This window comes from Amborella trichopoda, chromosome 10, assembly GCF_054954075.1.
Source record: "Amborella trichopoda isolate Santa Cruz 75 chromosome 10, AtrichopodaSantaCruz75HAP2 v2.0, whole genome shotgun sequence".
NCBI lineage: Eukaryota > Viridiplantae > Streptophyta > Magnoliopsida > Amborellales > Amborellaceae > Amborella > Amborella trichopoda.
The window spans coordinates 23820914-23965092 of NC_142345.1; the positions used below are offsets into that span (position 1 = coordinate 23820914).

At 37.3% G+C, this 144179-nt stretch overlaps 2 protein-coding genes and 2 non-coding genes across 7 annotated transcripts; all 4 read left to right on the top strand.

Annotated features, from left to right (window-relative positions):
- Nucleotides 1-3783: 3783 nt before the first annotated feature.
- LOC18423436 (Xanthine/uracil permease family protein) lies at nt 3784-44036 on the top strand. 2 transcript variants are annotated; one of them, XM_006828041.4, is made up of 14 exons: nt 3784-4071; nt 39412-39509; nt 39616-39792; nt 39965-40065; nt 40159-40234; nt 40328-40387; nt 40492-40679; nt 40964-41060; nt 41162-41248; nt 41772-41830; nt 41933-42024; nt 42141-42218; nt 42921-43081; nt 43493-44036. In XM_006828041.4, exons 1-14 carry the CDS (start codon nt 3990-3992, stop codon nt 43703-43705), a joined length of 1569 nt encoding a protein of 522 aa, XP_006828104.1. In that variant the 5' UTR covers nt 3784-3989; the 3' UTR covers nt 43706-44036. The 2 variants fall into 2 exon arrangements, with proteins under 2 accessions (XP_006828104.1, XP_011626932.1); XM_011628630.3 differs by having other exon boundaries at nt 43536-44036.
- Nucleotides 44037-52100: 8064 nt separating this feature from the next.
- On the top strand, nt 52101-52179 carry LOC148780082 (small nucleolar RNA Z112). Its single transcript, XR_016043492.1, has one exon. It is a non-coding gene; the product is annotated as a small nucleolar RNA Z112 (small nucleolar RNA).
- A 53-nt stretch (nt 52180-52232) lies between these two features.
- LOC148780083 (small nucleolar RNA snoR2/U65) lies at nt 52233-52395 on the top strand. Its single transcript, XR_016043500.1, has one exon. It is a non-coding gene; the product is annotated as a small nucleolar RNA snoR2/U65 (small nucleolar RNA).
- Nucleotides 52396-81726: 29331 nt separating this feature from the next.
- EMB1789 (CCCH-type zinc finger family protein) lies at nt 81727-119977 on the top strand. Of its 3 annotated transcripts, XM_020673549.2 has the most exons (7): nt 81727-81970; nt 82186-83058; nt 97927-97995; nt 101645-101773; nt 117111-117161; nt 118024-118164; nt 118327-119977. In XM_020673549.2, the coding sequence occupies exons 1-7, from the start codon at nt 81767-81769 to the stop codon at nt 118912-118914; spliced, it is 2055 nt and encodes a 684-aa protein (XP_020529208.2). In that variant the 5' UTR covers nt 81727-81766; the 3' UTR covers nt 118915-119977. The 3 variants fall into 3 exon arrangements, with proteins under 3 accessions (XP_020529208.2, XP_020529202.2, XP_088706311.1); XM_020673543.2 differs by having other exon boundaries at nt 81727-83058; XM_088850185.1 differs by lacking the exons at nt 97927-97995; nt 101645-101773; nt 117111-117161; nt 118024-118164; nt 118327-119977 and adding an exon at nt 94188-94555 and having other exon boundaries at nt 81727-83058.
- The last annotated feature ends 24202 nt before the right edge of the window (nt 119978-144179 follow it).

The following is a 144179-nucleotide window of genomic DNA, read 5'->3' on the forward strand; positions in this document are numbered from 1 at the left end:
TCCTTATAAAGTGAAATTAGTATCACATCAAACATTTGTTAATTCTCTCTACACATCCAAAATTATCACAACCTAACCAAATATAATACTATATACTAAAATTTGAATTATTACTTTATGTTTTATAATTATTTTACTATACAAATAATAATAAATTTAAACTTCCTCTTATCATGTTATCTAATTTTAAAAAAATCTTATGTACAACTATAACAAAAAGTAATACATTATGTAATTTAAATATAAATAAATTAATTAATAAAATATAATATTTGATTGTTAATATATAATTACTAATTATAATATTACATCAAACATGTCAAAAAAAATTAAAACACTTCCATATCATAAGATTAAAAATAAATATAAAACCCCTTATAACTTTGGATGTTATGACATTTAAAAAAATCTTAAAAAAACAAATTTTCACTAAAAATGAAAAATAATAACATAAAATTTGTGAAAATTTTAAAATAAAAAAAAAATTGAATCACACATGCATCAAAAGCCCCACATTTATTCAAAAAAGTATTAATCTTTAAAACATGGTTTCTCAAAATCCTCATAACCAGTTGCTTATGGTTTAAAATATGAATTTGTAATCATGTTTTAATAAAAATAAAAAGAAAATAAATAAATTTATACTTGCATGAGTTACTGTTATTTACCTCAAAACTTCTTTTTTTTTTTTTTTACAAACTTACTATATATTGTATTATTCTACGTACCCAATTTAATAACCCGTATATTTACGTCAAAATTTATTCTTTTACCAACCCTATTTAGTCACCCGTAGAAGTGGTAAAGACATATTGAATCACCTTAAGACGACCCATTTAGTTACCCCGTTTTAGTGGGAAGGAAGATTTGCCCCATATCAGAACTTTTGAGCATACAAACTCTTCATAAAAGGCCACACTCAATTTCCACATGCAACATTGAGCATGCGAGTAAAAAGGTGGGGGTAACGATGAGTTTCACGTAATGCATTTGTTCCTCTGAAAAACATAAAATGGGGCCACAAACCACATTGAAGTAACAACTTTTTGTGATTTAAGTATGGGTATTGAATTCATGGGTATTGAAGTAACAACTTTTTGAGATTTAAGTGGTATTGAATTCACTTATCAAGTTTCTTCAACTTTTTGATATTTAAGAATGGGTATTGAATTCACTTATCAAGTTTTTTCATTCAAACTCAGTTGGGACAAAGATTTAAGTATGGGTATTGAATTTACTTATCAAACCCAGTTGGGACCAAGATTTAAGTATGGGTATTGAGTTCACTTATCAAGTTTCTTCATTCAAACCAGTTTATAATAGAATCAGTCGGATGGGTGTTGAATTCACTTATCAAGTTTCTTCATTCAAACCAGTTTATAATATAATCAGTCAGATGAGTATTGAATTTACTTATCAAGTTTCTTCATTCAAACCAGTTTATAATAGAATATGTCGGATGGGTATTGAATTCATTTATCAAGTTTCTTCATTCAAACTAGTTTATAATAGAATAAGTCGAATTACTAGTTCAAAGGGGATTACTGGTTCAAAGGGAATCTTGGTTGGCTCTCGATATACAGTCGGAATTGGATCATCATCAACAATTCCCAAATCCAAATCGAGTGATTTGGATTCGCTGAATTTTCAAACCTTATTAAGAAATTGTCATTCAAAATTATTAAGAAGAAACTGTCATTCAAAACTCAAAACTAACTGCTATAATAAGTGAGCTATGATTCCAAAACATATACCCAAGAGAATAACTGCACGGCCCATAGAATTCATTATTAAAAATAAAATAAAAAATGTAAGAAATGGCTAATAAAGTGAGCTATGATTCCAAAACATATACCCAAGAGAATAACTGCATGACACATAGAATTCATTATTAAAAATTAGAAAAAAAAACGTAAGTAGAACTTAAAGATCTGAACACAAAGTTTAGAAAAACACTTACGTTTGGAATGTTGAGTTGAGAATATAATATTAAAATAAGCCAAAAGATTTTTATGCTCCTATGGGAACATTCGGTTCATTTCCTTCCTCATGTAAAACCCAATCTAGGACTAATTGTAGGATCCTACATTTTGGATGTAATCTTTTCAACCATAGATTAACCTCAAAATAAAAAAATTTCTAATAGCACTTTCTATGGGCTTGAAAAGAATAGTGTCTAAAGATTAAACAGAGACCATCCAACAGTGAGATCTATATGTTAGAAAACTGAGAATTCAAATGATCATCTAGTTTTTTAGGTGGATCCCAAATTTTCGGAGGGCAAAAATCCTTCGAAATACATCATCTGACTAAGGAAGTAGATATATCGTATTGCTCCCATGTGAGCATAGTACACATGCTCTTAAAATAAAAGATGTTCAAAACTTTTTCTAAAACAAATTTTTTTGCTAAATTTTAAGTTTAGAAGTCTAAGTTCCAAAAGTTAGAGTTTCGAACCAGCATCAAAGACATAATGCAAGCAAGTTGGTTCCGAAGTTGGAGTTCTGAACCAAGGACATATAGAATAAAAATAAAAAAGGGAAAAAAAGAGACGAATAAATTTCAATAAATTGAGGATTTTTTATAGGAAAAATATTTTACTGAAAAATAAAATTTTAATCTCTCATCTACTTTTTATATTGTAATGAAAATCTGATGGATTTCAATTAATTATGTTTTAATACAAAAGACTATTTATTTTTAGTACAAGGCGGTCACAATCACTCTTATCTGACAGATTTTAAATCAAGTGATTGTAAGTGTGTTATTGACTAGAAAAAGAACAAATTTTAAGCTTCATGATGCACTCAAAGCTATCCATTTGATACCTAATGGCTAGGACTAATTGTGGCCACTTTGTAATCGTGGTAAATAAGTTGATAATATCCCTTTTATTTTTTGTATTATAATAAAAAAATTGATTCTTTTTTGTCATCATCATCAAAGCTATTTTCAACTATTTAGGGTCACTACACGAATCTTGATTTGACAAGTTGCTTATAGAATGCCGACTACTAACTCCAGTTTAGTAAGAAAGGGAGGCAAAGCTTAGCGAGCTCTATAAGGCAGACCACTACATAAGCCACCGGCCGCAGCAATTGCTTGTAAAGCTTCGTGCTTCCCTTCATTCGTCTCACAGGAGCCGCACAACACATAGCTGGAAGTTAGAGGGCCCTTACTACCTGCCGAAGTCTTCACTCCAAGAAACCGTAGTACGAAAAGCGCCTTTTGAGTAATTCAGCAGAAGGGAAGGGGCCTATGTATTTGAATGACCCCTGCGGATTTGACCCTACACTCGGAACATCGGCCATTATGTTTTACTAAGAGCCATACCCTCAACCCACCTCCCTTAGTTAGACTTGGAATGGATTAAGTAAAAGAAAAATGTCTCATGCGGGTTGGACCACCTGACATATGCGGTCCAAAAAGTGTAAAGCAGTAGGTGTTCCATCTAAAAACAATAGAAACTAACGGTCTAATGTTTTCTTGTTAGAATTATTATTTCTTGTTTTTAAAATTTACTTATTTTTTTAATATTCATTGTCTCCATGCTAGAGGTTAGATGTCCTTAAAAATTAAATAAAAAAATCCATCTCAAAAATGGATATCTTAATAGGTCCGCATTTCTACATATGCGAGCTCGGCCGCATAAAAACCGTGCTCACCCTTCTTGCACCACCTGATTCCTTTCTGTCAATGTGGTTATTCTGCAGGGGTATTTTAAATATTTTGAAGACATTATGAGGGCATTTAAGTTGGAGCCTTCTCTTTTGAAAACAGGCGATTCTCTCCTTGCCATCCTGCGAAAAGGACACTCGCACATTTGCTTTGCTTGGCTGTTGGACTTGCCCTCTCTCTCTCTCTTCCGTTTAAAGCGATTTCGTATCGATGCTCTTCTTCCTTTTTGGGTTCTTCTTCTTCTCCTGTTTCTCTCTCTACCTCTGCGCTTCTCTCTCTCTTGCTCTGTTTACTTGGTGCCTGTAACTGCAATGGCGGTGGCGGACATCAGTCACCCTCCTATGGACCAGCTCCACGACCTCGATTACTGCATCGACTCTAACCCCCCATGGCGTATGCTCTCTCTCTCTCTCTTTTGTGGGTTCTCTTTATGTACATGCCTTGAGTGGTATCTCTCTCTCTGTGTGTCTCTGTGTGTGTGTTTGAGAGGTGGGATTTTGTGAAAACCACTTCAAATGAAGGGTAATTCTCTCTCCGTTATTCGCAATGGCTATTTGTGCTCTTTAAGCTATAGAAAAGATGGGTATTCAAGACCTTACTTTAAAGTACTGGAATGACCTGTACTTCTCCTGTTCTCATTTTATTTGTTGGGTTTGTTTTGCTTTCAACTTGTAATTTCTTGACATAGCTTGCTTGCAGTGGAGATGTTAGAGCTCTTGAAAACTTACATTTTTGTTGCCCCTTTTTCTTTCTTGCTACATTTTCTTCTTGCATGACTATGTTAGAATAAATGGGTAGTCTTTCAAAGAACAATGTGCTGTGACTGGAATAGTTTTAGCATGACTTATGACCTTATTCTTCAGTTATATCTTGGAAAAGAGTGAGCTTCTTTCTTTTTCTCTAGGAAGTGGGGATATTTACATAGACCCTTTCGACAATTTGAACACCATAGTGAGTTGGTAATGTGCAGTGAGTAGGGGGCTGAAATTGCTTTGAGAGCATTTCAATTGATTTTTATATATTGGATTGAGTTGAGAAAATCTCAATTGGTGTTAGGTCGACCCAAACAGCTATAGAGCAGTTCAATTTATTGTTCCATTTTTCAGTTAGAGTGACATTCTGGAGGATCTCCAATCCATCGTACATAATTTGCTCCTGCTGCCTTTAACTTTGGCTTCACAAGTTTCTAAGACTGCATTACAAGGAAGTCTGGCTAGCTTTTTTCTTTGCTTTCTGCAGATAAGTCTGAATGCTCACTTTTAATTTTGGGGTGTTCATACATTGCAAGTGAATGCCTTCTTTGAGTGCTCTGTTGTTGGCGTAAGTTTGGATGCTTATGGGTTTGCTGTTTTTGAACAATTCCTCAAATATGTGTACAAGCTGTTATGGAAGCACAATCACTGCCCACCTAATCACATTGTTTGAATCAACAATTAAAAAAAATATAAAAAAGAAAAAAATAAGGATCGCAGAGTTGGTATCATCTATCACCAATAATAGACCATGATTTCACGAGTAATAGAGAGACCCTCATGAAGGACCTTAGCTAAACATCAACATCAGCCATGGCTTGAGAGGCCTTTCTCAGAACAGGAAATCTTTAATGCAGTCAAAGAGTTAGGAAGTGACAAGGCCCCCGGGCCTGATGGCTTCCCGGTCGCCCCCTTTAAGGAGTTTTGGGATGCTGTTCATCTAGACTTTGTTAAGTTTTTTGGCGAATTCTATGATAGGGGTATCCTTAACAAAGCTATGAATGCTACTTTCCTTGCCCTCGTCCCAAAAAAAGGAGCTGAGGAAATTAAAGACTTCCGGCCTATTATCCTCCTCAAATCCTCCTATAAGATGCTGGCTAAAGTCCTGGCTTCCAGACTGCAACACGTCCTGCCTTCTATCGTGTTTCCTTCTCAATCTGCCTTCATCAAAGGCAGACAAATCTTAGACGGGGCTTTAGTGGTCCATGAATATGTCCACTCAAGACACCTATCCAAAAGACAAGGACCCATCTTCAAAATTGACTGGGAAAAGGCTTACGACCATGTCGACTGGTTAGTCCTGAATGAGTTTATGGCCAGGATGGGTTTTGGGGAGAGATGGAGGAAGTGGATGAGCGGTTGCTTTTCAAACCCTCATTTCTCCATCCTCATCAAGGAACCCCAGTTGGCTACTTTCCCTCTTCGAGGGGGCCAAGACAAGGAGATCCCCTCTCGTCCTTCCTTTTTGTTATTGCGGCAGAAGTATTCAGTCGATCCATCTCTCGGGTCTATCAAGCTGACCTCCTATTTGGTTTCAAAATTAGTAGGCACGGGCCCATAGTCTCTCACCTTCAATATGCAGATGACACCTTGGTATTCTTGGATGCCACCTGAAAGGAAGTCAAACTCTCAAAAGTTTCCTCCGTTGTTTCCAATCGGATAAATTTTGGATAAATCTAGTATGTTGGGGGTTGCCTTGTCAACTAAAGGTATTAGAACTCTCATCCCAGATTGGGAATGTTAAGTCCAGGACCTCGCTACCACTTATCTTGGGCTTCCCCTGGGAGTTGGCAAGCCTAGAAAGCAGCAATGGTCCCCGGTCCTTGATAAGGTTGACCGCCGCCTGGCAGGATGGAAGGGCAGATTCCTGTCGATGGCAGGCAGAAACACCTTGATTAAAGCAACCATTGCTAATTCCCCAGTCTACTTAATGTTGCTTTTCCATATGTTGGTGCAGGTGGCCAATCAACTAAACCAACTCATGAGGAATTTCCTTTGGTCTGGCCAGGAAGATAAGAAAAGTTTCATCTGGTAGCCTGGGGTAAGGTCTACCAACCTAAAGATAAGGGGGGATTGGGGATTAAGGTCATTCGCAAACACAACGCCGGCCTTCTAGGAAAAGGGTGGTGGCGTTTGGCGACTCATCCTAATGCTCTCTGGGCTTAGGTTGTAAAGCATAAGTACAATATCCCTATACATTCCTGGCTGCCAGGATCCCTGCAAAGGCATAATGGGTCAGGTGTCTGGAAGTCTCTTTTAACAGTGCTGGCCACTTTCAAGAGTTACTCTAGGTTCCATCCGAGAAGGCTCCAGGGAAGAATTTTGGCGGGACCTTTGGTTAGGTCCCTTCCCTCTTTACGACGTATTTCCATCCCTTTTCTCTCTTGCACGAGACCAGGAGCTCTGCTGCTTGGGAGGGCGTAGAGTTTGGAATCCCTCTTTTAGAAGGAACCTTACTGAACATGAAGCTTATGATTTCCAGCGGCTCTCGCATACCCTCCATTCGCTCTTTCTCCTCTCTCATGGAAGAGACGAACTTATTTGGACCTTGTCTCCCTCGAGTAAGTTCTCAGTTGCTTCTTTCTATAAAAGCCTCACTCTCTCACCTACCTCCCTAGAGCCCTTCTCTAAAAATTTGGTCCACTATTGCTCCTCCAAAAGTTCAGATCTTCCATTGGCTTGCTTTTTCACATAGAGTCCTCACAATGGATAATCTACAAAAAAGAGGGCTCCCCATCCCGAATAGATGTGCCTTGTGTGAATGTGAGGAGGAAAGTAACCTGCACCTGTTCCTTCTTTGTGGGTTCTCTTCTGACCTATGGGATAGGGTATTGCAACTTTTTGGTATCCATTGGGTTACACCCCCCTCAGTAAAAGCCCACCTAACCTGCAATTTTGATTCTTGCTGGCCTAAGGCAGGTCGTATCCTGTGGAAGGCTACTGTAGTGGCCACTATTTGGGTTCTGTGGCTGGAAAGAAATTCCAGAATATTCCGAGGCTCTAAACTGCGAACTTTGGCACTCTTGTCCAAGGTGACCACCCTGGTTACCTTCTGGGCTTCTAATCATAATTTCTTCGCTGGAATTCTGCGGACTTTCTTCCTCACCCATTGGGGAGACATCCTTCATCATCAACCACAAGGGGTTAGTAGGTCAAGCTTCTGGCTTCCTCCTACCCAAGGAAGCATCAAACTAAACTTTGATGGCTGCTCCTTGGAGAACCCAGGTCCAATAGGGGCAGACCATGAAGGCAATATACTCCTCTCTATCTCTCAATCCCTGGGCTTTAAGGACTTTCTCCATGCCGAAGCACCAGCCCTCCTCATAGCTTTGAAAAAATTCAACCCTTCCTGGGGTTCAACTCTGTTAGTGGAAGACGACTCCAAAAATGTTATCTCTTGGGCTAGCAGAATGTGTGATCCACCTTGGTTTTTGTCCTCAGTTTTTGATGAGATTCAACACATTTACAGGGCTATGGACGTCGCATGGCTGCATACTTGGAGGACGTCCAACGATATCGCGGATCGATTGGCGAAGGAGGCCGCTAGAAGTCGGGGTCAGGGCGCCCATACTGAGTCCACCTTTTTTGATTTGGACCAGTGGACCTTAGCCTAATTTTTGGGTTTCTCTTCTTCCTTTCTACTATGTATTTCTCGTTGTGGTTGGCCAAAAAGTGGATGGGCATGTTTATAAGCCCTTCCCTTGCCACCTTCTTTTTTGAACTTTTTGTAAGGGAGTAATCTTATAACCCATTTTTTGTAAGGAGTCTGCTGACCGGATGTCTTTCAAGAGTCCCTTTTAGAGGGCTCTCACGGAAGTTCTCACTACAGCAATTCAATTGTTAACATTTAAAAAAAAAAAAAAATCAGATATGGCATAAAGAAGAATCTAAACCCATTTGTCCTGGAAAGATGTTGTCCTATGTCACAAAGACATGGTTATGAGTGTTAGTTTCTGACATGGTTATGTACTTCAGAATTCCAACTTGAAAATTGGCTATATATACACAAAGTTAAGAAGAAGTTTGTGAATTTCTGAAGTGTCAGACACATGTATTGTGTCCCTAGTATGTTCACACATGCCAAAAACCATGATTCTTGTGTCCAAGTGACATAACCCTAGGATTGCTAAGGATTCTTCCATCAAAGTTGAGTCTGACGATGCCCAAGTAATGGGGTTATCATCTCAGAATTGGGCTCTGATTTGAAGTTGCGAACTGGGCAATTATCTTTCCTCAGCACCACACAAGCAATTATCCTTCCTCATCACTGCTGAAAATACGATGGTGTCTTTGATTTGCTTCTTTAGGAAGAACAAGCTGTTCAGGTCTTCTAAAATATCTCAAAGACCTTCCAGACAACAATCTTTTGAGGCAGGTTTCTGCTCGTGAGAATCAATGAGGAGCACGTCACCAGCTAGTGAGCTAATTATCCCCTGATTTACATGGAACCTAAATGAGTCTGAAATATTTGATATGAAGGACCGAATCTTTGTGGCAACACAGCAAAGGATGAGCAAGTGGCATGTCTATTCCATCTCCTCCCTACACACCACAAACATGTTAGGGATGTACAGTCCTCAGTGTTGTTAGTGGTCAACCTTCAGGATTTTATCTAGATAGGTAAGCTGTCCAGAGGTCAACACTCTATACAGAGCTGGAAAACTCAAGGGAATCTGAGCTTTAAATGGTTGCCCAGAAGTTCATATAATCATGCTCATGCAAATGCCTAGCAACAAAGATGCACAAGTAGGACATGTTTTGGCATGTGTGATATTGTGCTTGTTGAAACTCCAAAGTCTCATGCTAACACCTTTGGGTAGTATCACCAACCGTGTTGTGATCTTTTTTATGTTGGACCCGTGCGATGTGGCATTCTGGCCATCGTTACATGTCTAAAACTTGAACCTTAACATCAAAACTTCAAACATTCACTCTTGTCTAGACATTGGACATGTGTTTCCCAACTTTGGACTTGCTATCAAATTTTTTATTAATTTTTCGTAATGTATATTTTTATATCAAACTCTTTATTAAGTTTCCTTAATATATTTGTTTTGTATACAGATATTGAGGTATACTTTAGATACATCATGAACTCCATATAGGAGTGATGTTTCATGTCTAACATAGCATTTTTAGGCGAGGCTTTTCATACAAAGCATGTCTGTATCATTCAGTGGGCCACATGTTTGTGTCCTTGTCACATCAATGAAAAGATTTCTCTTGGAATTTCCATTTCAATAGTCGCTTCTCTTTTTTCTTTTTATCAGTACTTGCGTAGAGGTTTCTTCTAGGTTTTGGCTAAGTTCTAGTGTGACTTGTTCAACTATTACCAGTTGGCTGCTCATCTTTCAAATGTTGAGATCACCCCCATCTTTCCAGTTATCTCTCACCTTTAGTACAAGGAAAAGGCACATTTAATGATGTAATTGTTTTTCAAGCTCCCAAGTTGCAGTTTCTTGGGCTTTTTGTGGATGCCATGTCCGGTTCAAAATTAACTTGAAGACAACCTCTCAATGGAATCATTTTAGAGAATGGGGTTTGAATATCCCATGCTTGTTGCTTGATATGCAAGATCCACTTTCTTCCTGGCAAATAGCTCAGGCTCCTCCTCTAATTGTCAAGCCCAATAACGACATGTGGGATCTGGTTGTCAACTATTTTAGGAGATTGGCTTCTTGGTAAAGCCATTTTCTATCCCTTGAAGGTAGAACCACATTGATCAGTGACTTTAGGAAATATTTGCATCTGCTTTATGTCTTTATTTATGATTCTATATAGTGCAATTAATTGGAGGCCAATCTTTAGTCCTCTCTATAATGTAGTGTTGAGGATTGATATCTTGTATTCTGAAGAAATAAATCTTCCAAGGTGGAGTAAAAAAGATGACTCCGGAGGGTCGTTAAAAGCTCGAAGGGTATTTCGGTAATTTGTTTATATCCGGGTATATCCGTATATGGGATTCGATATATCTGAAACTTGATATATATCCGTACAAGGGTATTTCGGTAATTTGTACCATCTATCTAGGATTCGATATATATCGTTACGATTGAGGGGTTCATCCAAAGTTTAGGGTTAAGGGAAAAACGCAAATCTCTTTGTAATTAGATAAAAACAGAGAGGCATGAGGAAGAGAGAGTATTGTAACCCTATTCTCCATTGCCAGTAAAGAAGTTCTAATCTCTCGTGGACGTAGGCACGTTGCCGAACCGCGTATATCTTTGCGTTGTGGTATTTCTTTGCGTTGTGGTTGATTGTCTCTTTCTTTTGTGTTTGTATATTCTTTCTTGTTTTTCGTGGATTGCTTTTCGTTTCTACAAATTGGTATCAGAGTCTACAAGGTTATTCCGCGTTCTGGGGTTTGCTACCTTGATGACAGGAAATGGGTCAAGCGTCAAGTATGACATTGAGAGGTTCAATGGAAAGAACAATTTCACCCTTTGACGACGAAGGATGAAGGATCTTTTGATACAGTAAGGTCTGGCTAAGGCTTTGTTAGGGAAATTGAAGAAACTAGCAAAGATAGACGATGAAGAGTGGCAAGAGATGGAGGAAAAGGCGGTAAGTGCGATTCGTCTGAATCTCTCAGATGATGCCTTACATTATGGGGTGGATCTCGAAACTGCTCTGGAGGTTTGGGCAAAACTCGATAGTATCTACATGACGAAATCTCTGATGAACAAGTTATTCTTGAAGAAGCAGTTGTATTCTCTTCAGATGGAAGAAGGCACAGATCTGCTTAAACATCTCAGCAAGTTCAACCAGATCATAAGCCAGTTAGCAAGCTTTGAGGTCGAAATCGAGGATGAAGATAGGACCCTACTTCTGTTGGCTTCGCTTCCAAGAACATACGATCACCTGGTTATGACTGTACTGTATGGGAAGGAGACTCTTGAGACGGACAAAATCACTGCTACTCTTATGTCAAACGAGACAAGGAAGAAGACTAGCAGTATTAAATCTCAAGGAGAATGTTTCTTTGGAAAACACAAAGAGAGTCATGAAAGAGGCAGATTAAATCAAAAGAGATCTAGAAGCAGAAGTCGGTCAAAATCGAAGGGGAAGGGCAAATTTATTTGCTATTACTGCAAAAAAGAAGGTTATATAAAGAGAGACTGCCCAAAAAGGAGGATATAAAGAAGATAGAAATAAGAAAAACATCTGATAAAGCTAACGTGGCTGATAGCTCTGACGGAGATGATGGAGATCTTCTCTCTATGTCTTCTGGTGAGAATCAATTACTGATTCTTGGATTTTAGATTCTGGTTGTTTTTTTCATGTGTCCAAATAGAAACTGGTTCGAAACCTACAAATCATATAGTGGTGGGTTTATTTTAATGGGGAATGATGCGGTATGCAAGACTATTGGAATAAGAACTATCAAAATCAAGATGTTTGATGGGATAGTACAAACCTTATCAAATGTGAGGCATGTCCCACAATTAAAGAAAAACTTAATATCTCTGGGGGCTCTTGATTTGAATGGTTGTAAGTATACAGCAACAGGTGGAGTCCTCAAAGTTAGTAAGGGATCTATGGTTGTCATGAAAGGTCAGATGACTGGGAACTTATATAGGTTGATAGGGAATACAGTTACAGGTGGAGCTTCTATAACTATAGATGTTGAGTCCAACACAGATGACACAAATCTGTGGCATATGCGTTTAGGGCATATGAATGAACGAGATATGATGGAACTTCATAAAAGAAAATTGTTGAAGGGTGTCAGAGCCTGTAAACGAGATTTCTGTAAGTATTGTGTTTTCGGTAAACAGTGCAAGATTAGATTCAAAACTGCAATTCATACGAGCAAGGATATATTAGACTATGTACACATTGATGTATGGGTGCCTTCACCAATCAAATCCAAGGGTGGGGCAGAATACTTCATTACCTTCATTTACGATTACTCAAGAAAGGTTTGGGTCTACTTTATGAAACACAAAAGTGAAGCATTCACGAAGTTTAAACAATGAAAAACAGAGGTAGAAAGGAAGACAAGAAAGAAACTGAAATGCTTGAGATCAGTTAATGGAAAGGAGTACAAGTATAGAGAATTTCAAGAATTCTGTAAAGAAGAGGGGATTGTATGTCACTTTACCACACCAGAAACTCCTCAGCAAAATGGTGTGGCTGAGAGGATGAACAAGACTCTTTTGGAAAGAGCTCGTAGTATGAGATTGAATGCAGATTTGAAGAAAAGTTTCTGGGCAGAAGCAATTAACATGGCCTGTTTCATCGTTAATAGGTCACCATCTACAACGATGGATTGCAAAATTCCAGAGGAGATGTGGACAGGTAAGCCGGTAGATTACTCTATGCTGAGGATCTTCGGATGTCCAGCCTATGTCCATGTGCAAAGTGGGAAACGTTCCAAATTAGACTCTAAGTCTAAGCAATGCATCTTTCTCGGTAAAGGGATTCAACCTTTGGAATCCTACTTCACATAAGGTTGTGCTAAGCAGGGATGTTGTGTTTGATGAATCTCACATGGTGAAGTCAATCAACATGCAAGATGATAAAGTACAAGTAGATAAAAGTGATGAAGAAAGATACACAGTCCAGGTCGAGTTAGAAGAGTTTGAAACACTAAAAGAGGAAAAATCATCTAGCAGCATACCAGAACAGCAACAATCACTTGGTGACTACAGTTTGGCAAAAGGTAGAAAGAAGCGTATTCACAAAGCCCCTGTGAGATATGGCTTTGAGGACATGGTAGCCTTTGCTCTAACTGTTGGTACTGGGGAAATCGACTCCTTTGAAGATGCTCTAAGTGATGCACAGAGTGATAAATGGATGATAGCCATGATGGAGGAGATGGAGTCTTCGAAAAAGAACAAGACTTGGGAGCTTGTCAAGAGGCCCAAGGGAAGGAAAGTGATTGGGTACAAGTGGATTTTTCAAAAGAAAGAAGCAGCACTAGAAAAGGAATGTGAAAGATTCAAGGCTAGGCTCGTAGCAAAGGGCTACGCTCAGAAGGAGGGAGTGGACTACAATGAAATATTCTATCCGGTTGTCAAGCACACTTCAATAAGGCTATTACTTGCTTTAGTTGCCATGGTTGATTTGGAGCTAGAACAGTTCGACGTGAAGACAACGTTTCTTCATGGTGATTTGGAGGAACAAATCTTTATGGAGCAACCTGAAGGCTTTAAGGTGCATGGAAAGGAAGATCAAGTTTGCTTGCTCAAAAGATCTCGTTATGGTCTTAAGCAATCTCCCAGGTTGTGGTACAAGTGCTTCGACTCTTTCATGGTGCGGATTGGCTATCCAAGAAGTGAGTATGATTATTGTGTTTGTTTTAAAGTTCTTGATGATAATGCCCTTATTCTCTTGATGCTTTATGTTGACGACATGCTCATCGCTGCCAAGAATGCATGTGACATAACTTCTCTCAAGTCTATGTTAAGTTCTGAGTTTGATATGAAGGATTTAGAGGCTGCTAATAGGATCCTTGGTATGGAGATTCATAGAGATAGAAGTGCAGATAAACTTTGGGTAACTCAGAAAAGGTATGTTGAAAAGGTGCTGGAGCGTTTCAACATGAAAAAGGCCAAGTCAGTTAGCACTCCATTAGCAAGTCACTTCAAGTTATCTGAATGGCAGTGTCCCACTACGAATGAGGAGATAGAGCAAATGTCTCTGGTGCCCTATGCTAGCGCAGTCGGAACCCTCATGTATGCTATGGTTTGTAGTAGGCCTGATTTATCTCATGCTGTCAGTGTTGTCAGTCGATACATGAGTAATCCTGGATGGGAGCATTGGAATGCTATGAAGTGGATTTTCAGATATCTGAGCGGGATGTCAGATCTCAAAATTATGCTCAGCAGGAAGAGGAGCTTTACAGAACTGATGGGATATGTCGATTCCGTCTATGCTGGTGATTTAGACAAGCGAAAGTCTACTACAGGGTATGTCTTCACACTAGCAAGTGGACGTATTTCATGGAAGGCAATGCTTCAACCCACGATTGCCTTGTCTACGACAGAGGCAGAGTACATGGCAGCAGTTGAGGCAGAGTACATGGCAGCAGTTGAGGCTGCAATGGAGGCAATGTGGTCGACTGGTTTGGCTCGTGAGTTGGGGGTGGAGCAAGAAGGTACTGTGTTGCATTGTGATAGTCAGAGTGCCATAAATCTTGCAAAGAATCAAGTGTTTCATATAAGGACAAAACACATTGATGTGAGATGTCACAAGATCAGGGAGCTTGCGTCAGAAAGAATCATTCACCTGAAGAAAATTCATACGAATGACAACCCTGCAGATATGCTTATAAAACCGGTCACCACGAAGAAGTTCAAGCTTTGCTTGGACTTGCTTAATGTCTCTCATTGTTGAGAGTGAGGGAAGTACCCCATGGCTACAAGGATGAAGACATCTTCAGGGTGGCTCGACAGAATTCAAGCAAAGGTGAAGATTATTGAGGATTGATGTCTTGTATTATGAGGAAATAGATCTGCGAAGGTGGAGATTGTTGAGGATTGATGTCTTGTATTATGAGGAAATAGATCCGCCAAGGTGGAGTAAAAAAGACGACTCCTGAGGGTCGTTAAAAGCCCGAAGGGATGAAGGGTATTTTGGTAATTTGTTTATATCCGGATATATCCGTACATGGGATTCGATATATCTGGGATTCGATATATATCAGTACAAGGGTATTTCAGTAATTTGTATCATCTATCTGAGACTCGATATATATCGTTGCAATTGAGGGTTCATTCAAAGTTAAGGGTTAAGGGAAAAACACAGATCTCTTTGTAATTAGATAAAAACAGAGAGGCGTGAGGAAGAGAGTATTGTAACCCTATTCTCCATTATCAGTAAAGAAGCTCTAATCTCCCGTAGACGTAGGTATGTTGCCGAACCACTTATATCTTTGCGTTGTGCTTGATTGTCTCTTTCTTTTGTGTTTGTTTGTTCTTTCTTGTTTTTTGTGGATTGCTTTTCGTTTCTACATGTAGGTGATAGTATTACTACATAACATTGATTTCACCTGAACATTCTTAGATTTGCATTTGTACTTTTCCAGAATGTAAGCCTGGAAGAATGTTGCTCTTGAAGCTGCCTTTATTAGCATAACACATTATGACTTTGATCTTTCTACCATTCTATTTATAACTTAATTTGTTTGTCCAGTTGTATCCAACTGTTCCTTTCCTTCTGAGGATGTGAGGCTGTATCCCTGTTTAGCTGAGTGCTCAAAAACTGTATTTCGTGGCATTTGGCAACTAACTTGAGGTCCAACATCTTATTGGCTTATGGATGAAAGTTGGATTCAGGAGAAGCATGCATACATATATTTGGGGGAGAAATTGTTTGATGGATTAGTTTATTTGTAACCCAAAATGTTTGTAGGCTTCTTGCGTGTTCCTGAAGCTTTTGATGAAATGTGGATTTAAGATAAGCATACTATACATGTTATTTGTAATTGCATGATAGATGGATTTATCTATAATCCAAAATGTGGGTTTGACTTCTTGCATGTTGCTGAAGAAGTATACTGAGCATGGGTTGATGGGTATTCTGTGCATGAGTTTGTTAATGTTAATGGAAATTGGATTGTATTAGCTGGTTGAATGGGCTTTGATTGCAATGGTCCTAGCCAGTCTGGTCATTCAAAACAGTATTAAAAGTTTGAATACAAAACTGAGAGGAAGTGGCATTCAGCCTGTCTGATTGGTTGGACAAGCCTTTTTTTTTTTTTTGCTGTTTCTTTGGAAATTAGCTATTGTTAGAGGAAAAAGTATATATAGAGCCGAGGCTCTAAACAATCAAATTAGAGCTCACCTCAAAAATTTCACTAGAAGAGGTTCTTTGGATGCCCAAGTATCCTCAAATTGATCATCTCGACATCAACATTCATGGACATGAGAAAAAAATGGATTTCAAGTTGGGAAAGTATAGAATGAGACCGTTTACCTTTGGTACAAGGTGGTCACATTAATCTTGACCATTGGATGTGAAATTGGGTGGCTGCAATTATTCCATTGACCAAGCTCAAACTTCAAAAGAAATTTTCTCGAACTTTGTGACACATCCATGCTATCAAATTTCACATCAAATAGTTGTAAGGAATTGTAACCATTTTGTATCAAAGGTAAGTGGTCTCATTGTATACAATCCCTTCAAGTTTTGGAAATAGTGCATCTTGTAACTCATTTTTGGACCGTCAATTTTCAAGATTTTCATGTTTTAATAGATCTGCTCGATATACACTATTTCTGAAGCTTTAAATTTTATAATTAAAGATGAAAATATATTTTAAGACTATCACAAAGATTTCTAGTATTGAAACCACATTTCTCAAAACTCTTTGAAGGTGCACTTTAGTTTGATTGGTTAGAGCCTCGACTCTATACAAACCACACCCATTGTTAAAAGCCCTAGAACACCCATCGTTTGATAAAGAAAAAAAAAAATTGCTTATCTTGTTGGCGAGGAAACAATTTTGATTCTCTATGCACCTATCCCTCACAAAGATCTTGTTTCGGCTATAGCATTCATTCGTGAAAGCTTTCCTGGCTTTGCAAGATTGTCTTCTTCCAATTCATGTTTCATTCATAAATCACAAGTTCCCTAAAAAATCATTATAAAGTGTTGACTCTTGAGAGCCTAATTTTGGAACTTATTCAGTTTTGGGAAAGGTTTCTATACTTCCCCTAATGCATAGAAGATATATTCTTCTCCCCCGATCTAGCTGTCCAATTTAGATCAAGTGAGCCACTGACCATTTGATCTAGATCCAATTCCTCAAATTATTTTATTTTTAGTTTTTTTATACAAATTATATGAATATGAAATTTGATACTTGCCATCAGCTCAATGGGGTGCACCTAAAAAAAATATAAAAAACAATTTTTTGATAAAATATAATGGCAAAAATACCCCTTGAAACTTTCAAGGGTATTTTGGTCATTTTACTTTATGGAGAATATTTTTTTATATATTTTTTACAGGTGCGACTTTAAGAGAGGAGTGGACGCCGTTGGTGGCAAAATATTTTGTAAAACGAATAAATAAATAAAATAGTATAGAGACGTGACATTGTGATTGCAGCCATCTCAGTCGTTCATTCAGAATGGAAGGTTGGATAGGGGGAAGCATATAAGTTTTATGCAGTAGGGGAGGCATAGAAAGCCTGCCCTTGAGTTTTTATAGGTGTCAAAACTTTTGAAAAATGGTTTCTATTTTCAGAAATTCCATTTCATATAATTCATAGCTTTTCTTTCTTTTTTATTTTCTATTTTTATTTTTTAAAATTTTTATGAATTTATATTATAATTTTTGTGATTTTACGTACTTCTGAACCGGTCTTACAAAAAAACCGAATTGGACATTTCCGAATCAATATGAGACCTGGTTTTTAGAATATTGTTTGGCACTTTATCTTATATAGGTATTGTACAAGAATGTAAAATTATTGGTCAAGAAGCACCATGTGGCATCAAATGTGTGAAACACTACGGATGGATCCATACGAGTGACGTCAAATGCAAGCAACTAGATGTTTTTTTTCTGTGACTTTATTGAAACCGTTTTTTCTTTGGTGACTATATTCTATTGGGCTTTGATGCTGAGTAGATGAAATGATTTTGACAAAGAAGGGATGATCCTCATAGAAGTTAGCACAGCATCAACAATCAAAGCATTTTGAGGCAATTTTAACATTGCAGCCTTGTATTATTGATGAAAAAAATGTAACCTTTTTGGAGTGCGTCATCTCCCTAAGAAAAATAACTTCAGAAAGATAACTACTTATACATTTTAGTAAACAAAGTGTGAAACATGTAGACCCACAGGTGGTAGTGGGTATGCTTCACTATCCTATAGTTCATTTTGTCTTATTTATGGCATTAACAGGTGGCATTCCTCTCAGATAATTCATGCATGCATCATGTATCAACTGCTTTTGGAGTTTCTCAAAATTTCATAAAATGTCCTGAAGGTCTTATTTCTTATGTTATTTTTTAAAGACTTTCTTTTTATGTGTCCTGCATATTTACATGCATCTATGTCACCCGGGTCATTTCTGAATCCGTTCCAAGTTTCACAGTAGATGGATAGAAAGTAATGAAGAATGAGATTCTCAAAATTTCATAAAATGTCCTAAAAGTCTTACTTCTTATGTTATTTTTTGAAGGCTTTCTTTTTATGTGTCCTGCATATTTACATGCATCTATGTCACCCGGGTCATTTCTAAATCTGTTCCAAGTTTCACAGTAGATAGATAGAAAGCAATGAAGAATGAGCTTGAAACTATTGAAGTTTTGGCTTTGGGGGGTTGGCATTTCATTTGTTGGCTCAAATATGTGGAATAGAAGAGTTAAAAGCAGTGAATAAAAACTCTTCTCAAGTTGGAAAAACTTGCTTGAGTCAACTTAACTTGTCATGTGGCTGAGTTTTATAAATGACAAACTCATCCAAGTTCTACCTGGACTGCACCAAAAACTGTGCAACAGATCCTGAATCTCCAATTTTCAACATATTGAGGATAGAAAAATGTTCCAAAACATCTGCACATCAATTTAAAATCCAAATAAATGCATTTGGAACACCTAAAAAAGCTCCAAATCGTATCAATCTCCATCCTGTGTAATGCAGGTTCAGATTGGATTTTGGAATGGGAGTGGAGATGGAGAATTTACAGGCTTGAATTCCTCTTTTTTTTTTTCTTCTCGCACTCTGTTTTTCAGGAGATTGATCTTGGGGAAATAATGTTGTTTTAGAGTTTTTTGGGTCATTACTTAGTCAAGAAAATTGGTGTACGAGGCGCAGCTCCGTTGTTTTTGGTGCAGCTGTGAGCAGCGTTCAAACCAATTTCCTTTGTGACATATGTAAAGTTTTCCTCGTATTTCTTACTCTTGACTAATATATTGTTTCTACCGTTGTAATAGCATTGTGATAGTACTTTTGTGAAGAGCTGAATTTGGTGTCCACCATATATATTTGGTTTTTTTGAAGAAACTGTGACATTAGGTATGGAGATATGTGCACACGGGATTTGAACCCTATTTGACTAGTAAAATTTGTTCTCGTAAATCATTCACACAAAATTTTGGAAACTCTTGAGTTTCTTAGAAGTAACTGCTTGACTTGCTGATTTCACTAATTTTTGACAGTGAATGAGTCGCACATGGAGTTTGTGTCTTAGAACTCTGCTTTAATCTTTTATTTGTTGGCTCATATATGTGGAATACAACAGTTGAAAGCGGTGAATAAATGCTCGTTTTGAGTTGGAAAGACTTGCTTGAGTCAACTTGACTTGTTCAAGTAGCTGAGTTCTATAAAGCTCCAAGTCTTTCTATGGTGCAACGAGGCTGCACCATAAACCTGTGCAGCAGAACCTGAATCTCCATTTTCTTTAATAGATTGAGGACCCCAAAATGTTCCAGAACATCCGAGCATCATTTTCCAATCCAAAGAAAATGTATTTGGAGCTCCTAAAAAACCCCCAAATCTGATCAATCATCTTCAGTTGTAGTGGAGGATGGGAGTGGAGATGAAGCATTTATACAAGAAGTCCACCTCTTTTTCTTCCAGGAGATTGATCTTAGGGAGTAAGAGCATAAGTTTAGAGTCTTTTGGGTCCTCAGTCAAGGAAATAGGTATATGAGGTGCAGCTCCATGGTTTTTGGTGCCACTGTTGCTCCACCAAAGCATTTTCCTATAGCTGTATATATTATCTTTACATGTAGTGTGGACTAAAATATTGTTTCTTCCAATGATAGCATTGTAGTATTACTTTTGTGAAGAGCTGGATTAGATTCCAGCTATATATTTTTTGTTTTTATCAGTATAGGAAACATCGAACCGGAATGATTAACCGGACATGGGCCGGAAGCGGTTCATCCGGCTTAATCGGCAAACCGGCCTAGTCGGGCAAGTCCCGGGGGATCAAAATTGTTAAAAAAATAAAAAAAAACAAAAACAAATCTAATAAAATATGAGCAGTATATTTAAAGCATGATTAAACAAAGCACATCCAAATGAAGTTGAAAATTAATGAAAAAAATGGATTTTAAAGAATCGATTTGTACTTAGGGGTATTTTTGAAATTTTCCAAAAAGATGGGAAAATGTAAAACTAATTATTAATGGCCAAAACAAATTCCAATCTTTGCAAAATGATGGAAAACATTAAAAAAATTCATTACAAACAAATCTCATTCTTTTTGGGATTTTGTATAAATTTTTTTAAATTTTTGTTTTAAAAATACCTGGTCGGTTCACCAAAACTGGGCGAAATTAGAACCGGCCAGTGGCCTGTTCCGATCTAACAGGATGGTTAGAATTTAAACCACTCGATTTTACGTATAATGGTTTTTATAAATCCTTCTCCCAAGAATTTGAAATTTCGCAAGGTTTTTAGAGGTAACCCTTTAACTTGATGAGGTGACTCGTTTTTAGGAGTGAAGGGGCGGCACATCGAGCTGAGTTTTGGTGCACTGCTTAAAATCTTATATTGGATCAGATTCTGGCAAACAATTTGGCCCTTCCATTCTATGGTTGAAAATAAATTGAGGACACCCACTTTGGTGTAGTGTATTTTTGGATTTTTCTTATACTTTTTCCCATTTTCATCCAGAATTTCAGGTGAGGGACTTCTTTGATCTTTATTCTGTTCTGTGTTTGATTTATCTGTTTTGTTGTTTGTTTCAGTTGACTATGTGTTATCAAAGGTGCCAAGAAGAGTGTAAAAGATATGAGGTGGGTGAGGAAGGGGTTTGGTTTGGATTTAGGGTTCTAATTTAGGATAGGAAAAGGTTTGGCTTCCTGCATAGATTATGACAGTAGGATTTTGGGTGAACGTTTTCCAAGATATTGCAATATCTAAATGAAGTAGAACTAGAGTTAAGGTTAATGCGATTGATTTGTTTGGGTTAGGGAAAGGTTTAGGATAAGGCTTAGGGTTTCTAAAGGGGTTAAGCTTGCTGCAATATCTCAGTCCAGCTACGCATGAGGTGGTAAGATGGTTTCTGGGGTTGAATTAAGGCAAATTTAGGGTTCAAGGGTGAATGGGTATGGGTGATGGGTTTTGGAAGGTGGTGGTTAGCTTATTAGGGTTAGAGAAGGGTTGTTTTGGAAGAAGATTAGAAGGGTGACGAGTTTGATTTTTAGGGATCTTAGATGGATGTGAAAATCTAGGAATGATGAGGGAGGGGTATTTGTGCGTATTTTTGATGCACTTATCCCCTATGCTAATAAAAAAGGAGGCGGTTGCACCAGATATGCCCTAAGGACTACGGAAGTGCGCGTCAAATAAGCCCAGATTTTGAAGAATCCCCATGAGACATCACCTCGGCCCTAGAAGATGCAAGAGTGGCCCCAAATACCCTTGAGATATTCGCCAAATTTCGCCCCAAATGGGCACAGTTGCAAAGAGATAGGAAGAAAGTACGATCATGGAGTACTATGCTCTATACGTGTATGGTGTGCGCCACAGTAAGACTCCTTGAAGCTGATCTCAGATGGTCTCCAAACCACCACAGGAGGCTTTAGAAGGTCGAAAAACCCCCAAGTTTCACTCCAAACGGACCCTCCTAGGTCCTACTTTCCCAAAATGGGTGGTTTATTTACTATTCAAGATTTGCCCAAATTGAACTAGTTACCATAAATAGTAAATTCCTGCTACATTCTTCCAAAAATGTGGCGAACTTGTCAGCCTTGTATTTCACGATCCACAAGTCGGATTGAGCTGAAATTTGGATATGTTGTGCTCTTTGACGAGCATGAACTTTTGGTATATGCCATAGACAAGAACGACAACCGGAGTGAGAGATATTTTAGAGAGAAGGTTGCAAAAGTTTGGGCTTATGCAGAAGAATAGTTTGCATGACCTCCTTATGCTCTGATGATGCTAACTCAACATCCGGAGGTTGGGTAAACCTACAACTGGGTGTGTTATGATTGTGATTTGACAAGCTTCGATTTGAGGCAGGAAACGCCACGATTGGGGTCTGGGAAGATGTCCATTTGAAGTTCAAAAGTTGAGCACGAATTTTGAGGTGACAGAAAAGTCGCCGAAATCCCAAAACAGTCAATTGGCGGTCATTTCACACAATTTTTGGTGCAAAACAACCGTGACGGCATCCCCTTCGATTTGCCGATAAAAAGAACGCAATAAACATGACATTTTTGGCAAGATCGATGAAAGAAGAAAAATCAAGTTTGCATGAAACCATGAAAATGAAAACATCGAGAACATCACCAAATCTTAGTGGTTCCCCCCAAATCTTTTATCAAAATGATCGCCTTGGCACGATCTACGTTTTCAAGGTGTTAGAAGATCCGAATCGGTGCCGCCAGAACAAGCCCCGAAGCCATGCTGATGGGAAGGGGCCCCTTTTTGGGGACCAATTTATCATTTTCATGTTTTGTTGGTGTCTTTTTTTCTCATTTTTCTTTTTACCCGAATTTCCATCTTTATTTATTATTTTTATTTTCCCACAATCCCCATGGGTTTTGAGCATCCACCCTACTTCTAAGGTGGAACTCTATACAAATCTATTGAAATTCTTTTGCCTTAGAGAGGGGAAAGAAATTTTTGTGCAAAGAGAGGCTACCCTTGCCTCTAACCCAAGGTTAACCTTCTCTAGGTAACCTAATCCTACCCCCTAACCCCCCTTGGTTGTCTCTACACTTAACCAAGGGTTGCTTAACCCTAACCTAACCATCCCATCCTAACCCAACTACCCAACCCCACTCTATCCTACTCCTTACCCCGTCTTCCAACCCTACTCCATACTCCCCTACCTAGGCAACACACCTTAGTACACCATACTTCCTTAATCTACATTACACCCTAGTCCATAGTGAAACCCACAACACACCTAACCTTCCTTAGCCTAGGTTAGGTCTTTTAAGGAGGCTAGTACTGTGAGGCGTCTAAGCGGGCTTGACCAAACGGACCACACAAGGAATACCTCCGGGATACTCAGCTACTCGCCTAGTACTCGTTTTTTACTACCCATCCACTCCCTTGGGGAGGTGCTGTTAGAATTCTGTCGGATTCTGGACAGCCCCCCTTCTTCTAGCCTACCCAAGCCCATCTCCCCAAGCCTACCTCACCCACTCGAACCTCCCTCACCCACTCGAGCCTACCTAGTCTACCTAACCCACTTGAACCACCCTCACCCCCTCAGGCCTATCTAGCCACCTTGAGACTAGCCCACTTAACCCACACCGAGCCAACTTGGACCTAACCATGAACCTACTTCGAACCAACTCGGACCTTACTACAAACCACATCAAATGTACTTCGAGCCAACTTGGGCCTAACCCCGAACCACATCGAACCTATTGCGAGCCAACTTGGGCCTAACCCCAAACCACATCGAACCTACTTCGAGCCAACTTGGACCTAACCTCAAACCACACAAAATGTACTTGAACCCATACCAAACCCATTCCAACCAAGCCTACATCTAGGCCCTACTCAAGCCAAGATCAAGCTAAGGAGTCCTTAGGATCTGAGCCATAGTGTGTGAGCGGTTCAAGAGAAAGAATCAAGCCGGAAGAATAGCAAGGGGGTGGAGCCCAAACCGCGTACGCAAGCGACTGGAGGGCTTTCCGCGGGTGCACACACGTGCTGGGATCTAAGAGAGCGACACGCTTGGGTGTATCCGACCCTTACACTTTGAGGTAAGCCTTACCTCAATTTTAAATTTTGTTGGTTTGCACCACACCGCCCACCTTATCTGCACGTCCACACAATCGGGGTCACTTGCATGCACCCCCATGCACGCACGTACGGGGGGCACGGACAGCGCGGGAACCAGGCCGACCAATGGGGTTAGGGCATGATGAATTTGGGAGAAAAAGGTTGGATGGGAAACAAGGCACGCAAGAGGAAAGACGAAGCTTACACGGGAAGAACCTCCAAACTACAAGCTAGGGATTTGAGGAATACCTCCATGAAAGAAGAAAAGGGGCACTAAACTTTTGTTGGAAACTCTCTCAAACATAGGCCAGAGTTGTAGAATGGAACTCTCCACAAAAAGTGTTAAAGAATACTTATATGATAGTGGCCTCTCACCACAATTGGTAACCCCATTTTTATTACTCCACTTGATTCAATTGGCTATTTGACTAGATGGGTATTTTTTATTTTTGACGTATTATGTAACTAGATGGGTATTGATAGAGGTTTGAATCCCTCTTTATTTGACTTTAGCTTTTCTTTATTGAAGCTAGCTACACTCAATAATCAAATAAGTTAAGTATAGTATCCTAGAGTAAAAAATGGAGCTTCGTCTTCCTTATCGCTTAGTTCTTAAGACCAACGCTTTCTCTTACTATAGAGAAGGAAGGGGAAGGTAAAGAAGGGCCTCAGTGGTGTCGAGGCCCTCGAGGCTAGGACCTTTCGGATAGGCACAAGGAAGACATCCTACGGGAAGTTGACCTTTGGGGTCGTCCAATTGGTTGTTGATCCCCTCTACTCATCCCCCCTCTTCACATTTCCTTCTTACTCCTTTCACCTTACACTCCTCTGTCATCACTCATTAGGGGGCTCTTCAGAAGAGGCTCATCGTCGGGCTTGACCCATGGACGTCACTCTCTTGAATCCTCCGAGGTACTTGGGCCTCATGCCTAGTACCTTTTCACGTCTGGTAATGCCTCTTAGGGGAGGTCATACCAGAAGGTTGCTTGAATTTTGAGTCGTCCTCTACATCCTTGTTTCTCTTCTACACTCTTCTCATTAGTTTAGAACCCTAACCACCCCTCTCAAATCTCTCCCAAGCCTTCATTCTTTCCCTTATCCATAACCTCAACCACCCGAGACGATCCAAGGACAACACGACTCCATATACACAAAACGTGCAAACATCCAGAAGCAGTGGCAAACTAGAAAGGGAGTAACTTTCAAACCGTGCCGAGAAGGCAGGGGGGCTTTTGCGCGATTGATCTAAGAGGGTCCACAAGGGCTCGGGCACATCCACAAACTCAACCCGCGACGAGGTAGGCCCACAAGCCCATTCGTCGCGTAAAATCCCTCTCACTCATTGGTACACCTATCCACACCCACTCGCACGCACACATAAGGCCGTGCTCACCCCTCACGACTTGCCATTTTTTGAGAGGGCGATCCCGGGTTGGGTCCCAAACCAGGTCCCCAACCGCAAAGAGATCTAGGTCCCCAACCACAACGAGATCGAGGCCCAATCAGCTGGCAACTCCACTGGGGACGTAACATAATGGTATATGGTAAAACACTAATAAATGCTTAATCAACAAAAGAGTGAGAGTGTTTTCAATACTAGAAATCTTTGTGGACTTCCTGGTTCTAGGGGAATATGCATAGTGGCAATGGGTGCTCTCAGCGCCCCCTTCCTCTTTCTTGGAATGACATCTACAAACTGTATCCTTCAACCTAGATTCATCACAAACCTTCTCGCTCTATGACATTTCCTGCCTCTTTTCACCATCCTTCTTCTACCTCTCTCTCCTTTAAGCCTCAACCTTCTGTTAAAACTGGTCACCCTTCCTCCTTTGCTCAAGTCATCGCCCTACCGCACAGCAGCCCAGCTGGTAGGGATGCGTCTCTTGGTGATCTCCTTTCCTTCCAAACTGCAGCCTAGCATGCTCTTCAGGAAGGATCCAATCTTTCCTTTAAAGGGGCTGTGTGTTCCCTTAAACCGTGGTCGCTTAAGGAGAGTTCCTTCAAGAAACAAAGAGTTTGGATTACTCTTGGTAACATTCCCCTTCATGCTTGGTCTTCAGGATAGTCGTAGCCGCTTGTGGCACTGTTATTTCCATCCATTGGATTTCCCTTGAACCCTCCTGCTGGGTTCCATTCGTCTGCTATTGGATGTTCTTGACCCTAGTCGGATCCCTTGCCTTGTTTGGCTTGAGGTCGAAGGTTTTTTCTACCCAATCAACATCTCGTGGGAGCTGGCCTCCCCTCCCTCCACTCACTTTGGCCTCCTCCGGCCTCGGAGCTCGCACCGAAAAATCCATCCCAACCCTGGATTGAGGTGTTCAGGAAAAAACGGCACCACAAGCAGCGACGTCGGTGTCCGCCTAACCCAGCTCAAGTGTCTGTGAGAGCCCGGGCTCGAAACGCTAAGACGACGCTGAGCTGGCAGGCACGTGCCTTTCCCTCTGTTCCTCCTAAAACTTTCTCGACCCTTGTTGTTGAACCCATTAAGGAGCCTTCTTCAGCTGGCTTTGCCCCCCTTGACCAGCGGCCCGGTAAAGATGTCTGGGTTGACCTCTCAACCCTCCCCCCCTCACTCGAGCCAATCCGGTGAACCCGACCCATCCTCTTCGTGTAACCCCTCAACACGGTTCCCCTCTGCCCTCTCTTGCTGCCACTTGCCTCTCCACGCCTGCCAGCTCACCTCTTGGCAGAGTGTGCACCCACCCCTTCACGTGCCTCTGCCCCCTCCTCCCACGGTACTGTTTCCTTCCATCTTCTTTGAGGAGTCTTCACAGTCCCTTTCCGCTGTCCATCCGCTTGGGACAGCTGTCGCCGCGTCGTCTCAGCAGCCCCTGTCGACACTCCAGCTATCCCAGCCCGTCGTCCTTCAGTTTGAGACTTCTGTCTCCTCTCCGCCTTCGCTATCCTTGCCGACGCCACAGTTGTCCCAGCCTCCATCCCTCTGGCCACAATCTGCCTCTGAAGATCTCTGGTCGACGCCTTCCCCTAATGGATTTGATCTCTAATTGCCCTCCGTTGGGTTTTCCCCTTCTTCGTCCCCTGGTTCTTCCCTTTCCTAGCAGCCGGATGCCCCTTCTGCTCTGCTTCCTCCCTCACAATTTTGTCTCCCAGCCTCCCTCTGGTTCCGTCTTCCATCCATTTTTTCCCTTTCTCTCTGGTACCTGTTCCTTCCCATAGCTCTATTAGGCTTTCCCTGCCTTCAGATGGCACTCCTTTGAGCTTTGTCGTCGTCCATTCTATGGACTATTCTCCCCCCCAACCTTCGTCTTTAGTGGCCCCCCACCTTACTTTCACTCCTCACTTGGTGCATATCCACAGTGTACACAACCTTCAGGTGGCTTGGCCCCCATCCTCTCTTGTGGTTTTGTCCTCCTATTCCTCCATCCAGACCTATCACTACATCGCCTATTTTGCCACTGATTTTTAGGAGACCCCTTTATATGCCCTCCCTTCCACTCTGGTAACCCCTGTTACCCCCCAAGCGCAAACCCCCTCTAGTTTCTACCCCTACCTGTCGCACTCTACACCCTCGACTTCTCCCTCGTTTCCTCTAGACCTCTACCCCTCTTTCTCACCTTCTTCGAACCAACAGAACGAGGATCTAATACCTTCTGCAACTCCCATCTCTCCCCCTTTGGACCTTGTTGTAACAGAGGTGGTCGATGGGGATGGAACACAGAGTAGCAGCGGCACCTCCCATCTCTCCCCCTCTTACAATGACAGAGGTGGTCGACGAGGATGGGAAAAACAGGGACGTTAGTGCAACTCCCATATCCCCCCCTCTGCCACCTGTAGAGACGGAGGAGGTCGACGGGTTGGACAAACAGAGACGACAGTACAACCCCCATCTCTCCCCCTTTGGCTTCCGTTGAAACAGAGGCAGTCGACGGGGATGGGTCAAACACGGTCGAGGCCAGTATGCGCGAAATGTATAACGTAATGGGTTTCGCCTACGACGGGACCGGCCCACAGGTTCTTAACAACTGACGCTCATAGTAGGTTGCAGGTGAATTTCAGAGGTCAAAGAGAATTATGTAATCTTTTTTCCTCTATTCCTTTTGAGGGTCAGCCTACAGACAGTCTTCTTTTGATTTCAAACCCAACCACCGTGCGGGGTCTCCTAGACTGGCCTCCCCTTCGTAGTCTTAATAAATGAATCTGTTGGTCTAGAATGTTAGAGGTCTAGGATACCTTTCCAAGAAGGAAGCGGTCAAGGATCTCACTTCAAAACATTCCCCTGCAGTTCTTGCTCTGATTGAAACTAAACTACCTGATCTTGACCTCCAACTCATTCGTCAGGTTTGGGGTCGAAGACCTAGCCAATGGGTCTCCCTGGCAGCGAGTGGTGCCTCTAAAGGTATTTGGGTAGTTTGGAAACCCTCTGACCATTCTCTCAATTCCTCCCATATCGGGGAATTCTCTGTCACTGTCCTTCAAACCAGTATTTCTGATGGTGTTCCTTGAAAATTCACAACGGTCTATGGCCTCAACTCTCCATCCCTTAGACATAGGCTCTGGTCAAAACTAGATCTAGTTGCGTTTCTGCCTCATCCCATCTGGTGCCTGGGTGGTGACTTGAACATCACTCGATGGTCCCACGAGAGAAACATCTCTTGTTCAATCTCCCAAGGCGTGAGGGATTTCTCGGATTTTGTCAGTCGAAACGAGCCTTTGGATATCCCCCTCCAAGGTTGTAAGTTTACTTGGTCCAACCATGCAACCAATCCCACCGTCTCTAAACTTGATAGGTTTCTTCTCTCTCTGAATTGGAAGGAACACTTCTCTAGATCCTTAGCTCTGGGCCAATCTATACCCACTTCGGACCGCTGTCCCATTCTTCTAGACACTCTGGCTGTCAAGAGGGGACCGAGACCTTTTAGATTTGAACTCTTTTGGCTGCAAGAGGAATCTCTACATTCCCTCATCCAAAATTGGTGGTTTTCTTATTCCGCTCTCCTCTCTGGAAGAGCAAGATATATTCTGCAGACAAAAATCCAATTGCTCAAAGTCTCGCTTAAGTCTTGGAGTAGGTCTATACCTAGTAACTTCCCTCATCTGAAAACCTCTCAGCTCAACACCATTCAATCTCTTGATTGCCTCGAAGAGCATAGACCACTGATCGACTCTGAACTTGATCTAAGGAATAAGGCAAAGATGGAATACCTCTCCACTCTCAAGAAAGAAGAGATTTATTGGTATCAGAGATCAAGGATCAAGTGGCTAAAAGCAGAGGATCTAAACACATCTTTTTTTCATCGTATAGCGAATTGTTGTAGGAGAGACAACTGTATCTCGATGATCAGACATAACGACTGCCTTTTTACCCAACCTGATGAAATTGAATTCGCCATAGTAGACTTCTTTCAATCTGTTTACTCTGCTCCCCCTGGCCCTAGACCCAGTATGCCTTCCCTCGATGTCTTGAGCCTCTCGGCTGAAAGGACTTTTTACTGTGGAAGAGATTTTGATAGCAGCTGATGCACTACCCAAAGATAAAGCCCCTAGCCCTGACGGTTTCCCAATTGCACCCTTTAAGGCCTTCTGGGACATTTTTGCTCCTGACTTTAAACTCTTCTTCGATGAATTCTTTCTCCGGGGAACCCTTCATAAAGCTATTAACGCAACCTTCCTGGCTCTTGTTCCTAAAGTGGAAGGAGCAGAGGAAATCAAGGATTTTCGCCCCATCAGCCTGCTAAACTCCTCTTACAAAATTCTAGCCAAAGTCCTAGCAACAAGACTTCAACAGGTCCTTCCTTCCATAATCTCCTCTTCTCAAGCCACTTTCATCAAAGAAAGACAAATTCTTGATGGAGCATTAGTGGCTCATGAGTGCATTCACTTACGTCACCTTGAGAAAAAACGTGGCCTTATCTTCAAAATTGACTGGGAGAGAGCTTATGACCTTGTCGATTGGTCTATCTTAGAAGAGACTTTGGTCAGAATGGGTTTCTGAAATCGTAGGAGAAAGTGGATGAGAGGCTGCTACTCTCATCCACACTTCTCTATCCTTATAAATGGGATCCCGAAAGGCTTCTTTTCTTCCTCGAGGGGTCTTCGTCAAGGAGACCCCCTCTCTCCCTTCCTGTTCTCTATCACTATTGAACTTGTCAGCCGTTCTCTTTCCCCGGGTATTTCAGGCTGGTCTTCTCTTCGGCTTCAGGAGTAGTAGACGTGGCCCAATTGTGTCCCATTTGCAATATGCAGACGACACTCTGGTGTTCTTAGATGCCTCCCCTAGGGAAGTGGATACCCTGAATCTCAATGCTTCCAAAATGCAGCTGGCTTCAAAGTCATTGTGGAAAAATAAAAAATGGTGGGGGTTGCAATTTCAAATGCTGAGATTAGAGGGCTTATTCCCACATGGGAATGTAAAGTGGAGGACCTCCCTACAACCTATCTAGGTCTCCCTCTTGGACTAGGCAAACCCAAAAAAGGTCAATGTATTGATAGGGTGGACAGACGCTTGGCTGGATGGAAAGGTCGCCTCCTTTCTATGGCAGGCAGGTTGACTCTGATTAAAGCTACTTTATCAAACTCTTCAGTCTACCTGATGTCGTTCTCTTTTATATGCTTGCTCAAGTGGCCTCAAATCACAAGACCTTCTCCGGGCTACAAAGAACCCAGTTCCTCCCCAAATGGAAGAATATTCTCCTCCACTGTCCACAACAGCCACAAAGATCCAATTTCTGGCAACCACCCTCAGCAGGAACCCTCAAACTTAATTTTGATGGTTGCTCCTTAGGGAATCTCGGACCGGGGCAGGGGGGGTTTTCAGAGACCACCTAGGCAATGTACTTCTTTCTTACTCAGAGCACCTTGGCATCATGGAAGCACACATTGCTGAAGCCTTGGCCCTCATTCAAGGACTGAAAAAGTTTAATTACTCTTTGGGGTTTACACCTTATCATCGAAGGAGATTCAAAGAATGTTCTCTCGTGGGCTAGTAGGGCCTCCACTCGGCCATGGTACCTAACTTCTACATTCGATGAAATTGATCATCTTTGTAGGGATATGGATGTCTTATGGCGACATACTTGGAGGACGTCCAACGACTTCGCCAATCGCTTGGCGAACGAAGGAGCTAATAGGCAATCACAAGGTCAAGCCGGGATCGTCTCCTTTTTTGCACAAGTTCTCTGGTGCAGCTCGCTTACATAGCACTTCACCTGGCTTCTCTTAGCCTCCCCTATTTTTTGCATTTTTTGAAAGCTTCATGTAAAACTTTCTCTTTGGGAGGTCTTATAAGCCCTTCTTGTATATGATACATTGACTGTATTTTTCCAGTCCATCCCTTAGGGGGTGAACTTGGCCTCCTCTCTTGTACAATCCTTTCTCATAAATACAATGTTAACTTTTATCAAAAAAAAACTCTACTGGTGATGCATCACCCCTCAGTTGGTTTTACTCGTTTTCTTAAGCACATTGTGTTCACTTCACACAATAAAATGAACCTGGACTCACTCAACTCCTATGTACGGGTTGGAGATTCATGATCTTCATACCCATGGACTTGTCCCAAGGGAACCAGGTTGTTCAAGCCGCTCTTCCCACTCTTCTCTTTCGAAGCGCGCCTACCGCTCGCACTCAGGCTCCTACCCCCACCTGGATCGAGAAGGGACCTTTGGACCCCTAACTCTCCACTTATTGGTAACGATGGCCAAGCCATTGTTATCACATGCATGGGCAGCTCGAAAGCTGCCACTCACAACATGCACATAGTCACTGGCAATCAACTTGCCACTCGCAACACTCGGGGCAGCCCAAAGGCCACCCCCTCTCTTTCCGCAACAGGCAGTTGACCTGCTGTTGCCCTTGTGGGCAGTCGAAATACCACCCCCTCTCACCTCCACACGAGGACCAGCGGTTCAACAGCCCGTGCCTCCAACACCACTCATATCGGCGGTTATGCTACCAACCCATAACAAACGGGTAGCCGAAAGGCCGCCCTTCACTCTCGTCACCATGGAGCTGGTAGTCAAATTGCCGGTTGCCCACAAAAGGGGAAGCCCAAGGCTGTTCCCTCTCACCCACTCACAAGGACCTGCAGTTCCCCTGCCGGTCCCGTACTTTGGGGCAACCTTAGGGTCACCCCGACTCACTTATTGGCATTGAGCCTCTTAGGTCTCAATCCCTCGCCTAGGGTCGACCCAAAGACCACCCAACGACCACCGCATGCTATTCACCTTGCTCAGGGAAGCCAAAAGGCTGTCTTCAAGCCAACACGTGATCGATGGTCTCACCTCTAGTGACCCAAGCACATGGATGTACATCTGGCGACGGGCAGCCACAAAGCCACCTCACTGCCTACATCACACAACAAGGTCGGCATCTCTAAGGCCGGACCCTCTATCCCATCTTAGGCTGGTCTCGAGACCACCTCGAGGAGGCCTGGAGCTCAAGCGTGGGAAGGGGAGGAAGTGGGAGGGGGAAATGGGTAGAAGGGAGAGAAATGGGTGGGGAAGGGTTGGGGGAAAGGAGAAGGGCCAAGGTTGAAGTAGTGGATGGATCAGGTGGAGGGGAGCGCTCAGGAAGGGAGAGGGCACCGAGGGAGGAGCTGGAGGGTAAGGAATGGAGTGGAGAGAAAGGGGAGGGTGCCAGCAAAGGGTTTCAATTGACATGAAAGGATGGGACCAAAAAAGAGAGGGAGAAGAGGGGGTGGATGAAAGTGGTGCTGTGGGGTGAAAGTATGCTATGGTCTTGGGGTGCTTGTGGAGGCCATTTGGGTGGAGAGGGGTGGAAGATGTGGAGCCGAAGGGGATGGAGGGGAAAAAGTAGAAGGGGAGAGGAGAAATGAAGGAGGTAGTAGGCTGAGGGGTTGAGATAAGGGGAAGAGGCCACAATGGGAGGTGGCGGTAAGAGGTTGGTTATGAGAGAGAGGCCAACTCTGGGATGCGAAGGGGGAGGTTGAGGGAGGGGGACCAAGGGTCCTTTGGCTTGGCCAGGAAGGAAAGGGATGACCCCAAGAGTAGAGGTCTAGAGAGGGGAAGGCCATGATGGTGCCTTGGGTAGACGTGCGGAGGAGGGAGGGTGGGGAGGTGCTAAATGGGGAGTGGAATGCTGTTAAAGGGTGACAGGTGTCCCCTCATCATAGCAGACGGGTGGTGCAGCAAGGGAGAGGGAAGAGGTGCTGTCGGCGGATGGCAAGTGTAAGAAGGAGGGCGGCAGACGGTTGACTGGATTCCTACCATTTGTGTCCAAGGTTGAAGTGCAGAGAGAGGAGGGGTGATCACGTGAGGTGATGTTGGGAGGAAGGTGGGAGGCTCGTCGATGTGAGAGGGTGTAGGCAGGGGAGCACGTGGAGGGCGTCACGTCTAGTAGGTAAATGTAGGAGGGGAGAGCAGGAGGTTGGGTGCGTGGCGTCATGAGGAGAGAGAGAGCGTATCAGCAACTAGGGACAACTGACTAGCTCGAGAGGGACAGGATAGAGCATACCGATTGAAGTCACCGCAAGGCAAAGAATTGGGCCATGTCGAATTTGGCGGAGCGGGCCAATGCTAGGTGGGAAGTCACTGGAGTAGACTGAGCTACTGGGATAGAGTGGTTAGGGCGGGTGTGGTCCCTAAGATGTCGAAAGTAGCTGTTGCGATTGCGAGTCCTATGCTTGCGCCTCTGAACGGTGGTCCACTCATCTTGATCTGCCGGAGGAGGGGTGGCATCCAAGAGGCTAGGACCATGGCGAGATGAGGGGGGAGAGTCCGAGGCCCAGGTGGTGGAAACGCAATAAAAACTCCCATTGAGAGCTAGTTATATCTTTTGGATGGAATGGAACAAGGGTCAACGACCTCAATGAGCATATGGATAGAGCCCAAAGGAAGAACTTCGGTAGACTTCCAGTGGGGTCGACAGAAAGGAGCCGCAATTGTCTCCAATAAGCTTGAAGGTGGACGGATGCCAAGCATGTAAGGGAATATTGGAAATCGTGAGCCATACTTTTTGCTCAGTGAAGGCTCCTAGAAGATGTATCCAAGATCCTATAAAGACAGAAGCTCCTTTGAATGGAAGGGGGCTTCAGTTTAGAGCTCTAGATGCTGTTAGCTCAGAGGGGAAGTGAGAAGAAAAGAGCCATTTGCAAGGTGACTGCAAGAGATGTCTGGGTCCTTCTAAAAAGCTTGACCCCATTTCTCTATGCCTCGAATATCATCTCTTCTTGGGCTAAAGTGGCCCACTAGGGATGAATGCAATTTATGTTCTAGCTCGAAGATGTGGTCGCCAGTCACCTAAATGACAAGGCTGGAGGAGGAGAGAGTAAAGGTGGAGGGAGAAGAGGATTTGGAAGAATGGGGAAAGCTTGTGGAGCGAAGGGAAAGAGGATGGGGGAGAAGTGTACGAAGAGGAGGGGAGAGTGATGGGACGAGCATGATGAGGAGGTTGAGTTAGGGTGGGATAATGTCGAAACTAGTGACCGTAGTTCTTGTATAGGGGAGGGAAGGAAATGGGGAGGGTGGCTCCCTCGGATGGGGCCATATTTGTGAGAGTATTTTTAATACACAAGTTGTAGTGGAACTTGAGGATATCAATCATAATCTTGTCTCTTTTGAGCTCCTTTGGCACTTCATTCCATTGATATAAATTTCTTACCAAACTCAACCAATCCATACAATCTTGGATGTGGAGCTTACCATGAAAACAACCTTGATACCGGTATCCTGTGGATACTCCATACTTTGTGGTTCTTACCTCAAAATTTACTCATTATGTGCAAGTTCAGCGCTTGGAGTTGGTTGAGGAGCTCGATTGGAATTTGCTGTCCAATCTAATGGGTTATGAGCTTGACTCTTCTTGGCAACTGATATTTATAATTGGTTGCGACCATTGATTAATTTCCCCGATCTCTTCTCGAAATTTGCCGGTTTGGACTAGAAAATCTTCCATGGCTAGATATGCTCTATCTAATTTAGTGATTCACAAACTCCATGATCTGTGATAGTATATCCTTGCTTGCAAGATCATGTTTTGGTGGCATTGTGATTAATCGATTTTGAAGCTTTGATACCCACTTGATGTATGAAAGAAGTTGAAAGAAAATAAACTAAAGGGCCATAACCCTGTATTGGTCCTGCCTACGCAGGGTTTCGCGAGGGGTGAGCTAGAAATAGTCCTAACCTTTAGTTTTTAATGCACAAAGTGGTCGCTCTCAGGACTCGAACCCGCGCTCTAGCGCTGGCTACTCGAGCCTTTTACCATCACACCAAGGGATAGCCCCTTGAAAATAAACTAAACCAGAAAACAGAAATTCAAACAAAGGTGAGAGGATATACTCTATCTAGGTCTGTCGAGGTGTCCACCCTTGAGAGATTTGACCGTTTTGGAATCCAACCCAAAAAAAATTTTCATAGGAAAAACCAATTCTTATTCTTCCCATCTTGTCCTTGTCCAACATCTACATACTTATAAAAAAGTTTTAAAACCCTAAATTGCCCCATAGGAAACCCTAATCACCGTTCAACTTTAGCCCTTCATAAATCTCAAAATTAAAAATTTTAAATTCACCCCTCATTTCTCTACAACAAAAAAGAAACAAATACCCTGAAAAAACTAAAAGGCCAAATAACCAAATTTCAATCTCCAAAAAATATAATAAATTGAAAAAATATGAAACCCTTTCAATGGTATGAGCAAATGAAAGCACTAATGCCTTCTAGGATTAAGCATGAGCATCAATCTCCAAAAATATAATAAATAAAGAATACAAAGCCCTTTTAATGGTTTTAGCAAATGATTAAGCATGAGTAGTCTGCATTTCTGTGGACCTTAACCATCCCATATGAGGGGCAATCCATGACATTTTGTCATGAAAGTTTTCATGGAAATCCGAAGTCTAAAGTTTCTTTATGTTAGAGCCTTAGATTGTTGTTACTACTAACTAAATATCAAGGCTAGTTTTCTAGGGACTAATGTGATGAAGACTAAATTATTATGAGAAAATATTTCTCAATTCCACAAAAATGGGTATAATATGGATTTATTCTCTTCAAAGAGCGCATCCATTTCCCCCCCAAGGATGGGTCGAGTATTCGCTTCTGGTTAGACCCCTGGCTTATCTACTCTCGTCCCTCCTCTCGGTTCCCTTCCATCTTCCGTCTCGCCCGTGATCCGTCTGTCACTGTTCTCTCCCTCGTCTCCATTGATAGTGGACCTAGGACATGAAACCTTGATTTCTGTTGCACTTTATGTGACTCTGAACTCCCTGCCTTCCAGGACCTCTCCCTCCTCATTGCCTCCTTCCCCCCCGCTTAGGAGGGGTGAGGACCACATAGTCTAGACTGCCTCCAGCTCTAGGAGGTTCTCAGTGGCCTCCCTCTATCGCTCTTTCTTCACCCATAACCCCGGCACCTTACCAAGCCATCCGGTGATTCCTAAGGCATGATCCACCATCATCCCACCTAGAATCCAGTACTTCATGTGGCTGGCTCTGTTGGAAAGGGTTCTTACGGTTGATCTACTACAACTGAGAGGCCTGCCAATTCCAAATGGATGCGTAATGTGCCGGGAAGCCGAAGAGACCAACACTTACCTTTGCCTCCACTGCCCTACAGTCGTGGCTCTCTGGCATTCCAACCTATCTCTTTTCGATTGGTCCTGGGTTACGCCTGCGGACGTCCCAGTCTCATCTCCTCTTTCATCCTCACTCCCCTGCTGAAAGCCAGGATATTGCTATGGAAAGCCACCATGGGTGCCACATTGTGGACCATTTGGAAAGGACACAACAGTTGTATTTTCCAAGGGGAGACGCATCTCTCTCCAAACTTATTGATTCCATTAGGGGCTCGGTCATCTTTTGGGCCTCTAACCACAAACTCTTCAAAGGAATCCCTGGGTCTACATTTCTATCTCAACCACCGGCGTGCCATAGTGCCTCGGTCAGGTCTCTGGAGACCGTCGAAGAGTGGTGCTGTCAAACTCAACTTCGATGGCTCATCTTTGGGTAACCCCGGCCCAGCAGGAGTTGGGGGAGTCTTTTGGGACGACCACGGATCCACCCTCCTCTCCTACTCTCTCTCTATAGGGGTAGCTGACTCTATTGAGGCGGAGGCCAGGGCACTTCTCGAAGGCCTGCAACGCTTTGATAGCTCTTGGGGTCTCCCTCTCAGGGTGGAAGGGGACTCACAAAGAATCGTCTCTTGGGATTTCGGAGAAGCCCAACCTCTGTGGAGGGTATGGCACATTTTTTATGCTATCTTTGATCTTTGCAGGGATATGCCGGTCTTCTCGACTCATATCTGGCTGGAGGCCAACTAGGTTGCTGACGGGCTAGCAAAACAGGGAGCTGCCTCCGCTCTTCTTCTGGCCTAATCGCTTCTCTTGCCTATTTAGTGGGCCTGCTTTTTGTTTTTTGTCTACTGTTGCCGACTGTATCTATGGGGCTGTGACCCCTGTTTTTTGGTTTTCGTCTTTTCTCTTGTCACTCCTCTTGGTGACTTTTTGCCTTGTACTTCTTTAACCATCAATACAATGTTAACAATATCAAAAAAATATGGATTGCTTCTCTAGTCCAAATAATGATATGAAGGTTTCTTGTGCTTCTGTTCCAGTGATTTTGCGAGAGTGTCCAACTCGGCATTATTACAGATTCTATTTGGCTGTACTGGTGAAGAGGCTGAATAGTTTGGTTTTGGCCTCTTTTCTCTAGTGAAATAGAAAGCAAAGCAAAATTAGCACAATTTTTTCAGCCTTCTTTGGTAGAATTAATTTTTTTTTTTTCATTTTATTCTTTTTGAATCTCTGCCTCCTTTGATTGCAAAACCTAGGGTCTAAGATGCCTGGGTATGGATGCTGGTTTGTACATGTCTATGGGGAGTGAAAACACAACCTAGCATTTCTTAATTCTGGGGCATACAAATGAAAGTATCCTATCCAACTTGATAAGTATATAATGGATAAACTATCATATAAAGTGACATTTGTGTGGTATATTTTAGTTATGTCATGACATATGTGTGGTATATTTCAGTTATGTCATGACATATTCTAGATGTATCTCTTAAAATATTATACTTTATCTTTTCGATAATGTTACTGTATATTGTACTGAGATATCATATTTTAATTCTTTCATGTTTTCATGCATAAAATTACATTTTATTCATTTTCTGTTTTATATTTGTGTAATTTTATGCTTTACATGTATCTTAGGAATATCTGATATTGGTATCAGTACGATCATTACTGATCGTATCGTGTTGAGAAGTATGCGATGCATAGAGATGCCTCTATCTTAAACAAGGGTAAGAAATTTGTCCTAGAACTCCTAATTTAGTGGGGCATCAAAAAGAGGCAAAACCCCTATCTTTATTAAAACCCGACCGGGCTAATGGTTTTCACAAATATGAAGGAAATGCAGAAAATGCATTCCAAGTTTTAGGTGGGTTAGGAAAAGAGCCCGGGCTTAATTGGTTAGCACTTGACGATTTGCAATGCTGCGTTCTAGGCTCAATTCCTACCAAGGGTAGGGGCCCTCTCCCCACTAACTCACCCAAAAAAATTTTAGGTGCATTCTCTTGGATGATACATAAGTCATGTTGTGGGCAAAGTACAATGTTGCCCTCGTAAAAATAACAAAAAACAAGACATTCATGTAGAATATAAACAAAAAATAAAATACCATAACACCTCCCCCTCCCTCTAGATGACATGATACCATGCAAAGCTTGTCTCTCTCCCAAGAAAACTTCTTAATGATGGCCTTTGCGATAATATCTGCAATTTCACCTGAGGTTTATATGTAGTTCATTGCAATTGCTTGTCATGAACCATATGTCTCCCATATTGATGATCCAGCCACCCATGTTTAGTCTTACCACGTGTACTGTGTTTTTGATAATTTAATAGCACTTCATTTGTCACAATACATGACTGTTGGTTTCGCCAAATACACATTTATTTCTGAGAGCGAGTTGGATGACCACACAACTTCTCGATCTGCAAGAGCTACAGATCTGTAGTCTTCTTCAGTGTCTGACCCTTGGCCCCATAATTTTCTGTTTCTGTTGCTCCATGAGTTATTGGACCACCTGGGTCCTTAATTTTTTGAAACTCTGTCAACCATCTTTATGGCTAAAATTTCTGAGATAGTTCGAGTTTCAGACGACATTAGCTTTAGCAATATTTGGTTTGTACTTACTAATCATATAGAAAACCTTATCCTGAAATCTCTCCACAGATAGGTTCATCAGTTTGAGATGAATATATGGAATGGTAAAATTATGCTATCATGTGTCATGACAATTGAGATTCACTTTATGCTTGTGGAGTCTTCAATATTCAGTATGGTTTTATCCTTCATGAACACTTGTCCTTAACCTTATTATTGCTCTTGCAGCGGAAACAATAATTTTGGCCTTCCAAAATTACATCGTGATGTTGGGCACAAGTGTCATTATCCCTACGATGCTTGTGCCATTGATGGGTGGAACCTATGTGAGTAGTAACCTTAGTTCAAATACTGGACAAATCTATTTCTCCCTCAAATGCTCAATTACTACTTAGTTATTCTGTATCAATGTTTACCTTGAATACAACATAGGAGGACAAAGCCCGGGTCATACAAACTTTGTTATTTGTGGCTGGAATCAACACACTTCTTCAAGCATTGTTTGGAACTCGGTTGCCAGCAGTGGTCGGTGGTTCCTACGCTTTTGTTATACCAATCCTCTACATAATAGGCGACTCGTCTTTTCAGAGAATTCCCGATAATCATGAGGTTAGAATTCTTGTAGCTAAAACATTTAGCAGTACTTTTTAGTTTTCTCATCAGAGTAGTTTGCTGGAACATTATCTAAAATGGTTCGTTCATATAGGAGGATTTCTCTCATTTTAAGTTTTATTGGATGGGCATATTCCTCTATCATGCCTTTTGACATGCTTCAATGCAGAGATTCATTCAAACCATGCGAGCAATTCAAGGAGCATTGATTGTAGCCTCGAGCTTGCAGATCATTATAGGTTATAGCCAGCTTTGGGGCATCTTTTCACGGTAATTCACTTGATTATTATCATGTTTTCTGGTATTGGTGGTGTGTTTTGCATGAAGGATGTATGTAATGGTCATGGTTGGTTTTCTTGGCAGGTTTTTCAGCCCCCTGGGAATGGTACCTGTGGTTACATTGGTGGGTTTGGGGTTGTTTGAGCAAGGATTCCCTGCGGTATTCCTGCTTTTCTTATTTATTTTCATCTCCATTGTTTCTTTTGCCAAATTTTTATGAATGTCTTTGATTTTAATTAACTTGTTTTCTAAGGTGGGAAAATGTGTGGAGATTGGCTTACCAATGCTTCTATTGGTCGTTGCTTTTTCACAAGTGAGCTCATCTACTTCTATTTTGAGAGTACACATTCTGTTAAAATTTGAAGTCATTTACGGTCATTGTGGAAATTACCATTGTTGTTACCCTTTGGATTGCAGTACTTGAAGCATGTAAAGGAAGTTAGAAATGTGCCAGTGTTCGAGCGCTTCTCAGTTATTATATGTATTACTATCATTTGGGCATATTCTCATGTCTTAACTGCAGCTGGAGCCTACAGACATAAGCCTCTGAAAACCCAAATCCACTGTCGCACTGATAGATCTCACCTCATATACTCTGCCCCTTGGTAATTTAAATGACAATGCATTGTTTTTTCTGCATTTTGTTTCTTTTGTGAGGAATTATGGATAGGTGCCTAGCACTTGAGAAACTTCAAATTTTGAAGTAGTGCATTGGCATGTCATTTTGTTCACAAATGACTACTTTATCCCACTCACATATTAAATACTATTCAAGGATTATCTAAAACTACTAAACTAAGGACACTAGTGCTTTTTAAGAAAAGGCACTGTCTTAAACTTTCAAATTTTCCTACAATATAATCTTGAAGTCCTGGTTTTGTCTGTGTAGGTTTATGTTCCCATATCCGTTGCAGTGGGGTCCTCCGACATTTGATGCAGGCCATACATTTGCTATGATGGCTGCAGTTTTGGTGTCTCTAACGGAGGTAATATGTGACAACTGAACAAATAAAAATAGGTTATTATTCAACACCGTTTTCATAAATTCATAATAACAAGTTTCTTCTTACGTTTTCTGCAATTGCAGTCTACAGGAGCTTATAAAGCAGCAGCTCGTCTAGCGATTGCCACTCCTCCTCCTGCTTATGTTCTTAGTCGAGGAATTGGGTGGCAGGTGAGCTGAGCTGATCAAACATATAGGACTCTTGCTTCTTTCTTTCTATAAACCTTGATAGTTGGGTTTTCTGGAGAAGCTGAACAGCAATGTAGTACGAACCTTATGAAGAAAAAACCAAGACAAATGGGGAGTGGTTTTGTATTTCACACAACCTCATGGTTGCAGGCACAGAACACCTTGCAGTTGAGCCATGGGCTAGAACCCTTTAATTTTATCTTCATTAGCTTTAAAGTTATGATTAAATTATTTCTGATCAAAAGTGATTTTCCGTCTAACATTTGGCAGTTAAATCAGAAATAATGTCTTCCTACATTTCATACTATTTATTGTTCATATCTTGTCACCACAGTTTCTAGTTTTAATTCTAGATTTTTTCAAGAAAAATAAGGAACTGAGAAACTCTTTTTTTTGCATTGTTTTCCATATGAATAGACACCCTCTTTCTTTTCTCTGTTATAGGTCAGTACTTCCAAATCCTTTTTATTTAATGTAAGTAATTTTGTTAAGTTGTTGGACACAGGGAATAGGCATACTGCTTGATGGGCTATTTGGAACAGGCACTGGTTCTACTGTATCTGTGTAAGGAAAATACGTGTTCAAGATCCATCTTCTGCTCTTTTCTCCTTGGGTGGCATAATAATGACTAGAGCAAAGGTTTGATCTTTTTCATTGAAATTTCAGAGAGAATGTGGGACTTCTTGGGCTGACCCGGGTTGGGAGTCGCAGGGTTGTCCAACTTTCTGCCGCCTTCATGATTTTCTTCTCAATCTTTGGTGGGTCCTCTACAATCTTGTTCCCAAACTTCTCTTCCCTTTGTTTATACATCTGACTGTAATTTTTTTTTTTTGAAATGTTAACATATGACTCACTGTATTTTATGTGCTTGCAGGGAAATTTGGAGCTCTTTTCGCATCCATTCCCTTCCCCATATTTGCGGCACTCTACTGTATCTTGTTCGGCCTTGTAGGTTTGTCATCAAAATCTTACTTTTTATTGTAAAGGAGGAAAATCCATATTCAGAGGTCTCTATCCTCGTCGTATAAATGGTTGGATGGTGATGGGGAGAGAGAGGGTCCTGCCACAAGGATTATGTCATGCTCTGGAGGGCAGTATTTTAAAAAGCGGACCGCCTAGCGCTTGGGCGGCCGCCGAGGTGGTCCAGAAGGCACGGGTGCATCGCCCAGGTCTAGGCGGCCAAATTAGGCAGATATCCCTAGGTGCCTGCCTAGGCGCCCGCCTGACCCGCCTAGGTACCCGCCCTGCATCCCTCCCAGGGGCGGAAATGAATCGTTGAGGGTATTTTTAGGTCATTTGTTTTAATACTGAAGGGGCAAAATTGTGGGTTACCTAAAACCCATTAGAGCCTATTTTAGAGAGAGAACAAACCCAAAAAAAAAAAAAAATTCTACTGGGCCGTCCAGGTTTTGGGCACCCGCCTAAACGCTGGGCAGCCTGGACCCCCCGACAGCCTAGGTGCCGCGTAGCACTTTTTGAAACACTGTTGGAGGGTTACACTCTCTCCATCACACATCAATTGATTGTATGATACCAACTCCTTTGACCAATCATATTGTATTATGTATGCACAAGGTATGTCTATATGTATGTTAATATATATGGTTGTCAATTTCGCCACATATGTCATGTATGCCTTTTTGTGGGTATGCAGCATCAGTTGGGCTCTCATTCCTTCAGTTCACCAACATGAATTCTATGAGGAACCTTTTCATAACTGGGCTTTCCCTCTTCCTTGGAATATCAGTTCCCCAATACTTCAACGAATTCTGGGCTTCTGCCCGTCATGGTCCTGCCCATACGCATGCAGGCTGGGTAAGAGACTTTTATTTGTTTATGCTTTATAGGGAAAATATCAAGACACTACTTGGAGCATCTGCCAACATCATGTAGGTGACCTAGAAACATGGAACATCAGGATGGTATATTGGCCCATTATTTCCTGAATGACTATTTTACACCGTGTCATTGTAGCCTGTGACAGGCACTGTCCAGCATTCTAAACAACAGATTAGTTGTGAAATATCTTTCCAAAAAGAAAATAGTGGTAAAATAGTCATTCTACAGATTCCCAATATTATTGATATTTTGAGTTCCTAGAGCACCTGCATCGCTGATCCAAGCATGCAAGGCAGCGGTTGGTTGGTTTCCGTTGATTTTATCATGTAGAACTGAATTTTCTTTGAAGCAATTTTCTGAACAAAAGATTATGATGATGGGATGCAGTTTAATGCTTTCTTAAACACGATCTTCTCGTCTCCACCAACAGTTGGATTGATAGTTGCTGTTACTCTCGACAACACTTTGGAAGTGGAGAAGTCAAAGAAAGACAGGGGTATGCCATGGTGGGTGAAGTTTAGAACTTTTAGAGGAGACAATCGGAATGAAGAATTCTATACATTACCCTTCAATCTCAACAGGTTCTTTCCACCCACATGAGTCTTTGGCACTAAACAAATCAGCCAATGATTATGGGCTGCCTTTTTTGTATTGTTATTAGTGATGGCAAGATGGGTTCGGTAAGGGAGAGCTAATTTAATGTTTTTAGGAGATTTCGGCGCAAGGCCTCATCTCCTTGGGGACTGAAGAAACTCTTTTGATAGCTAAGCCTCTGAATTCAACACTGATCATTTTTTCCTTTGCATCATGTCGTTGATGTTGTTGCTTGTGTTGCAAGTGTAATCAAATTTGTTGGCCTTCCAACAATGTGTAAGAGAAACATGAGCAGCAGCTGAATGTAATATTCTAAGTTCTTGGTGTTGTAACAAAATTTACAGAGCAGCCTTTTCTTTTTGTTTTACTTCACACACAAACACGCACATGCACTTAAAAGGTATTGCATTTTTTGTTTTAATTGTGGGAAAATATTGCAGCTGTCATTTGTTCAAAAAGCATATGTATGGAGGTGAACTGCTGCTTGGGCATGTCTCCAACAAATCCTCCCATGTTTGTTCATTTGTCCAACACCCATCTGTTTTCAAACTGAAAACGGATGGTAGATATGCTGCCTGCGCACTATGAACTGATTGGATATGCACTATGCTCCATATGTTGTTCCGAATGTTGGCAATTTTAGCCGTTTTGTGCAGGACACTTAACATCTGCAGAGTTTGGACACATATATTCTTTATGAATTTTAGTAAATGAAAATTAGTGTGATGCATCGTGCTTTCAGAGAGTAAACTACACCTTGTATGAACTATCACTGGTCAACAATGGACGGCTGATGAACCATTCCACCACGCAAGGGGAAACAACAATTATTGATGGTACCATTTCTAAATTACATACAACACTAATTGCATTAGCGAATGGTTGCGGGTAAGGAAATGCTTTGGCTAAAAAGATTGAATTGCTTATGAGGAATTTCCTTTGGGGTTCTTTGAGGGACTCAAAAAAATTCCATCTCCTTAGATGGGATAGGCTATGTACACCAAAAAGGGAAGGGGGTTTAGGGATTAGGAAAATCAAGTTGGTTAATCAGGTTTACTTTGTAAATGGTGGTGAAGAAGTTTAAATTTTAAAGATCAGCTTTGGTATACAGTGATAAGCTAGAGGTATGGTAATGATAGATTCAATATGTGGGTTGGAGGCAGGCTTGGTAGCAGAAGGATGTCACATTTTTTGAGATCTATTTATTCATGTAAGGCTCTTATCCACAAAGATATCAAATGGACAATTGGTGATGGAAGTAATATCTCTTTTTGGCACCATAAGTGGTTAGATAATTCTCCGTTAAAATATGTGTTTTTTTTTATTTTCAACAGGGTGGGTAATCCCAATGCGTTGATTTCAGATCTCTTTGAGAGAAGGGGGAATCAGATTGAGTTGAAGATCATTTTACCATATAATAGAATTCCCGATCAGTTTTTCTCGGAGTTTAGTGGTTTGTTATCAGCGTTAAATGAGTTGTATTTACCCCTTAATGTGGAAGATGGGGTGGTCTGGGATATTGTAAAAGATGGTGTCTATTCGGTCAAATCTATGTACCATCTAATTTCACGATCGATAGAGATAATCAATGCCCGCAATTGTTGCTACCTAGCAGTGGCTGCTTCCTCTAAAGATCCAAGCTTTTTTGTGGTTGGCGGTTTAAAACAAGGTATTGACTACAGATAATCTCATTAAAAGAGGGAAAATTCTGCTTAATATATGTTTGTTATGTAAAAAGGATGCTGAATCAAGTGCTCATCTTTTTCTACATTGCCTTTTTACTAGTAGTATATGGAGTTGGTTTTTTGCTCAAGTTAAAGTGGTGTTGATCTTACCTCCAGATGTTATAGAAATTATTGGAGCATTATTTGTCTATTCTTTACCTCAAACTGGTGTGGTGATTTAGCAAATAGCAAGACATGGAATTTTATGGGAGGTGTGGAAGGAGAGAAATAGAAGAGTGTTTGACAGTAATTGTTTACCAGTAGATAGAATTTTGGATCATATACTCCATTTTATTTGGATGTTTTTGTCTATCACAAAGGTGTGGAGAGATATTATAGAAGTTAATGTTAAGAGAAATCTATACAATCTTTTTCAGTTGGGTTATAGGAAATATAAACCGAAAGGGAACTGGACCGCTCTAGTAAGAGGTGTTTTGAAACTTAATTTTGATGGGAGCTCTCTTGGTAATCTAGGTCCAGCGGGTTTTGAAGGAGTTTTGAGGGATTGGGAATGACATATTCTTTTTTCTTATTCAAGTCCTTTAGGTGAGAAAATTGCAAATCAGCTGAATTTTTGGCTCTTCTTTATGGCCTGAAATTACTTAGCGACTAGTTTTTAGGTTCGATTTGCATTAATGAATGAGATTCCCTCAATGTTATCAATTGGTGTAAGGGGGAGATGAAGGTACTTTGGGAATTGCGTTCTATTTTGCTCCAAATTTTGGACTTATCCTGATCTTTTTCTCTTTCCTTCGTCTACGTTTTCTGGGAGGCTAATGTTTTGGCTGATAGTCTAGCTACAAACGTCACTTCTCTTTATGAGATTTTAGTCTCTAATGATGTAATTTTTGTTTAGCTCTGAAATAAAATTATATGAATGTTATAAAAAAATAAGTAAAAAATACTTTGGCTAAAGGAACTCCTGCGTAAGTATAATATCTATTTACTCCTTAGGGCAAAACACATGCTAGTGATACCTTCTAGATTTCAAATTTTGGTGATGTAATCTCTACTACCATAAAACAATCTCAGCAAAAACGCTCTTCGAAAATAAACTCTCTTTGTAGTAGAACAAGTTAACACTTGAAGATTGAATAGAGACTGCCCTATTTTTGAAGGGCTAGATCCAAGTGGTACAAAACTCAAATTTCAAATTTTTTCTTTTAAAAATAATCGAGTAATTCTTGTGTCTTACCCAAATTTCATACTAAAAAAACTCAATGCTTTATATATAGGGTGTAGTTGTTGCAACTTGAAACAATCAAAGCAAGGTTCACCACACAAATTTCATTATGAGATGTAATTTTGGTATAAAATTTATTCGGATGGCGTGGAAATCTATTTTTATATTTAATTATAAAATTTTAAACTTCAAAAATAGTTTAGATCAAGGAGATCTATAAACACATGAAAACATTGAAAATAGATGGTCAAAATAATGTGGTGCAAGATATATTATTTTTGGGACTTATAATCTTTTATGTTTTTCTTCGTATTCATAGTTTTGATATTGAGATTATCAATTAGAAGGTTTTCCAACTTCAAAACACCCTTTTGTAATGGATTTTTAGGTGCATCTTAATTCTACATTTTAAAGTTACAACTTTATATAAACACTCACACTCTCTCTTTCTCTATATATAGTTACAACTTTATATAAACACTCACACTCTCTCTTTCTATATATATATATATATATATATATATATATATATATATATATATATATATATATATATATATATATGTGATAGTTGAGGATGCATTATTTATTAAATATAAAAATCCAAAAAAATTCTTGACACACTCCAATCTGTGGAATTTCGCATCCAAAGATAAAGAGTGCGTGTTGTATCAAAAGTCAATCGTCTCATAATTATACAATCCCATCTTATTATTCCACATGACGCTGCATTTCATTGAGCAGTTCATCGACGCCTGTTACTAAAATAGATGGTAAAGACACGCTCAAAACAGATGAAACAGATGCACTCTTGTAATTAGTTCGACCGCTAAAGTTGTTGATCTCCACCATCCATTTTAACCAATAACGGTATATATCCTGCTTAACACAATTAAGTTTGGGTAACTAAGTTAATCTCACGAGCGACCTTTCTATGCTTCCTCTACAACATAAAATTTATATATTTCTCTTTATCCTACCGTCTATTTTGAATGGAAAGCTAAAATTGTTTCAATCACAATGTCACGTCTCTACATTATTTTAACTTTAATTTTTTTTACCATCTATTTTAACACCAAATTTTGAATGTCACGTCTCTACATTATCTTATTTTTAATTTTTTTTACAACCTATTTTATATTTTTTTTTTACCACCTATTTTAACACCAAATTTTGAATGTCATGTCTCTATATTATTTTATTTTTAATTTTTTTTACCACCTATTTTAACACCAAATTTGTATGTCCAGCCCTTCAGTAAACTCGCACTATCAAAAAATATATAAAAAATATTTTTAATAAATTAAAATGATCAAAATATCCTTTCAAGGGATATTTTGGTGATTATATTTTATAGAAAATTTAGTTTTAATATTTTTTTTATAGGTACACCGAAACGAGAAAATGACACGTAACAAATTTCATATTCATACAATTTGTATAAAAAAAACTAAAAATAAAATACTTTGAGATGATAGATCTAAAATCAAACGATGAGTAATACTCTTGATCAAAATTGGACGGGTAGATGGTAGGAGAAACATATATCTTATATGCTGCAAGGGAAGTAATCTCTCACATCGCAACAATAGCGTTAGGGTTTCGGCCTTGTTTTCCATTCATACCAAAAACCAATGGTTTAAAAAGAGGATCGGTGACCCGGATCGGGCATTTCAAAAATCCATCCAGATCGGTGAATCGACGTTCCGGATCGAGAATCGGCCGAACAGGTCAGATTAAGCTGTAAAAAAAATATAAAAAAATTATTAAAATTTAGTATAAATGTTGTTTTTTAGGACTCCAATAAGAAATCGGGATATACCATATTATTAATTTTCATTTTTTTCATCAATATGTGAATATTGAGATATTTTTTCTCGGTATATTTTTTCTCTATATGAACTTATTTTAACCATTAAATTGCATCACACAAAATAAAAATCATAGAACTATCATAGATGAAGTATATAATCATACATAGACTACAATAAAGAATGACTTTTTTATAAGAACATTTTAGTTTTTTTGGCAAAAACCTTTTATTTTTTTACAAGAAATGTTTGTTGTATTACATTTTTTTTTGTTTTTAGCAAGAACCTTTTTTTTTTGACAAAAAATACTTGTTGTATTTTATTTTTTTTATAAGAATTTTTTTTTTTGACAATAACTTTTTGTTACTTTTTATTTTTTTGACAAAAACCTTTTATTTTTTGACAAAAAAAAGAAATTTGACAAGAAATATAATTGATAAGAACCTTTCATTTTTTTTATAAAAACTTATTAGTTTATTGATAAGAAAAAAATTTGACAAAAAGAAAAATTGATAAAAAAAAAAACCTTTCATTTTTTTGATAAGAAAAAAATTTGACAAAAAGTGAAATTGATAAAAAAAACCTTTCCTTTTTTCTTATGACAAAAATACTTGTTGTATTATTATTTTTTTATAAGAACTTTTTTTTTTTTACAATAACTTTTTATTATTATTTTTTTTTTTTTGACAAAAATTTTTTATTTTTTTGACAAAAAAAAGAAATTTGACAAAAAAAATAATTGATAAGAACCTTTCATTTTTTTTTATAAGAAAATTTTTATTTTATTGATAAGAAAAAAAATTGACAAAATGCGAAATTGATAAAAAAAACCTTTCATTTTTTTTATAATAAAAAAAATTGACAAAAAGCGAAATTGATAAAAAAAAACCTTTCATTTTTTTGATAATAAAAAAATTTGACCTCAAAAAAATAAAATTGAAAGAACCCCCTTTCGTCACAACGAGAATCGAACCCATGCCCTCCAAAAGAATTTTATAGCCAGTAAGCCACATGCTACTTAGTAGTATTAAAAGCGCAAACAAAATATATAATATATTAATGTTTCAAATTAATACCTTCACACTATCCCACCTCAAAGAGGTAGAAGGAAGTTGTAGTGAATAAATACCTCTTTGTAGTTAACGAGGATAACGCGTTCGAAGTGATGAGAGTCACGTGACGAGGTGTGCAGACTTTAAGGTTCATGTACTTTGAAAATGTACAAAAAATGCCCATTTACAAAAATGCCCATTGAAGAATCGAAAATGTACAAAAATGCCCATTGAAGAATCGAAAATATACAAAAATGCCCATTAAAGAATCAGCGGGCCATAACTTCGAAAATGTACAAAAATACCCTTTTACAAAAATGGCCATTGAAGAATCTAAAATGTACAAAAATGCCTATTGAAGAATCGAAAATGTACAAAAATGCCCATTGAAGAATCAGTGGGCCATGACGTCATGAATCTAAGAATATCGAAGAATCGGGAGAATCATGACGTCACATGGCGATTTGTCGAACCCGAGCGAGTTGAAGAATCCGGAGAATCTGGGAGAATCATGACGTCACATGACGATTTGTCGAATCGGGAGAATCATGATGTCACATGTCGAATCGGGAGAAGCACGACATCACATGGCGATTTGTTGAACCCGAGGGAGTTGAAGAATCCGAAGAATTTGGGAGAATCATGGAGTCACATGGCGATTTGTCGAATCGGGAGAATCATGATGTCACATGTCCAATCGGGAGAATCATGACGTCACATGGCGATTTGTCGAACCCGAGCGAGTTGAAGAATCTGGGAGAATCATGACGTCACATGGCGATTTGTCGAATCGGAAGAATCATGATGTCACATGTCGAATCAGGAGAATCATGACGTCACATGGCGATTTGTCGAACCGGGCGAGTCCAAGAAATTGGCGATTTGTCGAATTGGGAGAATCATGAAATCACATGGCGATTTGTCAAACCGGACGAGTCGAAGAAATTGGCAATTTGTCGAATTGGGAGAATCATGACATCACATGGCGATTTGTCGAACCGGGTGAGTCGAAGAAATCAGGACACATGACATCGGGAGAATCATGACGTCACATGGCGATTTGTCGAATCGGGAGAATCATGACGTCACATGTCAAATCGGGAGAATGACGTCACATGGTGATTTGTAAAACCAGACGAGTCGAAGAAATTGGCGATTTGTCGAATCGAGAGAATCATGACATCACATGGCGATTTGTCGAACCGGGCGAGTCGAAGAAATCGGGACACATGGCATCGGGAGAATCATGATGTCACATGACAATGAATCATGACGACATCGAACCGCGAGTCGAAGAATCGGGAGAATCATGACATCACATGGCGATTTGTCAAACAGGGCGAGTCGAAGAATCCAGGAGAATCATGACGAAATCGAATCGAGCGAGTCGAAGAATCTAGGAGAATCATGATGTCACATGGTGAATCATGACGAAATCGAACCGGGCGAGTCGAAAAATCGGGAGAATCATGACATCATGTCGCAATTTATCGAACTAGCCAAGTCGAAGAACTGGGCGAATTCCGGTATTTCACTGGAACCGACCCATGGAAGAGTTGAAGAACCGAGCGAATCATGATGATATCGAACCGGGCGAGTCGAAGAATCAGGAGAATTATGACGTCACATGGCGATTTGTCGAACTGGGTGAGTCGAAGAAGCGTGTGATTTTCAGTATTTCACTGAAACAGCCCATGGAAGAGTCGAAGAACCGGGCGAATCATGACGTCACATGGCGATTTGTCGAACCGGGCGAGTCAAAAAACGGGGCGATTTTCGGTATTTCACTGAAATCGGCCCATGGAATCGCCTGTTCTATAGTAGAACCGGGCAAAGAACAGGGTGATTGCCGGTATTTCACTGGAACCGGCATAGGGTCTGTCGATTCTCGAGTCAAATAATTTTATTGGAACCGATACGGGGTCTGTCGATTCTTGAGTCGAACTGGGCGAGCAGAGTTTTCAATCGTTCCAAAAAACTGTAACGGTTTTGGCCTCTCTTCCTCTTATTTATATTCTCCCCTCCATTCCGAGAGCTACTCTCTTGTGTTATCGCCATAATTGCGTTAGGGTTTGGGCCTTGCTTTTCATTCATGCGAAAGATTAGGTTAGGGTTTTGGCCATCTCTTCCTCCTATTTAAAATACAACTCCTCCCCAAGAGCCGCAGCTTCTCTCTCTCCCTCCTTCCCTCCCTGTGTTATCGCAACAATAGCGTTACGGTTTCGGTCTTTTTCTCATTCATACCAAAAATTAGGGTTAGGGTTTGGGCATCTCTTCCTCTTATTTAAAATCCTCACCTCCCACCCAAGAGCCACAGCTTCTCTCCCTCCCTCCCTCCCTCCCTCCCTCCTTCCTTCACCTGTGTTGGGATCTCTCTCTCTCTCTCTCTCTCTCTCTCTCTCTCTCTCTCTCTCTCTCTCTCTCTCTCTTTTTTGTTAGACTGAGAAGCTTTTTCCTCTCTCTATGCTACGGTCCGTTTTGCTCTGTTTAGGGTTGGGGCATTTTAGCCTTGAGAGCCTCTCTCTCGCTTTGCTTTAACAGTCTCTCTCTCCTGTTCTAGTTTTGGATCGATTGTTCTAGTTTTGGATTGATTGGTTTATGAAGCAAGTTTCGGATAGAGAAGTATATGAAAGCCCAATGAGGAATCAAGACCTTTGATAGGAAGTGCCGTATGACATACTGGTTGATTATAAATGGGTCTCTGAGGGTTTCTCTGTTTCTAATTCTTACATACAACACCATTTTCTTTCAATCTAGTGTTGTTGCCCGATGCCACGTCGATGATAGCTTTTTCTGGCTATGATCTTCGATGCTATGAATTGGGCACATATCAAAGGGGATTAGTTTCTCTTATTCGCATTTTGATAGGAACCTGTGGATCTCAATTTTCCATTAGTCCACAGAGCCGGTTTTTGCGATTACATCTCTCTCTTTCTCTGTTTCTCTAGGTTTCTATATAATTTGCCTCTGATTTTGTTTCAGAAAACTAATCTTTGAAATTGTTAGCTGTGCATCCATTTGCGATCTAGATTTCTATGCTATTTGCTTCTGGTTTCGTTTCAGAAAACTAATCTTCGAAATTACTTGCTGTGCATCTATTTGCGATCTGTGACTCTGGGTTCACATTTCTCTGTAAATTTTATGCTTTTATCTTCTATTGAGTTAAAAAGGGTAAGTGGGCGACTGTAAATTGATTGGATAGAGGCCTGTGATGATCTTCTGTTGCTTAGTTGGAATTACCGACTGATGATATCTGTGATGCAAATCGTTGCTGCAACTGAGGCTTTTACACCCCTTTTCGCTCTTTATTCATTAATATTAATTTGTTATTGTTGATTCTTTTTACTCTGCATCCTGTATCGGTGTATATCTTCTTCGGGTCTTGAGATTTTAAATAATCTCGTCTCAGAAGTGATTTTTAAACCTTAAAATATTATTTTAAGGTTTCTCTTCAACCGGTTAAGTTAATTATTGGAATATATCATGTCAACAAATTTGCAACATATTTTAGTTCAATAGTTTTCCGTTCAAAAGTTGATTTTTGTGATGTGTTTAGTTGACTAGGGGGTAGGAGAAGTATAGAATGCATGTCCAATAAATAATTGTTCAAAGTTATTCGTAGTTATCAAGCTTTCTATTAAAACATGATATTTTTAAAAAAAAGTTATTATTTTTGAAATATTTTAGAACTTCGAGTTTTTTAAAAGATTTTTAGTAAATTATTTTTTTAAAATGAAATGATATAAATCCATATTTTGTCCTTTTTCAAAAAAAATTTGAAAAAACTTCCTCCTTTTAATTTTATATTTTTATTAACTTAATCCTATTGAATTTTGTCTTAAACATTGGGAGTAAATTAATAATTTTGATTTAACTAAAAAATTTGAGAAAATTATGTATATATATGTTATAGTTTTTGTCAATGGTTTAAAAAACGGATCGGTGACCCGGATCAGGCTTCCAAAAAACCGATCCAGATCGGCGAATCGGCGATCCAGATCGGGAATCGGGTGAATCGGTCAGAATAAAGCTTAAAAAAAATTCGAAAAAATTATTAAAATTCATTATAAATATTGTTTTTTAGGAATTCAATAAAAAATGAGGGTACTCCATTAAGAATTTTTATGTTTTTGAATGAATATGCGAATATTGATATGTTCTTTCCCTGCATGAGCATTTAATTTACAGTATTTCGCGTTCATCCCTACACTGTTGTTGTTGGGACTCGATATGTGAATAATATGGTTGGGATAGGGTGGCCTCAGAATCATCATCTCTCTCATTTTCTCTTTGAATAATATGGATTAAAAAAAAAAAATAACAAATTTTCAAGAAAATCGATCATGGATTAAAAAAAAAATCACAAATTTTCAAAAAATTCTATCATGGATCACAAAAAAAAATTCGATCATGGTTTAAAAAAAAAAAATCACAAATTTTCAAAAAATTCAATCATGGATTACATAAAATTCGATCATGGATTACAAAAAAAAACAAACAAAAAAAAACAAAAAATTCAATCGTGGATTACAAAAAAAGAAAAAAACAGTTCGATCATGGATTACAAAAAATTCAATCATGGATTACAAAAAACTCTATCATGGGTTGCAAAAAAAGCAAAAAACAAAAAAAAAAACAAACATTTCGATCGTGGATTACAAAAAAAAAACAAACATTTCGATCATGTATTACAAAAACATTCGATCATGGATTACAAAAAATTCTATCATGGGTTACAAAAAACAAAAAAAAACAAAAAAATCGATCATGGATTACAAGAAAAGAAAACAAACATTTCGATCATGGATTACAAAAAAATTCTATTATGGGTTACAAAAAACCAAAAAATCCGATAATGGATTACAAAAAAACAAAAACAATTCGATCATGGATTACAAAAAAATCGATCAAGTATTACAAAAAAATCTATCATGGATTACAAAAAAAAAGAAAAAAAAAAAAAAAAAAAAAACCGTACGGACTAGTCGATTCACTGTTCGGACTTGCCGATTCCGTACAGTGAATCGGCGATTCACTGTACAGAATCGTCTGGTTCTCTCTAGAACCGAACGATTTTCGATTTTTTAGGCGATCCGGTCCCCTTTTCACGATTTCCGAGTCGAACCGGGCGAGTCCGGTTTGACTCGGCGTTTTTTAAAACACTGGTTTTTGTTATTATCAAAATACCAAATAGCTTTTGTCATTTTTGGACTGCTTGTTTTTTTCACTTCATAACGAAGATTCTTAAAAACAGACATTATTTTTGTACCATTTTTTGGTTTTTGAACAATCAAAATGGCTAGATTTTCGGTTGTTCAAAAATCGAAAATAAGTTAATTGAACAATCGAAAATAGTGGGGCTCATAATGTTCAGTCTTAGTTTCGGTTGTTCAAGGGTTGTTCACGGTTGTTCTAGGGTTGTTGAAAAATAAAAAATATAACATTCTTGGTTGTCGAAAAATAAAAAATATAACATTTTCGGTTGTTGAAGAATCAAAAATAAGAATGTTAATTCTATTCTCTGTTGAACAACAGAAAATAAGATATTTTTGAATGTTGAACAACAGAAAATAAGATATTTTCAAAATATGATATTTTTGAATGTTGAATAATCGAAAATAACACATTTTTTGATGAACAATCGAAACTATATTTTCAGAACAATCGAAAATGTTTTGAAACAATCAATCGAAAATGTGTGTATTCCAGCAAGCTTTTGTAATATGCAATCATATTTTTAGACAATCGAAAATGTTTCGGAACAATCGAAATTGTTTCGGAATAATCGAAAATGTCTTCGGGAATACACGTTTTCAAGCTTAGAATTTGCATTCTAATTTTTGGTTGTTCAATAACTCAAAATGTTATGTTTACATTTTCAATTTTTAAACAATTGAAAATAAGAATGTTTATTCCAAGCTTTTTTGTTGAATAATAGAAAATATGATATTTTAGAATGAACGGTTCGGAAGAATCAATCGTAAATGTGCGTATTCCAGCAAGCTTTTGGAATATGTAGTTATATTTTCAGAACAATCGAAAATGTTTCGGAACAATTGAAAATGTTCGGTTGTTGAACAACTGAAAATGAAAATGTTAATTCTACGCTTCTCTGTTGAACAACAAAAAATATGATATTTTTTAATGTTGAACAATCGAAAATAACACATTTTCGGATGAACAACCAAAAATGTGTGTATATTAGCAAGCTTCTGGAATATGCAATCATATTTTCGAAACAATCGAAAGGTTTTGGAAGAATCAATCGAAAATGTGCGTATTCTAGCAAGCTTTTGAAATATGCAATCATATTTTCAGAACAATCGAAAATGTTTTGGAACAATCGAAAATGTCTTCTTGAATATGCATTTTCTATTGTTGAACAATTGGAAATAAGAAAGAAGATTGAAATTTGCATTCTTATTTTTAGTTGTTCAACAACTGAAAATGTTATATTAACATTTTCGGTTGTTGAACAATTGAAAATAACATTGTTAATTTTAAGCTTTTTTGTTGAACAATAGAAAATAAGATATTTTCCAATGTCGAACAATCGAAAATGTTTCAAAACAATCAATCGAAAATGTGGGTATTACAATAATCGAAAATGTCTTCTGGAATACGTATTTTCTATTGTTGAACAATTGGAATATGCAGTCATATTTTCAGAACAATTGAAAATGTTTCAGAACAATCGAAAACGTCTGCTGGAATATGCATTTTCATTTGTTGAACATTTGGGATATGCAGTTATATTTTCAGAACAATCGAAAATGTTTCGGAACAACCGAAAACATCTATGCTTCTCTGTTGAACAACAAAAAATATGATATTTTTGAATGTTGAACAATCGAAAATAACACATTTTCGGATGAACAAACGAAAATTTGTGCATACCAGCAAGCTTTTGGAATATACAGTTATATTTTCGGAACAATCGAAAAGGTTTTGGAGCAATCAATCGAAAATGTGCGTATTCCAACAAGCTTATGGAATATGCGGTCGAAAATGTTTTGGAACAAACGAAAACATCTTCTAGAATACGCAAATGGGACAGAAGCTTGGAATTTGCATTCTTATTTTTGGTTGTTCAACAACTAAAAATATTATACTAACATTTTCGGTTGTTGAAGAACTAAATATAAGAATGTTAATTCTATGCTTCTCTGTTGAACAATAAAAAGATTGATATTTTTGAATATTGAACGATCAAAAATAACACATTTTCGGATGAACAACCGAAAATGAAATATTCCAGCAAACTTATGGAATATGCAGTCATATTTTCGAAGCAATCAAAAATGTTTCGAAACAAACAATCGAAAATGTTTCGAAACAATCAACCGAAAATGTGCGTACTCTAGCAAGCTTTTGGAATATGCATTCATATTTTGAGAACAATCGAAAACTCCTTTTGGAATACACATTTTTTATTGTTTAACATTTGGAATATGATGTCATTTTTTCAAAACAATTGAAGATGTTTCGAAACAATCGAAAACGTCTTCTAGAATAATCTCTCGACTCTTTAATTTTATTTTAATTTTTTAGGTTATTATTTTCTCTTAGTATTAATTGGTATCAGAACAAGTAAGATCCATCAATCATGATGCCACCAAAACTTGCTCTCACAATCGATGATATTTTGCTACAAATCATGGAGTTTGTGAATCAAGAAATTAAGGACAACATAAACACATCCATGGAGGGTATTTGGAAGAGACCTAAGCCAAATTAAATAAAAGTTGTAATGGTTGGAGGATACCATTCATTGAAAAGATGGCGCTTGCAACCACGTGGATTTTACACCAAAATTCATTGAAGAGACAAATCGGGTCCCACAATCGACTCTGGTATAGAGGCTTGATTGGTTAAGTGTTGTTGAAAAAAAAATATTGTTGAATAATCGTAAATAGGACCAAAGTTTAGAATATGCATTCTTATTTTTGGTTATTCAATAACTAAAAATGTTATATTAACATTTTCGGTTGTTGAACAACTGAAAATAACAATGTTATTTCTAAGCTTTGTTGTTGAATAATAGAAAATATGCTATTTTCGAATGTTGAACAATCGAAAATGTTTCGAAACAATCAACCGAAAATGTGCGTATTACAGCAAGCTTTTCAAATATGCAGACATATTTTTGGAACAAAGGAAAATGTTTCGAAACAATCGAAAATGTCTTCTGGAAAATGCATTTTCTATTGTTGAACAGGTGGAATATGCAGTCATATGTTCAGAACAATCGAAAATGTTTCAGACCAATCGAAAACGTCTTCTAGAATTCGCATTTTCTATTGTTGAACAATCGAAAATAGGAAAGAAGCTTGGAATTTGCATTCTTATTTTTTGTTGTTCAACAACTAAAAATGTTATATTAATATTTTTGGTTTTTGAATAACTGAAAATAAGAATGTTAATTCTAAGCTTTTTTGTTGAATTGAAAATATGATATTTTCGAATGTTGAAAAATCAAAAATAGCATATTTTTGGATGAACAACTGAAAATGTGTGTATTCCAACAAGCTTTTGGAATATGCAGTCATATTTTCGGAACAATCGAAAATGTTTTGGAACAATCAATCGAAAATGTGCGTATTCCAGCAAGCTTCTGGAATATGCAGTCATATTTTCGGAACAAGGGAAAATGTTTCGGAACAATTCAAAACATCTTCTGGAATACGCATTTTCTATTGTTGAACAGTTGGAATATGCAGTCATATTTTCAGAACAATCGAAAATGTTTTGGAACAATCGAAAATGTCTTCTAAAATACGCATTTTCTAATGTTGAACAATCGAAAATAAGACAGAACATTGGAATTTGAATTCTTATTTTTTGTTGAACAACTAAAAATAAGAGCGTTAATTCTAGGTTTTTTTGTTGAACAACAAAAAATATGATATTTTCGAACGTTGAACAATCGAAAATAGCATATTTTTTTATGAACAACCGAAAATGTACGTATTCTAGCAAGCTTTTGAAATATACAATCATATTTTCGGAACAATCGAAAATGTTTCAGAACAATCAACCGAAAATGTATGTATTCTAACCGGCTTCTGGAATATGCAATCATACTTTCGGAGCAAAGGAAAATGTTTTGGAACAATCGAAAACATTTTGCATTCTTATTTTTGGTTGTTCAGCAACTGAAAATATTATATTAGCATTTTTGGTTGTTGAACAACTGAAAATCAGAATGTTAATTCGAAGCTTTTTTGTTGAACAGAAAATATGATATTTTCGAATGTTGAACAAACGAAAATAACATATTTTCAGATGAACAACTGGAAATGTGCACATTCCAACAAGCTTCTCGAATATGCAGTCATATTTTCGGAACAATTAACAGAAAATGTGTGCATTTCAGCAAGCTTCTGGAATACGCAGTCATATTTTCTGAACAAAGGAAAATGTTTCGAAACAATCGAAAATGTCTTCTGGAATACGCATTTTCTATTGTTGAACAGTTGGAATATGAAATCATTTTTTCAAAACAATCGAAAATATTTTGGAACAATCGAAATGTCTTCTGGAATACGGATTTTCTATTGTGACCAATAAAAAATAGGACAAAAACTTGAAATTTGCATTCTTATTTTTGGTTATTCAACAACTGAAAATATAACATTTTCAGTTATTGAACAATAAAAAATAGGATTGTGTATTTCAAAAGTTTAAACAAGCTCCGCTATTTTCGACAATCGAAAATAAGATTGTGTACTTAAATAAGCTCCGCTATTTTCAATTGTTTAAGAACCGAAATTAGCTTATTTTTAGTATTTTAACAATCGAAAATTCAACCGTTTCGGTGGTTCAAAAACCGAAAAAGCATAAAAAAGTATTTTTTTAAAAAAAAAATTTTATGAAGTGAAAAAATGGACATTTCAGTAATAACAAAAATTATTTGGTATTTTGGTAAGAGTAATGATATTATGAGACCCCACGTGAGTAGAACCCCAAATGATTACTATTAAATTTTGACACAGTTCTTTATAAAAGTTATCAATAAACCCATTTGCCCAAGTCCACCCATGTGATAACTTTTTTAGAGATTTGTGTCAAAATTTAATGGTGATCATTTAGTTGGGTGTAAGAGAGTTTCATAGTATCATTACTCTTTTGGTAATAACGGAAACTATAACGGATATATATATATATATATATATATATATATATGTGGGAGGGGTTGTGATGGGTGTATTTATAAAAAAGATGATTACTGTTTGTTTAAAAAATTATTTTAATAGGTAACTTAACCATTAAGCAAGGGAAAATTTGAAATTTTATAAAGGTACAATGGTATTTTGGAAATTAGTGTTCTGAAATTTTATTTGTAGAATGCCAATGTCCTTTAGTAAAAATTTCAACTTTACTTTTTATGGAGATGACAAAAGTACCCATTGTCTTATAGTAATATTTTCAAAATTACCCTTATTTAATGATGAAGATATCATAAAAAGTAATTTTTTTAAAAAAATAGACTATATATATAGGGAAAATCTAAACTTCACAACCTTTCAAATTACAAATGTTCAAGATAGAGAGAGTTGTGAAGGTTGGATTTATTTATTTTGTACTCTATTTTTTTAAGAAAATTACTTTTATGGGGCAATTTTGTAAATATTACTACAAAACAAATGGTACTTTTGTCATCTCAATGAGAGGTAAAGTTAAAATTTTAACTAAAAGATAAGAGTACTATACAAATAAAGTTCTAAGAACTAACTTCCAAAATGCCATTATATTTATGAAAATTTCAAATTTGTCATTGCTTAATGGTAAAGTTACCTATTTAAGTATTTTTTAATAAAAAAGTAATCATTGTTTTGATAAATACACCCATCACAACCCCTTTAATTTGAACTTTTGTATTTTGAGGGATTGTTAACTCTAGGCAAACCCATATATATATATATATATATATATATATATATATATATATATATATATATATATATATATATATATATGTGTGTGTGTGTGTGTGTGTGTGTGTGTATGTGTGTGTGTGTGTGTGTGTGTGTGTGTGTATGTGTGTGTGTGTATGTGTGTGTGTGTGTGTGTGTAATTTTCCCAAAAAACTTATATCAAAATTTTCACCAATACACTTAAAAAAAAGTTCAAAAAATATAAATAATACACTTCTTAAAAAAATAAATGAAATAATTGTATATCTTAAAATTATTGGTAGAATTAGAAGAAGAGTGACCTAATTAAAATCTTTTTTTTTTTTTTTTGAACATTCAATAGTACATAAGATTTAGATGGCCAAGAGTTCATTGCGAGAATCAAATTTTCATAAGCATTTTGTTCGTTTTTTTTATGGATAGAGAGGTTTGATTAATTTTATATTTTATTTTATATTTTGGTGTTTTCTTGGTGTATAACATGGAATTTTGGATAGACCATTATTTTACATATTTGGATCTTTGCATTAGCCTTCAATCTTATATTGAGGGGGTTTTTTGTTTTTTTCTTTGAAAAATAATCCTATACCTTTATTCACTATTCTGGTTATTTGTTAATTAGTTCTTGTGTTTAGTATTGTTGTTTCATTTTGAGCTCCCAATAAATCTATGATATGTTTTGTGATGTGATAACATAGCAAGCATAATTCTTGTTATTTGCTAATTAGTTCTTGTGTTTAGTATTGTTGTTTCATATTGTGCTCCCAATAAATATACAATATGTTTTATGATGTGATAATATAGTAAGCGTTGTTTAATTGAAGTTTCAACAAAAGTTTCTTAAATATTACTCTAATAACACTAGTAAGGCTATAAAGTTATTGTTTGATGGGAAGTTATTGTTTGATGGGCTTTAGCATATCTATACAATAGTTGCAAATTATAATCCTATATTGTGTCATCTTTACATATCCGAATTTTTTTACTATATGTTTTTTTCAACCAAATTCAAAATATTCATGATCCTATAGCTTACCTTATTTTTGGATGATTTGCTATTTTGACCAATGTTGTCCTTCGACATTTTGAAATAAAATTGATTTGTTACTGATGTTTTGGTCTGCCGATATTTTATTATTCCTCAAATTGTTAACTGTGGTCAAGTTATAGAATCTTAAATATTGGACTGTACAAAAAAATGGAGCAAAAAAATTGGATATGTAAAATGACATTATAAGATTATGATTTGCAGTTTATAAGGACAGTTATATTTCAGTATTAATGTGCTCATTTCTATACCAAATTTCAATAATATGAAGTTAATGAAAAGATAAATTTAGAGTGAAGTTTTTTCTTTGAAAAAATAAAATATTAATTTACATTAAATCCATCAAAAAAATAAAATTTTTTAGAGATCTTTTGAAAAACTCGGAGTTCTGAATGAATTTTGAAAAATTGGAGAATTTTTTGAAAAGTTGTGTTTTAAATAAAGACTTCTCAAACGGTTAACCTGGGGTCAGAAGCTGTAAGAATTGGGCGGTTAACCTCATGTAATTTTTTTTTAAAAAAAATGGGTCAGAAACCCCCCAAAAAAGAAAAAAAAAAGAAAGGAAAAACTTGGATCAAGTGTATACTATGTTATTATCTACATTTATTTTACAAAAACAAATTAAAACAACTTTTTATATAAATTATATATAAATACTATGTAGATATGCAAGACAATTTATAATTTGACATTAATTCAATAGATGAAGTTATAAAGTCCAACTAACAATAGATAGTGATGAGAGTGGTGACGGGGGTTGGGGTATTGTTGTGTCTCGCTCTAAGGATTCCTAGGGTACTGTTTGAAGCATGTCATCAAGAATTAAAAAACTCAACTTGCAAAGATTTCGTAAAAGTGAATCAACATACTACATCACAACCATTAGATATTTACTTCAGCATTCACATGCTATCCCTCAGTCAACATGCAAACCTTTTGGCTATATCATGCACTTAAAAAACACATATTTTAAAGAAATCAAGTAAAAGATTGAGCAACATTATCATGCACTTTCCATATTCATCAAAAAAGAAGAATCAATTTTTTTTGTCATATTCGTCAAAAAATATGTTTTTATCAAACAAACATAATTTTATAAAAAAATTTAATTTTATTAAGCAAAATAGAAAAACACTTTCCATAATCATCAAAAAATTATTTTATTAAGCAAAATATTTATTTAAAAAAACATTTCTCAAAAACCTCTAAAATCAGGCAACATATCAAGCAAGAAATGATCATCATATGTTAATGATAATTGAACAAATCAACACACAAGCATTGTAAAAGCTTCGATCATCTTTCAAACGCACTAAATCTCATAATTTTGTTGGTTATTTTATTTAATCGAAAAATCACCAAAAACTCAGATCTATGAAATTTTCATGACATCAAGGAAAAAATATTCATATAAAAACATGTAGTTAATCATAAATATACTTAATTTACATGATAGATGAAGCCTTGATGATCAAAATCCACAAATTACTTTGATAAAAAAATGACTCATAAATTGATCCAAAATCTTTTTTTTGGGATCGAAAACAAGTTCTTTGAGCAGTAGGTTTTCGGGCCAAAACCAACTCCCAATCTTTTGTTTTTTGAACAAATTGAAACAAGGATATGGTAAATGCTTCGATTATGATTCAAAACACTCAAATTTCATCAAGAATCGTTAGCTATTGAAGATGATATTGACGAAATGGCAAAAATTTTAAAAGGCGTGAAAATCCACTATTTCAATCCACAAGAACTCTTAAATTTTCAATTTTTGATTCAACTATCCTTGTTTTATAGACATTTAATAGTGTTTTACAGCAATATAGCACAAAAAACCCCAAAAATGGTAGGCAAACGAATAAATAAAGTGGTTAAAAGTGGATTCATGCAACAAATACCATTGAAAATGAACATGCCTGTTATTTGTCAAAAAGCCTGTTATATCGGTTAACCGGTTTGGTTAGCAGAAAAACGGTCGGTTAGACAAAAACACAACCGGTTCGACCCCTAACCGACCGGTTTTGGGTCGGACATTTTATGGGGGTGTATCCTAGGACACTATAACCCAAACCACCCCTAACCGGACTCAAAACCTTAGGGGTCCCAATCTAACCTACTGGTTTTTCTAGCCTTGGTTTATGTATAATTTGCTCTTCATTTTTTTTACAGTAGTTTCCTATTGCCATCGGAACTTGGGATCGTATACCCAACTTTTTAATTCTTCCACCAGAGAGGCCATTTTTGGAATAGTTGAGCAACAAAACGCTTGGTAGCCTATGCAAAAGGTGTTTAGGAAATTAGATCCGGCCTTTTTTCAATCTTGAAACACAAACAAAATCAACAACAATAGAGAATTTAAAGTGGCTGAAATCAAGCCCAAAAGGGGAAGAAACTCCTTCTTTGATGAGAATAAACTCTCTACAAAATTTTCAACTCGACTGTTTTCATATAAACCAATAAAATAAGAAACTAAAAAGCCCAATTACTCTCTCTCTCTCCCTCATGTCAATCTCTTTCTCTCTCTTCCCCACGTTAATTTCTTTCTCTCTCTAGCTCTTCTCTCTGTCATGTAAATCTTCTCCCCTCCCCACCCCCAGATAAAATAGTTCTCTAAATCTTAAACTCTCATGAAAATAGGAGCTTCACTTCCCTTCTTTATCTACCCATTCATACCCACACGTCCTACTTAAGGAAATCAACTCCCATTAAAAATAGCAACCACTAAATTCTAAAGTAAATACCTCATTTTCCCCTCATGCCTTAAGCCTTGAATATTAACCTCAATAAAAGATTAGAAAAAACCTACATAATCCTTGAAAATTAATTTCAAAAATCAAAATAAAATATTTCAGATGCGATTTGTATCGTACTTCTCGAGTTTAAAAAAAACTCGGCTCAAGTTTTGCTGTGGCATCATCGACTCCCTTAGCTGAGAGTGAAGTCCAACATCGCCACACAAATGCTCTTTGTAAGGCATGAAGCTGAATAACCGGGATGCATCTTCGATGAGCATCCATTTGACATATACAATGCGGAACAAATTGAGGATTGAAGGATCAAAATCGACCCTCCTTGCGGAAGAAGAAGCATTGTTTCCCACCAAAGAAGTTTGATTCATGATTGAAAAAGCTTTCTCCCATGTGTGGTCTTGAAAGAATTGCCCTGGAAATAAGCAAATACCAACTAACTCCATGATTATAACATAAGTTGCAACTTTGCTGATTTCCCAAAAAGCTTCTAGGAAGTGAGGTTCATGTTTGATACAGATGCCCTTAGCTCGTGGAATAACTGTTATTTCATAGCCCCAAATATTACCAAGCTCGACAAATTCTTCATCTGGTGTGCCCAAGAACTTGACAACTGCTATCACTACTTCAAGGCTCAATTGATTAATTGCTTTGAGTGCAAGGAAGAAATATATGGTCTCACAACTTAAAGTAAGGTGCAAAATGTAAATGAACCCACATTTGATTCAAACACTGCTTGAGGTCTCAAATTCAACATGAAAGCATGGGTTTCTTTACTTGTTCAAGAATGGCAAGAGTTGTGGATGCTAACAAGGAGCTAGCAAAAGTCGGCTTACTCAAAGTCAAGCGTAAGTCCATGAAATTTGAAACAAAACTTAATATCGCTTCCTCCATGTATGTGGACAACACAAGCTCTTATCATAAAGCCACATCTAAGAACATCTTATCTTTAAGCCCCATCTTACTAATTTTTAAAAGAAAACTATGCATTCCACAACGAACCAAAGGCATAAAGTGCAATAAAAGAATTCCCATTAAAATCACTTGAATCTAAGCCCCACTTAACACCTAACCCATGAACTTGAACAACCAAGTCAAAATCTCTAGAGTTCAAGCACATGCACGCACTATTAACAACAAGGATGTCAAATCATATGGTCTAAGAAGAAAGAAATTTAAGATACCATGGCTCATTCCTTCTTTGAGAGCCCTGATCAAAACTATCTCAAAAAAATCATTACCTTTATAATTTATAGTATCAATCATCAAGTTTGCGGTAAAGAGCTCAATAACTTTGCAATGGGGTGATAAAGTATATTGGCAATGCAAGGGCCACTAATGAATTCACACTTGAGAACTTTAATATGGAATTGCATAATGGCACTTATACTCTCCATATCTCTATTGCGTCAATCAAATATGTAAACACCAATAAGAGTGGAATGTGAAAAACAAAAACCATGGGCCTCCATGTCCCTCAAGCATTGTAACCCGTTATCAAAGAAACTTGAGAAAATTTGATCACAAATTTTGCAGTGGATCAAGATAAGCCCTACATTCAGCACATAATTCATGAGTTGAGATTGGGATCTTCAACTCAAAACAAATTAATGACTTAGCCACTCTTGAGGACTTCATTATCAACTTCAAGGTGGATATTATTTAGGGTACAGTTTGTATAGCGCCTAGGTTCTAAACAATCGCATTAAAGCCTACCTTGAAATAGTGTCGAGAAATGTGGTTTCAATACTGAAAATCTTTGTAATAGCTTTAAAATATATTTTCATCTTTATTTTTAAAGTTTAAACCTTAGAAAATAGTGTAAATCAACAGATATATGAAAATTTGAAAATTCTAAAAATTGACGGTCCAAAAATGCATTACAAAATACACTATTTCCAATACTTAAAATCTATTTTTTCTCATGTCCATACATCTTGATGTCAAGATGATCAATTTGAACATATTCGAGCATCAAAACAACCTCTTCTAGTGAAATTTTTGTAGTAGGCTCCAACTTGATTGTTTAGAGCCTTGGCTCTATATAAACTTTTCCCTATTATTTACGTCAAAGAAAATTGTTAAGAAACAAAGCTGAAAACAACTTTATTTCCTTGGTATGCATCTCCATGGCCTCCCAAAATCAGAAAATACATTAAGAGAAACAATATCCTTACTAGAATTGTCATCAACATCACTTTCATCTGTAGGTCGTTGCATAGAGAGTGGAGCCACACCTTCCTCTTTGGAAGACTTAGGTGGAATCTCCTCACTCAACAACAATAAAGACGGTTCATGTCTAACCATCAACACTTTGCTTTGATCAGAAACCACGATCCACATTTTCTCATCCAATCCCAAATCTCCTTTGATTACAGTTGTGGGTTACTCTTCCTTGTTCATTATGAGTGAATCACTTTGAAATTTAACATTATCTTCAACATAAATAATGTTAAAACTTAACTTTTTCTTCTGATTAATGCAATAATGAATTTCTTCTTTATCAGATTTAGAATCATCAATCATTCTATCAATAACAATGTTAGGCATATCCTTACTTATCTTTTCTTTTTCAACAGGTTGATTTTTAAATATATCTACCTTTTTCTCATTAGATTTAGGATCTTTTTGTTTCTTTCAATGCATCAACCTGTCTAGTGAGAAATTTAGGATTTTCTTTGATAAAAAAATCACATATATTTATATGTTTACTTGTGTGATGCTCATGTTTTATTGTAGGGATAGAAACTCCCCAGGTTGGAGGTATCAGTCTCCCAGCCTGAGATGATCTCGCTCTAGGGGTAGAGATCTGGATGTGAAAAAATTCTTTCATTGCTCGTCTATACATTGATTTCGGTCTACTCCCTACGCCAATCACATCAGCTTTAGAGTTGTCTATTACCCAACTTTTTTCTGCATTCATGCTCCCATCGATGTTGTTGTGCATCAAACCCATAAGTGCAATAAAGGATAACATCAAGTCGTTCCCACTCAGACTCGCGCTTGATTTACGTTGATCTCCACAAGAACTCGCCCAATATGGATCGAACATTGTAGATCTCATCTTGTTCGATATGTGATATTGCAATCTTTCTTTTTGCAACAACTTTTTAAGTATTTCCTTCAAGTTGTTGATTTGCTTGTATATTTGGTCATGCTCGACATTCTTATAGTTGCGACCTCCATTCACTAACCCTTTTCGAACCATGCTCTAATGCCAAATGATGCAAAAGGAGTCCGGAAAATTAAACCTGACATTCTTTTGATCTTGAAACACAAATAAAATCATCAACAATGGAGAATTTAAAGTAGTTATAAATCAAGCTCAAAGGGAGAAGAAACTCCTTCTTTGATAAGAATAAACTCTATACAAAATATTCAAGTTTAAGTCTCTCTATAAAAATATTTCCATATAAACTAGAAAAATAAGAAACAAGAAAACCTAATTACTCTCTCCCCTCATGTCAATCTTTTTATCTCTCTTCCCACATTAATCTATTTCTCTCTCTAGCTTATCTCCTTGTCACGTAAATCTCTCTCCCCCCAAGCCTTCCCCCTCCCCCTCATAAAATATTTCTCCAAATCTCTAACTCATAAAATATTTTTCCAAATCTCTAACTCCCATGAAAATAGGAGTTTCACTTCCCCTTCCTTATCTACCCATTCATACCCACACATCCCACTTAAGGAAATCAACTCCCACAAAAATAACAACCACTAAATTCTAATGTAAGTACCCTTTTTACCCCTCATGCCTTAAGCCCTAAATATTAATCCCAAAAAAGATTAAAAACCTACTTAATCCCTGCAAATTAATTTAAAAAAATAAAATAAAATGTTTCGAATGCAATTTGCATCAGTAGCCCCCAATTCTATGGCATATATCCCAAGGAAAAAATAAAGGAAAAATTATGGATACCCCTAATGTTTTTAGTATCATACCCGTATCCTAGTCACTGTTTTTTCTTGCATTTACCCCAGTTAAAAAATGAATATTTTAAAAACTATACTACCCTTCCCCTCCCTTACTCTCTACCCCTTAAATCTCGCTCTCTTTACTCACCCTCTCTCTCTACCTGCCTTGTCTCTCTCTTTTTCTCTAATCTGCCCCCTCTCTTTCTATAAACCTTTCTCTCTCTCTCTCTCGCCTTGAAAACATGTGGTCCGACACAAAATTGTGTCCAACCAGCCTTTGGTCCATAAGCCTTGTGACCAGTCCGACACATGTTTGTGCTAAATCGAATTAAAAAATTTCGGTCCGGTACAGAAGTGTGCTGAACTGTCAATGAGGCTTTTGGAATTCTATAAGCCAATCTAGTACACTTTTGTGCTGGATTGTATTTTTTCAATGCAAGAGAGAGAGAGAGAGAGAGGCGGGTAGAGAGAGAGAGTGTAAGTAGAGATAGAAAGAGACGGCGGGGAGAGAGAGAGAGAGAGATTTAATGGGTAGGGAGTAAGGTAGGGGAAGGGTAGTTTAGTCTTTTAAATATTTATTTTTTGACTAAGGGATAAAAGCAAGAAAAAACAGTGTTTGGATTATAGGTGTGACATCAAAAGTACTAGAGATAGAATGTCTACAAAGTTCATTTTGGGGGTATCCATAATTTTCCCTTATTTTTATTGGACATATACTGAAAGGACTTTATAATAAAGCACGGTGTATATATTTAAAAAAAAATTCTTTATCCCTACACCAGCAAGATCACTTACAATGTCCAATTATAATCAAACCACTCTTGAAATAAAAATAAAATCGATTCTTAATTGCTGCATCTTCAAATATAATTCTTTATTCAAGAAATAAAAAGAAGACTTTAATGTTTTATGGGAAGAGAAGTAAACATTTAAAAAGGTAAAATTGTCGGAGATTATCTCAACCGGGCTTAGTACACCCCATGTTGAGTCTCCTTCTTCCGATAATGCTCGGGATCTATGATCGGTAAGTTGATTTCCCTACTATGGCAAAAATCCACTCAATAACTTGATTTTAGAGAGATGATAGATGAATATGAAGAGAGAGGGAGATGACTTAATCTTCATCAAGCCTCTTAGCTTGATTTTAGAGAGATAAAAGATAAATATGAAGAGATGGGGAAAGATCTACTAGCAGGGGTTCCACCCCTTTGCCACCCACAAAGAATAGATGTAGTACATGCCACCAAAACATAGTGCAACTTAGATAGAGATAAAATTGGGGCATGCCTCCCCTTTGAAAGAGAGGGGAATTTTGAGTAGGGAGAGAGAATTGTTAAAGAGAGAGAAGATAATACATATCTCATTTTATGAGGGAACACCTCTTTTTATAAATTTTTTATGCTATAGATTTTGTCTCAATTCGTAGGGTCAAATCTCAACCATTGATCTAAGAAGAGTAGTGGGGTGAGAGATTTGAGCCATCAATCTCTTTGATCCACCATCAAGATTCAAAGAGATGAGCTAGAGCTTTATCCTCTATTTTCTAATGAAAGAAAGACATATGTGATCTTTTACCGAAGAATACAATTTTTTTTTTCTTTACCCTTTTCTTTTGGCAAAAGATCACTTACATGTGATCTTTATTATAATAAGATAAATTTCAAAATAAAATCAATAAAACAATAAAACCAAGATCTTAACAACGTGATGCCAGTGAAACATCTATGCACTATGCTTGAGAATAAAAGATAAGATTGCAAGAAACAAAAGGAAGAGTGTCGGAGATTACTTCAACCGGGCTTATTACACCCCACATCGAGTCACTACCATCTGATGGCGCGGGATCAACGGTCTAGCTTCAATCTCGAACCGAAAAAGCAAATTTCGATCGAGCCACACCAATGGAACATGAACCCCTTTGATCACAAACCCTAGGCGAATGTGCTTAGCCACTTAGTTTGAGAGAGATGAATTATCTTTTTGCTAAACTCTAAAACCCTTAGTCATAAATCCATATTTGAGAGATAGAAGAGAAGAACTCTATAACCTAAACTCTTAAGTTCTTTCACAATGTGAGAGAGAGAGAGAGATCAAACATGAGAGAGTGGTGCGTGCCCCTTTTAAGGATATGAGAGAGATAGATGGGAATTAGGTACAAGAGATAAGGTGTAGAGATTTTTGGGTAGAAACAATCCCTTTTTATATGCTTTGAATAATATTAGGGTTTCTTAGGGTTTTCGTTAGCTTGCATTTTCTTATGAGATTGAACATAGACAGTCGATCAAGGGTGACTTGTTGGGTGAGAGATATGAGTCATCCATTCCATAGATGGGCCATCAATATTATGGAATGCGCTTGGACCATTATTACCCTTTCCTTAAACCATTTTCCCATTAATATATTTAAATAAAATAAACATCATGCATTGTATAAAATTGCACGATCCATATCACATATTCCACAAGGATATGTCAAATAATATCAAGTAGATAAATACTACTAAATATAAATAAGATAAGATCCATATCAATTCAAATTGACTATATCTCTTTAAAACAAACTTGCTACAAAATAGATAAAGCCATAGTCAATATATCTCGTCCAAAATTTGACCACATGCCACAAATCAAACTAACATTATCTTAAAAGCAAACAAGCGAATCCAAAGAGGGTGGGGCATGCCACCCTTTTGTGACACATGTGGGCCCCCACCCACATGCCACATGGTGAGCCCATGTGCACTCATAGAATTTTATAAAAAAAAAGATTTTTAAAATTAAATAAAATAATTTAAAATATATATTTGAATTTTTATAACTTTGTAAGAACAATAACTGTATTTTTATAAGTCCAAAAATCATAAATAAAATATTGAGAGATTCATAAAAAATTTAAATAATAAAACTAAAATCATTTTAATAATAAAATGAACACAATTAAATTAATATGATGGAAAAAAGATCCACATGGTTTTAAGAATCCAATATGTAATAACGAGGTACTCCACCTTCAACTGTGGTCTACAGACCACACTAGCTTTATCGAACCGACCAAGTGTTTCTCATGACCCACAGTCCAAGCATGGGCTCATTAGCGGTCACCAAAGTCAGATTGATAAGTCAAGGGTTCGCAATCCCAGTCTGTGGATTACAGGTCCTCCCCTAGAGATGAGTCAATGTCACCACTACTTGATGTGACCACAGCTTTATGACTCATAGGGGTATCTCTCGCACATGTATACGCTTCACCCAAATGTGGATATCTAGCTTTTCCGAACGATCTATCAATATACATGCTGTGTGATGGAACATGGATGAGGTTTTGGCTCCCGTCTCAGTAGGCCACCATCAAACACAAGGGTCACACAGTCCCTCGGCTCACCCATCCGGGCATGTTCTCCGACCTCATCAAAGGCTAACCCATAAACCCTCATCTATTTGTTCTTCGTGCCCAGGTAACATGGGTTTTTCCCAACCGACTAACCTAGATCGTTATGCACAGATCGATATTAGCAAACCATCGTTTGCTTAGTACGATCCATAAGGGACCACACTCCCACTGAGTTCATGTTCCACTATATCATGTCATTTTACAAGCACTCATAAGGCTTTTAAAGGCCACATAAACCCAACATCTCTTACTTGGCCTTTGAAGGCCTTCCATTATCTCTTTCTCACTTTCTCTCATTCTCATCTCTCTCTCTCAATTATATTCTCTCTCAAACAATTTTACTTATTATCTCAATACAGTAATCATGGCTTTTGCCATCAATCCTTTCACAAAAGGATTTATAGAGGCAACACATTTTTCTCTTTGTTGCTCGGATATTATCCCAAAAATGATCGTACCTCATCTTTCACATCGCATCGCGAATCATAGACATGTTGTTGCAAAAGACCATCACGTACCGTCTTCGCATGTGGTTGTATGTTCATGGGCTCAAAAAATTTCTTTAAATAAGCTGCTCCCTGTTGTAGCCATATAACCAGCACTAAACATTTGGGTTCCATGGGTGTACAATATTATAGTCTGTTGTTCCATTTAGCATGTCAAATACTAGTAAGTGCTCCCACTGGAATATTTAATTTATCTAGATCTCGATCTTTCTCAATCTCACCTCATTCCTCAGGTGATAAAGACATGGTTTTATATGCTTAGAGTTCTTATGAAATTGTGGCTCCTTTAACACGCATATCGTCACCGTTCTGTCTCAGAAAATTCTTACCGTCTCACAACACACGAGGTGAAAGTCAAGTCGATTAAGAAATTTCTTAATCTATACGGCCTCCTCGATCACCAGACAACACGCCACGTACTCTGCCTTCAATGTGGACAATTTCATCACATCCTGTTTCTTTGATTTCCAAGAAACTGCACCCCATCCAAACATGAACACATATCTAGATATAGACTTCTGGATTTGTGAGATAGCTTGCACCTGTATATCTAAATATCCAAGCAGCTAAAAAAAACATGGGACTGTAGCAGCTCCCACTCAATTATTGCACATATATACATTCTCAACATTCTTATGCATATATCATGAAGTAGCATATCAAGTCTCATGCAATATGTAATTCAATACCCGTTAGTTTCCCAATATGCAAAACCGTTCATGAACCACAAAGGTACAACAACACTAGACATCTTGGTAGTAAATTCATACAAACCAAGTTATCTAAACAATACAACATGTGTTAGGGAAGCCCAACACTATAGCATTCCTACAACATTCTTTATGGTTTAAAGTCTTAGGTAATCAAGGATTCTAAATAACTAGAAACATGGGCCAAAGCATATAGGTACTTAAAAAAAATGCGTGATAGTTTTTCTCCCACTTTTATAAATACCTTCAAGACACAATGTTTTTCTGTTTAATTAAAAAAAAATTGACTTGGTGTATATATATATATATATATGCATCCACAAGCAATAGTAATATAATAGTGTGACAGTTTAAAATGATTTTCATAAAGACTTAATGGACGTTGCAAGACTATGTGGTTTTCTCAAAACCATATTCATAGACTTAGGCTATTTTCAAATCATCCAATTTAATTATAAAATACATGCTTAGCCTTCATAAATCATTTTACCGCATTCACCTTTAATTTCCTACCAAGTTAAGTTCATGGCCATAAAACAAATCATATATACCATCTTATAATTTTATCCAAAATAAAGCACGATTAAATAATGTCTATTGCAACCTTGACAAAGTACTTCCTTTTTGGCAATTATAGAGAATTTATCAAGAGATCATCATCACATACAACACATCATATTATGGACATTATTGAAATGATGGTCACCAAGACCAAGTTCCACCAGAACTCTCCCTTTATGCTTACATATTTGAATGACCTGCACCCATCGCGCGTGTTTTATCCTTAGGGCTCAAAGCCCTTGATCAAATCACATCTCCATGTGTATTACTACCTTAAGTACTTCATACTCAAGCACAATGAGGAACAAAAACACATGGTATTCAAAACCGACTATTTCAAATTTGTTAGTACTTAACACTTAATGTCCATACACTCCATACATATTCATAAAACAATTAGCCAAAATATAACCAAAGCATATTAAACAAAGTTATTGAATCCTCTTTCCCTATATGACCTTACCGTATAATGTGGGATATATTTCATACCTCAAAACCATATAGTGTGGTACCTGGGCTTTCTTGATTCATCGCTTTTACTTGTTTGACAATCTTTTATGATCTTGAAAGTGCATATAATTGTTGGAGAATATATTGGTCATTGGTTTCACATGTCACGAAGTGTCCATCTTTTTGGCACTTAGATTCTCCTATCTTACACCATGAAGAAAATCTCTTCTTTATCCCATTATTTCAAATATCATAATTTCAATTCTCCCACTGATCTTTAACGTTTATATGCTACTACCAAGTCTCTCTATATATCCATTCATTTTAAAAAACCAAGATGCCTTTATAGGTATTGTGTTCATTCTTTCTGCTATTTTCAGATCGAATATTCTTCACATAGAGTGTTTTATCTTGCCAACTCTGTATTACATCTCTCTGAAGTTGTACTATAGTAGACCATACTCATGATACACTATAAAGCCTTTTAAAATGAGTCTTAAAGGTCTCCATAATTGGGAATTCAAGGATGTGCCTTAACATGCCACATCTTTTAATTTACTGCAGCATAGAACATGTACATCCCATGATAAAAATATGACATCTGTCAACTCATAAAAAGTTTATCTTTGAATCCTTTTGAGTATTGAAATAGACTCAAAAATAGAAAATATTGCTCAGTTCCATTCCTAAATCATACCATATAGTGAGTCTTCGTTTCAGTGACAGTTAGGTCATAATGCAATTTTTCAGTTGAAAATCAAGTTGAGCACCTTTTAATAAAAAATTTATTTTTCTCAATTCTCAAAAAATTTCTTCTTGAAATCTTTTGTGTTGAAAACTAGACTCAAAACCAAATCATAACATCATAGTTTGAATCCCAAATAATACTTTCCTTTAGAGAAATAAATAAGTAACATTCATGTCACAAAATAAATCATATTGCGGAATTCCATGATAAACATTATCTAGTAAAATTGTCTTTTTTTTCTACCATCATGGAGTTTCCCTTTTAAACCAATTTTGTTTGAAATTAGACACATATTGATAACACATATATTTCCACAAGCCACATAAGACATCTCTTCAATCCAAAATTTGTATTCCATTCTTCCCATATATATTTCTCTTTCAAATAAATTTTATTAGAAAATAGACTCAGAATGGAAGTCTAAAAATTTAGTGTGGACTATAAAACATTCTGTTAATTATAGAAATAAAATCATGACTTCCAAGTCATGGAAACAGTTTTTGTTGCAGAAAACAACACGTGCACTTTTCAATAAATTGATCATATCTTTCAAACCACAAGGAATTTCTTGATCAAATTTTTTTTGCTTGAAAGTAGACTCAATTTTGTGAGTTATAGTAAAATTTCAACAAGAAATAAAATCATATGATTGGTGGTAAAAATCACGGAACTCAATGGACAGTTCTTGGATTTTGCAGGGTCAGAACTGACACCCTTCATTGATGATTCCATAACTCTCAATTTCGTTAGGATCTCCCACTAAAATTTTTCAGGCAGATCCTACTCTTAAATACGCAAAATACCACTGAAGTATGTAATACAAAATTCCTCATTAAATTTTTCATATCTCTACTCCAAAATAGCCCAAAATACTCATTATGCATAGTGCCTTTCGATGTTGGAATATTTCAATAATTCTTCACCGTGAGTGTATTTCTTAACCACAAAGTTCATTAGCTTTCTTATATCTCAAGCTTCATTTAAACTCAATAAAGAGAAAAGATAACTAATGACATCAAGTATCAATAGCTCTGATACCAATGAAAGAAAGACCTACGTGATCTTTTATCGGGGAATACATTTTTTTTTTCACTCCTTTCTTTTGGCAAAAGATCATTTACAGGTGGTCTTTATTATAATAAGATAAATTTCAAAATAAAATCAACATAACAATAAAACTAAGATCTTAACAACTTGATGCCATTGAAACAACTATGCACTACGCTTGAGAATAAAAGATAAGATTGCAAAAAACAAAAAGCAGAGTACCGGAGATTACCTCAACCGGGCTTATTACACCCCACACCGAGTCACCACCATCCGATGGTGCGGGATCAACGGTCTAACTTCAATCTCAAATCGGGAAAGCAAATTTCGGCCAAGCTACACTAATAGAACATAAACCCCTTGAATCACAAACTCAAATCCTAGGTGAATTCTCTTTTTGCTAAAACCTAAAACCCTTAGGCATAAATCCATATTTGAGAGATAGGAGAGAAGAACTCCACAACCTAAACCCTTAGGTTCTTTCAGAATGTGGGAGAGAGAGAGATCAAACATGAGAAGGTGGTGTGTACCCCATTTTTGGGATATGAGAGAGAAAGATGGGAATTAGGTACAAGAGATAAGGTGTAGAGATTTTTGGGTAGAAACAATCCCTTTTTATATGCTTTGAATAATATTAGGGTTTCTTAGGGTTTTCGTTAGCTTGCTTCTTCTTGTGAGATTGAACATAGACCGTCGATCAAGGGTGACTTGTTGGGTGAGAGATCTGAGCCATCCATTCTATAAATGGGCCATCAACATTATGGAAGGTGCTTGGACCATTATCCCCTTTTCCTAAACCATTTTCCCATCAATATATTTAAATAAAATAAATATCATGCATTTTATCAAATTGCACGATCTATATCACATATTCCATAAGGGTATGACAAATAATATCAAGTAGATAAATTCTACTAAATATTAATAAGATAAGATCCATATCAATTCAAATCGACCATATCTCTTTAAAACAAACTTGCTACAAAATAGATAAAGCCATGGCCAATATATCCCTTCCAAGTTTGACCACATGCCACAAATCAAACTAACATTATCTTAAAAGCAAACAAGAGAATACAAAGAGGGTGGGGCGTGTCACCCTTTTGTGGCATATGTGGGCCCCCACCCACATGCCACATGGTGGGCCCATGTGCACTATGCCCCTATGAATTTTTTATAAAAAAAATATTATTTTTAAAATTGAATAAAACAGTTTAAAATATATATTTGAATTTTTATGACTTTGTAAGAACAATAACTGTATTTTTATAAGTTCAAAAATCACAAATAAAATATTGAGAGATTCATAAAAAATTCAAATAATAAAATTAAAATCATTTTAATAATAAAATGAATACAATTAATTATGATAGGAAAATGATCCATATGGTTTTAAGAATCCAATCTATAATAACGGGGTACTTCATCTTCAATTGTGGACTACAGACTACACTAATTTTATCGAACTGATCTAGTGTTTTCCTTGACCCACAGTCCAAGTAATGGCTCATTAGCGGGTCACCAAAGTCAGATCGATGAATCGAAGGGTCGCAATCCCGGTATGTGGATTACAGGTCCACCCCTAGAGACGAGTCAAGGTCACCACTACCTGATGCGACCACAGCTCTATGGCGCATAGGGGTATCTCTCGCACATGCATACGCTTCACTTAAAGGTGGATATCTGGTTTTCCCGAACGATCTATCAATATGCATGCCGTGTGATGGAACATGGATTAGGTTTTGGCCCCCGTCTCAGTAGGCTACCATCACACACAAGGGTCACACAGTCCCTCGGCTCATTCATCCTGGCATATTTTTCGACCTCATCAAGGGCTAACCCATAAACCCTCATCGGTTTGTTCTTCATGCCCAGGTAACATGGGTTTTTCCCAACCGACTGGCCTAGATCGTTAAGCACAGATCGGTATCAGCAAACCATTGTTTGCTTAGTATGATCCACAAGGGACCACACTCCCACTGAGTTCATGTTCCACTATATCATTTCATTTTACAAGCCCTCATAAGGCCTTTAAAGGCCTAATAAACCCAACACCTAAATCTATTCCCGTCAAATAAAAAAAGCTTATATTTTAATATATCATATCTTCTTTATTTGATCAATCAATCTTGATTCAAAGAATTAGTTAGTAAATATCTCAAATATTCAACTTTATCATATAAGTTGGTTATACCTAAAAGGATAAGCCAACTAAGAGGATAAACATTCTTCTCAAGAATGTTACGTGGATGGGTGGGGGCGTGCCACCCTTTTGGTGGCCACGTGTGGGCCCCGCCTAATCCACATCTTTTTAAATTTTGGGCCCCATATGTTATGGAGGTCCCAAATACTTTTAGAAAATATTTTATTTCATATTTAGAATTTTTGAATGTTATATTTTATTTAAAACATTAAAAAATTAATATTTCTTAATTTATAAATTCAAATGATAAAAATAAAATATCAAAAGATTCACAAAAATTCAAATAAACATTCTAAAAATTATATAACATAAAATTAATTAATTTTGATGGGAATCGGATCCGTTAGATCTAGGAAATTATCAATACATGGGAGCACTCCACCTTCAACTGCGAATCACGATTCGCATAGCTTTCTCAAACTGACCCAGCAATTCCCATGACCCACAGTCTATTGCAAGAGTTCATGATTGGACTACCAAAGTCAACCAATAGACTAGGGGACGCAATCCTAGTTTATGGATTTAATATTCTACTCTAAAAACAAAAATCATGGTCTTCTAGACCATGATGCAACCATGACTTTATGGTGCATAGGGGTAATCTCTCGCACAAGTACACGCTTCACCCTCATTGGTGAATCTCAAAACGACTATCTATGTACATGTCGTGTGATGATATAACGATGAGGTTTTAGCCCTGTCTCTAAAGCCTATTCATCACACGTAAGGGCCACACAGTCCCTTGGCTCTCATCTGGGTGTACTCCAACCGCATCAAGGGATAACCCACTAAACTCTTCTCGGTAGATCCCTATACCCAAGTATCTTGGGTTTTTCCAAACCTCGGTTGCCCTACCTCGTTGAGCCTAATCCGAGTATTAGCAATAACATTTGTCTAGTATGGTCTACAAAAGGACTACACTCCCACTGAGTTTATGTTCCACTATATAAAATCTCATACAAGCTCTCATAAGGCCTTTAAAGGCCACATAAACCCAACATATACTACTATGGAATTATCAATGGAATGAATGGCTAAACTGGTTTAGCAACAAATTTCCAAGACCTAATTCCAAGACCTAGTTTTCAACTTAGTAGAGGCAAACGGGGAATTGTCATATATTCGATATTTCTAGAAGCTAACCAAACAACATTGATATTAAAACTAGGTTTTACCTATGCTAGAATTTGTATATCTAGTTTTGTGACATATCCGGGATCTGCATATCCAAGGACCTAAACGACCCATAATGTCCCATATAATCATGGATTGTTGAGGGTGGTGTTGTTGAACTTTGGAATAATGTCCTCTCATGAGTATGATATATGATCGAAAATTTAATAAAATTATTTTTTTTCTTCCAAATGGGGAGGACGAAGTCCGATGGCAGTAGAAATTTTAAAAAATAAACAGAAGAAGCATAAAGCACGACAATAGTTTCATTCAAGGCTAGACGTAAACATCATCTATCTACGTGTTGAACCGTCACCCGTGGCCTTCTTTTCCACTTGATTTTCCAAGCATTCCCCAACAAGTTTAGTAACATGAACTGAAAGGATACAAATTCCGACAATATTTGCTCCTGACCCAATTCTTCCAACACTTTACAACACTCATTCCTCTCAACACAAGAAAATAAATGGCAAGCGCCATGGTAACTTTCCAACTCCTCTGTTTAGGGGCAGCAATGGAGGGCCATTTTTTTAAAAATTTTTTTATTTAATTTTAAAAGATGTATAATTTTATTTTATTTTTAGGATTTTAAGTTTTTTTTTGGATTTGGAATATTAAATTATAATATACTAGTAAAAATCATGTACTTAGTTTTTTTGGTAATTAAGTGGAGAAGGCAGAAAACCCTACCGGTTTTTTTTAAATTGACTAAGAGTCAAATTTTTGAAGGTATTAGCGGGGTGGCATTAGCCATAGGAATGCAAACCACAATGTGGTTACTAGGTGTGGGGGTACCACCACCATTCCTGAAAAAGAAAAAAGAAAAAAAAGGTGCTTTGTACGTGATTAAAAGCACTACTAATGAAAAATCATAAAATTTTCTAGATATAAATAATAAGAAAATAAAAAAATAGATAAAATGATTAGTTTGATTTAATTAACTAATAGGCATTAAGTTTATGTTAGTATCCTCTAAACATTGCAAGTTCAATGAAAGAATTACTTAAAGATTTGTAGTCATGAGTTAACGAACAAATTGTAAATAGAGAGAAAAAACCAACCATGACACGTTTTGGTAAGGGCAACATCAAATAAACATAAAAAAAACCCATTTTAGACCTTAACACGTTATAGTTCTCTTATAATTAGCCACAAGGTTATGCGAGATAACAATATCAGTAAGTGCTACATCAGATTACTCACAAAAAATATTCTAAAAATTTACAGAAAAACAAAACTTTCAATTCTTGCATGAAATTGCATGGAGACTATAAAAGTAGACAAAAGAAAAAAAGAAGGAAAAAAGTTTACCTAATGATAAGATAATGTTTAAGTTTCTTTTGTTGGTTGAGTTTAAATGAAGCTTGAGAAAATGAGCTTCAAATTGGTTTGTGGAGAAGAGCGACGCCAACACAAACGCCTCAACTAGTCTCTAGAGAAGAACGACCAAGATAAAAGCCAATACACAATGTTAAAAAATACACCCAATTACCAACTAAAACGTTTATGTGAGAGGCAAGTCTTAATGACCAATACCATCACAATTGAGAGATCAGTTTTTCCTCAAAGAGACAAATTGATGAAAATGTACGCAATACGGGCTCACATCAGTTAAAATTAGCCTAAAAAAAGCAGCCACAGTAATATTATACTCGAGTCTTCCTTTCCTCCACCACCAAATACCATTTTCTCTCCCTATTTCCAGGTAGATATATTGCAAAACATGAAAGGAGAGGGGGTTTAGAAAGGATGCATTTTTAAAATTTGTCGGGGCAAAAATAAATAAAGTTGGTCTAGGAGTTTGAAGAAAATATAATAGATGAAATCTCTACGGATCAAAATAGGTCTTGAATCTTTGGTCTATGGAGAAATGGAACTTAAAAATAGAGTTTATGAAGATATTTTTCCTTTTTCCTTTTCCACTACATACTGTGTTTTGGATGGAAACATGATTTCTTATTGATGGTTTATTGGATATAGGCAAAATAAATGTGAACCCATGTAGCCTAGTGGTTGGAGTTCTACGCCTAATGTGGACTGCATTTCTACATATGCGGTCTAGAAATTGTAAAGCATCCATATTAAAGATGGTTACAAGTAGGTGTTCCATTTAAAAACAATGGAAAGTAACGGTTCAAATGTTTTATTACTAGAATTATTATTTATAGTTTTTGAAATTTATTTATTTTTTTATATTCATGATCTCTATGTTAGAGATTACATATACTTCAAAATTAATTCTTAAAATCTATCTCAAATATAGATTTATTAAGAGGCCCGCATTTCTACATATGTGGGCTTGGCTACATAGAAACCAGGTTCTAATCACAATTCAATTAGTATGATACACTAATTTCTAATGCAATTGTTCTTTAAATAGTTGTATTTCTATTTCAAGTATTGTCCTTATTGGAGAGATTAGAGGAACTGCACAAGAAGATGCTCTAGCTTTGATAAGGACCCGGTTTTTATGCGACCAAGCCTGGATAGGTAGAAATTGGGCCTATTTAATAAATCTATTTTCGAGATAGATTTTTGGACTTATTTTTTTTAAGACATGTAATCACTAACATGGAGATCATGAATATGACAAAATAAGTAAATTTTAAAAAGAAGAAATGATATTTCTGATAAAAAAACATTTGGAGCATTAATTTATATTGTTTTTAGATGGAACATCTGCCTGCATCTATTTTCAAGATGGATGCTTTACACTTTTTGGACCGTATATGTAGCCATGCGGGTCCAGCCCGCATGAAACCATTTATGTTAGTCCATGTTGGAATTTTCAACTAGGTTTGTTTTCTGTTTCTTAATTTTCAAAAACTTCCGAGTGTGGGAAAGTCCGAAACGCGCGAAGCGCTTCTGTCATGGCTGCCATGAATGAAGATGAGAAATTACGCTCCCTCCTCGCCTCTCCACGCAGCTGGCTTCGCCATCTCAATAGCTCAACTCTCCAATCTCTCTCTAAGATTTTCTCTCTCTTCCCCAACTCTCCTCTCTCTACACCTCCCGCTAAGAAAACCTCCTCCCCTTCTGCGAACCCTAGTTCCTCTCATCTTCTCATTCCTGGAACTGAGAACCACGGTAAGGCTTCTGATTCTCTCACCATTAGTTCTGATCATTTGAAGAGTACTTCTTCGGAGCAATTTCATGAACCTGAAAATTCTTTGAATCTTGAGAGAGGATTGGGATCTACTGATGATCTCGATGACACAGTTTTTGGATCAAATGGCGATTTTTGTGCCATTGATTTGCTGGAAGGGGTGGGACAATGCCCTAATGGGAGTTCGATTTTGCAGAATAATGTAGTTGGTTTGTCTGGAGGAGGCCTGGAGCATTGCCCCAATGGGAATTTGATTAGGCAGAGTGATGATGAACTGGTTCAAGATACACAGCTTCTGATTTCTTCTGGTTCTTGTGCGAGGCCTATTATTACAGATTGTTCTAAATTAGAAACTTTTGAGAAAAGAAATGGGCCTGTTGCATCAACTTTAGTTGAGGAGCTTGAAGATGGAGAGGTTCCTGTTTCCCCTATTGGTTCTCATCCTGAGCAAAATGGTCATGTTACCCTGCAATTATATGCATCGGGTTCTAGGACTCTTTTAGAGAGAGATGGACTTTCTAAACTTTTAGATGATCTCAAAGATTTCCATGATCCATCTCTCTCTAAAGAACTGAAGACTGACGCAGTTCAGGGACATGATCTCATTTCTAATGAAAGAAATGAGATAGTTGCAGTAGATTCACCTTGCAAAGCTGAATGCAATAATAGTTCAAAAACTTTGGAGGATTGTGGATCTTCCAAATGCTTGGAGGTCATTGAGGACATGGAACTGGAAGAAGGACAGATATCTGGAGAATGGATGCTTAACAATGCTTTAGACCTTGCTTGTATTGAATCCGAGCAGTTAAAGAAAGATAAAGAAATAGTGGTTTCCACTTCTATGGGTTATACGTATGGGGTATATTTACTGCCATCTTTTAGTGATAACGAGAATATTAATGGAGGAAATTCAAGCAGCAAGGGAAATTGTCAAAAATCTAAGAAGAAGAGTTCTAATAAAAAGGGTAGTGGTAAAGGAACTTTTGATGATAAAGTGATGAATCCAGGTTTGTTCAGCAATGCATCCAAGGAAATTGTCACTCAATATGGGGCGGCATCAAGAAGTAAGGTATGAGAATCTACTGCTGTGTAAAATCTTGATATGAGCAGCTTTTGTGATTTTCATTAAACCTATTTCCTTTTAGACTGAATTTGACAATCGTAATGAGACTATATATGTTACTCCATGTTGCTAGCTGACAGTTCATTTTAGTCCTGAAGACCCCGAAAGAAGAGGTAGGTAGTTTCATAGGCAACACTTTGTGATCCATGGGCCATTGCTGGATCCACTGAGGCACTTACACCCACATTATGAAAAGTAATAGTTATTATATAACATATCAAGTTTCCCTAACTTTGTAAGTTGATAGCTTGTAATGGGAGTGAAATGTCTTCCCCTTTTCACATGTTTAGGTTTGAGAAGCATTGGCATTCCACATGCAACAGATTTAGAATGGGGTGCAAAGAAGTTGGTGTGAGAGGCTTTTGTTTAGAAGCAAAATACTCAATATTGTTTTCCTTTGACTTTTCAAAGGGAGAAGCGGATAACAAAGGTGCTTTGCATCATATATAACCTCATCACTTTTTTTTTTTGTTCTTTTTTCTTTTTGCAATCGTCTTCTCTCTTTGTCTAGATTTTTTTCAAAGAGAACCAAATAAAAAAAAAAAACAAAACTCAGGCACGTATTTGCCCTTATCCATCAAATCTCCTTTACTCCCTTTCAAAAGAGAGAAGATAAGCTTATGTAGTTTTAGCAAATCAAATACATGGTATAGCTTTTGACTATATTTTTGTATCTTTTGGCAAGATATATCTCTTTGTTGTATTTTATTCACCCAATACTACTAATATGAAAGATACATCTTACTTCTCTTGCAAATAAAATTCAGCAAGATATATCATTTGGCTGTACTTTTATTTGCTTGGTATATTGTTGATCTTTATCTCTTATATATGTGACCATATTGGCTTAAAATAGAATTTACCAAATGGATGTAAAGACAACATTCTTGAATGGTGAACTAAAGGAAACCATCTACATGAAGCAACCTGACAGCTTCATAATTAAAGACCAAGAAAATAAAGTACATAAAATTAAATAAGTGTTTATCTGATTTAAAACAATCTTCAAGACAATGGTACTTAACATTTCATGATGCCATCCTACAACTGGGGATATGAAGTAAATAGATTGGACCATTGTGTGTATGTTTTGAAAAGTGAGTTAATTCACAATACTCTCATTATATGTGGATGATATCCTATTAGCTGGAAATAACTTGGAAATGATTGATAAGACCAAGTCATGGCTTTCTTTTTGGTTTGAGATGAAAGATATGGGAGAAGCATCATATGTCCTACGCATAAAAATAACTAGAGATAGAAAATCTAGAATGTTATGCTTGAGCCAAGAGAGATATCTTGACTCTGTTCTTAAAAGATTTAAAATGAAAAATTGTAAATCATTGTCTACTCCTATTGAAAAGGGAGTGAAGTTGTCTAGGAAGGATTGTCAAGTAGAAGGACAAGAAAAACCTAATGTTCACTATGCACAAGCTGTTGGTAGCTTAGTGTATGTAGTACGATGTCTAAGGCCAGATTTGAGCTATGTTAAAGGTTTTGTAAGTAGATATCAAAGTAATCTGGGCATAGCCTATTAGAAAGCAATCAAAAGAATTTTAAGGTACATTAAGGGAACAAAACATCTAAAATTGTGTTTTCAAGCAAATAAGCTTGAAGTTATAGGATATTCAGATGCAGATTTTGTTGGGGATAAAGATGATAGTAAGTGCATCTTAGGGCATGTTTTCCTCTTTGGAGGTGCAGTTGTTTCTTGGTCTAACAAGAAACAAGGGTGTATTGTTAGGTACACGCAGAAAATAGAGTACATTGCATGTACTTTCGCTGTTTGGATAAAGTACTTCATAGATGAGTTGAAGCTGCAAATAATCGATGGACCGATCCAAATATTTTGTGATAATTAAACTACAATTAAATTAATTCAAAGTGGAACAAATAGTTCCAAAGGAAGACATATAGATGTTCAATATCTTTACATTCGGATGTAGTTGAGAAAAATGAAGTAACTATTAGTTACATGCCCTCATCAGATATGATCGCTGACCCATTGACAAAGGGTCTAAACATTGAACGACTTTCTAAATACACTAGCTTAATGAGACTTAAAAATGTTTAAGTGAGTTGGTTTTCGTTAGTGATAAATCCGCATTAGCGTGAAAATCTTCATGATGGACATTTGCTATGAGAGGCATATCTGCGAAAGCGTGAGAAAAACCTCATGAAAAGATATTGTCTTAAAGGTCATATTTTAAAGTGGGAGTGTGCCTATAACTTATTATTGTGCTTGACCATCGTGGCCAAGTGGGAGATGTTGGCACGTGTGACCATGAGGCCTCATGTGGCCTTGCGTGTAATTGTGGGTTTCACTATTGTTATGGGAGGAATCCCATGTTTTATTTAAGCTTATCCATTCATAAAATTGTTTTAAAGTAATATATAAATAATCAATTATTTTTTAAAACCTTTTTTCCAGCGTTCATATGAATGAGTATCCCTGAAATCAGGGAAGTAGTTTTCTCAGAGACCAGTTGGAGAAAAAGGAACGTTGGTTCATCTTCCTATGAATTTGGGAAGATAGGGAGAGGAGAGAAGGCACAACAAAATTATAGAGTCTCTTGTAAACAGGAAGGCTTATCTTCCCTCTCATAAAAAGGGATTCTTAATTAAATCCAGGTTTTGTGATCACCAGTCTCACGACACACCTCTCTTTTATCTCGGGTTTTTGGTGCTCATCCATACTTCATCGATTTTACTAACATTGGTATCAGAGCGATCCAGGTTTTATCTTACTTATATTTTGGAAATTGTTTTTTATATTATGCTCCCCTTATTTGCCATCCCTCTCACGCACTGTCTATTTACGATTTATGCCTTGGTGAATTTTTTTTATCTTCATGATTAATGCACGATTTTTCCCCCCCTCCCATTTGAAGCTTCTATATGCAGTAAGTAAACTCATCGTTTGAACCGCTGTACTTCAATGTTTCAATTACACAACAAGCAAAATATTCAATATTGTTTTCCTTTGACTTTTCAAAGGGAGAAGACTTCTATAAGGGAGAAGTAGATAACAAAGGCGCTTTGCATCATATAGAACCTTGTCATTTTTTTTCCTTTTTTTCTTGATAGCTCTGTGGGAACGATCCGTTTACCATGTTAGGAATGGAGCTCGGGATCTAGCCGTTGTGAACATATCTCCTAACACGCTAGCTGTTTTACCCAGGCTTCCTTCCTATCAGGGTAAGGGGATCTTTCCCACTGAGTTTTTGGAAAAAAAAAAAAAAAAGCGACTAGGTTCTATATGATGCAAAGCACCTTTATTATTTGCTTCTCCCTTTGTAAAGTCTTTTCCCTTTGAAAGTTAAAGGAAAACAATATTGAATATTTTGCTTGTTGTGTAGTTGAAGCATTAAAGGACATGAATTCAAACGATGAGCTTACATACTGCATATAGAAGCTTCACATGGGAGGGGAAAAAAAATCGTGCATTAGTCATGAAGATAAAAAAAATTCACCAGGGCATGAATCGCAAATAGGCAGTGCGTGAGAGAGATGGCAAATAAGAGGAGCACCAGCATAAAAAACAATTTCCAAAATATGAGTAAGATAGAACTTGGATCGCTCTGATACCAATGTTAGTAAAATCGATGAAGCGCGAATGAGCACCAAAAACTTGAGATAAGAGAGGGGTGTGTCATGAGGCTGGTGATTGCAAGGCCCGAATTTAATTAGAAATCCATTTTTATGTGAGAGAAGACGAGCCTTAATGTTAATGGGAGTCTCTGTAATTTTCTTGTGTCCTCTCCTCTCCCTGTCTTCCCATATTTATAAAAAGATGGGCCAACGTTCCTTTTTCTCCAACAGGTCTCTGCGAAAACTACTTCCCTGATTTCAGGGATACTCATCCATATGAACGATGGAAAAAAGGCTTTAAAAAATAATTAATTATTTATATATTACTTTAAAACAATTTTATGAATGGATAAGCTTAAATAAAACATGGGATTCCTCCATAAAAATAGTGAAGCCCACAATTATACACAAGGCCACGTGAGGCCTCATGGTTATACGTGCCAACATCTCCCACTTGGCCATAATGGTCAAACACAATAATAAGTTATAGGCACACTCCCACTTTAAAATATGACCTTTAAGACAATATCTTTTCATGAGGTTTTTCTCACGCTTTAGCGGATATGCCTCTCATAGCAAATGTCCATCATGGTGATTTTTACGCTAATGCGGATTTGTCACTCACGAAAACTAACTAACTTAAACATTTTTAATTCCCATTAAGCTAGTGTGCTTAAAAAGTAGTTCAACGCTTAAACCCTTTGTCAATGGGTCAGCGATCATATCTGATGAGGGCAAGTAACTAACAGTTACTTCATTTTTCTCAACTGCATCTTGAATGTAGTGATATTGGACATCTATATGTCTTCCTTTGGAACTATTTACTCCACTTTGAATTAATTTAATTGCAGCTTGATTATCACAAAACATTTGGATCGGTCCGTCGATTATTTGCAGCTTCAAGTCATCTATGAAGCGCTTTATTCAGACGGTGAAAGTACATGCAATGCTACATGCAATGTACTTTGCTTGCTGTGTGTACTCAGCAACATACCTTTGTTTCTTGTTAGACTAAGAAACAACTGCACCTTTAAAGAGGAAAACGTGCTCTGAGGTGGACTTACTTTCGTCCTTATCCCCAACAAAATTTTCATCTGAATATGTTATAATTTCAAGCTTATCTGCTTGAAAACATAATTTTAGATACTTTGTTCTCGTAATATACCTTAGAATTCTTTTAACTGTTTTTCAATTGGCTATGCCTGGATTACTTTAATATCTATTCAACATAGCTCAAATGTGGTATTGTACATCGTACTGCATACACTAAGCTACCAATAACTTGTGCATAGGGAACATTAGGCTTTTCTCGTCCTTCTATTGGACAATCCTTCTTAGACAACTTCACTCCCTTTTCAACAGGAGTAGACAATGATTTACAATTTTCGATTTTAAATATTTTAAGAGCAGAGTCAAGGTATCTCTCTCGGCTCAAGTATAATTCTAGATTTTTTATCTCTAGTTATTTTTATGCGTAGGACATACGACTTCTCCCATGTCTTTCATCTCAAACCGAGAAGAAAGCCATGACTTGGCCTTATCAATCATTTCCAAGTTATTTCCAGCTAATAGGATATCATCCATATATAATGAGAGGATTGTGAATATACTCCCACTCTTCAAGACATACACACAATGGTCCAATCTATTTACTTCATATTTCCATCTGTAGGATGGCATTAAGAAATGTTACCTTTGTCTTGAAGATTGTTTGAAACCATATAACCACTTATTTAATTTTATATATTTTATTTTCTTGATCTTTAATTACGAAGCCGTCAGATTGCTTCATGTAGATGGTTTCCTTTAGTTCGCCATTAAAGAATGCTGTCTTTACATCCATTTGGTAAAGTTCTAGGTCACGATATGCAACGATTATCAAAATTAGTTTGATGGATATAAACGTTGCAATAGGGAAATAAGTGTCGACATAATCGACTCCCTTTCTTTGGGTAAAACCTTTTGCCACTAACCTAACTTTAAATTTATCAATTGATCCATCAGATTTTAGCTTCTTTATAAGTACCCATTTCGAACCTATATGTTTCTTATCTGATGGTAAATCACATAGATCCCAAATTTTATTTTTCTCAATAGAATCTAATTCTTCTCACATGTCGTTAAGCCATTCTTGTAACTTCATGGCATCATTGAAGTTAAAGGGATCATGGATTTCATCTAGGTCAATAAGGTTGTCTATCTCCTTACTCATGTAGATATAGAAATCATCAAGGTATGATGGAGGAGCTCCAGACCTCGTTTGACCACTTAACATTGGGTGTGTGAGTACTTCCACTGTAGGTAGTATTTCTAAGTCACCTATGGTATTAATTGGATTATCATTATCCATCGCAGATAGATTTTCTTCATTAAAATCTTGTAGGAACTCGGCATCTGTGATTTCATCGAGTCCCGTATCTTTATGATAAAATTGATAACCCTTTGAATCTTCAGGGTATCCTATAAATTACAAACTAGAGTTTTGTTTTTTAACTTATTTCTGTGCTAATAAGGAATTAGAACATGTGCAGTTGACCCCCACTTCTTTAAGTTGGTTAGATTAGGGTTTCTTGGCAATAAGTATTGAAAGCTTTAGATGTATATTCCCCTCCCCTATCAGTTCTAAGAACTTTTGTGTTTCTACCTAATTAGTTTTCTACTTCCTTTTCATATATTTTAAAGATTTCTAAGGCTTCTGATTTATGGTGGATTAGATAAACATATCCAAACCTAGAAAAATCATCAATAAAAGTGATGAAGTGTGACATCCCTCTATGAGTTTTAATACTGAGAGGGCTATAAATATATGAGTGGACCACATTCAATAACTCATTTGCTTTTTCTCCTTTATTGAATAATTTCCTGTCATTTTTCCTGACAAGTAGTGCTGAGAAATTCTACATCATTTGGGTTTGGAATAAGACCTTTCCTTATTAACTGATTTATGTTGTCTTTTCCTATTTGGCTAAGCCTAAGATGCCAAGTGTATGCATCAACAACTATTGCATAATCAAAACCAGAATAAGTAAAATTTTTATTATCATCTTTTTCATTTACTTGAAGAAGGAACAAGTTATGGTCATCTACCAAGTGTCCTTAGGCATAAATTTGTTCACGCTTTTCGATTGATACGTTCAATGATCAGAAGCGGACTTCAAAGCCCTTTCTAATGAGCAAGGAGACATACAATATTTCGCCTCATACAAGGGGCAAAATATACATCAGTTTATACAATGTTGATTGGCCCTACATACAACCTACAAGTTCCTACACCTAATACATCAGAATAGGTGTTGTGCCCCATATAAATGTGTTTTTCCCTAGCTTTTATTTCTTTGAAGTCCTCAAAAGGGCCTTTTGAGTTACCAATATACCGATTAACGCCTGAGTCTACCTACCATCCTTTGATGTTGTGGTCTGTAAGTAGGCACTCAGAGACCACACAAACAATTTCACGCCTCTTGCTTCCATTTCCGTTATGCTTTGGATTTTGCGGGTTTTTATTTTGTGGGCATCGGTTTTTGAAGTGATCTGACTGACTGCATAAGAAGCATTTTGATGGTCCTTGTTTAATTTCTTAGTTGTGGGGCCTAGTGGTTCCTCTGTTTTTCAACCTATTGTTCCTCTTATTAAATCTTCATTGACATTTTTGGTTGTTAAGCTTAGGTTGGCTAGATGTGCGAGGTCCTTGAGCAAGTATAAGCTCACTCTTTTTATCTTCTTTCACGTGTTCTTGCTCTAATGCTAGTTGCATAGGTAGGTCCCCTAATGATAGAGATCTGACATTCAACTTAAACGCTATTGTTACCGTCCTCCATAAAAGTGGAAGGCTATTTAAGATTGTGGAAACTTGCATGCGCTCAGGAACTTCATTCCTAGCAATGGCTAAGTCTTTAGCCGTAATATGCATTTTGTTTACATGCTCCACTACATTATCACCCTCGTTATTTTGAATGAGTTATATTGCTCTAATAGCAATTGGAGGTGAGTGTCAGAGGTTGAGTCATAGTTTATTTTTATTGCATCCAGCATTTTCTTAGATGTTTCATGATGTTTGAAAACTTTAATAATGTCATCTTGCATAAAGTTAACATTGATGTTTTAGCTATGAGGTCATCTTGTAAGAGTTTTTCTAACTTTCTTTTCTTTTTCAGTTGGTTTATCACCAACTATTGGTGGATTTTCCTTTGGTGCATATGTAATTTTATATTGGATGAGGAATATTCCATCTTCCTCTTCCACATGCCAAAATTGGTTCCATTTGATTTTTCAATTCTTGAAAGTTCAGCTGTTACTATTATTCTGCTGGCCATTTTCTAAGTTATGTTTTAACAATTGAACTTCTTTCTAAGTTCTAAATAAATAAGATTGTTAAAAGAAGCTAAATAAAATACCAAAATTATTTAATATGTGGTCAATGCTTGTACAAAGAAAGCTACAATTAATTTCATAACCAATATCAGTTATCAAGTGATGCCTTAAAAAATTTGATGAAATAGGCATGCTCCCAATCAATAAGCATGGACTACAATTATCAAAGATAATATAAATGGGTGGGGGAGGGTCCTATAGGATCATTACTCTTTCTCTCTCTCTCGCTATATATATTATTTGGTTCTCTCTGAAAAAATCTAGACAGAGAGAGAAGACTGTTGCGGAAAGAACAAAAAGGAAAAAAAAAGAAGTGACGAGGTTCTATATGATGCAAAGCACCTTGTTATCTGCTTCTCCCTTTGAAAAGTCAAAGGAAAACAATATTGAATATTTTTCTTGTTATGTAGTTGATGCTTTGAAGTACAGGGGTTCAAATGATGAGTTTACATATTGCATATAGAAGTTTCACATGGGAGGGAAAAACAAATCGTGCATTAATCGCGAAGATAAAAAAATATCACAAGGGAATGAATCGCAAATAGGTAATGCGTGAGAGAGATGGAAAATAAGAGGAGCTCCGGCATAAAAAACAATTTCCAGAATATGAGTAAGATAGAACTTGGATCTCTCTGATACTAATGTTAGTAAAATCGATGAAGCGTGGATGAGAACCAAAAACCCGAGATTAGAGAGGGGTGTGCCGTGAGGCTGGTGATTATAGAGCTCGGATTTAATTAGGAATCCTTTTTTATGAGAGAAAAGATGAGCCTCAAGGTTTCAAAAAACGCTAGGTAGGCGCCCAAAACCTAGAGTGCCCCGTAGTTTAAAAAAAATGAGAAACTCCTTGCATCCCTGGACGCCCGTCTAGCTCGCCTGAGCCCTTGCCCAGGTATATCTGCCCGTGTAGGGCCGCCTGGGTCTAGGCGAGCAGTTTTTTGTTTCAGGCCACCTAGGCGCCAGGCCGACCGTTTTTTAAAACATTGGTTTTAGACTATGTAAAGATTTCTTAAGTTTATATATGTGGTCTCCTTGACCTTAATTACATATCCTTCTAGTTGTTTTATGTATATGTCTTCTTTTAATGCTCCATTCAAGAAGGTTGTTTTAACATCTATTTACAAAAATTCTAAATTATAATATGCAACTAATATTAGGATGATCGTAATAGATGTAAACTTGGCTACTGGAGAATAAGTCTTTACATAATCTATGCCCTTCTTCTAGGTAAACCCCTTAGCTACCAATCTAGCTATGTATTTTTCTATAGATCCTTTTGCATTAAGCTCTTCGTTTAGGACCCATTTGCAACCAATGGCTTTTCTATCTTTAAGGAGGTCAACCAACTCCTAAACTTGATTTCTTTTAATAGAATCAATTTCATCTTCCATGGCTTCAATCCACTCAGCTGAGTCATGTGAGATGGTAGCTCCACTATAGCTTTGAGATTCATCTATTCTATTCTAACTCATTGGAGAAAAATTGTCTTTATTCATAAATACATAAAATTCTTCTGAAAGTAGTAGGTGGGGCTCTAGTTCTTGTAGGGCTATTTGGTATACTAGGTTCAAGTGAATCATTCTCACCACTTGTAGAGGGAGATTGAGTAACAGGGTCTTCGAAACCCTTATCTTTATCAATTTCGTGTAAGTCAATAGGCTTATTTAAAGTGCATTCATTATCAATATTTTCTAAAAACTGATCATCACGGCTCTCTTCTAAGGATCTAGTATCATAGTTATAAAGTCTGTAGCCCTTAGAATTTTCTGAATAACCTGTAAAGGGGCATTTGATAATTTTACTTTGTAACTTATCTCTATTTTGTGGTTCATCAAAAAATTTTATCTCTATTTTGTGGTGGCACGAGCCCATGTGTCCAAGAATACCAACTTTTTAAAATACTAAAGGCTAGTTTCCGATCAGTCCCTAATTCATCAGGGGTTAAGTCTATTTAGTTGGAACATGATTAATATTATACATTGCAGTGTTTAGAGCCTCACCCCAAAAATGAGGTGATAAATCTGAATGGCTCATTATATACTAACCATGTCCATTAGAGTCCTTTTTTTCTTTCAGCTACACCATTTTATTGTGGTGTATATGAGATGGTGGTTTGGTGATTTATGCCATGCTCCTTAGAAAACGCGGTAAATAAATCGGAACAATATTCACCCCCCTGTTTGTTCTAAGAATTTTAATGTCTTCGTAGTTGGTTTTTTACCTCGGCTTTATACTCTTTAAATGTTTCTAAAGAATATAATTTTCTACTAATTAGGCATACATATCCATGACGAGAATAAGTATATAGGAATGTTATGAGATATTCCATACCTCTATGTGTTTTTACGTTTAATGAGCCTCATATATCAGACTGAACAATATTAAGTAGTTCACTAGATCTTTTTCCTTTAGGAAAAGGTTTTCGTAGTTAATTTACCAGAAATACATGGGCTCGCATGTTTTGAATACAATTTCTCTTAAGTTGGGGGGTAGGCATCTTTTAACCATTTTGTTCATTTTATAATTCTTTATATATCCTAATCTTAAATGCCATATAGATGAATCATCCATGCACACATGAGCATCAAAGGAAACATTAATATAACCAAAATGAGATGAATTTGTATTAATATCCAATCAGTACAAGTTAACTTTAGTTTCATACACCAATGCTCGAGAATGTATACCAATGGTGACCCGACCAGACTTGAACCATATTTAATACCCTTTGTTGTCTAACATTGGAACAAAAATTAAATAGTGCCTCATTTTTAGCACATACAAAGTATCAGTAAGTAGGAGATTCGTTCCTCCAGTTAGGCACAACTTATAAGTATTGACACCAAGTGCATCGCAATAGGTGTCATCTTTCATATAAATCTACTGGTTTATTAGAATAATTATATTTAGGAAAATTAAACTTGATGTGCCAAGTCTTCATGCAATAAAAACATGTCCATCAGCCTTCTTCTTTTGATTTTTAAAATTTCTTCCCTTTCCCTTATACTTATTATTATTATTGTTCTCATTATTGTTAGGTTTCTTAGGGTTTTGAGAAGAGGAACTTTGAGCAAAGTGGATTTCATTTGACTTCTTCCTCATTCTTTTCTCAGCTTCAAGCTTAGGTGCATGGGAAGATCTAGCATGGTAGTGTCATGTGCAAAATGGTTTAAGGCAATCACAACAGGCTCCCAAATTGGAGGGAGGCTATCGAGGACAATGGACACTTGCATGCGGTCAGGGACTAGATTCCTGGCTACAGCAAGGTCCTTAGCAAGCACTGTTATTTTGTTGACATGCTCGGGCACTGAGTCTATTTCCTTCAATCTGCAAGAATTACACTTTTGTAATAGTTGGACGTGAGTCTTAGAAGTAGCCCCGTAGTTTTCAGATAGGGCATCCATCATACTTTGAGTTGTGGTGTGGTCCTCAAAGACCCTAATTAAGTCATCCTTTATAAAACTCGACATTATGGCTCTAACTACTTTATCATCTTCTAACCATTTTTCTAATTGTCTTCTAGCTTGACCATTGGCATTAGGCTCTAAAACTGGTGGGTTTGAATCTAGAACATAATCTACCCTGGTGTGAAGCAAGTACTTAGAGAAAAATGAGGCAACAAACTAGTTTACACCAGCTCTTGTTCTTTAATATCCTAGAGAGAGAGGAAGCGAGTGAACATAAGACTAATATTCCATACTAGAGGGTCTACTGTTATTGTTTACAACAACAACTATTTGCTATTCCCAACAAAATATTGAACACAATCAAGAAAATTAGTTCACAAAATCAAGATCATGAATTTTGCCCACTTAAATAGATCAAAGCATAAGGAAATTATGCAAGCAAAGAAGATTACGATGCAAACAGAATATCCGTAAAAGAAATATCCCTACATTATAAACCAAGCATTGCAAAAAAGAAACTAAAAATAAAAATAAAATAAAAAAGTGCAATGGGGTGCTAACAGAGAGAAGATTAACAGGGAATTGAAGGCACATGAACATTTGACCAAGGAAAAGTCTACTTGTATAGCTTTGAGAGCCCCCAACTTCCTTTCAATGATAATTACAAAGGGAATAATTGTGAATAATCTAATATCAATAGCGGAAGCACAACATAAGTTATTATAAGAAACTGACTCTTTCGTAAATTAAATAATAAAACTCTTTCTTGGATAAATTCTGTGAACTTTCTTTCTTCAAATACAAGTATCTATGATGTATGAACAAATTCCTCATAAAAAACAAACCAAGTACGATATCAGTGCAAACCAGCAGAGCACATATTACAAAACAAGCTACAACCATGTCACTCTGCACTCATGTTCTCTATTAGTATTAGGTTCTAAATGGCATAGTTGAACCCCAAAAATTAAGCATGCAAAATCATGCGATGCACGAGCAAAATGCTTGGCATGCTTTGGAGGAGATACCAGAGATTATGGTTTTTAACGAAATTTACAGCCAGATGCAAAGCATAATATGTATTTAAAAGAACCAAACTTGCTTCAAAAATAATAATAATTATAATAATAAAGAGGGTCGAGAACCCTATTTGTGCGACTGTCTGCTGTGTAGGCTGTGATCTATAGAGAGTACTCCCAAAATTGCAGTGAAATTCGCGAGGATGCTATATATGACAAGGAGAGGAAATTCAACGATGGTACCATTATCCTACTATGGAGATAAAAATGAATAAATAAAGAATATGACTCACGGCTCAGGTGACTGCAACTCACAGCTCAGGCGAATGTAGAGAGCATAAATTTGAGAACGGAAAATTACAGCAGCACACTTGATAACAACCTTTACTCTGATACCAGTGTTGAGAAAAAGAGGAGATGATGGACTCACCTAAAATCCTAGGTGTTGATGGGCAGTGTTGTTCGACTGTATATTGCAGACAGCCCAAGGGTTTTCCAAAACGATTGAGAATAGCTTTTGTTTCTCTATGTTTTCCTATGGCCATGGAACCCTAATTTATAGAGGCATAGGAGGAGGCCGTTCTCCAACCTCTGGCTTTCTTTCCTGGAATATCTGAGAAGTGACCCACAATATTTGGGAGATAGGAGAGTTATTTACTATCTATTGGAAAAGAGACTTTCTCGCTAGAAAAGCTTTAATGATAAATAATGATTAATACAATATTTTTCAAACAATATTAATCAAGGAGAAAAAAATGGCATGTGTGAGGCCCCTATGGCTATACACACATACTAACCATTCAGGGGTTGGAGTTTGTTATTTCCTTTGGGGTTTCCCCCTGAAGTTCTCATATGCAGCATGTTTCAAAATATGCGTTGGAGCCACACTTTGTGTTTTTAGAATGAGTGCTCTTAATTCATTTGCAACACCACATCATATATGACTTGCTAAATGACTCGGTTTTTAGCTGCTCTTATGCTGCCCTTTATTTCTTTTGTTTTTGAATTACAGAGAATTGGAGAATTCAAACTAATTTGAGATTGTTAGAATGACAAAGAAGAGATGAAAGAACCATGAGGAAAGAGGCAAGATTTAGGGAACCCTATCAAGATGAGATAAAGATACATTGATTAAAATCCATTGTATTAGGCTCACTTGCGAACGTTATATACATTACTATTTGAAGAAAATGCCCTTGGGCAATATGGGAATGACTTGTGAGAATATAGAAAATAAATTTACAATGAGTAGCATCTACCAATAAAAGAATTCACATTATGTAAGATCACAATTGTACCCCTTGTAACATTCCTCAAAGTGGTGATGTGAAGTCTAAAAACATCAGCTTGTTTGCTAAAAAATTGTGGCATGATCAGATCATGTCCTTCGGAAAGATGTGAGCCAGTTGGAACTGGGAAGTGACAAAGGCATGAATTTGTCAAGGCTAAATTTTCTCTTGAACAAAATGGCAATCAATTTTTATATGTTGATGAGATCATGAAATACTGCATTATATTCGATCTGTATAGCATTTGTTTATAACCATGTGAAGGTGTTAACTTGGAGATGGGAAAACCCAACTCGCAGAACAGAGAAAATCCATGAATTACTAATGTACTTGTCATGGGATCTATTTGCTTGTTATCTTAACTGATGTAACATGGAATCCTTTTTTGTTATTACGTTCATGGAAGACATCAACTTCAACATTTCATGGTACATGTTATTTGTTTGAACCCTTAACTTTGATAAGTTAATAACATTGTGGAAATAGTCAGATCCTGAAAGTCATGACTGAAGTTTCTACTAGAGAATATGATAGTGTAACTAATAGTCACAATGACAATGTAAACATAAACTCTTGCAAACTGTATACAGGAGTTTTTTCACTAGGTGTACTTTGCAAATTTAAATGTTAGTGCATTGCTTTCCACTTTTATTATAACCCCAAAAAAATGTTGGAAGCAGTAATAAATATGGAATCCTCTAGAAAACTGCTATGTAATACTTTGCAATTTACCACACTGCATTCTCAGGGGAAATGAACAGTGTTTCATACTTGTTAAATATCTAATGAGACTCTTCGCTATACCATTTATCTTTGTATTGGTGACTCGAGTCTTCCTACTCTCTAAACTCTCACATGATCACTGCTTGATCATCTGACTATTGTCAGCTGATTCTACCGGTTATAAATCACATGGGTTAAAATATAGATTGTAAAATTATTAAGCATGGAACATTCTCCACTGATTGTGATTGTTCCATATTATTCTTATTTCTCTAAGTGACTGAAAGAATTCAAACCAATTTGACTTGCAAGGGTTGCTGAAGCATTACATAGCAGTTTATTTATTTATTTTCTTGTAATCAGCTAAATATCTGCTTGAGTTAACTTGCCATCATTATCCTTATTCTACTGCAGGATGCTAAAGAAAGTAGAAAGAGGGGAAAGCATGGCCCTTTAACCGAAGAAAGAAAAGCAAAGAAAAAGGTGTCTTTTTTTTTTATCTTTTTTGAGATTTAGAAGTATGGTTTACTTGGTGAGTAGTTGTATTTAGCAGTTAGTCATTCTGTATGATCCATCTAGTTAGTCATTCTATATTATTCTTCAAATTGAAGATGCACTCATATTAAGCACACAATTGTCTATGTCTCGACACACGTGTATGTTTGTAGGTTTATATTTAAGTATGTTTGTAATAAGTATTATGTGTTTAATTTTCTTTTTCTTTTTTGATAATTGACCATGTGTTGTGTATCCTTATAGATAGAAATTTTACTTTATTATCGCTCCAAAAACCTTGATTATAAAAATCCCTCCCAAAAGCTTGATTTTATTCTCATGCCCCATTAATTTATTTTCCTAAATTGCCCCTACTATACACCTTGAACGTTTGAAGTATAACCTTACAGTCCAACATTGGACCTCAAGATCCAAGAAGCTTTTCTCATATACATATTTTGGACATTGAAGTTGTTCCAAAGCTCATATTTTGGATCTTGAAGGTCCGAAGTCTATGAGAAAGCCTTTTGGATCTTGAGATCCGAAGTAGGACTTGTTAGGTTACACTTCAGACTTTGGAGGTCCGAAGTTGAGGATTGGCATGGTTTTGGACCTTCAAGGTCCAAGTTATGTTAACGTGAAAATCCTCTAGGATCTTGAAATATATGGATGGTCTGTCAAGAAAATGTGTTAATTCAACCATTCAAATCCAAAAAAAATTTGCGTGTTCTTGGATGGAGAGTTACATGTTATTCTTGGGCTCAAGGGGTATAATTGTATGAGGTTCATTGAAAAGGGGACTCTATTGAATATGAATCGACTTGTTGGAAGGGAAACCAAGTCACCCTAAGAGATAAAACATCATCTTATATTTGGGCTCACTCATGAGAATTACCCAAAAGTTTTGGATTTCGAGATATGAGAGGCTTTTCTAATTAACATGGACCTTGAAGGTCCAAAGTTATTCCAATCCTCAACTTCGGACATTCAAGGTCCAAAATTAGTCCTCCTTTGGTTCTCAAGATCCGAGAGGATTTCTCATGAACTTCTGACATTCAAGGTCCGGATTATGAGGTTTTGAACAACTTTGGACCTTCATGGTCTGAAATATGTATATGCGAAAAACATCTCAGATCTTGAGGTCTGAAGGTCTGAAGTTGGACCATTTGATTAAACTTCAGACCTTTAAGGTGAAGGTTCGAAGTAGGGGCAATTTGGGGGAAAAAAGCCAAAATATGAGCATAAAATCAAACATTTTGGGGGGATTTTTATAATAACGGGTTTTTGGGGGATATTAGCATAAATATCTCTTATTTATATTGAGCACCATGGTATGCTTAAAAAAAGACAAATATCAACTGGTGGTTATGCTTAACTACAATACAATATGTACTTTAAATTTGTACAAGTAACAATTTATTGAATTGGAAGAATACGAAGATGAAAGAAATGATGAGAATGATTGAGACAGAAATGGGGTTTGAATAAAGGAACAAAGATGAGGATCGTGAGACTTAAGGATCCTGAATCTGTAATTAGTTCAGACCAAGCCCCTTTCTTGTTGTGACTCTCAACCACTTCATTGGCTACTTGATAAGTTGCCTAAAGGTGCACATAATAGGCTCAATAAGGGAGAGAAATCTCCCTTATTTCATAGTAAAGATGTTTTCAAGTGTGTCAACCCATGGAATCCTCCTTTGAGGTGTGTGCTTTCAGGAACTTTCTTTGTGCTTTCTATTATGCATTTGACATTATGAGCTCAATTTAATTAAAGGCTTGCTATTGTATTTTTCTATGAAATTTGTGCTCTGTCATCAATTTGGTTCATGAGGCTTATTCGCCTCTTCCAAACCCTTAAGACTCACTATCCATACATTTCGAATTGTGGTCCACCCTGTCTTTTGTTCCTTATTTGTTATATTGCTTGAGTCCAGCTACACCTATCAGAATTGTTGCTTCTGGTTTATTTAAGAAAGACATGGACAAATATGTGTCCATGATGGTGTCTCATTTGGATGCTTACATATTTGCATATAGAATTATAAGGTTTGTCTGCAATTATACGTGTATTACTCTAACCCGTTATATATTGAGTAAATACGAATAATGTTATAAGCTGATACAGATGTGCAATGCATGCTCCATGCATGTCCAAAATTCTCACTTGCAGGTCAAAATCATCAACATATGTCTGGAATATGTACTTGCATGTCCATAATTTGGACATTTGTGTTGACTGCCAACAACCTGGGCCTTGCATGTCTAACACGAAAAAGGGGAAAAACTTATAGAAACTATCAACCTTTGTGTCAGATGGCATATCTACTTGGATGTTTAACGTAAGCTTTGTTTTTCATTGTGGATTGCATATGTTGAGAGGCCAAATGTCTTGTGTCTTTACATTGTGTTATAGTTTGACCATTTCTTTTGGAAGGTCAGCATCGGATTCAAAAGTTGGACTTGGAAGTGGTGTTGCAATTGTCAACACAGTAACCAATCAAATGCATGCCTGATTCCCAGTTTGGTTGTATTCGAATTTTGAAGCATGGTTAATCAGAATTTGGCACACTGATTTTTACCCTGGAAGTCACAAAAAACTAATATGATATCAGAGCTAGTGCTAAGAACCTAGTATTTTAGAAGTCCTTGAAAGATATCCTAATATAGAAATGTGAAATAAACTTATCATGTGGCATGTCGATTAAGTATTTCAATAGTGGACTTTTATAGGATAATAAATTTGTTGATCATCATTTAGAAGTTAGAAGAACCAGAATTTGAAGGAATTTGGATAATATATCATCATAATGGATATTGTCAATAATCGTTAAACTGGATCAGCTTCAGCATTAGGAAATATTTTTGCTATGAAAGAAGTTTGCATCAGTGGATCTTTAGATCAGAATGAAAAGGACCTGTGAGGGTTGTGAAATTATTGTGTTGCATGCTGTTTTGTCTCCTTCCTAACAGTTCCAAAAGACTAAAAGTCAAAGAGTTCCAAACTTGATTGGAATCAAGATTTTTCTGGTTCCCAAAAGTTGGAAGAACAATCAAGAGGTAATCTGATGACCCCTAACATATTAGAAAGAAACAAGAAAAAGACAACCATAATAAAATGGAACCAGGAGGACAACATTTATGGTCTTTGACATCATTTTCAGAATATGCCTTTGAATAAAGAAATAATTGAGTTGGGGCTGAAGATTGAACCTGGAAAATTATGATTTCCCCCGGTTTTGCATGCATTATAGCTATAGCATTGCTCCATCTATGTTATCTACTTTTCTCCAACAGAATTTTGAAGATAATAAGCAGGGCTGTAATTGTCAGTGTGACTGCAATGGCCTAGAAAGCTTATCCTTCTTACCAAGCAAAATTTTCATTGTTACATTTTTCCATTTCTTCTGCAGAGAAGTCTGTCATGGATTTCTTCTGCAGAGAAGTCTGTCATGCATAACTTGTGCCATCATCTTCCCATTACAAGATAATTTGGTTTTTCCCTTAGCATATCTGTATTTACTTATTTATCTTTTGGTGGATGCCATCCTTCCAAATATCAGTAACTTCTCTGTTCCTGGAGTGTTCAATTGTTTTTTTTATTGAAGTGTTAAAAATGTCTTTGTTTTTCTATATCCAGTTGGCAAAGAAACGGCAACGAGCGAAAAAGAACAAAGAGCTTGGGATCAAAAGGCTGAAATTGATGCCAGTAACAAAAGCTAAACCAGTGGTTTTATGCCAGTTCTATATGAAAGGACGGTGCAACCTGGTAAGTCTCTCTTTATAATATAGTATTCAGTTCAGTGAAATATTACTTTCAATACCTTGGAGAACTAGTTTTTATGGTCCTGTTAATATCATATAATGCTTCTAACTTGTATAGATGGTTCCGTATGAAGATGTTGTCTCGCCTATCTCATAAATCGTTCTGGCTTGATCAAATTTTACAAAGCATTATTGGCATGAAATGTGGAGGCTTGTCTAGCAGGAGTCCTTTTATTCTGAATGCATTACTCTCACTTTAAACGGTCTTGTTACAAATAACCAGAGGGTTTACTCATGGGAAGCCAATGCTTTAGTCTGTGTCTTGTGCTCAAGTGACTAATAATGCAGAGCCTCTTGTATTTATGATGATAGCTATATATTGTACATTATGCATTGCCATCATGGAAATCCACATAAGAAATTCCCATATTGTTCTTTTTTAGTCACATATTGTATCAAATGCATTAGTAGATTCATCTCGTCTCTTAGTCTATAATATTGAATATTCATTGTTACCCAAGTTGTCTTATGCTTCATTTTCTGATGGATATAGCTCTTTTCATGGATGCCTATTTAACATAACCATTCTAGAAAGTTTTCTACCTTTTGTTTGTGTGTTTGCATAGACATGCTTGTGTATACCCATGTATGGATGACTTCTTGTTATTTAGAAATGCATTTCATAAGTATGTCTACTTGTATTTATGTATTGATGAATACAAAGTTTATTTATATAGCTTTTACTCGAAAATCAAGAAGAAACTCAGAGTTTTGGCATCTCAAATGGCATGCATAATGTGCTAGAACAGCTGACTGATGCACTTGCATGTTTTCCTATGTGCACATGGACACTGCGTGTTGATCAGGAATACAAGGTTGTAAAGGGTTTTTCTATGAGTAGCATCCTCACTTCCTCAAGGTTATATTTATAGGTTATATTTAGAATGTTTTAACGCCCTAATTAACATATATTTAGTTAAAACGCTCTTTCTTAAGAGGGGTAAATATGTAACTTGGCCCACAAGATTAAAAAATAAACAAATTGGAGGGAGGGATTGGATATTCCCCCCATGGATGCTTTCATATCCCCTCAAGAACCTAATCCCTTGCCCCACCTCACTCTCTCACGTCCAACCTACTGTGCTTTCTCCCTCCCCTTCAGACTACCTGCCCGCCCCCTCCCTTCTTTCCTCTTCCTTCCCTTGTTTTCTATCTAACATGAGGCAGTTGCTTTTTCTAACCAGGATTGAGAATGGGTGTCCTGAGGGAAGATGGAGAACAAGGGAGAATATGTAGTTACATCAGAATGAGAGAGACAATGAACCCCTAACTTGATTTTTTAGTTTTGAAACTACCCATTAAATAATTTCTCCTTTCAAAATAGATGTTTTAATTGAAGACATGTTATTATATAGAAATTGACTACACATAACCTTAAGTGAGCATGGGGATGTTACCCGTAGAAAATCTTGTGCATGCATGTTTGCGTTGATTATTTGACAATTAACAAAACTGTGTTGCGTCATCTCTATTTTCTGTCCACAAAGGTGGAGACAGGTATAGTAAGGTACACGAGCCTCAAATTTCAGGTCATTGTAAATTTAAGAGTAGTTTGAGTAATTGAATTGAGAATCAAGGCTTACATAGGGCATCAGCGCCAAAAACAGTGTTGCCCCATCTCTACCTTCCATTAAAATGGAGACGGGTACTCTAGGGTGTGCTTGCCTCAAATTTCAGGACATAGTAACTTTCAGAATGATTGACTTAATGAATTGAAATTTGAAGCGTACATAGGAGGTTGTGAGAAAGCTTCAGGGGAAATAGATTCATGCTCTATCTATCATCTATCTATAGAACCTATGCACAAAATAAGGTGACAGTATTTTTAAGGAGAAGTTTGTGAAATTCATCAACATTTTTGAAGTGAAGTCTTGAATCTAGATATAAAGATGCATATCAAACCTCAAAAATCACAAAGAAACAGCAATGATCCACTTGATCACCTCAAGCTGATTTGAGGCATCAAGCTGTAAGTCAAGATCCATAACCAGCAATAAAGGATCTGCAGACAGTTGCGCAGACCAACCGCTGCAAGCGAACCAGCAGAGCTTGACTGAATAAAAGAACCTGTAGGAGGAACATACGAGGAGTGTTAGATCTCTGTGGCTATTGCAGGTGGGGAGATGTGGGATTGTACATAAGATAGCATCTGAGGTGCAGTTTGGAGAAATTTTCAGTATGGTTATATTGATTGCTTTCCACAAGTATGAGATGCGTCATTGCCATTCACAAGTTTGAGATGCTTCAAGCGTCAGAAAGAATCGTGGGCAATGGGAAAATTTTGGACTCTTCTAGTATGCCGTTTTACTTTTTATTCTTCAATGATCGTTTGTTGTCATTATTGATTCTAGAAAATGGTACCTGCATCGTTACGATCATATTGCCAACTAACATTGATACCAATGCTATTTTAGAACCCAGTGTTTTAAGGGTCGCAATGAGCATAATGCAGCAAGATGTTGACATGTGACAAGTATCATGTGCTGTGAAATATCCTCTGAAAGATGAATGCTTGAATAACTAGAACTTCATCTTCCGTTCACAGTTACTCCTTTAATCCATTGAACTTTTATTGCATGATATGCAAAAATAATTAAAATAAGTAAAATGATCATTACCAATGTTGAAAAAATCGGCCGCCCAACCGCCTAGGCGTTCTTAAGGCGGTACGTGTTAGGCATCAGAACTAGGCACCTGCCTAGGCGGTTGGGCGGCCGATTAGGTGGTAAAAGGCGCTCGCCTAGGCGGCACGCAGGGCTATGGCAGAAAACATTTTTTGGGTGGGGGCAGAAAAAGTCATTTTACCCTCTTAAAAGGGGGGATAAGGGTTTGGAGGCTCATTCTTGCCCCCAAAAACAAATTTAGTGAACTTTAGAGGGAGAAACAACTAGAAAAAAACTAGATTTGAAGATTTTTTGAGAGATCGAATTTTTTTTTCGAAATCCTTGAATGGTCACGATATTAAATGATATTCAACCCCAATCTTTTTGAGGCTTATAGGGGTTGTAAAAGAGGAGATTTGGGATCCCAAACATTTCGGTTTGGCCCAAAATCGAGTCCACTTCAAGAAGGTTGGTCTATTTCAATATTTTTCATTACGTTTTGTATTTTTTTCCCTTAATGTCTAATGATGTTATTTTTTTCTATTTACTTTGTGATATATATTTGATATGTTATTATCTATTTGGAATCTTGGATTATTATTTTATTAGTTAGTTTAATAATTACTTATTAAATAATTGTATGTGCAACGTATTTTCTTGATATATGATTCATAAAACATAATTATTTTATTAATTAGTTTAATATTTGCTTAATGCTTCTTGCTTATTAAATAATTGCATGTGTGACATTATTTCATTTACAATCTAAAGTTGTAAATGTTTAGGTTTGATTTGTGCTTCCGGCATCTTAACAATATATTACATACAAAACTTACTTATTAAATAATAAAACAGACAATTTTATGTATCGTAAAATGGGGGGAGGTGTGGGGATCCAAATGTTTTTTAAAAAATCACCGTTTTTTTTTGGGTTTGAGCGCCTGCCTAGGCAACCCAACCCTGTACCGCCTAGGCAGCCGCCTCTGCCTTATTGAACATTGATCATTACATCAAAGTAATGGTGGCAAGCCCAGTAATGTTTTGTTGAACAAGAAGTTGTTGCCTTATTGGGAACAATATGACCTAAACATGAAGTTTTTGCCTTATTGGGAACAATAATGTCATCTTGTCAGGCTTGTCATTAGCTGATTCCTTATGGGGTGTTGATTAATAGAAGAAACAGGAGGCGGAGTAGAGATGGTCAGGGGATCAGATGGGAAGATTTTGATTAGTCAAGTGGATGATGTGCTTATTATGCAAAGGGGAGTGAAATAGGCCGAGGTGGAGAAACGTTGCCCCTCTGGTTGGAGCATTCACTAGGCCACTGTGAGAGCCTTGATGTAGTAACTAAACAATTCTTTCTCATCTATTTTTTCACTCCCTTCCCAAGTATCCATTAGTGGTTCTCAAGATTGTTGTGTCTAAACTTTAAAATTGATCACAAGATGGAACAATCAAGTTGAAACGCAACAGTATTAGTATCATGATCTTTGAGAGTAGCACGTAGAGAACAACTCAAGTTGTTAGAAAGCATGATCAAGATAACTAGGGGAATGCTAAGGGTGGAGCTTTGGAAATAAAAGAGGAGGAATGTGTGTGCTGATCTGCAAGGCTAGAAAGTTCTGCAAGGTACAGACCATGGAGAGGAAAAAGGAGAAAGAAGAGGGACGTAAGCTACTTGTTGAGGTAAAGAAGTTAGTTGTAGGGAACTTCTATCACAGCTGATTCCTAGCCCTAAAACCTTGTTACCTCATTTTGGGAGTGGAATTCCATAGGGAATGCGTTCTCCCTATTACAAGATGTCATTCTCCTTCTCCAATGAATCCATTCCCTCCTCCTAGTAATATAATTTTTGCATTTTCACTCAAAGGAAAAAATGGCCCCCTCGAGCCCCGAGCCTCATCGCCCTTGGTTCTGGCCCCTCTGCCCCCTGCAGGTTCTGATTCCTCCTCCCATTCGCCACTTTTCTCATCGCCTCTTTGTACCATCCATCCGTCTGTGCCCCTGTCTTCTGGTGACCTCCCCTCCTCGTGAGTTTGTGGAGATCTTGTTGGGGGCCACCCTCCTTGGTCTCGCCCCGCTTTACCTTCTACCCTCCCCCCTTTGCTGCATCTCGAGGCTTTGTCCGGTTGTCGACTGGCCTTCCTCTCCCCTCCTGTAACTCTCACCTTCCCCTGCCTCCTTTTCTTGCCTCCCCTCCCCCCCCCTTCCTTTCTCTTCCCCCCTTATTTGGTGTATCTCCTTCCTCTCCTTTTTGGTCTCGGGTTCCTTGTCCCCTTTTTGGGACCAGGATTTCGCTCTAGCCCCCCGGTTTCCCCTCCTCCCCTTGGTTTCATTCCTCACGTTGTTAGGGTCCAAAGGGTTCATTCCTGCCATCATTGCCTTGGGCCTTTTTGTCTCTTCCATCACTTGGTTTCGATCTCCCACTTCCTTCCCTTTCTCCCCCTACCCGCCTTGCTCACCCCCTCTGTTCCCCCCCCCTCCATCTCCTCTTTGACACCCTTTTTTCGCCTTACTCCCTCATCCCTCCCCCTCAGCTGTCATCCTTCCCCCTTTTGGCCCCGGTCCCCACCCTTCCTCATCCTCTACCCTCTTCTTCCTACTTCTCTACCTCACCCTCCTCCATTCGGGATCCCTTTCCCGCCCCCCTCAATGTTCTTCCACCCCTCCCTCCTGACCTTTACCCATTTGTCTCCCCCCCTCCTCCCTCTTTGCAGGCTTTTGACCTACTCGACACACAGCAGGTAGAGCTCATCTCTCCCCCCTCGTCCAGCGTCTTCAACGGGGTGGTCGATGGGGATGGGCTAGTTTTCTCGACAGCAGCTCGCACGTCACCCTTCTCTACCCCACCGGTGGTCACGGTGCTCGAGGGTGTCGACGGGGAAGGGCACGATCGAGACCTTGATAATATGAACGCTATGTACCAGGTGATGGGTTTCCAGTGCTTTGACCCCGATGGACTGTCGCACCGCCTTAGGCTTGTCGAACCTCAGTGTACATCGGAGGTAGGCTTCAAAGGAAAGAGGGAACTTCTGAATCTTTTTTCCTCTTTAGCATCCTAGGGTTCTTCCTCCTTAGTTGGGTCTCCTTCCCCCCTTCTAGACTGCTCGTTGAGGCGCTCTCCCAGGATTGCCTCCCTTCTTTACTCCGCCTCTTCCTCATGAAGTTAGTTTCTTGGAATATCAGAGGCCTTGGCTATCCTTCGAAAAGGAAAGCCATTAAGGATCTGTCTCTCAAACGCTGTCCTTCTATTTTCGCCATCTCTAAAACTAAGAACCCAGAGCCTTCCCTACTTCAAGTGCGTCAGGTTTGGGGTAGGTGACCTTGCCAGTGGGTAGCTTTACCCGCAGTAGGGGCCTCAGGTGGTATCTAGGTAATTGGGATCCCACAGATCATACCCTGAGCTCCTCGCATGTTGGGGAGTTCTCGGTCACTCTTCTTCTTCCAGAGTTTCCAACGGCCGGTATTGGAAATTTTTTGTCGTTTATGGCCCTTGCTCTTCGGTTTCTAGATTGCGGTTTTGGTCCGAATTTGACTTTGTGTCCTCCCTCCCTCATTCTCTATGGTACCTGGGTGGGGATTATAACGTCACTCGTTGGTCTCATGAAAGGAACTCCTCTGCCAATATCTCCTAGGGTATGGTCCAGTTTTTAGATTTTATTACCAGGAATGAAAATCTTGATATCCCTCTCCAAGGTAACAGTTTTACCTGGTCCAACCACTCCTCTCTACCTTCTCTTTCCAAGCTGGATAAGTTTCTGTTCTCCGTTGACTGGGAGGAAAAGTTTCTAGGGTCTCATGCAGTGGCCTTGCCTAAACCTGTCTCTGATCACTGTCCTATCCTTTTATCTACCATTGCTTGTAATAGGGGCCCTAAACCCTTCAGATTTGAATTGGCCTAGATTGATGAGAAGTCTCTCTCCACTCTTATTCCTATTTGGTGGAACTTCTTCTCGGCCCAGGTCAACGGTAGAGCAGGTTTTAGGCTTCAATCGAAAATTCAGCTTCTTAAGGCCTCTTTCAAGTCTTGGAGATCCTTGGTCTCTAGAAATTTCTCTCTTATCAAGTCTGAACTTATTTTAAAGTTACAGGACCTGGATAGCCTGGAAGAATCCCGTCCCTTATCCTCTTCTGAAGCTGAGCTCAGGTCCCAATCTAAACTGGAGTATGTCTCGACTCTGAAAAAAGAAGAGATTTATTGGTTTCAGAGGTCAAGGGTCAACTGGCTGAAAACAGGGGGCCTTAACACCCGTTTCTTCCATAGGTTTGCTAACTGTCGCAAGATAGACAATTCAATCTCGACAATCAAAGTTGACGGCTGTTTCCTCGAACAACCGGCAGAGATTGAAATAGCAATCATCAATTATTTTCAGAGCGTCTACACTGCCCCTTTTGGTCCTACATCTTTCATGGAGGACTTAGATTTCTTAACCCTTTTGGTGGATCAGACAACCTGGTTAGAACGCCCTTTCCTCAAAGAGGAGATTCTTAAAGCCCTGGATGATCTCGCCAAAGACAAAGCTCTTGGGCCTGATGGATTTCCTGTGGCCTCTTTTAAGACCTTTTGGGAAACCTTTCGCCCCGACTTCTTAAGATTCTTCTCTGAGTTTTTTCAGCGGGGTATCATTAACAAATCGATCAACGCAACGTTCATCACCCTGGTCCCTAAAGTCGAAGGGGCTGAGGAACTTAAGGACTTCCGTCCCATAAGTTTGCTCAACTCCTCTTATAAAATCCTATCAAAGGTTCTGGCCTCTAGACTCCAGCAAGTTCTTCCCTCGGTCATCTCCCCCTCGCAGTCGGCTTTTATTAAGCATAAACAAATCCTTGATGGGGCTTTGATAGCTCATGAAAGCATCCATTCCAGACACCTAGCCAATAAACTTGGACTCATTTTCCAAATTGACTGGGAAAAGGCCTATGACCATGTCAACTGGTCGGTTCTGAATGAGACTATGGTCCGTATGGGCTTCCTTGACCGATGGCGTAAATGGATGAGGGGGTGCTTCTCTCACCCTCTTTCTCTGTCCTTATCAATGGTACTCCCAGAGGGTTTTTCCAGTCCTCAAGAGGACTGCGCCAAGGGGAGCCTCTGTCCCCCTTCCTGTTTGCGATCTCCGCTAAAGTCTTTAGCCTTCCCTAGAGCGGCTTTACCAAGCTGGTCTTCTCTTTGGCTTTTGTTCATCTAGAAGAGGGCCTACAGTGTGGCATATACATTATGCAGACGACACCCTAGTGTTTCTCAATGCCTCTCCCTCCGAGGTGGACAATCTCATAATCTTCCTCCAATGCTTTCAGGTGGTCACTGGATTCAAGGTAAACATGGATAAATAAAAAATGATGGGTGTAGCTATCACCACCAACCTTATCAGAGACCTTATTCCACGGTGGGATTGTAAGGTTGAGGCTCTTCCTACTTCATACTTGGGCCTTCCTCTAGGCCTCGGAAAACCAAAAAAATGTCTTTGGTCCCATGTCATTGATAAGGTGGACAGAAGGTTGGCTGGTTGGAAGGGAAGGTACTTGTCCCCTACAGGTAGAACTACCCTTATCAAAGCTACCTTATTCAATGCTCTTGTTTACATGATGTCTCTCTTCCAAATAACGGCCTCGGTGGCCAACCGCCTTGAACATGAGGAACTTCCTCTGGTTTGGTCCAAGCTGAGAAAAGTAAATTTCATCTCATCTCCTGGGACAAAGTTCTATTACCCAAAGCCAAGGGGGGTTGGGTATTAGAAATTTAAGGCAGCATAACCTTGCTCTCCTAGGGAAATGGTGGTGGCGTTGCGCCACCCAATCTGAATCTTTATGGGCACAGGTTCTTCGGTATAAGTATCGTATTCTTGTCCACTCTTGGATCCTGGTGACCAGCCGTTGGTCTAACACCTCAGGGGTGTGGAGGTCTTTATTTACCACACTTGAGTTGTTCAGGGAGCACAATAGATTTTGCCCAAGAGTAGGATCTAGAGTCCGTTTCTGGATCGATCTTTGGATTGGTCAAGTCCCCCTTAGGGACTGCTACCCTTCTTTGTTTCTTTTAGCGCTCAACAGAGAGGTTACTATTGAGGATGAATTCGGGTTGGAGGAAGAAGACGATGGCACCCCTCTTTTAGAAGGGACCTTTCGGAGGGGGAATCTTCTTAATTTCTCTCTCTCTCGTCGCTGCTCTACAAGACCTTTCTCCCTGCCCAGGGAAGGGACAAGCTCGTGTGGTCCTTGACTTCTGCTGGAAATTTTACGGTGCTATCCTTCTACAAAAAACTCATCCAACCCCCTACTTTCCCTCTCAACCCCACCTCTATCCTCTCTCAGGTATGGAGGTCTATTGCACCTCCTAAAGTGCAATTCTTCAACTGGATAGCAGGCTCAAGCAAGGCTCTCACTGTGGATCAACTACAAAGAAAAGGTTATCCTCTTCCTAATAGGTGGTCAATGTGTTTGTGCCAAGAGGAATCTAATAACCACTTGTTCCTGCATTGCAATGTGGCTCATGACCTTTGGGGTCTTATCCTACAACTATTCAGGGTGCTTTGGGTAGTACCCCATACGGTTAAGGACCTCCTTGCTTTAAACTTGGCGGCTCACTGGCCGAAGGCAGGCGGAATCCTCTGGCAAGCAACTGTGGCTGCAACAATTTGGACCATTTGGATTGAAAGAAACACCCGAATTTTTTGAGGAATAGTCAACCATGGTCCTACGCTCTTCTCTAAGGTTACGTCCTTTGTAACCTTCTGGGCGTCACAACACCTCCTCTTCAATGGTATCCCCATGGACTTTTTCCTCACCAATTGGAGTTTATTCTCTCACACAATCCAAAGAAAAACAAAGTTAAATCTTCTTGGAAATCCCCTCCCTAAGGAGCTATCAAACTGAATTTTGACGGCTGCTCTTTAGGCAACCCAAGCCACGCTGGTACTGGAGGGGTCTTTAGGGATCACCATCAAAACATCCTTTTCTCCTACTCTGAATACCTCGGCATCCAAGACTCGCAGTTTGCTGAATCTATGGCCCTCTTTAGAGGTCTACAGAGTTTTAATCGATCTTGGGGAAACTCTCTTTTTGTGCAACGCAAGGAATATCATCTCATGGGTTTCTAGGACTTTGCCTCCCCTTTGGTACCTTTCACCTATTTATGATGAGATTGACTATCTTTGCATGGAGATGCTTGTCTCATGGACACATATCTTGAGGACATCAAACGGGTTCACCGATCTACTTGCTAAGGATGGAGCCTTGGTCCATGAAGAAGTATAGGCCCTACCACTGCTCTTTTTGGGTCGGACTCTATATCTACTATATCTACTTATCCACTGGTGCTCCTCTCGGCCAGGGTTTTGTATTTTCCTTTTTTCCAGCGTCTCTTTTGTACATGTGTTGAATACTGTGTAAGGGGATATTTTATAACCCCATTTTGTATACGGTCCTTTGACCAATTCTTTTTTACCAGGAGCTTCGTTCCTAAGGCTCCCTGGGACTAATCTTGTATCTCTTCTCTTAGTAATACAAACGTCAACAATTATCAAAAAAAAAGAATATGGTGTATACTCGCAAACATGTAAACGTGTGCATGTGGCAGATGGAGTTGACTAGGTTAAATCACAAACTAAGGTGAACCGGATTTTTTTATTCATGACTTCAGGCAAGGTTTGCTGGCTTTGTGATGCAGATCAAGATCTGGTTGCTACAAAATTTTAATTTTAATTTTATTTTTAAAGATGTGGGTAGATTTTTTATTTTTTGTTTGGGTTAATTTTTAGAGATTAGGATTAATTTTTAGAGATAGGATTAGTCTAGGTTCCTTGTTTATCTTTGGTTAATTTGATAAGTTAGTTTTTGTTTTCTTTTTTAAATGAGCCGATTTATTTAAAATAAGAATTTTCTTAAACAAGTTGAATCCGTGCTTAAAAGGAGTTGAGTCCGTGCTTAGGAGTTGAGATTTTTTTATGTAGGAGTTATCTTATTCTTAATGGAAAGGATAAGTTGGTAGATTAGTTGATAGATTCCTTTTATAAAGGTAGTTGTTGGTGACGTGATGGGGAAGAGGTAAGCCTTATGTTTAGAAAGGTTGGTCTTTTACAAAATAAGCCTTGATGCTTACAAAATTTGGTCTTTACAAGGGATAAAATGGATGGGCTTGAATAAGGAAAAGGTTAAAACAGTAGAATTTTTGGTTTTCTTTTAGTTGGGTGATTTACATGGCGAGTGGTTGCTGTGGTGATGCAACATGGTAACTACAAATATGTGTAGTCGTTTCATTAAGTTTCCAGTTTACATTTAGGATCTTCAGTGGAGCCATTTCATTGAAATTTCTATATAAGTGAGGCATGATATATTTCCATGCTATTTTTAACACTATTCCATATAATCTTGGTTCTTTAGACATGTGCATCACACATCTAAGTGCTTACATATACCTTTATCTCTTTTTATAGTTCCTGCCCTATAAAACATTAGACTTTCTATGTGATGTCATGTAAAAGTTGTGTTACTTTTGTTTCCTAGCTGTCTGATTTGATCAGATAGTTGAGAGAGTGTAATACTGTTTGAAATTTTTTATTTTTTAGAATTCAGATCGAGGTGAAAATTTTCAAGGTGTTTAGTTTGCACATGTTTAAATATTAAAAAATCAATTGATAAAATTTTTATCAAAGTATTTATCACCTGATTTTTCAAAATTATTTTTTTATATTTTTCCTATGTCATCAAATGCAGCCGCATAACGCATTATGTGGCTGCATAATCCAACATACTGTCCTGGGCGCTTCGCCTCCACCTACAAGGACAGCAATTTGCAATGCGCCTGCATATGCGGCCGAAGTGCATCAGGGGGGACGCACTCTTGCATATGGGTGGAAATTTTTGCCATGAGCGAGGGAAATTTGATTTGAATTGGATGAACCCAAGGGAACGAGCAGACAATAGATCCATGATCAAAACGGGTATTCGATGGTGAGGACTTTGCTTGGATGTTGATCAAGCTACGCGTGCTGGAAGAGAAGCAAGGCCTAGCACTAGATCACAAAGGAAGAGAGTTGGGTCCACATCAACATCGGTTCAGAGATTGAGGAGGAGGCTGACTAAGAGGAGGAAGAATTGTATGTGGAGTAGGGTAAAGATATTGATGATGACTACTCTTCAACCTTGGGTTTCGATGGGGAGATGTATATGATGGATCATTATATGACGTATTTGATTAACACTTGAGAGTGGAGAGTTGCTTGAGTGTATTAATTATTTTTTATATTTTATGTATTATGAACTTTTGGTCTTTGAAGGGTCATGAATTTGGGATTGTGAAGCAATTATGGTCTTTGGATGTTCTATTAAATTGTTAATTGTCATTACTATTGGGATGGGATTAATTACTTTATATTACATGTAAGATAAGAAACTTTGTTAGTCATTATCAGACTATCAGGTTATCATGCGATCCAAACAACTAATATATTAAAGAAAAGTACATAATTAAAATTTCTAGTATCACATAAATCACACATTGGTGTTTTTTATGCATTTTTATATTTTTATGATTTTTCTAAATTTATTGACTGCGTTGCATGTGATGTGCCCGCCTTGGGACTGCATCAACCGTGGCTTTCATCGGACTCCCAACCGCATTAATTCCACACCCTGCATTGGATAACATTTTTTACGGATGTGTAATAATGGGAAGCATACCCAAAACTTGAGCTCAATCAGCTATATAGAAAAAAATATAAAATTGAAATACTTAGACTCACTCTCAACCATCCGATCAAGATCAGTTGGTTGAGAGCGAAAGCATTTTATTTGTAGGGGAATATGAGCTTCTTTTGAGATTTGAACTGATGTTATCTCAGCTATTCATTTAGATCGGATGGCTGGAAAACCCCAGTGAAAGATCTTTTATATGACGGTGGCATCACATAGAAAGTTTTACCCTTGAAAGAAAGGGAACGGGTTAACTATTTCACCCCATCCCCATATTCGATATGGGGATGCATGCAGCAGTTGCCCCAAAAACTAGTTGTTCCTCTCCGTCACAGCATGTTGCCTCTTTCTCACCCTCACCATTGTTGTTTGAGCTAACAGTTCTTTAATCCTTTTTTATCAAATAAACAATACTGACATGGTATCAGATCAGTGTTCCTATACTTCACCAAGGACAGCCATCACAGCACGGCATGAGCAAACCTGTTAATAAATGAGCAATCATGTGAGAGATCCACCCAAGCATGAATCAAGATCACGAATCATCCATAACAAGCTGTTGTGCACCCTATTTGGGCGCAACACTAGAGAAAAATGAACCTGATTGGTGCTATGAATAAATGTGAGTGGTTCCACTCCAGTTTGATTGTCAGTGTTTCAAGAATTGTCTTAAAACTATGGGAAAAGTTTATATAGAGCCGAGGCTCTAAACAATCAAATTTGAGCCTACCTCTAAAATTTCACTAGAAGAGATTGTTTTGATGCCCAAATATCTTCAAATTGATCATCTGGACATCAAGATGCATGAACATGAGAAAAAAATGGATTTCAAGTTTTGGAAATAGTGTATTTTGTAATGCATTTTTGGACCGTCAATTTTCAAGATTTTCAAGCTTTCATAGATCTGTCGATCTACACTATTTCTGAAGCTTTAAACTTTATAAATAAAGATGAAAATGTATTTTAAGGCTATGACAAAGATTACCAGTGTTGAAACCACATTTCTCGATACTATTAGAAGGTAGGCTCTAATTTGATTGTTTAGAGCCTAGGTTTTATACAAACCGCACCCTAAAACTATTCATATATTTAAAAACCAATTGGGAGAAAGTGATCTGATTAAGAGATGCACCATACTAATTATGTTTTATACTTGTGTGGTTTCTGAAGCTGGCATTGGGCTCTTTATAGTGTGCATTGAAGTTCTTAAGTGGGTTTTACATGTATGTATCATAAAAGACAGTATCAAATAGTACTTAAATTGATAGATGTACCCCTATGTGTCCTCGCAATAGGGAGAAATTGATATTTTTATGTTTCTAAATGATTTAATCTACAACAAAGACCCCTTTGGTCTGGCTGATGAAGAGAGTCCCACACCACTGCATATGATGCATGGCGAAAAGGGAGTTCGATGTCAGTGAGGTCAAAGGCGATTTGTCTGTCTTAGATCATGACTGTGTTCGTCTACCTAGGGTTCTCCATTACTTCTGGAGCTGATGCATATACTAATTTCACAGAACCGGCAGACTCGATAGGCATTGATCCACCTTATTTGAAGATTTGAAGGAGCAGGGGACAAATTTTTTTTTTGGCTGATTAGCCTGATCAGAAGTTTGTAAAAAAAAAAAAAGAAATCACATCCAAGATCCAAGATATGCTCCTCTGGCCATAGAATTGTTTGGAAGGCATTACTTCTCAATCCCATCATGTTTGTTCAGAGTAGACAAAACCTGGATGGTGCTTTTGTTATTGAAAATGTATCCATTATATAGTAGGAGAGGAGGTGGGAACGGTACCCAAATTATTTATGGCTAAGGCAGCATACAATATTGTGAATGGAAATTTTGTACTAGGTGATTGGCAGTGTGCTGCCTTATGGATAGTTGGAAAGTGGTCTATATGGAATCTATTTCGACTACCTCTTTCTCTATATTAATCAATGGTCCTCCCACATCTAAGAGGACTGAAATGGGTTGATCCTCTATCCCCTTATTTTTTTGGCAATGATGATGGGAGGCCTGTGAATGAGTGACAGCCATCTCATTAAAGCTGGATTAAGGATTCAGATCTTCTCCTGGTTGCACCCTCATAACTACCTGAAGTATATTGATACTAAAATATTTTGTGGTGCCACATCATCTCAAGTGAAAAGTTAAAAACTTCTTCACTCTATGAAAATGTGCTGGGAAGATGATGAACTTTATTAGGAGTGCAGTGATAGGAGTGGGGACTTTAAAAGAAGCATACTGGAATTAGCTCATATTTTAGCTTGCAGGGTGGAAGCTCGCCCAAGTAGATTCTTTGAGTTGCCACTTTGTGTTGGGAATTGATAAGAGCCTTGGGAAGTTTCCATTGATATATTTGAATGGAGGTAAATCCCTTGGCAAGTGTTGTTTTTTCTCCTTTGCATGGAGAGCAACCTTTCTTAAATTGACTCTATCTTCAATCCTTTGTACTGGTTGCTGCGCCCTGGATTGTGGTTTCCATAGATGGAGATGCTAACAAGGATTTAGACCATGTTTCTAGCAGTAGTGCTGGGATTATCTGGTATATCATCCAATTAATTCATCAGATATATACCTTGGTATCATCAATTCTACTGCTCGCTATTTCACATCAAACTACTTCCTTTCTTTGTGCCATAACAACTTAGTAATATTTAGACATTTTTTCCTAATCAATGTTTTAACATAGAGTTTAGCCAGTTGGCATATGCAGCTGTGCACTTTGGTTCAAGAGCCTGTGAGATAATTAGCCCTTTTGTGATGTTTTCATTGTAGATTGTTTAAAATTAGTTGGAGTACTTCCTAGGTAATGTATATTAATAAAATGCAGGACTTACCAAAACAAGTATTATTATGTTGAAACTCCTATAATAAGAATCTTTTGGACAGTACCTTTTTCTGAATTACATGTGCACATTTAGTCCTTTTCAGTTATGTCTTATGTCTCAGTATGTCACTAATCTGATAATTCATATTTCAGGGTCTGTCGTGCAAATTTTCACATGATACTATTCCGTTGACAAAATCGAAGGTATAGTGACAAACATGGACTCCATGTATTTGGTAGAGTTTTTGTGTGAAGCTTTCCATTATTATGCATTTTGACTTGCTGAAACTTATTCTAGGTTGTTCTGCAACACTTATTAAAAGCGTTTGTTGCTCTGTCAATGAATTTTTTGTTTGTGACAAACTATGCATTAACGATGATGCATGTCGTACTGAGCTGGAGAAAAAAAATTAGCAAATTTTTATGGCATTTTTCCTGGATACGTAGCCATCTTCCATCCAGGAATCATTCCTTACACCCTCTTTAAGAAGTTTTTTCTGCACTTAATGACACTCCACGCAATCTAGACATTGCCAATTCTGAAACTCTATGTTCAGAGAAGAAGCCTTGGACTCTTGTAATTCATGTTCTTGCAAAGTACTATATAATATGGATGTCTTGATAGGGAATAGAAGAAGATATTAAGGTACTGTCCCCTTTCTATGCCAAATTACGGTCCTGCTGCAGCCTAGTTGGACCACTTAAAGCCTACAAATCATTCTTAAGTTTCTTGCACGCTGCATGATACCAAATTCATGACTTTGAAAAGCAATAATGGAATTTGCTTATCTCTATTCTATGTCTCTGACAGTTAGGATTACTCATTCAAGCCCATTTCAGTTCATGATATTAAATTTTGTCAAGTTCTTTATTTAGAAATGAATTTGACGGTTATTTTCTGGATTTTAATTGTTATATATGATATTAATATTTCCTGTTGCCAATTATGTTTTCCAGTTGAATATTTAATTGATTAGTTTCTTTTTCATACGTATAGTAATTATTGCACTCATGGATGTTTGCTTCTTAAAAGAAATAATTTATTCTGTTTAATTTCATTTTACAGCCTTGCAAGTACTTGATTAGCAATTCGTGCTTAAAAGGGCAAGACTGCCCTTACGACCACGACCTTTCTAACTACCCTTGTCGAGTTTTTGTTGCAAATGGTACCTGTCTCAAGGGCGATAAATGTCCCTTCTCACACAAGGTATATTCAATTCTAGGTGGAAGATTTATCTGTAAATATGATATTGCATTCTTCCTTTTCATCATTCACTACATTCTTCCACTTGATATATATTGATTCTGTGAATTGTTTTATGGTCCACTGCTTCCAAATTGAAGAATGACTGGTTTTTTTTTGTCTCAGATGCCTCCACCTGAACAACTGTCTCAGGTTTTGTCTTGTGTACAAGAGACTCATACACCTGACAGTAAAACAATACCAGAGGAAAAATTGAATACAAGTGGTTCCTTGATCGGAACTGGCCACAAGGAGTGGGCATGGGGTAAGCCATTCACACCCCCTGCAGAAGTACCAGAAGGGATAACGTTTTTCTCATTTGGAAATGCGCCAAATAATAACATAAAGCAGCAAACAAGGCCATCACCACCTCTTGAGGATCAAGGTCACCTGGATAAATATATGCAGTGTGTCGGAATTTTTGCAAATGAACATCTCAAGACTTTGATGCCTGAAGGAAATGAATCCCAGAATTCTCTAGCTATTCATAAATCAGTTTCCAGAAAACTGGCTTCTAAAGCTAAATATGAGTCTGAGCGTATGGTGGGTCAATCAAATCAGGGCTCATCTTTTCATACTGGGGTTAGTAACATGATCAAGTCCAGCAGTGAAAGTCTTTCAAGTACACCAATAAATGCAGGCAAAAACAGTAATTTATCTAAGAACGCTTCGCAAATTTTGGAGGAGTTTTTGTTTAGTGGCACTCAGCTATGAGAAACCAAGTCCCCTGGTTGAAACAAATGCTATGGGATTCCTCTGTCTAGTTGTGGATACTGATCTAAATTGCCTGGGGATCGGTCTCTATGATGTTGATTTAGAGTTTGTGAAACCCTAAAAGCAATGATTCTATGAGGTAACAACAAAAAGGGTGACTCATTGAAGTTTCCTTGAGGGGGTCCCCTAATGTACATGGTTTCATTAAGCTGGAAATAGATAGCTTCATCCACCATTGATAAGGTGACTTTTGGTGGGACAGTTTGGCAACTTCACTCTTGCTCGTGTAGGTTCTACTAATAGCTCAAAACTTGTGTGGGTTATACTAATGGCTCAAGTAAAAGCAGAGACTGAGTTAATAATCCTCAAAGGAATTCAGCTTGATTAAGAGAAGAATTTTGGAAGTTGTGGATGTCTATTGATTTGTAAGTAGAGCACCCACCTGGGACGGAATTTCAAAAAAGAAGAGTTATGCATGTTAATTTATCTGTTTCCATTGCTTTATTTTCCCACATGATTTTAGGGAAGGGAATATCTTGGCATTGGCTTCTATAGTGCATTCTATGCACTATAGATGCTTGAGGATTCGTCCCTGGTTTTCAACAAACAGGTGGCTGCTTGAGAGACCTATAATCCAAGCCTTCCCAAACCTCTATGCACTGGTAATTGATTACAATGAAACAGTTATGGATGATGTTTCTTTGTCCAACCAATGAGTTGTGAGGAATGTAGCGCTACACTGGGGCATACAGAACGAAATTGCAGCCCTTGAGATACTCCGACAAAGCGAAATTCAGCCTTGGTGTGAAAATCTGGTAATCTAGGAGCCGGAGTCTCACAGTGTGTTCTTGCTAAAGTCATTTAATCACATGCTTACATGTTCCAACTCCCCATATTAACTGGTTACTATTTTTGGACCTCTCCTAGTTCTCGCATGTTACGAGTGTTTCCTGGCTTGCAGAACAAGGTAAGGTCCTTGCCATTGGACCACCTAAGATGTAGATGGGCATGTAATACAAATGTTTATCTTTTGTTCAAGCGAGACAGAGGTAGCATTTGATCACTTTATCTGCAGTTTCCTTGGGAAAATTTTTGCTGTTGACTTTCTCTGCTGTTCCCATACTGGAGAAAACTACAGTGTAGGTGAAAACGTGACTTTCCTAAGTTTATGCGGTTATCAAATGCCACTAGAGTCAATAAGCATTTGTTCGTTCACTACTCTTTTGCCTTTGGTGCCTGGCCTTGGGTATCTTTGATAAGCAATGGAAATCCCGTTCATTCCCGATTAGAGAGATTGCGACCTATGGAAAATTTTTGTGCTCACAATCCTTTGGCTTATGTGCAATGAGCCTAACAAAAGAACTTTTAGAGACTGCCTGCCGAACTTATTTTAGTTTTACCATTATTGCCTGGACAATGCCCAAAACAGAATTTTCTTCTGTGTTGCAGACCTCAGTGCAAACGTCAAAGAGATTGTCTTAACCTATGATAACAAGTCCAAGCCGACCAAGTGGCTCTCCCCTCCTTAATGGAAGTATGTGTATGAGAAATATAAGTGTTCAAAATCTCGGGTGAGTCATCTTAGACACGCCCAAGTAACTTGGATTTGCCACCTTGGTAAGTCTGAGTTGAGTGGTCAATTCAGGGATCTTAAAAAAAAAAATTCAAAACCAAAAAAAATAAAAAATCCTCGTACCCTTTTTTTTTAAGTTTCATTTATCAATAAACTTGAGATTTCAAAATGTACTTTCGGGCCTGAACATCTATGTATTACATCTTTTAAACCCCCTAAAATCACTTTATCCACTTTACTTCTTTTTTTTTTTTTTTTAGCCCAAAAAATTCTTAAAAAGACATGTCTCCTTTGTAAATCCCATTCTCTCTTTACGTCGTTCTCCTAAAACTTCCCGTTTCTCTGTCTCTCTCTCCATATTTCCCCTAATCTCTCTCTTCTCATTCCAGCAAGTACTCCTACCTTCTCTCTCTAAGAATCGCCATTATTGACCCCGACGACTCTCTCTAGAACGAACCTCACGGTTTCAGCCAACCAGTTTGTCGGCCGGATCCCACCGGAGATATCCCAGATCAATAGCCTCAAGCTTCTCAAGCTCTCTAACAACTTCTTTAATGGCCGTTTTCCTTCAAATTTCTTGAGGCTCAAGAAACTCGATTTCTTGGACCTCTAAACAATAATCTCTCTGGTTCGATTCAACCGAAGCATGGAAAGTTGAAGAAGATCGACACACTGTTTTTGCAGGTTAATGGCCTTTCTGGTCTGATTATGCCAGAGCTTGGAAGCTTGAAAGTTGAAAAGCTTGAAATCAATGGATCTGAGCAATAGCATATTTGATGAATAGATCCCTGTGGAGTTTTAGGAGCTCAAGAACCTGACCGTACTGAATCTCTTTCAAAATCGGCTTCGCGGCTCAATCCCTGGTTTTATTGGGGATTTGCCTGAGCTCCATATACTTCAGCTGTGGGGAGAACAATTTCATAGGGAGTGTTCCTCAACAACTTGAAATGAATGGTACAACTTAAGAAAAAACCAACTTGGAATGAATGGTAATCTCGTTCTTTTGGATATCTCATTGAACAAGCTCATTGGTTCAGTTCCTCCTCACTTTACCATGGTGGAAAGCATACCACTCTGATAACCCTAAACGACTTCTTGTTCAGTCTAATACTAGAGTCCTTGGGTGAATGTGTTTCTCTCACTAGAATTAGAATGGGAGAGAATTACTTGAATGGTTCGATCCCAAAAGGTTTGCTCTCTCTCGCAAATCTTGTTCAGGTCAAGCTCCAAGATAACTCTCACTGAAAATTTACCAGATTCAAATAAAGCCTGCGAAAATTTAGGTCGGTTGTGTCTATCGAATGATCGGAGAGAGAGAGAGAGATGGGGAAATACTGAGAGAGAGAAGAGTTTTGGGAGAATTATGTGAAGAGAGAGGGGAAAATATGGAGGGAGATTTCCCAGCTGTGTAGGAAATAACCTCTACACCTTAAGTGGAGCATTGCTTTCGCACAGAAATACATGGAGCATTGAAAAGGTTGGTAAAGCGCTTTCCCAACCGCTATAGCATGCCCCTTCTCTAGAAAACAAAAGTAAAAAAGCGGTAGCGTGTAGAAAAGAAGTTTTGGGAAGTTTTTTGCTCTTCTCTGCTAAACAAACGTGCTCAAACAGAATAACTCAACGTTTTATTATTTGAAGAAGAGCGAGGGATGTTTCAATGAGGGGAGGAAAAGCTTTGATGTGATAGTTTTAGAGTGAGATAACCCACCCAAAATCATAAAAAGAGTCCAACCAAACACTTAGGCAATGAATTGTGAAGAAAATCAATGAGAAATTATCAAATACTATTCCTGATGCTCTTTTATGTGATTTATATCATGTAAGATAATATCTTTTGTTCAGTATTGCTATTTACTAATTTGAATTGACAATGGTGTGATATGAGGGTTACCGTCAGATCTCTTTCCTTAGCGTCAAGTGTGTAAGCTAAGTGATGTGTGTAATGCCCCTCCGTGATGGAACAAATTGCGAAGGACCCTCTTGCTTTGAGTGGAATTATTCTACTTTAATGGAGCTATCTCTCTTGACGAGCTAGTTCTTTAGAGCAACAAACCTATATGAGGGAAGTGAGACCCCCTTAAGTCTTGGCTGAATGACGGACGTGGAATGGTGTAAAATTGGTGCATGACCTATGCACATGTAGGCTAGCAGTTAAAGGCCCTTGGTGTGACACGCTGGACTTAAATGATGTTTATTGTTGGTTGAGGCTAACTTAGGCAGTGGCTTAGTTTGTTGGACTATGGACAACTTGATTTTACAAGATGTGAGTGTAGATCATCTACAAGATGTGGGATGGCCATACATTTGGCTTGACAGACTATAATGGTCATGAATGGGTTTGAATTATGTAACTACCCAGACATGAGCTTACGTAATGGGCATAAAGAGAGGGGAAGTGCACATGTAGTGGGTGACACCTTAATAGTTGTTGTAATTTACAATGCAGATTTGAATTGGCATGTTTGAGGTGATTGAAATATGTAACCTCCTTTAATGAGCCATGCAAACATGCATTAAAGGTGCAAGGAGGGGACTGTGCAATTACCACTCTAGGGTGATGGTTAGTGAATGTGGTATAGACCCTAATGGTAATGGTGGGTGAATGTGTGGAGACTATATAAACCCCTTGTCCCAACCCTTGAGGAGATTCATGGTTATATACTATGCAAGTACATAGTGAAACCCTTTGTCTGTTATTTATGTGTAATTTATTATGTGAGTGATGCATGAGAGGAATGAATCTAACCCTTAAATAGATAGACTTAGGAGCTAGGGCAGCATAGTAGGCTAGTTGAAGAGTAGCATTGCAACAATTACTGTAGAGTCGTTTAGTCTCGAAGTGAGAATTGGTGACCATGGTTGGTAGTGTTGCTGGCCATGTCAATCACCTGAAGGAGCAGTTGGAGTTAATCATGACCACGTGTCCAAGATGGTGGATTGGGAAAGAGCCTTACCACCTAAGAGATCTCTACTAGTGTAACGTGTAGGATCCTAGACCTCTACTAGTGTAAAGCGTAGGATCCTTACGCCAACTATGATGTACAGGAGGGCTTAAGGATAACCTCAAAGCCTTTATTGATTCCTTCAAGGCCAACCTCATAAGCCTACAACAAGACATGTTACCTATCAAGAAGGTCTTGAGTGGCACCATAGGCAGGATAGACTCTTGAAGTATGAGGGTGCCAAAGTGAAAGGTGTTTAAACCATAGAGACTCTAAAAGTGTTAGAGAACTACTTAATGGGACGTAGAACAATACTTTGAGAATGTGCATGCCCTCGAGGAGGATGGTGTTACCATTTGCACCATATACTTCATTGGAGATGTGAAACTCTAGTAGAGGATGAGGGTCGAGGACACTTTAATGCTCAAACTAAGCACTTGGCAGGCCTAGAACAAGACCTGGAGGACCAAGTTTTGTTGTTCAATATGGCCTAGATGGCTTGTGAGTCTCTTCAGAAACTTCAAAAACATGTTTGATGGGGGATTATGTGAAAATTTGTGCTTTGTGCATCCCTAATGCTGGACATATGAAGCATGTCGGAGGAGGGCAGGTTGTTCAACTTCGTGCACGGGCTCTTCTTGTGTACACTCTGAGCCGGTGCTCACTGTCTGCTGGTTCCTTTGGGATCACCAGCCACAAAAGGGTATGTTTCAAAATAAAATTTTTCTATTGGAATGTTCAGGGGCTTCAACAGTTCTTTGCGCAAAAATGATGTTCGGTCTTTCTGTCTTCAAGAAAATCCAAGTGTTTTGGCTATTCAAAAGACTAAAATGGGGGCCCCAAATTTTCAAACATCTTTAGAAGTCTAGGGAAGGAGGTCTTTGGATTTTATAAGCTTTGAGGCTGTTGGACTTTCTGGAGGCATCGAATGTCTTTCTTAAATTTAATTTGCCCATGTATATTGCTGGTTATTTCAGCATTATTCGATAGCCCTCTGAATCCTCTTCTCTTCCACGTATGTCTTCCTGTATGAAAGTATTAGATAATTTTTTTCCATAGTCATGAACTTGTGGATATTCATTTGACAGGGGCAAAATTCACTTTGTCAAATCACAATTCTGATGTGCATGTTTAAACCAGATTAGATAGTAGACAAAAACACTAAATTCTTTCATGTTATGCAAGGAGAAGAGGTAATTCTATCTAAAATCTTAAAATCCAGGGGGTTGATTTGAGAACTCTTTAGAAGTGGAAGCAGCATTAACTCACCACTTCAAGCAATCTTTTACCTAGGAAAAAGTCTTGAATTTGTCCCTTGATAATGTACCTTTTGTTAGACTCCCTCTAAAAAAGGCTCTTTGGTTGAAAAGATAATTTGAATTGGAGGAGATAAAGGAGGCAATCTTTGGCTTAAGTAGAGATAAAGCCTTGAGACTAGATGGGTTCCCATTAACCTCTTTCCAAATCTTTTGGGATCTCTTAAAAGAGGATCTTGTTAGTTTAATGGAGGAATTCTATTGGAGATGAAAGATTAATATATCCATGAACTCTACTTTCATTGCACTGATTCCTATAATAAGTTATTCAAGAGGTGAAAAGTATCCAATCAACTTGTTGGGCAGTTTGTATAAAATTATAAGGTTTTAGCTAACATGCTTCATCAGGTCTTACACTTGGTTGTTCAAGGGCCACAATCAGCCTTTTTAAAAGAGAGATAGATAATGTATAATATTTTGGTGGTTCAGGAATGTATTCACTCAAGAATCAAGATTAGAAAGTTAATGTTTAAGTTGGATTTTGAAAAAGCATATGATAAAGTGGATTGGGAGGTGTTACGTAGCATAATGGGTGGTATGGGCTTTTGGTCTCGATGGAGGTTGTGGATTGAAGGGTGCTTGAGTTCCACTCATTTTTCATTGTTGATAAATGGCAAAGCTACTTGTTTCTTTAAACCCTCTAGAGGGCTTATGTAAAGGGACTCTCTATCACGATTCTTATATACTTTGATGGTTGAATGTTTCAGTATCATGTTCAAAGGAGTTACTTCCAAGGGATATATTTCTCGGGTGAAAGAGAAGTTATTAATATTTGGTTTTTTCTTAGATGTGTATAAATGACAATAGGCTCGAAAATCAATCTCAGCAAGACTAAACTTATTGGGATAGAATGTCAAGACAATTTGGTGGGTAGGCTGGCGAAACTTTTGGTTGTGGTATAGAAATGTTTCCTTGTAGGTATTTGGGCATTCTTTTGGGGCTCGTTTGTGTCCTAGAGAAGCCTGTCCTGGAGATAAGCTTATATTGGAATTGGCCTCTCTTAGAATTGGTTTGTCCCTGGGATAGGGTTGTCTGCTGTTTGGATAGCACCTGATAAGAAACATTAATAGTTATGCCCATTGTTTGGATTGCCTGAATGATATTAATCCATGAAAATTCAGTTGCAGTTTTTGTATTATTATTCTACATTTAATTTTATATGAATTAACTCTGCACATTCATTCCAAACTTCAATATTATTTCTTAACTACGATGAAATCTTTATTTTTTTCTTATTCCTTTTCATTATATCCTTATATATAGATTTCTTACATGCCAAAGATTCAATTAACGCTAATGTTTTGGAAAATCATCAAGTTATATATTTTGATATTTTGAAACTTAGAATAAATATCTCTAATTCTTGCAGGGCAAACAATGTAGCTTGTGAAAAAAAAAGATGCATAATAAGTGAAATAATGAGGGATGAACAGAGAGGAGAGATAAATCTTTACTAGAGAGAGATGGACATCTTCATTTGGGTTTAGTTGCAGAGAGAGGTAGAGCTTCTCTATGATTTGGGTTTAGTTGCAGAGGCAAGGTTTCGCGTAGGGTTTTTACGGACCTCAATCTGTCGGCCAATCCCAAATTATCCGTATATTAGGTAAATGTTTTTTGGCTCCATGGGAATTATCGAATCCATAAAAGGGTGAATTACCCTATTCCACCTTTTTAGGTGGAATTATGTTATCCATAATTTAAAGGGAAAACATGGATAAACCAATTCACAAGATAAGCCAATCTGCTATCCAAACAACGGAAAAGGCCCAAAAACCAAGATAACCTAATTCTACAGAGCCCAATCCAGGTTGCCAAATGATCCCTCAGTGCATGCTAAACTTTCGAAGCAATATGGGACCAAATAATATAAAGATTTCAGAAAATGTTGGACCTATGGAATGCCAATACCTTTTCTTTGGTATGAAGATATACCTTAATCAAGTGACTTTACTATGTATACTCATACAAATTGTCAAATGTCTTGAGAGGCTAGTGAGAAACTTTATATAGCGGAATGTGGACAAAAAGAAGAAACTACATTTGGTAAAATGGAAAACAATTTGTAATCCCGTTATAGAAGGAGGTTTGGGTATCAGAAGATTGAATTTCATGAATTCCAGTTTATTGACTAAATGGTAGTGGAGGATACATTCTTAGCGAAATGACTTTTGGGTGGAGGTTTTAAGAGATAAATATGGAGATGATATCCTCACCGGACTCGATAAGAGTCCAATAAATAAGTATATTTTTGCCTTCTTATGGAAAGGCAATGATCACTGTAGGCGAACTTATTGAATCATATCAAGAAGGTAGTTAGTGATGGAGATCATACCCTTTCTAGTTTGATAAATGGTTGGGTGATGAGCCTTTGAGACTCCCATACCCGGAGGTCCTTACCAAAGTTTTGAACTCCTTGACTATTGTAAAAGTGGCAAGTAGGGGTGCGTTACTACCTTTGTTTGGTCTTTTCCTTGTAGGTATATTAAGGTCTCAGATTCTTTCATTGAAGCTTACAAAAATTTGCTAAATAGGCTGCAGAATATATACATTTCACCCTATAAAGAAGATTCCATTGTTTGGGAATGCACTAAGTTTGGGGATTTCACAGTTAAATCAAGCTATAATATGTTGATTGAAAATCATCAGGGTGCATTGGATCCCTCGTTGTGAATGACTAGAAAGATCAATGTCCCCACAAAAATTCAAATGCTCTTATGGATCCTTTGTTTGGAGCGTCTGGCAATAATTGACAATCTTAGGAGAGGGGCTTCAATATCGTGAATTTGTGTATCTTATATAAAGCTGGCAATGAAAGTGTTTCTTATCTTTTCATTGAGTGCCCTTTTGCATTGAATATGTGGAGCTGGGCCCTTAAGTTGCTTAACTTTCAAGTGCCCATTCCAAGAAATACTAGATCTCTTCTTGAGCAGTGGATAACACCAGTGATCTTTACGATATGTACTATTCTATGGAGGTCAATTTGGGTGAGCATGCTTTGGGGAATCTGGAAGGAACAAAATAGAAGAGTCTTACAGGGAGTTGTATTGGACGAAACTATCATTACCTCAAACATCTTAGTATTGGCTGCAAATTTTGTTTTCTACTAAAAAGGATTGTGCATGTACTCTTAAAAGCTTTATAATAATGACTCCTTATGAAGTAGTTAATCTTCATAGCTATAGGGCAACCCAAAGTGCTGCATAGATTCCTCCTCCTTTAAACACCTATAAACTCAATTTTGACAGAAATTCCTTTGGAAATCTAGGGACGACAGGTTTTAGGGGGCTATCAGAGATCATCTTGGGGGAATCCTATTGTCATACTTTGGTCCTTGTGGTAATACAACAATCAATGAAGCAGAAGCTAGAGGTTTCTTGGAGGCAATTAAATTGCTCTCGAAATGGATAGAGGAAATGTTATTGAAGGGAATTCAACAAATATTATAGCATGGTACAAAGGAAAAGCGAGAGTTCTTTGGAGATTTTCTTCCATTTTTTATGAAATTGGTGAATCCTTTGGTCAATTAAGTTTGGAATACACCATTGCTATCGTGAAGCAAACATTGAAGCATATTCTTTAGCCAAGGGAGGTGCTTTTCAATCCTGATTGGTGATTACCAATTTCTTGTGATGTACTTTTATGTAGTTCGATCTCCTTGTAACCCTATCCGTTTTTTAGTTAATAATAGTCATGTGTTAATGTTAAAAAAAATATATTTAAAGAAAAATGGATATTGGAAAAAAACCAGTACCCAAAAAAGCATTTGACAATTTCCTTTATTTTTTAGAGTAAAAATAAATATTTACAAAAAGTAAATCATAAATAAATGAAAAATAAAGCCCGATCTAGTTGCGATTGAATGAAAGCGTGATCTAGTTGTCGATCATTAGACAACATTTATATCTAGCATTAAATGCCTCAAGTTCATTTCCAGAGTACTCTTTTTCAAATAAGTCCATGACTATTCTTTCAAAAAATAAAAACAATCATGAAAAATCGAGAACTTCACAAATAAAAGGAGAAATGATCAAAGAACTCTTCTAGATCGTTACTAACACCATATTGATAGAAAAAACTAACAAAATAATGTATTAAATCTATAAAATATAACATTATTTCAAGATTCAATACTACTTTTGACAAAAAAAAAAAAAAAAAAACGTAGCATAAAAAATTCAAAACCTTTACGAAGATTTATGTAAAAAAATGAAATACTTGTTTTAGATTGTCACTAACGCTTCACAAACATAAATCCCTAGTCGTGGCTGAAATATCAGAAATTAAAGCTATAAAATGTGACATTATTTCAAGATCCAATGCTATTTTTGAGAAGAAAAACGTAGCATAAAAAATTCATAACCTATATGAAGATTTATGTAAAAAAATGAATACTTGTTTTAGATTGTCACTGACGCTTCACAAACAAAATCCCTGATGATATCGTGCCTGAAATATCATAAATTCACATATCCAAGCTTGGCTTTTGATGAAAGGCCCAGCGGTTTATCACTAAGTCAAGTCTAAAAAAATTTAGATTGAAAAATATTATTGTAGATTTGATAGAGCGCTCAAAAGCGAAAAAAATAGGGATTTGCCCAAAAAAAGGGGCTCAAGCATAGGAATCGGCACCCCCATGCCCGTTCCAGCAACAGAGAGAACCGCGCCAGTGTTTAGAGAGAACCTGATATTAGTTTTGGTTTGAAGCTTTTAAAGTATTACGGTAATAGAAGTACCGTAATATTTTAAAATATCAGGGCTACCCTTTCTAAAAAATCTATGTTCTCATGGGAGTATGACGTGGATCTACTCCATCTCTCAAAAACATCTATCTAAGCCTGTTTTTATTTTAAAATTTTGAGAACCATATAAAAATTAAGTCGAGATTATATCCTAAAAATTTGAGATTTGGAAAATTACAGCTAGCATAGATTTTTTGTCGAGGGAGTAAATAAATAGTAGGCTGGAGAAAGTAAAATTTTTTTTGTGTTGAGTTGGACAATATTACGGTACTTAAATTACGGTAATACTACTTTAAAGTATTAGTATATTTTAATTACCGTAATACTCTATGTTATTACGGTAATTAAAGTACAACAATAGATGTTTATGTTATTCCGGTACTAGAAATACCGTAATTCTATCTTCTATCTACAACGGTATTTTAAATTTGGCATCATAAATTTATTGCTTATTTTAAATTATATAGATAGACATTTGAAAATTTTTTATAAAAAATAAATAAAAATAAGGCTTCTCACAATAAAAACATGTTATTCCAATCATATTATTCCTATGACTTATCATGTTGAAACCAAAGTCTAATCATGTTAGAAGACATGTGATTCCATGTAAATACCAAAAGCATGCAAAATAAGTAAGAAATTGTGTAATGATGACTTTAGAACGATACAAGTTATTATTAGAAATTTTTTTTGGAATGGTGATGATGTTATTATTAGAAAATGTTTTTGGAATGGTGATGATATTATTATTAGAAAATACTTTTGGAATGATGTGATGATCACTTTAATTCCGCATTTCAGTAGAATTATGTGACCAAAAAAAAAAAAAAAAAAAAGAAATCATGGTTTATAGGCAAGTAGGTAAAATGTTGGTAATGCATTTCCCATATTTCTTCCAAACATAGCCAAACAGTAGCCATATATTTCCGACATCTAAATACTACCCAAACAGTAACAATCCATTTACAGGTAATGTATTACGCCAGTAATATATTTCACAGACAATATATTTTCAAATATACAAACGGCCCTAATAGTATAAATGAAAATGTTTTCTCCCTCTCTAAATTCTTAAATGAGAAAAGTAAGAGTGAAATGGGACAGGGCGGGTGAGAGTAAACACACTTAATTTGGTTGAGAGTTAGTGGAACGGTTTTTAGGGGGGAGAGAGAAAAAATAGGGGCAAAAAGATCAAAAGCAGTAGGATATTAAAATTTATGACGTACTGTTTAAGTCAATGGTGCTTGAGATTTTTTAAATTTTAAAATAAACGGTTCCTAATTAATATGATAAGAAAAAAGGCTGGGTGACTAGTACTCAATGAAACATGTGAGAAGATGTCTAAATGATAAAGAAAGTGGCATGGCAACAAACAAAATGATTGGTAAAAGTTGCAAGTCATGCTTACAAAGAAAAACCATGACTGGTGGTGGTATTTGATATTTAAGTCATAAAGCATGCTAAACAAAAGATGAGCCAAAAATATGTGTTAGTCAAAAATGCAAAAAGAAAGGGAAAGGCCGGAATGTTTAAATAAAATGTAAAATAAAAAAAAAGTTTAAAAGATTAAAAATAAAAAAAATATCTCTATATTATCCATTTTTAAGTTTTATATCTCAATAAACTCAAAATTTTAAAATATATATTAGAAGATAGGAATTATAAGTTTTGTAATTTTTAAAACTTTTCAGCTAACTTTATCTCTATTAAAACTATTTTTTTGCTTCAAACAAATATAAAAAAAAAAACATGTTTTTAAAACGCCATCCATTCTCTCTTCCTAAGATTTCCCTCTGAATCTCTCTCTCTCTCTATTCCACTCTCTCGCTTTCCCTATGTCTCTCACTCTCTCTCTCTCCCCCATAAAGGCTGATTGCACGCTCCGACATAGAATGGGCTCCCATGAGAGAGAGAGAGTAACTGAAAAGGAAAAAAAGAGGTGGAGCTCTCAGCCAGGGCTACCGTCGCTATATATGGGCACATTTGCCCCTGCTCTTTCTACATCAACAACCCTAATATCAAGCCCCAATTCACTTTTTCTTCTTATTATTCTTCTTCGCCTTCTTCTTATCGGTTGTCCTCTACTGGTTATCGAGGGCCCGCACAGGATACTGCTGCATGAGTACAGGAGGGCGAAGGGGTTGACAGGGGAGATGTTGGCACAGTCGGAGGGGGGGGCGGGGGGGGGGGGGGGTTGTTGAAAGGGTGGAGATGTTGAAGGTCTGGTTTAGGATGTCAAGGACAGGTGTTGAAGGCATTGTGTGTCAACTTGATGATTTGTTTGATGAGATTGTTCAAGGCAGAAAGAAGTTGTGAGAGATATGCAGCAGGAATAGGTAGAGAGAGAAAGAGAACACTCTTTCTCTCTCTCTTCACTTTTTTGAAGCTCTTGATGTAGGCTTTCAGCGCTGTTATCTCTCTCTCCCCTTTGGCAGCATGAAGTGTGGCTTGCTTGAATCAGAGGCCTCTCTTCTTCCCCCGCCATATTTTTTCAGAGGAGAGAGAAATCACCCTTCCTCTTTCTCTCTGTAACGAGTCGTGAAAGCTAAGGACAACGGATTTGGATCAGATAGTTGTTGGGTTATGAGAAAACAGTGAAGAATACTTATGATTTTTAGGTATCAGCAAACTGTAATTTATTGCTTTATTTTGAAAAAAAGTAGAGTAAAAAGGAAGGAAAGAGGTGAAAAGCTTCGAAACTTGCCCACATTTTCCCCGACATACAATGCCAAAAAAACACAGAAAAAAAGAAAAGCTTTCTCTTGTTACTCTCTCTAACCCATTTGGAGTTGTTCGTACCCAACAAATTTTCATGTGTTTTTTCTCTTCAGAAGGCGCTCAGCACTAATTCAGTTTGATTTCTTAAATTCTAAACTGAAAAGCGTCCGCAAAAAGGGAAGGCAAGAAACCCACTGCCTATGGTATGCGTTATAATTGAGGAAGGTATCGGGGTGCCGCATTGCTGTAGTATCAGTAGTTAGTGAGCCACAGTCGCAATCATGCACAATGACTGTTTGGTTTGGTTCCTGAGAGCTGGAGAGACAGAATCGGCTTCTCCGTCAACGCAATCTTCATATTCCGATAGAAAATACAGATTGGTTTTCATTTGTAATGATTAGGACTCTTAAAATGCCTGAGTGCAGAGAGACAGAGCGGGAGAGAGGGGATTGGGTTTTTAGAGAAAGAAAGAGGGTCAACGTTAGAGAGAGAATAATTTAGAAGAATATATCACTTAAATAGAAAAAAGATTTAGGATGAGTGTTTTTTTTTATATTTGTTAGAGTTAAAAAAAAAAAAAGTTAAAAGTGGTAAAGGTAGTAGAGATATATTTTGAGTCGTTGGTTCATTGAGACAAAAAAACTAAAAATGGGAGGTATTTAGGATATTTTTGAGATAAGATTTTCATATGTTTATAGATCTATTTGATTTTAACCATTTTTGAAATTTAAAATTTTATAATAAGATATAAAAATAGATTTTGAGATAAACATCAATATGTTTATAGATCTATTTGATTTTAACCATTTTTGAAATTTAAAATTTTATAATCAGATATAAAATTAGTTTTTGAGATAATCATAAGAACATTTTATATCAATATGTTTATAGATCTACTTGATTTTAACCATTTTTTAAATTTAATTGTGAAATTAAAAATTTTATAATCGGATTTTGAGAATATCCTAAAACATTTTACAGATAATCCTAAAACATTTTACATCAAAATTATATTTTTATAAATCTCAAAAAATATATCAAAATTATATTTTTATAAATCTCAAAAAATATATCTAAATTATATTTCTATAAATCTCAAAAAATATATCAAAATTATATTTTTATAAATCTCAAAAAATATATCAAAATTATATTTCTATAAATCTCAAAAAATATATCAAAATTATATTTCTATAAATCTCAATAAATATATCAAAATTATATTTTTATAAACCTCAAAAAAAACTATAAATTTTGTATGAGCCCGAGTTTGAACCGGGGACCTCTAGTGTGTGAGACTAGCGTGATAACCAACTACTCTACCCAGACCTCGATGCCATTGGTTCCCAGTTTTATTAAATAATTTAATGAGAAAATGACCTAACTTCGTGTCCCAGTTCCAAGCGGACCAAATTCTAGAAAAATGAAGTTATGACATTATACAGATCGGGCCGTTATTGATGTCCTTAAAAACACATTTAATGATATAAGCACTCAACGCCCAAGAAAGAACTAATTTATGATACTCTTTAAATATAAATTTTTAACATAAAGAAAGAAAATAAGAAAAACATGCAAAGAACACACTACGGCTTTTAGAAAGTATCTCCCATGTTTCCACCACGGCACGTAACGGTTGTTATCATTTTTTGATATCATTTGTCTTTGCAAAACGTTTATAGAAGGTTGCAACATTAAAAAAATATTCAAGATGCACCTAAAAATTCATAAAAAAAAAGGTTGTTTTAATGTTGAAAAACCCTCTAATTGATCATCTCGACATCAAAATATATAAATATGAAAAAAAAAAAAAAAGATTTTGAGTCCTAAAAATAGTACATCTTGCAGCACGTTATCTAGACCGTCCATTTTCAAGATTTTCATATGTTAATAGATCTACTTGATTTTAACCATGTTTGGAGTTTAAAATTTTATAATTAGATATGAAAATAGATTTTCAGATAATCCTAAGAATGTTTTACCCATAAATTATATGTTATAATAAAATTTGGAAGTGCACCTTAATTGGATTGTTTAAGGTTGCAATCTTATAGCAACCACACCTTTTTTCTTTCCCTTAAAGATTGATAAAGACCAATGTTTTAAACCAAGATTTGTGAGGCAGATCGTCCACCCATATATTCGTGTCGTATTGCTGGATCGTCGATCTAGATCTATCTAAATTGGAGCTTTAAAAATATTTAGAAATAAATAAAAGTAAATTAAAATTAAAATATAGATTTATGGGGTGAGGTTCTAAAGAACATATGGGGTGGGGTTCTAAAGAATATATATATATATATATATAGGCTTAGCAATACCTATAGGTGAAAATGAATAGTGATTTCGCCTATTCTCATCACCATCCAAACTTCGTTGCATGGTCACAGTTGTCTGGTAGTGTTTCATTTTTCATTTTTTTTCTACAAATTGGAATGATCTGAAATTTGGAACGTGGATACATCTTAGTGAGACGCACCTAATAAAAATATGAAAATATTAATTCGAAAAATATAAATTGACCAAAATATCCCTATAAAATTTTAAAAGTATTTTTAAATTTATATTTTGTAAATTATTTTTTTATATTTTTATTATGTTCTCCTATTTTTGAGGAACATACGCTTCAAATTTCAGATTATTCTGATTTGTTGAAAAAACATGAAATGTAAAACACTAGTAGACAACCGTGACAAAATCACTACGATGAAGTTTGGATGGTGATGAAGATAGGTAAAATCACTATTCATTTTCGCCTATTAGGCGTTGCTAAGCCTATTAAAGTAAAATTTTAAACCAAAATAATAATTTTTCAATAAATATACCCATCACTATTCGTTCTAATATTAACCTTTATAATTTGAGGGGTTCTTAACTCTAAACAATGGGTTTTCTTTGCGGGAACTGGATTATGACCCTTACCATCCTATAACCATTTTGGTCTTGACCAATTTCATTCCACATTGATGATCTGGATAAGAAATCACTAGTCTTATAGGAGTCCTTAGGATACCTAAAAATACATTTATATAAATGTTTTCTATGGAGATCACACATTTTTAGTGTTCGGGATGAAATTTTAGGATAGAAAAATATTTCCTCAAACATTTCAACCCCAAAATAAAGAAATTTGTATCCATGCCTTTACCCTCAAAACACTATAGAGATATCTTATAAAATCCAATTCCGCCAAAACACTCCCACAAGAGAGAAACTATCTCAAATTTTAAATTTGCGAGATAGTGTATCTTAAAATTTAAAGAGAAACTAGGAACAGATCAGATCGAGGCTGGATCCGACCAAATTTGGATCTGGATCCAAATAATATACATCGGATCCAGGTTCAAACCGGATCCTAAATATTCGAAACTAGATGCAGATCCGAATACTATACATCAGATTGAGATCCAAATTCGGAATCGAAAAGTATACATTGAATCTAGATTATATATATTATTGAAAAAAAAATATGTATATAATAAAAATTTACTATCTAAAAAAAATTGGGTTGGATCCGGATTTGGATTCGGGTCGGATCTAGATCGGATCCACCACCTAGATTTGATCCGGATATCAATTCGGATTTGACGTTTGGATCCAACTCCGAATTTCAGATCCAAATAGGTTTCAAAATCTGGGTTTTGGATCTGGATCAGATCAATTATCACCCCTAAGATAAATTGGATCTAATTTTAGAGAGATGAACTACTTAAAAATTTTTAGAGGGAGAAACTATCTGAAAATTTTTACAAAAGAGAAACTATTTAATTTTTTTAGTTTTCGAGAAAAATATATTAGACTTTCAGAGAGAGAAACTATATCAAAACTTAGAGAGAAGTACCTAAAAACTTTTTAAAGAGAAACTATCTCAAATTTTTTAGAGAGAAAAACTAAATTCAATTTTAAGTTTTAGAGAGAGAAATTATTTATAAAATTTTAGAGAGAGAAACCATATCAAAATTTAAGTTTTAGTGAGAGAAACAATTTCAAAATTTTTAGGCAGAGAGATCTAAAATTTTAAGTTTTGTAAAAAAAAAAAGAACCTGAAAATACTTAGAGAGTGAAGAAGCTATCTCAAATTTTAAGTTTTATAGAGAGAAAGTACCTGAATATTTCTAGAGAGAAATGTCCAAACTTTTACATAAATATTCTCCAAACTTTTAGAAAGAGAAACTATCTAAATTTTTAAGTCTTAGAGACATAAGTTATATTAAATTTAAAGTTTTAGAGAGAGAAAGTACTTAAAATTTTTTAGAGAGAGAAATTATCTCAAAATTTTTAGAGTGAGAACAAGATCAAAATTTTTAAAGATAAACTTTCTCAAATTTTAAGCCTTAGAGAGAAAAACTACATCAAAATATTTAAAAAATTTAAGTTTTAGAAACAGAACGTACTTAACAAATTTTAGATAGAGAAACTGTCTCAAATCTTAAGTTTTAGATAGAGAAACTATCTCAAATCTTAAGTTTTAGAGAGAGAAAGTATCTTTAATAGTTTCTCTAAACTATATCAAAATTTAGAGAGAGAAACCAATATCAAAATACATGAAAATTTTTAGAGAGAAAATATCTCAAATTTTTTAGATAGAGACCATCTCAAAATTTTTAGAGAAAGAAACTATATCAAATTTTAAGTTTTACAGAGAGAAAGTACTGGAAAGTTTAGCGAGAAACTTTCTCTAAATTTTTTTAAAAATAAACTATTTCAAATTTTAAGTCTTAGAGAGAAAATGTCTTAAAAATTTTAGATTGAGAAACTACATCAAATTAGTGAGAGAAACTATGTAAAAAATTTATAGAGAGAAACTATCTCAAAATTTTTAGAGAGAGAAACTCTCATATTTAAAGTCTAAGAGAGAAGTATCTTAAAATTTTAGAGAGAAACTAATGAAATTTTAGAATGAGAGTACCTGAAAGTTTTAGAAAAAAACTACCTCAAAATTCTTAGAGGGAGAAACTATCTCTACCTGAAAATTCTCAAAATTTTTAGAAGAGAAACTAGCTCAAATTTTAAGTTTTAAAAAGAGAAAATATCTTAAAATTTTAGAGAGAAACTATATCAAATTTTAGATAGAGAAACTATTTGAAAAAAAAAAATCACAAAAATTTTAAAAAAGGATGTTGGGTTGATGTAGCTATTAAAAGCCTTATGAGAGTTTGTAATAAGAATTTTATGGAACTTAAATTGAGTTGGAATGTGGTCATGTGTGGACCATACTATGCAAATGTTATTTGCCAAAACTCAGATTGGCTTTATGTACTGGGAAAGCTTTCTATGCTTCCCCTACAATATAAACTTTATAAACTTTCCCTTATCCAACTGTCCATTCTAAATGGAGGGCTAAAATTACCCCAATCACAATGTCACGTCTCTACTCTTTTATTTTTAATATTCTTTCTATAAACTTTTTTGACACCAAATTTATACATCCAATCCTCTATTAAGCTTGCACTAACAAAAAATAAAAAAAAAATATTTTCAATAAAAAATGACCAAAATACCCTTGAAAATTTTAAGGGGTATTTTGGTCATTATATTTTATCAAAAACTTATTTTTAATATTTTTTATAAGTGCGCTCCAATGAGAAGATGACACGTATCAAGTTTATTAATTATAAAAATTTTATAAAAATAAAAATAAAATACTTTGAAACATCGGATCTAAAATAAAACGGTGAGTGACTCTCTTGATCAAAATTGGACTGCTGGATGGTAAGGGAAGCATAGATCTTCTATGCTGTAGGGGAAATATAGAAACCTTTTCCTTAGGTGCTATGCCAGTTGAGTTAGAAAATCGTTGATTCCTGCGCATAGAATAAACACCGATGAGGGTTGATAGGATATCCCTTGATGAGGTTGGGGTTATCCAGATGAGTAAGCCTAAGGGATTGTGTGACCATTGTGTGTGATAGTTGATATTTAAAGACGAAAGCCAAAAATCTCATCATTGATCCATCACAAGACATATACATATAATTGTTGTAATGAGAAAATAGTTCACCATTAAGGGTGATACATGTACATGTGCGAGAGATTACCCTTATGCACTATAGAGCTATGGATGCATCAGTAGCACTGTGTGACCTTGGAACTTATCTCTAGGGGAGAACGTGCAATCATAGGACTATTGGCTGACTTTGGAAGCCCAATCATGAACCCTTATAATGGTTGGGTCATGGGTACTCAAAACTACATTTGTGTGGACTTATGGGGGCCAATGGACCCATTGTGTTGAGTGTGAGGGGCCACCACATGGTCTGAAGTGGGACGCCACTTAGTGGACCGTGGGGGGCATGTCACTTTTAGTGGGGGCTATGGGGGAGCCACGTCCTACTTTTAACAAAATCAACTTTTTGTAGAACAAAGCCCCCACGCCACTTTTTATGGGTGCATATCTTGCACGCCCCATTTTGTGGGATTGAAGTGGCACGCCCAAATTTTGTGAAAAGCATTTTTTGTGGAGCTTCAAATTTTTTTTAATAATAACTTGTTGATCAACGCTTTTGAAATTAAAATAATATTTGATAAGATAAGAATTGTTTAAAAGATATATTTTTATATAAGAGATGAGATATAATTGGATAAAGAGATAAAAATGAATACAAAGTTTTATTGACATGATACAATGTATACGATATTTGATATATCACTTATTTGATGGGATAAGGGTTTATGAATTGAGAGATAAGGTTCTGGCCATTCCTCTTCATCATTATGGCTAATTTGAGGAATAGAAGGCTCAAATCTCTCACTTCATAGGTCTTCACGATCACGATCAGATTTTGTGACGGCTATTTTCATGGAACCCTATCCCCTCTCTCTTTTCTCTTCCTGCTTTCTCTCTAGGAGGCACATGCCACTCTAGATCTTCTTGCTCTCTCCTAAATACTCTATCTCCTAATTTAGGTTGTAAGGGGTGGCACACCCCACCTAGGTAGAGAAGGTGGGTACGCCCTACTAGGTTGAGATCTACGGTTCCCAAGCTCTCATATTGTAAGGAGTCAAAGCTTTTCAAGTTAAGATCCAAGATTGATCTTTTGATCCCACGCGCAATTGGAGGAGGAGACCCATGTGGGGTGTTTCAAAGACTGGTTTTGGTAATCTTCTGATGTTCTTATTTTTTATTCATACAGTCCATTATTTTTTAGGCTTGTATTCATCTTCTCTTTATTTAATAAAGTTGATTTTTATTAGTGGTAGTAAGTGATGCTCGTTTCATTTACTTTATTTATTTCTTTTGAGTTGAAATAATTGTAAAGGACCACTGTAAGTGTTCTAGTGAGTGTAGAAAAAGAAAAATTAAAATTAGTGCGTACCGTACTAGATCACCTTAGTCCTACTTTTATTTGTATCAAAGCAAGGTCTCTTGCTGCCCATAGGATTTTTATTTTCTTAATTGCTATTTATTTTTGGGACAAAGATAAAAATAGTTGCATGTACATTCATCTCTGAATCCTGAAAATCGAGAGGTTTGATAGAACAAACTTTACCTTATGGAAGCGCAAGATTATATATGTACTCTATGAGGAATTGGATGGTGTACTGACTGAGTATCGCTCCCATCACCTGAGGTCTAATTCATCTCAACAAACTAAAAATGAATATGCTTCTTGGAAGCTCAAAGATAAGCGTGCTAGGAATATCCTCCTACTCTCAATGATTGACTCATACACATTTGAGTATGAGTTAATAAAAACCACGAAAGGAATGCACGAGAGGCTCGAGAAAGAATACGCGGATCCGATTGTGATGAGGCAGACTATGGCCATGAAGAAATATGAGGGGGCAAATGTATCAGATAAGGTGTACGTTTTTTGTGCTCTAGTTCAAGAGATGGAAGCAATTGGCATGTGATAATGGAACCGATGCTGGTGGTTCACTTGACGAACTCACCGTCTAATTCAAGGGAGACTTTCGTCACTTCACTTTCAACCCGACAAACGGTTCCAAAGCTGGAGTAGCTCATCATTCTACTCACAGAGGAGAAAGAAAGAAGGGTTACATACAAAGCACCAACTCCAAGAGAGGTAGTTCATGCGGTAAAATCTAAACCGTTCTTTAAATTCAATAAAGGAAAGAAGATGAACAAGAATAGGACGAGAGGAGATGAAAAGAATAATGAGAGAGAACCTAAGGGAAGAAAAGAAACTAGTACCTGTTATGTATGCAAAAAGGTAGGCCACATAGCAAAGTTTTGTCGGTTCAATAAAAATACTGGAACCAACAAAGGAATTGCTTTTGTGGTATTTGAGTCATTACTAGCCAACTCCAATGGGATGCCTTGGTGTCTTGACTTGAGAACTACGACTCATATCACAAACACCAAAGATAGCTTCTGCGCTTTCAGTCAGGTGGGTCGGGCGAGCAACACATATACATGGGAGGAAACCAAAAGAATGAGGATCTAGGAGTTGGTGACAATGCGCTCAAAAAGAAGAATAGGAAGATTTTAATTTTAAAGCAAGCACTTTATGCTCCTGAAATGAGGAAGGGCTTAGTTTCGGTTACCAAAATTGCTAATGCCAGTTTTATCACCACTTTTTATGGTGATAATGTAGTCGTGAAAGACCGCGATGATGTAATTCTTATTGATCAACCTGTGAATGCCCTTTACTCTATTGAAATAAGGGTAGAACTTGACTATGTCTAGTCTTCAAATAATTTGGATGTTTTCCTATGGCATATGTGACTAGGGTACATAAGTTACAATAAAATGGAAAGGTTAAGAAAATACATAATTCTTCAAAATTATAAAGTGACCTTTCAAAAGTGTGTGAATCGTGTATGCAAGGAAAGTTAACAAGGAAAAATTCCACCAGGGTAAAAAGAGCTTCTAACCTTTTAGAAATCATTCGTAGTGATATATATTAATCTATGAATGTGGCTACTAAATGCCACAAAAGGTATTTCATTATTTTCATTGATGATCACTCGCAATATGAGCATATATATCTAATACATACGAAATTCGCTTAGAAAAATTCAAAGAATACAAAGCCGAGGTAGAAAACCAAACCAATACACCATGCCCTACATACCGGAACAAAATGAAGTTGCCGAGAGATGGAATACGACCTTAGTGGAAATAGTGCGAAGTATGATGGGGCATGAAAAAGCTCTCTCTAAATTTTTGGGGAGAAGTAGTATTAATGACATGTTATATACTTAACCGAACTCCCACCAAAGCAACTCCTCACGAGATATTTACTGGTAGTACTCCGTCTCTCGATCACCTAAGAGTATGGGCATGCTCTACCCATGTTCTAATCCCTCACCAAAATAGGACAAAACTAGATCCCAAAACTGTCAAGACTATATTTATTGGCTACCTTAACAATGGTAAAGGTTATCAATTATACAACCTTTAGAATTGGGCGATTATTGAGAGTCTCGATGCCCATTTCTTTGAGGTTGGATTCTTTGAAGCGAGAGTTAGTCACAAACACGCCAATATCTTTGAGGTCGCTAGTGACGTGGATGAGAATCGAGATCTTGAACTTAGAAGAAGCGACCGAGTCTCAAGCCCTCCTATGTACCTTGAAAATTTTGTATACCTGGGGGAACACTATGAAAAGGTTAGGGATGAATCAGACAATAAACCTTCATCTTACCAAGAAGTCATAACCTGCCCTAAGAGAGAATAATGGGTAAAAACTATGAATGATGAATTTTCTTCAATAGAAAAGTAGAAAGCTAGGCTAGTAGCCAAGTGATTCACCCAAAAGGAGGGGGTAGATTATGAAGAAACTTTCTCTCCTGTTGCGAAGTTTCCATCCATTAAAATCCTAATAGCTATAACAACCCATTTTGACTTTGAGCTCCATTAAGTGGATGTAAAGACTACTTTTTTAAATGGAGATTTAGAAGAGGAAATTTATATGAAGCAGCCTGAGGGATTTGAGGAAAAAAGAAAAGGAAATTTAGTATGTAAACTCAATAAATCCCTCTATGGACTTAAATAAGTATCGCGTCAGTGGTCCATCAAGTTTCAAGAAACCCTATCACTAGCTGGATTTACCTCGAATGAAGAAGATTACTGTATATATAAAAAGATCAGTGGGAGTGATGTTGTATCCATTTCCCTATATGTGGATGATATGTTGATAGTATACATAATGGGAAGCTAGCTGTAGGAGTCGAGCTTAGAGAAATCTCGCTCGCTTCCTTCGAGCAAGCTGATTGTGCCACCTTACGCTTAGAAGCCGGTGAACCTATTCCTCAATTTTTTCAAACTTCTGCATCAATGATGACACTATCCAATGTCAACATTGATACGGTTTCGGGTCCCTCGAAGCTTGGCACATGCTCTTCTCCCAAGGCTTCCAACCAGGCCAAGGCTTGGGTAGTCAAGGGCAAAGCGTAACGGAGGCAATATGTGAATCATTCAAAGCCGAGTGTTCTCTCACCTTATTGTAAAGCCGAATGAAGCCTTCAAGCTATCCAGGCTTTGTATCTCGAGGCATTCAAAGCTTCGATCCTCTTGATGCCCGCCCTTCAAAACGACCTAACGTGATCCTTGAATCCTCAATGGGGAATAACTATTTTTTCACATCTCAGCACACACAAGAACTGGGAATTGAAGACCTTTTTGTTGACCTGGATTTGAAGGTATGCACAATCGGCTCTAACACAGCTAAGCATTTTTGTGCATCTCGAGATTCACTGGAAGCATACCAGCGGTACCTTCAAGTCCCGGTGCCCAAAAACGGTTAGGCGCAGGGTGGCCATCTAACCACTCTACGCATCCAATCCTCAACATTTCTCTCGCGAGTCCCATAAGGGACACCTCTTATGTTATTTCAAAAACCATTGAAAATTAAAATATGATAAAACTGATAATAATGAAAAAGAATTTTCAAAAACAGTGAATACTCACTATAACATGATAACGTTGCACAATACCCAAGATGATGAATTGGATGACCAAGATGAAGATCAAGAGAGCCAAGAGTCTGAAGAAATCTCTCAACCTGAGGAACTCACTTCCCTTGTTGAGCAATTCAAGAAGAGGTTCAATGGTGACCCAACGGATATCATCGAAGAGACGATCGATATAAACCTAGGAACTGAGAAGGACCTAAGATTAACCAAGATTGGAACTTCCCTATTTCCTAATGAGCAGGAAAATATGATTTCCTTTCTTAAGGAATATCGCGATGTCTTCGCTTGGTCATATGATGATATGCCAGGGGTAGATTCCACATTGGTGCAACATCACCTAATATTTAATGAAGGGTCCAAGCCTATAAGGCAGAAACGCCGACGTCAGAAGACCCACCTTGAGCTCAAAATTAAAGAAGCAATCGACAAGCTGCTCAAAGCGAAGTTCACTACCCCCGTCGTTTACTTAGAATGGTTAGCCAACACAGTGGTCATACCCAAGAACGATAAGAGGATCCGAGTGTGTGTTGACTACAGAGACCTCAACAAGGCATGGCTAAAGGACAATTTTCCATTACCAAACATAGATGCCTTGATCGACAACACTGCGGGGCACGAGATGTTGTCATTCATGGACGACTTCTCAGGATACAACCAAATCTTCATGGCAAAAGAAGATTGGACCAAGACTTCGTTCATAACGTAATAGGGAACTTACTGCTACAAAGTCGTGCCCTTCGGCCTAAAAAATGCAGGGGCAACTTATCAGCAGGCAATGACTAGCATCTTCCACGACTTAATGCACACCATCATGGAAGACTATGTCGACGACATTCTGGTCAAGTCGAAGACCAGGCCTGATCATCTCACCAAATTGAGAACCATTTTAGAAAGGCTCCAGAATGCTATTGAGCGAGATCGAATATGTTACTCAAAAATCGATCAAAGGACAAGCCAATGCTGATCACTTAGTTGAACACGCAGTGCCAGATAACAGTCCCGTCAACATGGATCTCCCTGATGAGAACCTCTTCACAATTGAGGAATCAATTTGAGACCTTTACTTCGATGGTGCATGGAATGAATACAGGTC

What these genes read in the sequence shown, in the direction of transcription:
- LOC18423436 (XM_006828041.4), top strand. Translation starts at nt 3,990, where the DNA reads ATGGCGGTGGCGGACATCAGTCACCCTCCTATGGACCAGCTCCACGAC. An exon ending in GAATTCCCGATAATCATGAG is followed by an intron (nt 39,793 to 39,964) that starts GTTAGAATTCTT and finishes GCTTCAATGCAG; the next exon opens with AGATTCATTCAAACCATGCG. An exon ending in TTGAGCAAGGATTCCCTGCG is followed by an intron (nt 40,235 to 40,327) that starts GTATTCCTGCTT and finishes TTGTTTTCTAAG; the next exon opens with GTGGGAAAATGTGTGGAGAT.
- EMB1789 (XM_020673543.2), top strand. Translation starts at nt 81,754, where the DNA reads ATGGCTGCCATGAATGAAGATGAGAAATTACGCTCCCTCCTCGCCTCT. An exon ending in AAAGAAAAGCAAAGAAAAAG is followed by an intron (nt 97,996 to 101,644) that starts GTGTCTTTTTTT and finishes TTCTATATCCAG; the next exon opens with TTGGCAAAGAAACGGCAACG. An exon ending in TGAAAGGACGGTGCAACCTG is followed by an intron (nt 101,774 to 117,110) that starts GTAAGTCTCTCT and finishes TTCATATTTCAG; the next exon opens with GGTCTGTCGTGCAAATTTTC.